The sequence below is a fragment of the Apium graveolens genome, chromosome 11 (assembly GCF_009905375.1).
Source record: "Apium graveolens cultivar Ventura chromosome 11, ASM990537v1, whole genome shotgun sequence".
In the NCBI taxonomy this organism is placed as follows: Eukaryota; Viridiplantae; Streptophyta; class Magnoliopsida; order Apiales; family Apiaceae; genus Apium; species Apium graveolens.
In genome coordinates this window covers 201,923,984-202,068,162 of record NC_133657.1, presented here as the reverse complement: position 1 = coordinate 202,068,162, position 144,179 = coordinate 201,923,984, and the positions used below count along the sequence as shown (strand labels likewise).

The following is a 144,179-nucleotide window of genomic DNA, read 5'->3' as shown; positions in this document are numbered from 1 at the left end:
CTATTTTGACTTTTTATGTTGTTGATGGTAATCGATTGATTACTAATTTACGTCTAATCTATAAGATTAAACATAGTCAAGAGTGATTTTGTTGGATTCGTATTTATGAGTACTTTAACACAGTGAAATTTATATTTAATAGTAATATGAAATTAAAGATATTAATAATCAAAAATATGTATTAACAAACATGTCCAACACAGATATTAATAATCAAAAATATGTATTAACAAACATGTCCAACACAAATAGGAAACGTTTTTAGGGACGGATGCGGTAATATATAACAAAATAGAATTTTGACTTTGCATAATGTAGCTAGGTACTGATCTGCAGCATTCTGTTATATATAATAAATATCATTCTTGTCAATTTAGCTAGCTGCCCCAACTAAGAGCTTATTTGTTTATATAATTTGTTTCTCAGTGATCAGCTGGTTGTTGACAAAAGAGGTTTGAGGTAGGAGGAAGATTACCCCACAAAAGTATAAACTTTATACTACTGTGTAATCAAGAGACATACCAACTTCCCCACCATCTCCTACATAAATTTAGCAGCAGGGGAGGAACCGAGGGGCCCAGAATCCCGGCTAGACTCGAAAAAATTAATTAAAATATTTTCTTTTTAAAAATCTCATACAATCTCCGATTCAACTGAATAATCTAGCCGGGACCTTTCAATTCCGATTCAACTGATTAATCTCATATAAAGTATGTGACCGAATCGATATTTGAAATCCGATTAATTTTTACAAATTTTTCTTTATTGGAGTATATATAATTATTTATTAAAATTAAAATACTATATTAATTTAAATATGATTAAGTATAGAAATTATGATATAATAAATATATATTTTTTAATAAATAACTAATATAATGATAATGATATATTAAATATAATTTAAAATTATAATACACCCAATTTTTACTCCGATTAGTCCCCGATTTTTAAATCTTTCTCGATTTCCGATTTTTATAACACGGATTGATCCCGGCTAATATAAGCTCCCGGTTCCATCACTGTTTAGCGTCTTGTAATAATACAAGTGTCATGTGACTCGTATCAGTGTGTGACATGTGTGTGATAAGGATGTTTATTTAGCATCTTTTCACATTTTCTTGATGATTATGATGATGGAAAGTTTGTGATTAACGAGTTTTCTCTCAGTGTGTACATTTGATTCTTCCTGCTATAACGGACGCAAGAAATATTATAGTAAACGTAAAAAAAAAGCACATATAATCATAAGAAAAAAATATTATTGATTTAGAGGATATTACAGCCTACGTTTAGGTTATGTTTAGAGAGTTTATATAATACTCGCTCAAAGTATATAATTCTAATATTTTCGAAGTCTCGTCATTTAGGACATTTTCCAATTTAAGGTGTATTCTAACATTTCGGAAGTCTAAGCAGGATACACCGAGTATGTATTTGGTTCGCTGGTCCGAACATAATGCATATAATCTGTGACTGCAGATTGTGCAAACCCAATGCCCGGATGTTCTCAGTGTTAACTTTTGGCTGTTCGTGATAACATAACTGGATTAGTAGCCACAGACGACATGCTGAGGAGACAGACAGGAAGTATTGTTGGTTTATGGCCTGGTGGGGCGTGAGACTAGAAACATCTACAGACTACAATGCATATTTATATTTTAATCATACAAGTTCATGGGTATGATGCATACACGTTGAAGTTTTTGTAATTAAATGTGATGTAAATAAATCTAAGGACTTCTAAAACAATTAATATTTGTAAGAAAATTAGTGATTTACATAGAATCAAAGAAAAGAATTGAAAATGTGATGAACGAGATAAAGTAGGGCCTAGCGATACGATCAAGAAGAATATCACGATATGCTCGTAATTTATACACGAGTCTAGTGCAATGGTTAAGAAGAATGTCAAGATATAAAAATCCTCAAATCCTAAAATTCTCTCGACCTTGAAACATGCTCCTTATCATTTATGAGGAGATTCCATCGGCTTTCACATGTGTAAAGCCCCGATCTCTTCTTCTTTTTATTATTGTTATTTAATCTTTTAGTTCATCTCTTGTTAATATTCAATAATTTTCCAATTTATTTGGATTTTATTTGTCTCTCCTTGTGAGAGTTTGGTTTTATTTGATTTATTTGCAGTTCATCATGTCCGAAATTACAGATCTACGAAATTTTCATGGTGTTGATTCAGTAGTAAAGGTTTTTACGATGATGCATTTGTGATCGATTGCTCAAAACAATAATCGGAGGATTACATCATGTAAATATCATTTCAAAAAATTGCTTGGTTGCCTATCCAAGAAGGTAGGATTCAACAACGATATAATTATGCATTTGTTCAATTTCGATCATATGTATAGATGCCGTATGACTTTTCATTATTAAATTATTTTTATTTTTCAAAAAAAAAAGAATGTCAAGATATCTGCTCATAATATATACATCAATTTTCTAATGTACAATCATAAATATACACTAACAAGATAAATAATAAAATTTAATTTAATCTTTTCACGAATAATAATGAATCTCCCTTATACAAAAAATTCTCTAACTATTACAATGACCTAATTCATAAAAATACATAAAATTTAGCCGTTAAAATAGGTCAATCCATACCCACTGTACAAATGCACGTATTAGCAATTTAAATACAGAAATTACAATCACTCTTTGGTTGTTAAAATTCCCCTTCATTAGAGTTCATCGTCAGTTGTTGTCATCGAAGTCTGGGTGGTGTAGTTGGTTATCACGTTTGCCTCACACGCCAAAGGTCCCCGGTTCGAACCCGGGCTTAGACATTCTTCTTTTTACAAAAATCAAGAAACTAATTCAACACACACATTTATTTATGTACGCACAAATTAAGTGTGTGGGAGGAAAATAAAGTTGGTAATGGCGGGACCGCATGAGATTGTTGACCTTAGTTCTGTCGCTTTCGTGCGGAGACGGGATTAAAATAAAATAAAATGTTATCATGTACATTCTGTAAATACGTCATAAATATGATAAAAGCTCGGTTATAAAAATTGACAGTTTTTTAAAAATTGGTTGATAAATTATCCGATTACTTTAAAATTAGATGATAAAGATTTAAATATTTAATTTTTCTTTAAAAAATAAAATCGTAAATATAAAATACAGGGACTATATTTTATGCATACTGTACCTTAAAATTCATATCGGTCACTCTTTCTGAAATGTAAAAAAATGAAGGATGAGTTATTGCCTTAATCGATGAATTTCAATTTACAAAATTTGTAACCACGATTAAAAGAAATAAATAGTATTTTTGAGCAGGATTATATAGCTTAAATGGTTAAAAGTTTATTCTCTGTTGTCAAAGTTAATGGGTTCGATCCTCCTACATGCGGGAATTTGTTAGAATAGGTGCTCAGACGTACCTTATTTTTATTATAATAATCGGCTCATCTAAAATTTTAAGTTAAACAAAGAAATACCTGAATATGATCATATAGTTAACACCTCCCGTGACTTGAAAGCTCGAAAACTCATTTATGGGTCGAAGAGTGGAAGAACGATGTCCATCGGGGCATTAATTATATTTTAGTATTTATAATAAATTATGAGAATATTGATGGTGGCTGTAAATCGAAACTTTAATATCATGTTGAATAACGAGTTCATCAAAAATTTTAAGATATTAGAAAAAGACATCAATAGTATCATATAATTAACTTTAAGAGTTACGAGAAGAAAGGATAAACATAGATGCGTTTTTCATGTAATAACAGCAGCTACACTAAAACAGGATAAAATTAAGAAGCGAGAGAACCTGCAGTACATATAGCAATCGATAATAACAAGCTAAAATCAGTACTTCATATTACAATTTGATGGTTGTTCTTACTTTAATGGGAAGTCCACTCATATATAAAAAAAGTATGCAAAAGTGGTCAGGGGCAGGTATTTTGTTAGGTGTGTTTAGACTCATAAGGATTCTTTAGACGTTGATACATGCCTTTATTTTAACTCATCACAAGGGCTCCTCTTCAAACTTCAACTTTACTCTATCAATACTATACAGTATACATGCATGTGCTAAGGCCGTCATTAGGGTGTGTGATATGAACGGTGCTGCATGCATAGGCCCTGGCCCCTGGATTTAAAAAAAGCTTCGTAATTGAGTAGTGCAGGTGTACAGAATTTTGTACAAAATATTTGTATATAATGACATGACATTTGATGTGGGGTGTTTTAATTGGTTTTATTGATGTAAATATAGACGATCATTCCAATTAAAGCACAACACATTTCATTATGTACAAATTTTTGTATATATTTCTATACATCAAGCATTTTTCCCGGTAATTATCAATTTTATATGTATACGGAGTTTTAGTATGTTGAGATACTTTTAATACTCCCTCCTTTAAATATTATATTTTTTGTTTTGTTTGATATACGATCAAATTGACCAAATTTTGATTGATAATTACGATAATTTTATGTATTATTTTTAAAAAATAAAAAATATATATAAAAGAGCATTAGATATATTTTCTAATATTTTTTAAAAATTATTTAATTATACGTAAATTACGATCAAAATTTAAATAATTTAACTTTTGACTAGTCAAATACGAATACGGAGGAGTATATTCTCACTAATTTTTCACGTAGCATTTTGTTTGTGTCAGGAACTTTTCATGTATTCACTTTTATTAAACTGTTTGGCATATATAATATTTTATAAGTGTGTATTTTCACTCTTATGGGACACCTAATCTTTTTAATTAGCTCAGTATCTCCAAAATAGTTACAAAGTGTAATATTATATATATATATATTTTTTTATTTATTTATTAATAAATAAAACACTTTTTTGAATAATTTAAAAGTATTAAAATATTAAAATTACTAAATTTTGATTGTTATTATATAATTTAAATAATTAGTTTCATTACATAATGAGTTCGATTCGCCACAACTACATATTTACACAAAGTTTATTTATTTTAATTTTACATAATTATACAACACTTTTTTTCAATTCTTTGATTTTATCACGAATTTGATGACTTATAACATAATTAAATTTAAACTTTTTTAATTCACTTTGATTCCACTCGGAGTTTCAATTTAATCTAACTAAATTTTAATCAATATTTAATTCTTATATGTATTTTAATTTTAAATTCAATTCTTTACAATTACATTATTGTAAGTTTACATTTTTTCAATAACGACGGGTGCTTAACCCATATTATCAACTAGTAATATATAACGAAGGAGCATTGCATATGCACCGGAATATCATAATAATTATAAAATTCTGGTTCCGTTAGTTAAATGTAAGTTTAATGGTGAATGATTCGTCAATCTGGTATACTTCTTAATCTTATCAGGAGAACAATATTTCATAATTAACAATAAATTATTTAGCAAAAAACAATAAAGTCGCGCTAAATTAATCAATATATTGTGAGTATGATTCTATGATGCACTCAAAAATGCATACAACTCAGTCAAGGGGCTAGCTTGAATCAAGCTATTCAGTGAAAAGTAGGTCAATGATTATCCAGAAAACTTGTAGATGTTTTAGTGGTCTTTGATCACATAATCATGCGAGACTTGTTCAAAGTGCACTTTCTAGTATAAAAAGTATCTGTAGACTTGCACCATCAAAATATATTGTAAAAGTGGATGCACTACAAAGTTGTGTTCGCAGCTTCACAGCTTCTTGTTTACTTGCTATTTTAATCTTTGAATAAGTATAGCACAGATACAAACGGCATATATATATATATATATATATATATATATATCTCCCTAATGATGTCTCATACAAGTTTTACAAATTATTTGTATGAACATCTGCAAATATATTTTTACGAAGATAAATCTATTATGAGTGTTGATATGATATAAGTAACTCGGCTAAAATTCAACCCAGCTCTAAGGTGAGACAAGCTCAATTGAGAAGTCAAGACCCCCTCACTCGGAATAAGCAAATGAAGAGAGCCGGGCTCATGATAACTACCCCTGTCACGTGGCAGGTCGGAATGGGGCACCCTTTCAATTATATTTATACATAAAAATATATAAATAAATAAATAAATATATAAACACAATTATGACCCATAATAATTATGGGGCGTGTTTTCAAGGAGCAATAACTCCCCACAATTCAAATTGAGGGGGAAAAACTGAAAAACGTTACAATTTCCCCCAATTTTCCGGAATTCAAAGCCTCATACTCGGGTCCAAGCCTTTTACCCGAATCCAAACCTCCACGTGAATCCGGATTGGAGGGCAAGAAATAAGCAAAAATTTTCTTAGACAATCAATTTCTCCCACTTGAATCCGGATTGGTCTCTACAACCCCATACCCGAATTGGGGGAAAGAAAGAAGGAAAAAAAAAATTAAGGCAACCAATTTATCCCACTTAAATTCGGATTGATCTCTACAATCTCATACCCGAATTGGGAGACAAAAAAGAAGAAAAAATTTCTAAGGCTACCAATTTCTTTCACTTGAATCCGGATTGATTTCTACAACCCCGTACCCGGATTGGGGGAAAGAAAAAAGCAAAAAAATTTCAAGGCAAACAGTTTCTCTCACTTCAATCCGGATTGGCCTCTAAAACACTATATCGGGATTGGGGGGTAAAAAGAAACAATTTTTTTTTTAAGACAACCAATTTCTTCCACTTGAATCTGGATGGCTCTCTACAACACCATACCCGTATTGGGGGCAAGAAAGAAGAAAAAATTTCTAAGACAACCAATTTCTTCCACTTGAATCCGGATTGGTCTCTACAACCCCATACCCGGATTGGGGGCAAGAAAAAATCAAAAATTTTCTAAGGCAAACAATTTGTCCCACTTCAATCCGGATTAGCCTCTAAAACTCCATACCCGGATTGGGGGCAAGAAATAAGCAAAAATTTTTAAGGCAACCAATTTCTTCCACTTGAATCTGGATTGGTCTCTACAACACCATACCCGGATTGGGGGGCAAGAAAGAAGCAAAATTTTCTAAGGCAAAAACAGTTTTGTACTCCTACTTTACTCCCTCATCCAAAAACTTTACATAAGGGAGTGGAGGACAAATGATAGGGTATAAGTAACACGGCTAGAGCCCAACCCAGCTCTAGTGTGAGACAAACTCGGTTGGAGAGCCAAGACCCCCTCACCCGGAATAAGCAAATAAAGAGAGTCGGACTCAGGATGATAGCCAGGCCCAGGCCCAACCCAGGAGTAGGTTCACCTCGCAGCTAGAGTCCAATCCAACTAAAGAAGGCTCGAGGGGGGTCCCCCAAACATGCATACCCCACAGCCCACCAAGAAAGGGCACATGAGCACATGACAATTACAGCTATCAACAACCAACAACTGAGACAAGCATGACACATGTCAGCACACCTTTGGTGCAACCTAAATGTGGTCCTTACCTGGACACGTGTATGCAATCCATCCGCGTCAGGCGTCCTCCGCCTCCAACAACGAACGACCCTATCTAAATGTATCAACCCCTAAACCCTAACTTTGTGCTATAAATATCCCAAGGGGAAAGGGTTTGGGGGTTACGCTCTCTTACACACAAAAACACACAAACAGTCACCCTGCATTTCTATCCATTTTCATTTTCCCCAAAACGAGTTCTTACTCTCACACCGGAGGCGCCGCGGGGCTCAAACACCCCTTCGGTGTTGTTTTGCAGACACCCCACAGTAGCTACACCACAATCACCGCAAAAGGTCGAGGCGCGACGTTGGAATGAGCAGCCCCGCACACCGGAGTTATCAAGTGCATTCATATGGACCTGTTATGTACTGAGAAATAAAGGGGCTAACGTATAAGGAGGTTGAGTTAATTTCATATTTTAGTTTCAAATCTCGATTTTCGGTTGAAAATTTAATAAAAGACAGCAGCATAGTCTATTATCCAAGAATTTAAGACACCGTTTTTGTTGAAACATACTCCTCGGTCTTAATTAATCTGTGTTATTTGATTTTTTGTATTCAATTTAACTTAAGAGTAAAATAAACACTAAACTTTTATTATTATAAAAACTAAAAAGTACTCCATATTAAAGTTACATGCACTTTATAATAATACAATTTTTATAGTTATTATCGATTATATATTGTATAATATTTTCAGTCAAATTTGGATTAATTTGATTATAAAAAGTCACACAAGACAAATAAATGAGAACGGAGGTAGTAATTCAATATTCAAGTTGGACCTTCTTTCATAATCGCGATCTACAAGTCAGTTCAAATTAGTTGTTCATTTTAATTTTTACACTTATCATAATTCTATTGAATATATTTACCGATAAATACACGATGCACCTTAAAATATGCGTAAAAAGAACGACCGAAATCCAGAAAGCTTTATAATCCTAACACAATCAATTATAGGCATGACGATAGTAGAATGTGGGGGAGAAACAATATAACCATACATCACGCTATTTTTTATCTTTCCAAATTTTCTGTATTTATAAATTAGAAAACAATAGCAATTTTTTATTGATCAAAAAGTCAAAGTCAAATGGCCCACATTTCATCAACCCCACTTAGAGTGGCCCCAACTACTTGGTCAAGACATTTATCTACCAAACTAGCAATTGGCTCCCTAGTACTTTTAACATCTTTCTATTAGTTTCACTCCTAAAATTTAGATTATGTGACTATTTCTTGCTATCATCATTGTCAATCTAATTTTAGATTCAGATGTGAATGTACTCACTTGGTTAGAATCTCATGATTTTAATATATGTTTGACTGATTCTAAGTTTCTAACTAGTCACTAGTAATCTGCTTTTTCAATATTAAATTCATCCCTTAATCACCTTAATATAGTGTTTAGAATCTTAAACTGGACCTTTTGACAATTAAGTCACACCTACACTTCTAATGATCTACAAAGGTGTCTAATTTTCTATGATTCAATAGCCACAATTGAATATTTTCATTTTTCTTTCCCTAATATATCTATCGAGTATTTACATTTTGTGATATCTCAATCCCAGCCACTGTTTTTTGACGAAAAACTTTGGCGTAAACTAAGTACAATATCCTGTTATGAATTTTCACTCGATGCTAAAACGTTCACAAAAATATAGATAACATAACTATTGCGCTATATTTCTGGCCTACGGTATGATTATCGAGCATGCATAACGAACTGCATACAAGCTAAGATTTATTATCTATGCATTTCAAACATTTGCATATTGACATATTTAATAAATATCATGTCATTGTGTGCTGCAAAATAAGAAACGAAATATTTGGAGGGGGGAGGGGGATTGAATATTTCCGAATCTTCACAAATTTAACTTGCATGAAGTTTGCTTTCAGAATAACATACAAGTTACCTTATGACCAGTAGAAAAGTTTGATGGCTCATCACATCATGTTAGATTGCAGTAGCTGTCTTGTACTTTCAGGCTTTGAGACAGATGACGGATGATACATCAACTATCTGGTATGGACTATAGGGTGGTCCAACTGGTTTGTGTTCCAGAAACTTAGTGGAGGAGAGCTTAATTCACATGATATGCTAATTGCCACCACATGAATGAATGGATTGACAAGGCACCTTTTCTCATTAATTTGAACATACTGTGATTTCTCCTCTTTATGAGATATTCTTTAATTGTTGCTGCTGGATATGGCATGTTATTTATCCGGTTAGGTGTGCGATACCATGACTATATCGCTGTTCAATTAAAAAAGAACTATCTAACTCTCGTGATGATGGCTTTGCACAAGATCTGCGAAGGTGATTCGTCCACATTTTCCAGCATCTAGGCGATCAAAGGTTTTGCAGATCTGTGCGATGTCTTTCTGAGATACTTTCTCCATCTCTTTAAGCTTGTATACAACATATTCCGATTTACTGCAGAAGGAATATCATTCAAAATCAGTAATTGGGGCATAAAGGTCATGAACAAATATAAGAAAAACAGTCAAACAGATTAATAGAAGTCATTAAAAAATATTAGTAGAACTTTTCTTGGCAGAATTGATCCCCGGATAAATGTTCTGATTATTGTTATTTACATAGTAACTGTTCATATGCTATATGTTGCACTATAATTAATGTCAAGTAAAGAGACGTGGATAAGAAAAATACGCTCAATGAAAAGAGCATGTCACTGAAGCAACATCACTGCAATCCGATAGCAGCTTCATCACTGATTAAAGGAAACCAAGTCTAGACAACATGAAGAATCTATACACCTTCTAAAAAAACAAGAAGAAAAACTGTCAATTATTGCCCTACATAGTCGCTTTAACTAATTCTACTAAAAAACAAAGATAAGAATGTTGCAACAACATATAAGCTCAAAACATGGTTGTTTATAAGTAACTGATTCACAAGCACACTTTGTTAAAATTCCCGTTTTGATAACACATTATTATTGTATACCTCTCTCAGTGTTTTCCATCCAAGTCTGGGTGGTGTAGTTGGTTTCGAACCCGGGCCTAGATATTTTTTTTAGAAAAAGAAACTAATTCTACACACATTTATTTATATACGCACAAACAAAAAAAGTGCAAGGATATAACAGTCTTTCATGATCACCAGTAACAAGTTTAAGTTACATTGTTCATCATCAGATTACAGAGTAGCCAAATAAGTTTGAACATAACCAGAAATATGTTCAAACTTCAAAGACAATGTCAGTCACTCTTGATACACAGTTATGTCAGCATGTGTAGCAGCAATTTACACTTCTACCATGATTACAGTGGCCAATGACAGTTTTTTAGGTGGAAAATGGGTGTGGTCCTAAGGCCCAAGTGGCAGCAATTATATAGTACTCCCTCCCCGTTTATCTAGGCCCCAATTCCTAACATGTGTGTCCCAAAACTTTTCTTCGCCTTCAAATAAAATGGTAAATAAAGTATTAATTAATATGAAGATTAGTTTATTTATTATGATTGAATGGAACTTGGATGTTTTTCCATGGACAAAACAGATGGGATGGAGGCAGTATATTAATTGTGTAAGAGCGATAAGTTTCATTTAAATTATATAAGATGTCTCGTGGTGGAGGAGTAAGGAAAGGTTGGTTTACAAGACAAACACTGATGATACTTGTCCGAGGGCGACACCACCAATATAATTTAAATTATAGTCATTTTCATGGTGGTCCAGCTAGTACAATTATATAACGACTGTAAACACCGCAGATAAAAAAAGATGCAGTAATATTCATAATCATACTAAAAAGAGCAAAAGAGCAGAGGTAGTAGAAAGGAAAAATGAGCCAGTACTCGATCCTTGTTATAATGTGGAAATGTGATTTTTGGCTGGGTATGCAAGCTAATAAACTTTTAAGTTTCCAGCTCTCTTTAAACCTTAAGGTGTTAGAAGGAAATATTAATTGGATAAAATATTATTATAAGTTTATAACACTCACCCTCACGCGAGAGCTCACTTTGGGTCGAAGAATAGATCACTGGAAGCCCATGTTTGGGGCAACTGCTAACCTTATTGTCTAAATTAAACAAATAAAAGTTTTAAGGGAGGAAATTTTAAACTCGAGACTTGGGACTCCCTTAACTAGCACCGTAAGGTATAAGAAAAACCGGAAACTTAACATGGTATCAAAGGTTAGGTTAGGAGAAGTTCTTAGCCCCAAAAAATTCACATAATTGAATTTAGGCACTATCTTGTAGATTACACCCTGCTCCTACTTACTCAATCTCGACCCCAAAAATGGGCTTTCATGTCGGGGGTATTAAAAAATATTTAATTTAGCCCTCCATGCACTTTGAGGTTTTAGGAGAGCTAGTAACTTAACACAAACAAATTCTTTTCTAGGAGGGGCACAATTTTGTCAATTCTGTCTCACCAACCTGCCAAAAGCTGCCTAACTATGCTTAGTACCATGAGATCCTGATTGATCACTATAGGCAATTAGGCATACTCAAAAGAGACTCTACAGAACATTATATATGTTTTATAAATTAAAATTTTAAAACAAAAGCCATAAGAATGTCTTTGGCAAGAGAGGTTTTAGTGGCTAGTACCCTGACATTCTCTACAGAACTAAGAACTAGCATAGCAGCAGTTAATAAACCGTGAGAGTTTCAGAAACAAAACAATCTTGTGACCTTTGTCTATTATGCGCATATTTTCTTAATAAAGCTGACTTAATAGTGGATGTCGCCAGTCTCTTCACAAAAACGATACAGTTACAATTTCACGTAACATTTCTGATTTTCAAATTATAATTGTGCTTGGAAAGAACAAATCATACCTCACGAAACCATTATTGTCAATGTCCGCTGCATGAAACTGAGAAACAGTCAAATCCTGACCAAGCACCCAATTTTCCATCTTCCTGTGACGCCTATGCACTCTAGCCTCTGCTAGGTAAAGAAATGCTCGAGCAACAGCAAGTGTAGAAACAAGCAACCAAAATGATGCAAAAACCCGACCAGCCATAGTGGAAAACGCTCTGTCTCCATATCCAACAGTAGTAACCGACATAACCGAAAGATACAACGAATCCAACCATCCAAGACCTTCAACAAAATGCATAACAGTAACTCCAACTCCAATACAGAGAACCACAACTCCTAAAGCCAACGCCACCTTCATTCTAATTCTCATCCTCCCTTTCTTAAAATCAATTATATACGATTGTCGATCCTGATCAACCCCAACTTTAACAGTTCTCAAAAGATGATTCTCTTGCAAATCAAGAACATAACTAACCATCCCGCTTAACAAAATATCAATAAATCCAAACCCAATCAACACAAACATAACCGAAAACAATTTCGTCGCAGTACTATTTGGAGTAATATCACCATAACCAATCGTACACATTGTCACAACACAAAAATACAAAGCATCGACAACCGGATTTGTTTCAATCGACCTAAAATTATCTTTATTCCACCAAAATATACCCACGCCAAGACACAAATACAAAATCAACAACACAACAGCCTGAGAAACAATCGAAGAAGACGAACCAAATTGAGGTGGTTTCGCCACAGCAGGGTTCACAAAATCATTAATCACAGCCATAGCCGGGGCAGTCTTGGAGCGATGAAGATTACTCTTCTTAAAATCAAAATCAATCAAACTATTCTGATGACTCTCACTTTGCGGGTCGATAAAAACTGATGTGGTACTCAAATCAGCAGAAACAGAATGCGAAAGGGAAAGTCTCGGGGAATTAAGGGTCAAATTCAAGGCATCAACAAAACTAGAAGAAGTCGAAAAATCTGTCGGGGATGCCCCAAAAATGAGTCTTTCTTTAAGCTCAGAAGCAGTAAAAGAGAATGATGAAGACACAGCATCATCTTCAGGAACAGGGAACAATATCGAAGGTATCGAAGAGGGTTTCGACAATCTTGCATTAGGGTTCTGAAGAAATGGTTCTGTATCCATAAGGGCTATTCCAAGATACAATCTTCACTCAACTGCAATACAAGAATTGTAATTATACAGTGGGTTTCGACATTCTTGCATTAGGGTTCTGAAGAAATGGTTTTGTATCCATAAGGGCTATTCCAAGTTACAATCTTTATTCAACTGCAATACAAGAATTGTAATTATACAGTGGGTTTCGACATTCTTGCATTAGGGTTCTGAAGAAATGGTTCTGTATTCATAAGCGCTAGTCCAAAATACAATCTTTACTCAACTGCAATACAAGAATTGTAATTATACACTACTTTTGCTATGTGGATCATTCAAATATGCAAAAATCTCGAACTTTTCTCAAGTAAAAAGCAAGAATTATAACATTCTTGCATTATTATTCTGAAGAAATGGGTGTTTATCCATAAGGGCTATTCCAAGTTACAATTTTTACTCAATTGCAATTCAAGAATTGTACTTATACACTAATTTTTCTATATGGGTCATTCAAATATGCAAAAATCTTGAACTTTTCTCATTTACAAAACAAAAATTACAACATTCTTGCATTAGGGTTCTGAAGAAATGGTTCTTTATCCAAAAGGGCTAGTCCAAGATACAATTTTTACTCAATTGCAATTCAAGAATTGTACTTATACACTAATTTTTCCATGTGGGTCATTCATATATGCATAAATTATGAAGTTTTTTGAAGTACAAAGCAAAAAGTACATGAAAAAAATAGCAAGAATCAAGAATTCAAGATTATACAGTAATGCTAAAACATGGGAGAGTAGTGTGGAGTAAAAATTGTGAGAAACTCAAGAATCATACCTTGTTTTTGTGCTAATAAGATTCTATCATATGGAGTTAAACTGAATGTGTATATATATACAGGATTTTTGTATGTATAGCTTGAATTAAGAGCTAGTGATTTAAGTGGCCTGATTGTTCCTGGGATGTGTGAGGCTGATGTAAAATGTTGAGTTGAGTATGATAATTGTTTTTTTAATATGATAATTGATCATGCTTTTATTATTTTGATTTTGACATTTTTCTACATAAATAAATAATTAAAATTTAATAAATTTTTCTTGACCAACATTTAAAATTTATTATATTGGTTATCTGTATCTTTTGCACTCTATCAGGGTCGTGCAGCCTACTGGCTGGCTCGCCCGTGATTCGATGAGTTAACGCATAGTATCACATAAGCATCATTGGAAGATGGGTCAATTTTTTAAAAATAGTCAATCGATCGATAAAAAAAATTATTAAATTTGATATTTTTTTTATAAATATTCAACTTTTTAAAATAGTTCGAGAAATTAAATTCATACCTCAAGCGATTAGTTTTGATTTCAAAAAACTGTAATTATGCATAGAAGTGCAAATTTGATTTTTTGAGTTTAATTTAATTGGAACCGAATTGACTTTTCTTTTTTTAATCAGTGTAAGTAATACCCCCGTTGATGTATTGGTAAAAGTTACAAAAAATAACCATATGTTTGATATATTTGATAAAGATAATTACTTCTATTTTTGACATATCTTAGGATGATGGTCAAAAATATCACTTTTTTTGAAATTTGTGACCAAAATACCAAATTTGAGAAATGCGGCCAAAAATACCGACGGAATATCCTTTCTCAGATTGGGTATTTGGAATACGCTTTCTCAAATCGGGTATATGCCCGATTACCCATTCTCAGATTGGGTATATGCCCGATTACCAATTCTCAGACTGAGTATTTCAACCAATTTTTTTTTTTAAAAGTTGAAATACGTTTTTTGAGATTGGGTATATGAAATACGCTTTCTCAGATTGGGTATATGCCCGAATACCCATTCTCAGATTGGGTATTTCAACTATTTTTTTTTGTTTTTTGTTTGAAAAATATTTTTTTTACAAAAATAAAAATAATTTTTTTTTGAGATACCCAATCTGAGAATGGGTATTTGATTGGTAAAAATGGCCAGAATATTGAAAATAGGTATTTTTGTCACTTAATCCCAAAAAAATATTATTTTTGTCATTATTTCAATATCTTGCCAGGTATCTTAACTTGTATAATCTATTTTGTTGATAGTAAGATATTTTCAGAAAAAGAAATATTCTTCAATTTTTCATTTTTAATTACCAAATTAAAAGACTATAATTGACTATAATTTTTTATTGTTAATTTAAGAGCTAGCCTGGCCTTCACCCATCTATCTATTATATATATAATACTGCAACATCAAGTTTTGGCGAAACATTTTATTCATGTGAAATTACTATTTTACCCCAATTTATTTTTACGTTATATAAAAATAATGTTGTCAAAGAGTTTCGAACCCAAGACCTCTATCATGAAATTAGAGCCCTTAACAAATTGAGCTAAAGACTCACTTGATAAAATAGAGAAAACAGCTTAGTATAATCATATGTAATATTTAATCTAATATTTATTTAGTATTGAAAGATGCAATGCTTTTGGATTAATGTGATTAACTTTTGTTGATATACTAACTTTATACCTGTAAGTTATAGCGGGATTATTAATATTATTTGTTGTGTTCGGCCTATATATAATTTAATATTAAATATAATAGTCATATAAAACAAAATAATTCGAGATATGGGTAACTAGCTCATTTTGATATACAAATTTTATACCCATGGCTACAGCGGAATTATTATTATAATTTAGTAAAAAAAATTGTTGTGCTCAGCCTATTTTTAACTTAATATTTATAATTTTATACCTGTAAGTTATAGCGGGATTATTAATATTATTTGTTGTGTTCGGCGTATATATAATTTAATATTAAATATAATAGTCATATAAAACAAAATAATTCGAGACATGGGTAACTAGCTTATTTTGATATACAAATTTTATACCGTGTGCTACAACGGAATTATTATTATATTTTAGTAAAAAAAATTGTTGTGCTCAGCATATATTTAACTTAATATTTATTTTTAAATTAATATAAGATAAATGATTAAAAATTTGGGTGATTAACTCATGTTGATATATCAAATTTATACATGTGGGTTACAACGTGATTACTATTAACAACATTATCTAGATGCTCACTTTTATTTTGTAATAACATTAGTTATTAAGCTAGATGATAATTTACTTTTATTTCGAAATTACAATTTTACGCCCGAATTCAAATAATTATTTAGAATTATTGTCGTCATTGGGAATTAAACCCAATATATATATACGTTTAAATTACAAACATCAACCAACTTAGTTATAGGTTCACTTATTTACTTTTTAATAACATTAATTATTGAACTAGATGACTATTTATTTATATTGGGTGTCTCAACCTATATAAAATTTACCATTTATTTTAGTACTTATATAAAATTAAATAATTCGAGACTTGGCTAATTAACTGAGCTTATATTTAATCTAATATTTATTTAGTATTGAAAGATGCCATGCTTTTGGATTAATGTGATTAACTTTTGTTGATATACTAACTTTATACCTGTAAGTTATAGCGGGATTATTAATATTATTTGTTGTGTTCGGCCTATATATAATTTAATATTAAATATAATAGTCATATAAAACAAAATAATTCGAGATATGGGTAACTAACTCATTTTGATATACAAATTTTATACCCATGGGCTACAACGGAATTATTATTATTATAATTTAGTAAAAAAATTGGTTGTGCTTAGCCTATATTTAACTTAATATTTATAACTTTATACTTGTAAGTTATAGCGGGATTATTAATGTTATTTGTTGTGTTCGCCCTATATATAATTTAATATTAAATATAATTGTCATATAAAACAAAATAATTCGAGATATGGGTAACTAGCTCATTTTGATATACAAATTTTATACCCATGTGCTACAACAGAATTATTATTATATTTTAGTAAAAAAATTTGTTGTGCTCAACCTATATTTAACTTAATATTTATTTTTAAATTAATATAAGATAAATGATTAAAGATTTTGGTGATTAACTCATGTTGATATATCAACTTTATACATGTGGGTTACAACGGGATTACTATTAACAACATTATCTAGATGCTCACTTTTATTTTTTAATAACATTAATTATTGAGCTAGATAATAATTTACTTTTATTTCGAAATTACAATTTTACGCCCGAATTCAGATAATTATTTAGAACTATTGTTGTCATTGGTAATTAAGCCCAATATATATACGTTTAAATTACAAACATCAACCAACTTAGTTATAGGTTCACTTATTTACTTTTTAATAACATTAACTATTGAATTAGATGACTATTTATTTATATTGGGTGTCTCAACCTATATTAAATTTACCATTTATTTTAGTACTTATATAAAATTAAATAATTCGAGACTTGGCTAATTAACCGGTTTAGATATACTAAGTTTAATTCAAATTTATAGTTGATCAATTTTTGGTCATTAAAACTAACGTATAATTTATATATGTATTATATTATAACCAAATAGTTATGTTTATCCCGACGGGAGTAAAAAATTCACGGGTTGGGCGATATAAAACCAACTCAGTTCTCTTTTGGTCATCTACAAGAGGAGATCATAAAAAAATAGATTTAAAATTAAAGAATTGAAGGAGATAATTTTTTATGTCAAAACGTATATAAATTTAATCACAATCTTATAATAAAAGCTAATGATCTTTTTCTATCAACCGGTAATTTTTGCAAAAATGTGAACATTAAATAATATTTATGAATATATAATCCTAGAATCACTTATACTCATAATCATATTATATGTGTTGTAGTCTGTAGAGTATGCCCATGAATTGAACGGGGAATCAGTCACTATTGCTTATAGTGTAACATGACGGAAACATAAAAAAATAATGAATCTCTTGAAACGACAACATGATTATAATTATTTTTTTGATTTACATAAAATTCTATTATCAATTTTTTTTCATATTTATATAAAATAAAATGATTCAAGATTTGGATAATAAGCACATTTCAATATACTTACTTCATGTACGCCAATATGATTATAATTATTTTTTAAATTTACATAGAATGTTAAAATCAAATATATAATTTTTTGATAATAATAATTTATTAATCATAGAGACTTGAGTGATTAACTAATTTCGATATACTAACTTTATACTTGTGCACAACAATATAATTATGATCATTTTTTTAATTTATATAGAATTTTATTAACAAATTTAATCATAGACATTCACACATTAAATAATACTTTTTCGATAATATATTACTAGTGAACTATACTTTATTAATCATGCTATTTTATGTTTCAACCTTTGTAGTTTAATTGCCTCCATAGAAACAAATCACTGACTTAATAGTAAAGCACTATTTTCATTTATAATGCTACACTCTAAAATCTACATTATCGATATAATATAACACTACAAGGAAAATAGGATGTAACAACGATTTATACCAGTTATCTACCCTCAAATACTGTTGAGTATCGAGATGCTGTCTGAGACCTATATCAAACAACAGTACGTAATCGTTAACTGAGATTCGGTAAGACACCAACAATGTCTTTAAAAAGCACTGTAAGAAGGTTGGATGTAACAATAGTTTAGCATTACTGATCATTGTAAATCATCTAATTAATCAAGTGTTTTTTAGGTGATTATCAATATGTAATCTCCGTTACTACAATGTTTTCAAACTACAACCAGTTTTGTGTGTCTTCCACGGAAACAACACTAAGTTCTTTGAGAAATATAGTAAGAATGTTGATCGTCAAACAACACTCCAATACTACTGACTATTGAAATACATCTACTTACTCAACTCATTATTAGATGATTAACAATAGATTATCTACCTTAACACGACGGTTTCAGGCTATACCAATCGTTGTATATCTTTCACTAAGATAACGTCATGTTCTTTGAGAAACGTTGTAAGAAGGTCGATCAAACAACACTCCACTATTAATGATTATTGTAAAAGATCTACTTAGTCATCTTATTGTCAGGTGATTAACTTATAAATTCAAGTATATTCATCGCCGCATTAATCGTTCTAACTTGAACCACAAAGTATCGTATTAGTAACACACAAATATCGTAAATGAGTACAGGAAAATTACCAATATTTTTTGTCAAAATAGAGCTAGCCCGTGCCTTGCACGGGTAATAGAGCTAGTTTTATCAAATACTTGAACAAAGTTCAAGTTTAAAAATGATTATGAATTAAACAGAGAAAACATGATATCGTTAACTTTCATTTAAAAACTCATAAACTATTAAAGTAGTTATCATAAACATTTCTTGAAATTTAATTTAATTTTTATAGTTTGTATTATACAGGATTCAAAATTGAGCTAGAATAAAAAAAGAAAACGAAAAATAAAGACACACTGTTGTGTGTTTTACTAAGGCAAGTATTACTCTGTCACTTTAGTAGATAAATACTTATAAGTTATATAAGTGTTTGGATAATTTTATTTATAAGTTAGATTTTTTTAATTAAATGAACTAAAATAAATAATTTTTCAATTTAATTATCATAATTCATGAATTTTAAATTGAATTAACATTTAAAACATATATGTTAAAAGTAAAGTTAATAAAAATGTGAAAAATTAAAATAAGTTGAGAAAAAATACATCATTACTAACATTCAACTTAGCATTTTATCTATACTATACAATTATAAGCGCAACGTGGTTTCGTTTGGTTGGTCGGTTAACATCTTCCTAAAAAGTATGTTAAAACCTTCCAAAATAAAATTTAAACAAATATAATTTAGTTAAAACAGATAAATCATGTATCTGATATAACTATCAACTCTATGAATTATTATTCAACTTCATTTCTAATCGCACTCAACCTCATTCTTATCTTTTTTGTAGGGAAACAAAAACCTTCCAAATTTATTTTTGCAATTCAAATTATAATATAACAAAACAATTAATAAATCTATACTATACTATTATAAGCGAAACATGGTTTCGTTTGGTCGGTCGGTTAACACCTTCCTAAAAAGTATGTTAACACCTTCCAAAATAAAATTTAAACAAATATAATTTAGTTAAAAATGTTAAATCATGTATCTGATATAACTACCAACTCTATGAATTATTATCCAACTTGATTTATAATCGCATTCAACTTCATTTTTATCTTTTTTGTTGTTCGATATATTTGTGATGTCATGTCTAATCTGATTTGTTTATTTTCAGAACTTACTATCAGAATTTAACCGGAAATCAGAACTTACTGAACACAGGAAGTTATCAGAACTTAAAACATCAGGACTTACATCAGAACTTAAGTGCGGATACACTTCAGGGATGAAAAGCGGCTGATTTACAGGAGATGATCTGGATTAAACAAAAGAAGATATGCTTGGAGAGTTGTACAGCTAAATGACTACAGTAGATAATCTCTGATTGATGTATTTTAGGAAACAGGACATATCATATCGATTAGGAGATATCTTGTAACTGTGTAGTATATAAACACAGATTAGGGTTTACACTATATGTGTTATCATTCACGAGAATATTATTCATTGTAACCCTAGCAGCTCTTAGTGATATCATACACCACTGAGAGAGTAGATTAAACCTACTGTAACAGAGTTTGATATATTGAATAAACTTGTTTTCTGTTACATACTTGTGTTTATAATCGAATTGATTGTAGATACTATATTCAACCCCCTTCTATAGTATCATTGAGGCCTAACAAGTGGTATCAGAGCCAATCTGTTAAGCTTACAAACAGTTAAGATCCAAACAAACAATCAATCATGTCTGATCAATCAAAAACACAAGACCCTCAAGAACCTGCAAAGGTTCAACTCATTCAAAACACCAGTAGATATGAAACCATCAGGGTTCCTATGCTCAGGGTGTCTGAGTACCCTGTATGCAGTGTGAAGATGACTATGTTTCTGGAAGGTACATATCTAGAATATTTAGACAGAATTTATGATGGTCCACACAAGCCCACAAAGCTTTCTGTTGTAGTTGGAAATGAGCCACATAAGATGATTCCCAAAAAAAAGAGAGAACTCATCACTGAAGACATCTCTTCACTAGGCAAGGATGCAAAAGTAAGACACTTGCTTCATAGTGCACTTGACAATGTCATGTCAAACAGGGTGATTGGATGCAAGACTGCAAAAGAAATATGGGATGCATTGGAAGTGAGATGTCAAGGAACCAATGCCATCAAAAAGAACAGGAAGACAATACTCACACAGGAGTATGAGCACTTTGACTCAAAATCTGATGAGTCACTAACTGATACATATGATAGATTCATAAAGTTGTTGAATGATCCGTCACTAGTGGATAAGGAATATGATCCAGAAGATTCAAATCTGAAATTCCCACTAGCTCTTCCTGAAAAGTGGGATTTGAAAGCTACTACAATAAGAGACAACTATGAACTTGCTGATATGTCTCTTGATGAAATCTATGGTATGCTCAAGACTCATGAACTTGAGATTGAGCAAAGAAAGAAGAGGCATGGAGGGAAGTCTAAGACAGTTGCTTTAAAGACTGAAGAAAATCCAATTGTCTCTAGCAAGGCAAAAGGAAAGGCTCTCATCATACAGTCTGATTCAGAGTCATCAGATTCTGATGATGATGATTCAGAACTTGAAAAATTATCTGAAGTGGATGTTGATGCAGAGATGATGCGACTGTGTGCTCTTATGATGAAGGGTATCACAAAGATAACCTACAAGAAATTCAGAAAGGGTAAGAAGTTTTCCAGGAAAGGTGAAAGTTCTGACAAGAAAGGGTTCAGAAAGACTGAAGGCAAAGGAGGAAAGTCTGACAGAGGAGACAACTCAAATGTCAAATGCTATAATTATGGTGAAAAAGGCCACATCTCTCCTGATTGCAAGAAAGGAAAAGGTAATAAAGGCCAGTCACTTATCACAAAGAAGAAAAAGTGGGCAGACACTTCAGAATCTGAAGAAGTGGTGAACTATGCCTTAATGGCAAATGCTGATAGCAGTTCTGATACTGCTGAAGTAAAGGTACCTCTATCAACTCTTGCTTTTGATACAGAAGATATTACTGAGTTGAGATTATTTCTGAAAAACATTTATATTAGCTATAGAGATCAGATTTTAGAGAATGAAAGATTAAAATCTGAAAATCTAAAGTACAAAAACAGAAATAGTTATCTTGAAGAAGAGTTAGTCAAGATGAACACTATTCAGACAGAGAGAGATAATGTTGTGTATGTTAAGAATGAATTGCTTAAACAGAATGATTATCTAAAAACTAAATTAGAAAAAGAAAGAGAAATCATCAGGACTTAGACTAACTCAGGAAGAACAACTCAGAATATTCTAAGTAGTGGAAACTGGAAAGAGGGGTTAGGTTATAAAGATGGTAAAAGTGAGAAAGAGACTTTGCCAATTAAGCCAATTGCTATCAAACAGACTAAAAAGCCAAAGATAAATCCTGTTAAATTTGTTGCAAAAACTGTTGTGTCTGATTCTGAAGAGATGAAAGACTCTAAAACAGAAGTCAAAGAAAATTCAACTTCTGACAAATTAAAACAGGATAAACCAGCTTTGGTAAACATTGGCTTAATGACAAAGAAGCAGCTTAAGTATAAGCTGAAAGAGATTAAAAATGTAAACAAGGTAAAGGAAGCTAGGAAAAATAGGAATGGAAAGGAAGGTGTGAATAAAAGTAATAATTATATGTCTGTTCCTAATGCTCCTAGAAAGAAATGTTATAATTGTGAAAACTCTAACCATCTTGCTTCTTTTTGCAGGAAAAATAAAGATATAAACTCTTTACCTCCTAGATCAGGAGTTAAGAGTCAGTCTGTTAGTTTTAAACCATAAAATCCTTGTTTTCATTATGGTAGTTTATGGCATTCTATTTATACTTGTAAGGAATATCATAGTTTGCACTATGATTATTATGAAATAAAACCTTCTTTAAAGAAAATTTGTGTAATTCCTTCTAGTGTAAATTCTGATGCAAAGTCTGATATAAAGTCTAATAAAAAGCATGTTAGCATAAACTCTGAAACTAAATCCGCTGCAAATGCTAACAAACTTAACAAGACCAAAGGATCCAAACAATTTTGGGTCCTTAAAACTAATTAATAGTGGTCTTTGTGATTGCAGGGCAACAGGAAAAATATCCTGGTTCTGGACAGTGGATGTTCAGGATATATGACTGGAAATAAAGCTCTGCTATCAGACTTTGTGGAGAAAGCTGGCCCAGGAGTTTCTTATAGAGATGGCAACATGGGAAAGACTCTGGGATATGACAATATCAATCTTGGGAATGTCATAATTGAAACAGTAGCTCTTGTCTAAAGACTTAAACACAATCTGCTAAGTGTGACTCAAATCTGTGACAGAGGTTATCATGTGGATTTCTTTGAAAAATACTGTGAAGTTGTAAGTAGTTCTACAGGCAAAATGGTTCTGAAAGGTTACAGATATGGTAACATATATGAAGCCAGACTTTCAACAAATTCTGATGATTCTGCAATCTGTCTGTTAAGCAGATCATCAATTGAAGAGAGCTGGAATTGGCACAAGAGACTCTCTCATTTAAATTTCAACAACATAAATGAGCTATTAAAGAAAGATCTTGTGAGAGGACTGCCAAAATCAATATTTGCTTCTGATGGTCTTTGTGACTCATGTCAAAAGGGAAAAATAAAGAAAATCTCCATTCAAGAGCAAAACTGAATCCTCAATTCTTGAGGCTTATCACTTACTGCATGTTGATCTATTTGGTCCAGTCAATGTCATGTCTATTGCAAAGAAAAATATGTTACGGTTATAGTGGATGAGTTCACAAGATACACTTAGGTGTATTTCTTGCACAAGAAGAATGAAACAAAATCTACTCTAACTGATCATGTTAGACAGCTGGATAAGTTAGTCAAAGATTCTGTTAAAATAATAAGAAGTGATAATGACACTGAGTTCAAGAATTCAATCATGGAAGAGTTCTGCAAAGAGCTGGGAATAAATCGGGAATTTTCTGCACCTGGAACTCCACAGCAGAATGGAGTTGTAGAAAGAAAGAACATGACTCTTATTGAAGCTGCACGAACTATGCTTGATGAAGCAAAGCTACCAACCTATTTTTGGGTTGAACCTGTGAAGACTGCTTGTTTTACACAGAATGCTACACTCATAAACAAGCATGGAAAAATACCATATGAGATGGTGAAGAAAAAGAAGCCAAATCTGAAATACTTTCATGTATTTGGATGCAAGTATTTTGTTCTTAAGACTCATCCTGAACAGCTGTCAAAATTTGATCTAAAAGCTGATGAAGGTATTTTTGTTGGATATCCACTTTCCACAAAAGCCTTCAGAGTCTACAATTTAAGAACAAGGGTTGTCATGGAATCTATCAATGTATCTTTTGATGATAAAAAGACTACTGGACTTGAAGATTTCAATGATCATGATCAACTGAGATTTGAAAATGAAGATGTAAATTCTGATTCTGTAAATTCTGATGACCTAAATCCTGATCATGTAAGTTTCGACGGGCTAAATTCTGATGTCATTGAAACTGTATAAACTGCTCCAAAGGAAAATGCACCTGTTCAGGGGGAGCAAGCTGATGATCATACCACATCTCAAGACTCTCAAGAAGCATCAGAACCAGTCACTAGCTTTTCAAGTTCTGATTCATCAAGTTCTGATGAACCAAATTCTGACAATTCTGGAAACTCTAATTCTTCAATTCCTGAAGGATCCAACTCAAATTCTGGAATCTCAGAGAGCATAACTTCAAGGGGAGCATCAGAAAATGCTGATGGAGACAGCATGGATCATGGGGGAGGATCCAGTTCTAGAGATCAACTTCCATCTGCAAGAAAGTGGACTAAATCACACACACCTGACTTAATAATTGGAGATCCTGAAGTAGGTGTCAGAACTAGAACATCAACAACAAATGAATGTCTCTATCATTCCTTTCTATCTCAGACTGAACCAAAAAAGTGGAAGAAACTCTTCAAGATGCTGATTGGGTGCAAGAAATGCAGGAAGAGTTAAATGAATTTGAAAGAAATAAAGTCTGCACCCTAGTACCAAGACCAAATGACATATCAATTGTTGGTACAAAATGGGCGTTCAGAAATAAAACTGATAGTGATGGCATAATTATAAGAAACAAAGCAAGGTTGGTTGCTAAAGGTTACTCTCAACATGAGGGTATTGACTATGATGAAACATTTGCTCCAGTTGCTAGATTGGAAGCCATAAGAATCTTTTTCGCTTATGCTGCTCACAAGAAGTTTAAAGTTTTTCAAATGGATGTGAAAAGTGCTTTTCTCAATGGAGAATTGGAAGAAGAGGTATATGTTGAACAACCTCCAGGCTTTGTAGATCCAAAATTTCCAAATCATGTCTACAGGCTTGACAAATCACTTTATGCCCTTAAGCAAGCTCCTAGAGCATGGTATGAGACTCTGGCTCAATTCCTTCTGGAAAGTGGATTTCACATAGGCACAATTGACAAGACTTTATTCTACCTCAAGCATGGAAAGAACTTACTTTTGCTACAGATATATATTGATGATATCATCTTTGGCTCTACAAATACAAAACTTTGTGAAAGATTTTTCAAGTTAATGCAGTCAAGATATCAAATGAGTATGATGGGAGAGTTGAGTTATTTTATGAGACTTCAAGTCAAACAAACTGAAGAAGGTACTTTTATCAGTCAATCCAAGTACACCGGAAATCTACTCAAGAAATTTGGAATGAAAGATAGTTCTACTGCATCAACTCCCATGACCACTGCCACCAAGTTAGATAAAGATACTGGAGCATCAGTAGATATTACTAACTACAGAGGTATAATTGGCTCTTTACTCTATTTAACTGCAAGTAGACCAGATATCATGTATGCTACCTGTCTTTGTGCAAGATTTCAGGCTGATCCAAGAGAACCTCATCTAATAATTGTGAAAAGAATTTTCAAGTACCTCAAGGGTATAGCTGATCTAGGATTGTGGTATCCTAGGGAATCAGATTTTAAGCTAATAGGTTACTCAGATGCAGATTTTGCAGGATGCAAAATGGACAGGAAAATCACTAGTGGAAGCTGCCAATTTCTTGGAGGCAGATTGGTTTCTTGGTTTAGCAAGAAACAGAAATCAATTTTCACATCAACTGCAGAAGCAGAATATATTGCTGCAGGAAGCTGTTGTGCACAGATTCTTTGGATGAAGAATCAGTTACTGGACTATGGGTTAGAATTTTCTAAAATACCTATTTACAGTGATAATCAAAGTGATATTGCTATGATAGGAAATCCAGTTCAACACTCAATGACAAAGCACATCAGCATTAGGTACCATTTCATAAGGGAACATGTGATGGAAGGTACAGTGGAATTGCATTTTGTTCCAACAGATCAACAACTAGCAGATATCTTCACAAAACCACTATGTGAAGCTACTTTTACAAGACTAGTAAATGAACTTGGAATGGTTTCAGGTTCTTTCTCAAAATCTGTTTAGTTTTTATTCTCATACATCAGACTTTATGATCAGTGTTTACAGATTTTCTTATCTCAATGTAATATGTGCTTAAATTGTAACATATTAAACACTGCTTATTATCTGATGTGATTCTATAAACTCTGAAAGTATTTTGAATGCTCTGTGACTATTCAATCCAATGAGGATTATCTTGTTAGATGCCGACTTAGTAGTCTTTAACAAACTATGTATCCCATGTTTGAATTAGTTATTTATGTGGAAATCAATAACACAAGCAAATTCTGATTTTGATCTTAGTCAAATTTACTTCCTGTATCTTATTACTAAGTCACAAACTAGATTATTGCTTCTTATCTGTCAAATTCTGATGTCAGTAAATCTTAAGGATGAACTACATGCTTGATAAGCCTCACTTATCTGAAGAAAAGAAAATTGAAATCAGGTACTCCTTTGAGATCTAGAGTAATTTATGTGAAAGGGAAGATCCAAGTGCATTGCTGGTATTAAGTTATATGCATTAGAAAAACAAATTAATTTTTCTTGGTGACTTTTCACATTCTCTGATTACTGGAGAAATATTCTGATAACAACATTTATTCTTATGGCAGTTGTAACTCATTTACACTGAGAAACCCTTGTCAAAAGAATTTCAAAAGATGCATAAAATAAGCACAAACAGTTGAGGTGGATTCTTGCATAACTTTATTCTACAGTAGACTTCACAATTCAAGACAGATTTTAAGCATTTTTCTTAGTTATGCCTTATTTCTAAGATATACTGAAGTTTATCAGACTTTAATCTTTATCTGATCATTTGCATATACACACAATATCACTCCATATAAATGATGAAAATTACTGTGGTGATTAAGTTGTTTCTGATAAACAGTTAAGTATTATTTGCATAAATTCTGAGGACAAGTTCTGATTATGTTATGATGATTAAACTCTGAAGAAATCAGTCAGTGTTTGTGTGAATAAACACAGACACAGTCATTAAACTTTTGAGTACAGATATCATGTTCTGGTGACCGTTAAATTCTGATAATAGTCAAGTTCTGATGCACATCCTGATGCTTACGTGGCATTATTTATTTACTTGACTTATTTTTAGTATTTACTGTAACGGTTATATTTTAGTGGAACTCCTTCTTTCTCTACTCCTGACATATGATGCCAAAAAAGGGGGAGAAGGTAGTTAAGTCCAAATGCTCACAAAGCCAAACACTGAAGAAAAAGGATGATCATGGAGATGACCAGGGAAACTCTGAAAAGAGTAGAGGTCAAAGTCAAGGGAAGCAGCTGAGCAGAATTTCCACTCAACAGACAAGTTCTCATCAGAGAATGTCTGGTAGCAAGAACTCTGATAGATCTGCTATGCAAGGGAGGAATAAGGAAGGAAAGAAGCCAACATATCATGATGTTCCTTTGTAGATCACAAATGCTGATACTTCAAATACTGATGATCAAGTTCTGACAACTACTTCTGATGTGATAGTCCAAGCTGGAAGCCAAGAGTCACATAAGTTTTTGCAGACTTTGAAATTCAAAGAAAAGAAAGCAACATTCTTCTATAAAGATCCCAAAATTCAATCTGTTGATGAAGAATTGGCCAAGAGACTATTCCTTAAGGATAATCGAGGAGTGGATCTAGAGGAATTAAGAGAAGAAGAAGTTAAATTTGCTGCTGAGAAGAGCAAACCCTAGTCAAAAGCTTCTGATGCTAAAAAGCCACCAAGGCCAAAAGAAAAGGGGATTGTGATAAGAGAAAGATCTTGTTGTGAATATGTTGAGTACTTGATGATTACCTAAACAAAACATCTAAGTAGATTTTACTTAGTGAAATAATGTAGCACTCGACGGATAAGAATTATAGTCCCGACGGATAACTCATTATAGTCCCGACGGATGATTAACTTATTATCCATCGAGTGAGTAGCTTATGTAATAATAAGTTTATAGCACAGTGTTGTATGCACCTTTGTATAGAATCTGTAGTAGCATATAAGTCATGTTAACTTTAACTAGATATGCAGAATAGGTTGATCAACTGTACATAAGCAATGTCTTGTAATTCTGTATAAGTGAATTGAAGTCAAGTGCCAAAATAGCTACCAACGGATGCTTAACAAAGCTTCGACGGATGATCAAATGACTATCAACGGATGTTTAACATAGCAGTCGACGGATGATCAATTAAGTCATCGACGGATGATCTAAAAGTCGACAGATGATTATATCAAGATTCAAACATCAGTTGAACAGTGAAAGCTGACACACAGCCGTTGAGTTGGATACAAGTACACTGTGGAAGCTCATTAACTGGGTAATAGAGGACAAAAAGCAGCAAAGATCAAGACTGTTAGATTTTATATTTGTTCAGTTCTTTTGACTTTGTAATCTTGGTATTATATAAACCAAGAGAGTAGCAAATAAAAAAAAACTAAGAGAGCTAAGAAACAACAACAGAGAAATCTTTGTAATCACTATCTTTAGCATTTCCTGTGTTCTTAGCAGTTCTATTTGTGTAAGCAGTTGTGGGCATTTCTGCACACAGAGTCCTCTCGATATATTAAATATATCTCTGGTGGAATTGTTTAAATCCACCAGAAAGTTTTTAAAGACTCTTGTTTTTAATTACTTATGTTTTGATTCATTCAAGTTTACATTCCGCATTGTGCTAATCAAAACAAATATATCCATAATCGAGTTAAACATTTTTATTTTAAGAAAAAGGTTCAAGAATTCCATTCAACCCCCCTTCTGTAATTCTTGCTATATTGTTAAGGGACTAACAATTGGTATCAGAGCAGGCTCTTAATCAACAAAGAGTTTAAAGATCAAAACAATTCAGCAAGATGAACAAGAAAGATGTTGGAGTCAAGATTTCTTTTCTTGATAAATACAATTACCATCATTGGAAGGTAAAGATGCATCTTCATATGCTTTCTCAAGATGAGACCTATGTGGACTGCATAGAAAGAGGCCCTCATGTTCCAATGAGAGCTGCAACATAAAATGAACCATCTGTTCCAAATCCAAGGCATGAATGGTCTGATCCTGATATTGAACAAGTCAGAAAAGATAAAAAGGCCATGAATATTCTGTTCAATGGTGTTGATGCAGACATGTTTGATAACATCATCAACTGCAAGACTGCCAAGGAAGTTTGGGACACAATACAGATAATCTGTGATGGTACTGAGCAAGTAAGAGAAAATAAAATGCAGCTCCTGATTAAGCAATATGAGCATTTTCACAATGAAGAAAGTGAGTCACTCACTGACATTTTTAGTAGATTCCAAAAGCTACTAAATGCTCTTAAATTGCATGGAAGAGTCTATCAGACTAAAGACTCCAATCTGAAATTTCTCAGATCTCTTCCAAAGGAATGGAAACCAATGACAGTCTCATTGAAAAACTCACAAGATTATAAGGAGTTTACTTTGGAGAGACTGTATGGCATTCTGAAGACCTATGAGCTTGAGATAGAGCAGGATGAAAGAATGGAGAGAGGAAAGAAGAAAGGAGGATCCATTGCACTAGTGGCTGAACTGGAAAAGGAGAAGGAAGTGAAGATGGAAGCTGTGGAATCAACTTCAAAGGCCTGTGAAAGCAAGGGTAAAGGGCTAGCTGCAGAAAGTGAAGATTCATTGAGCCAAGATGACATGGAGGACATGAGCACCTAGCATTCCTTTCAAGAAGATTTGCCAAGCTCAAGTTCAAGAAGAACTTTGGAGCTGCCAAGCCAAATAGAAACATGGTGGATAAATCAAAATTCAAGTGTTTCAAATGTGGCTTGGCAGGGCATTTTGCAAATGAGTGTAGAAAGTCAGATTCCAGTAAGAAAAGATTTGAGTCTGTGGATTATAAGCAAAAATACTTTGATCTACTCAAACAGAAGGAAAGGGCTTTTATTACACAAGAGAATGACTGGGCAGCTGATGGTTTGGATGAAGATGAGGATGTCAGCAATGTCAATCTAGCCCTTATGGCCAAGTCTGATGAAACAGAGACAAGTTCCTCAAGTAATCAGGTAATCACTACAAACCTTGCACATTTATCTAAAGTTGAGTGTAATGATGCAATAAATGACATGTCTACAGAATTGTATCATCTGCGTGTTACACTTAAGTCCCTCACTAAAGAAAATGCTAAAATCAAAGAAAATAACTTGTTTTTGAGTGAGAGGAATAATGTGCTTGAGTCTCAGTTTGTTGAGTTTGAGAAACTAAAAATTGAGTGTAGAATTGCCAAGGAGGAATTAACTGAGTCCTTGAAAAAGGAAGAAATTTTAAAGAAGCGGCTCGATCGTGAACAGGAGGTGATTAAAGCATGGAAAACATCCAGAGATGTTCATGCTCAAATCACCAAGGTTCAAGGAATTGAGTCTTTTTGTGATGAAGCCTGGAAAAAGAATAAGGAGAAACTAGAACCTATTTTGGTAGATGGATTGCTGACAGATGTAGACTCGACGGATGATGAGATCTATCCATCGGATAACAAAAAGTGTTATCCGTCGAATGATAAAAATCCTCATCCGTCGGCTGTGAGCAAACCCATTAGCAAAGCCAAATTAACCAAGCTAAATGAAAAGTATGGGTCTGTTTCCAAGAACTTTGTTTTAGGAGAGTCAAGTCAAGCCAAGAAAGGGAAGAAGGCTAATGTTGGTCACATGACTGTCAAACAGTTAAGTGACAGACTTGAGAAGATAGAGGTAAAAACAGAGACTAAAAGGAAAAATAATAGGAATAATAAAGTAGGGATTAACAAACATAATAACTACACACCTGACAAATATGCTCCTAGAAAAATATGTGTCAAATGTGGTAGTGTAAATCATTTGTCTGTTAATTGCAAATCTGCCATGCCTACTCCCATGTCTGTTCAGCCTCAATTCTCTAACATGAATGCCATGCCTCCCATGCCTGTTAATGTTATGCCTACACAGAACATGAATGCACAGTTTGTTAATATGCCATTTGCACCTAATCCATATTATGCTGCATACAATATGCCTCAAATGCCATTTAACATGCCTTACTGGAATAACACGTTTGCACCAAGCATGCCATTTTCTGTTAGCCATAACATGCATGATAATTCTATTGCATCTAGTGGTTCAAAGGCCCAACCCAAATGACTAAGGAAAAATCTGAAATTCTTAAGTCAAATGAGTTAAGACCTAAGAAATAGAAGAAGAAAGCTAACAAGGCAGGACCCAAGGAAACTTGGGTACCAAAATCAACTTGATTTGATTTTGATGTGTGCAGGGAAATAGAAGGAATCTTTGGTACTTGGATAATGGTTGTTCAAGACACATGACTGGTGATTCTACCCTGCTCACAGAGTTTGAAGAGAGAGCTGGCCCAAGTATCACTTTTGGAGATGACAACAAAGGTTATACTGTGGGATATGGCTTAATTTCAAAGGACAATGTCATCATTGAAGAGGTTGCCTTAGTGGATGGTCTCAAACACAATCTGTTGAGTATCAGCCAGCTTTGTGATAAAGGCAACTCAGTAACCTTCAACAAAGAAACCTGTGTTGTGATTAATAATCTAAACAACAAAGTGGTTCTCACTGGTGTGAGAAGAGGAAATGTGTATCTTGCTGACTTCAACTCAACTAAAGCAGAATCTGTAACTTGTCTTCTCAGTAAAGCAAGTCAAGATGAAAGTTGGCTATGGCACAAGAAACTATCTCATTTGAACTTCAAGACCATGAATGAGCTGGTAAAGAAAGAGCTAGTTAGAGGCATTCCTATGGTGGAGTTTACAAAGGATGGACTGTGTGATGCCTGCCAAAAAGGGAAGCAGATTAAAGCATCATTCAGGAAGAAACTTGATTCAGCAATTGAAGAGCCTCTACAACTGCTTCACATGGATTTGTTTGGACCAGTCAATATATTGTCAATCTCAAAGAAAAGATTTTGCCTAGTAATTATAGATGATTTCTCAAAGTTCTCTTGGACCTATTTCCTAAAGTCCAAAGATGAGGCTAGTGAAATCATCATCAATCACATAAGGCAAGTTAACAATCATCCTGATTTCAAAGTTAGAAGAATCAGGAGTGATAATGGAACTGAGTTCAAGAACTATGTTATGAGAGCATTTTGTGAGGAAAATGGAATCTTGCATGAGTTTTCAGCAGCAAGGACTCCACAACAGAATGGAGTAGTGGAAAGAAAGAATAGATCTCTTATTGAAGCTGCAAGGACAATGCTTGAAGAATCAAAACTACCAACATACTTCTGGGCTGAAGCTGTAAACACTGCATGCTACACTCAGAACATCTCTATGATTAATCAAGCAAGATGCATGACACCTTATCAATTGGTCAAGAACAAGAAGCCAACTCTGAACTTTCTTCATGTCTTTGGCTGTAAATGCTATATTCTGAGAAATCAAACTGATCAAAATGGGAAGTTTGATGCTAAAGCAGATGAAGGAATTTTTGTTGGATATGCTGTTGGTAAAGCATATAGAGTCTACAATCTAAGAACCAATATTGTTGTTGAATCTATACATGTTGTGTTTGATGATAAAAAGATTGAAGGACTAAAAGATGGAGATTACCATGAGAGCCTCAAATTCCACAATGTTGAGATGGTCAGTGATGAAAGTGATGATGAGAGTGATCAAGAAACAGTGTCTAAGGATAATGCAGACAAATCTACCACAAATGAAGCACAAAACTCAACATCCGTCGAGTTACATAACGCTTCATCCGTCGGAAGGCAATCTGTATTATCCGTCGGAAGACAACCTGCCTCATCCGTCGGTACTCAAAATTCACCATCCGTCGGGTTATCAAAAGGAGCAGGAAGTCAAGGCAGATCACCCATAGAAAGCACCCCAATCTCAAATCAAAGATCCACAAACTCAGGGGGAGTTTCTAGCAATCAAAACTCAATCACACATCAAGACAACATTGAAGTCTCTTCATCTAGGGCTAATCTACCTCAACCAAGAAAATGGACAAAAGATCACCCCTTTGAACTGATTATTGGTGATGTTTCTTCCAGAGTTCAAACCAGGAGAGCAACTCAAGAAGAATGTCTATACAGCAGCTTCCTGTCTAAGGAAGAACCAAAGAAGGTAGAAGAAGCCTTGTTAGATCCTGATTGGATTATAGCTATGCAGGAGGAGCTAAACCAATTTGAAAGGAATAAAGTATGGAAGCTGGTACCCAAGCCTACAGGAAAGAATCCAATAGACACCAAATGGGTATTCAGAAACAAGATGGATGAAAATGGCATAGTAGTAAGGAACAAAGCAAGATTGGTTGCTAAAGGCTATTGTCAGCAAGAAGGAATATATTTTGATGAAACATTTGCTCCTGTTGCAAGACTTGAAGCCATCAGAATCTTCTTAGCCTATGCAGCCCATGCCAATTTCAAGGTCTATCAAATGGATGTCAAAAGTGCCTTTCTGAATGGAGATTTGGAGGAAGAAGTGTATGTAAGTCAACCTCCTGGCTTTGAAGATCCAAATTTCCCGGAGTATGTCTATTATCTACTGAAAGCACTTTATGGACTGCAAGCACCTAGAGCCTGGTATGACACTTTATCAAAGTTCCTTTTGGAAAATCACTTCACAAGAGGTACCGTAGATAAAACTTTATTTTTCAGAAATGTGAATGGCTCTAGCATACTTGTTCAAATTTATGTAGATGATATTATTTTTGGCTCTACAGATGTGAAACTTTGTTAAAAGTTTGCCAAACTGATGCAAAGCAAGTATGAAATGAGTATGATGGGAGAACTAACTTACTTTCTTGGTTTACAAGTTAAGCAAGTTAGTGATGGAATATTCATTAGTCAAACTAAATATATTTTTGATCTTTTAAAGAAGTTTGATCTAATGGATTGCACATCTGCAAAAACTCCCATGGCCACTGCAACTAAGCTTGAACTAAACACTACTGAAAAGTCTGTGGATATTTCAAGTTATAGAGGCATGGTTGGCTCACTTCTGTACTTAACAGCTAGTAGGCCAGATATAATGTTTGCTACATGTTTGTGTGCTAGATTTCAGGCTGATCCTAGAGAGTCTCATTTGATAGCTATTAAGAGAATTTTCAGATATCTCAAAGGAACACCAAACCTTGGCATTTGATATCCTAGAGATTCTGGTTTTGATCTAACTGGTTATTCAGATGCAGATTATGCAGGTTGCAGAATTGATAGAAAAAGCACAACAGGAACCTGTCAATTTTTAGGAGACAAGCTTGTGTCCTGGTTCAGTAAAAAGCAAAATTCAGTTTCTACTTCTACAGCTGAAGCTGAATATATTGCTGCTGGCAGTTGCTTTGCACATATTTTATGGATGAAAAATCAATTGCTAGACTATGGTTTGCAAGTTGAAAGGATTCCTATTTTCTGTGACAACACAAGTGCAATTGCCATCACTGAAAATCTAGTGCAACATTCAAGGACAAAGCATATAGACATCAAGTACCATTTCATAAGGGAACATGTAATGAATGGTACTGTAGAGTTATATTTTGTTCCAAGTGAGAAGCAACTTCAGATATTTTTACCAAACCACTGGATGAATCCACCTTTTCTAGGTTGGTAAGTGAGTTAGGTATGCTTAATTACTCTTGAATTTTTCTGAATTATTTTGCAAGTTGAAAGGTAGCAAGGAATTTAACTGATTTTTAGTCTTGGATGAAAATTTTGGCTAAGTCAAAATTTGCATCTCGACGGATGACCATTATCCATCGAGTTGAGTCATCCGTCGATATACAAATTGTAAATAAAAATCAATTACTTTTCTGGAGTATTTTAAAGCTCGACGGATATCAACTTATCCTCATCCGTCGAAGTGTCTAAATCTTAACCGTTAATTCCCTGAACATTATCCATCGAGTATACTTACAGTTTGTAAGCATTACACGACGGATAATGGGTAGAATTTTTACAGTTTATTTTAAAACGGCTATTTTAGACAATTTCTATTGGGTAATTTACTTCTCTTTATTATTTTTATCAGTTGATTTTGAGAAAAGTATAAAAGCTTATTTCATTCTAATCATTTTCTTTTATCATTCTCAAATTCAACTGTGTTACTTCATTCTCTCTCAAGCAAAAATCCTCTTCCTCTTCAAGTTTTTCTTCTCTAATAATGGCACCCGTAGTTAAGATCATATCACAGACTGGGTTCATCTATGAGAAGAACAACTTCACTGCCTTGGTCAATAAGGGGATTCAGCAATCTGAAGACTATCATAAGATGATGGACTTCGTGCACAACTGCAAGTTAAGTTTTGCCATGCTGGAATCACCCACAATTTATTGTGAAGTTGTTGAGGAGATGTGGACAACAACAATCTACAACTCTACTGACAAAACCATCACTCTAACCATCAAAGGTAATGATTTCTGTATCAATAGTGATGTAATAAAAGCATGTTTCAAGATTCCTGATGATAATGTAACTGCACCACACACTAACACTGATATTGTCAATATGCTCAATTCCATTCACTATGCACTTTCTACTGCAAAACTAAGTGAAATTAGAAGACTAGGTCTTAGGAAGGAATGGAGTTACTTGTGTGAAGTAGTAACTAAAGTCTTTTATGGAAAAATCAGTAATTTTGATTCTGTGAACATTTCCATGCTTAACATGCTATACATGCTAGTTACAGACAAATATTATAATTTCAGTGACCTTGTTGTGTATGAGTTAGGTTTTAAACTAGGTGACTTAGCCAAAAGAGGAAAAAATATTTACTATGCTAGATTTTTTATGCTTTTGGCCAACCATCTTTGTCAAGAGATTGAACTTGAGAACCCAAACAACAAATTAGCTTGTTAGGTTCAAGAGAGGAGAATCATTGCAGACTTGAACAGAGCCAACCATCACAAGGATGTGCCAATGTTCTATTTCCCTGTAATGCTGACACCTCAGGTAAGTGAGGTAAGTTCATCCAGACCCTCAACTATTCCAATCTCTTCTATTTCTTTGACTTCAGGCATAGCTATGGCATCTGTGACAATGACCAAACAGTTGCCTACCAAAGCTGCCAAAACAACTGCAATTTCTAAATCCAAATCAAAGATAACCCCCTCTGGTAACTCTCAAAAGGTACCAGTTCAAAAATCTACCAAAACCAAAGAGGGGAGTGTGAAGGAGGGTAAGATAGGTGAGGGAAGGGGTGAACATCAAAGAAACTCCAAGGATAAGGTTGGAGAGTTGAGTGAATCCCAGCCTAGCCACACTGCAGTTTCCCAACATACTGTAGTGCTTAAAAAGGATAAAATCTCACTTCTAGCTGCATCCTCCCAAAAGGATGTGACTATTGAACAAAGCTCTCATCCAAGAGCACAGGCCAAGAGGGTTAGGGACACAAGCTCACACCAAACCTACACTAGAAAGAAGAAATCCAAAATAACTGGGGATGCACAGGGCACACACTTAGTACAAACTGGTGCTAAAGACACAGTCCCGGCACCTTCTCAAATTCAGATTGATGTGGCTCCAATAAATGTGGAGTCACAGCCAAAATCTCTCATAATAGAAGCCACAGAAACACAATACTCACCAACTAACTCACTGGAAGTGGACATGATAAACACTTCAATTCCTGATTCCCCTTCTTTAACTCTGTTGGGGAAGCCAAAATCTAGTGCAAGTGAGCATCATCTTTTAGATGATTTGTTGGCTCACTTGCCAATTCTTTCTGATTCTATTGTGACATCTGTGCCTCAAATAACTTCAATCAACACAGAGTCAACAATAGTTTCTCTTCCCACCTCATTCATTTTTATTCTCTCGATGGATATTGCTCATCCGTTGAGTAGTGATTGTATCCCGACGGATAAGCTTAACAGCAGTTATCCGTTGGATAGCTTTACCACTCACCCGACGGATATCACTTATCCGTCGAGTGTCTCTGCACAACTTCAAAATTCAATAATTTCAAGTGCAGAAGATTTGGTGGTAATACAATCACTCTTAGGACTGAGAGAGGAGAGTGCATTGAGTGAGAGGCTGGGTTGCTCCCAGGCAAAAGGAGAGGAAAAGAGTGAATCTCAGTAATCCATTCATTCAGGATTGGCAAAAATGAGTGAGAGGAGTCCCACCTTAGTAGGTGAAGGTGAGGGTGTGAGGGTGGGGAGCCAGGGTGAGACCCTGATGCAACAAAAGAGAGAATATGAGAGAAAGGCAGGCACTGGAGAAATAAGGATGGAACCAGCCATTGCTAGTGAGTCAATGATTGTGGATGATGCTAAAAAGGAAAGACAATTTCAGCAACATTACAAAGCTGTAATTGATAACATTTCCTTGGATGCTGACACTTTTACTCACCCTGTTTCAGCCTATCAACTGTTGGCTGCTCAGGGCAATGTGGAGGCAAAGCAGACTTTGAATCTAGTGCACACCACATAATCTCTTCAAAGAGATAAAGCTGCTGTGAACAGAATGCCTTCTCAAGCTGGAGAGCCATCTGAAGAATTTGGAGTAAATTCTGATGATGATGACTCTGGTTCTTTGGATGGAAGCATGAACTTAGGGGGAGCTGAAGGCCCAAGTTTTGCTTTTAGTTTACCTGAATGGGCATGGGCAAAGGAATTTATACCAGGGCAATTTGAGGTGTCTTTGGTAAAACAAGTGATAGCTATTCAGCAGGCCCTTCAGGAAACTTCAGATGCTGGTACCAAGGCTGTTCTTCAAGCTCACCTAGACTCTTTACATTTAATGAAGATCCAACACTCAAGACAGAATCTCAGTATGGATGAATTGAAAAAGGATATAGCTGACTTAAAGACATACAACTCTGAGAAGCTGGATTCAATAATGCCATATGGTACCATGCATGATCTATTACTAAGATTAAGGAGAGAATCAGATTCTGACAAGAAGATAGCCAAGCTGGAGAACAGAGTTCAGGTTATTGAGAATTCAGTGGCTCTACTTCTTCAAAATCAACAGACTCAGACAAATCTTCTTATGCAACTGGCTAAAACACAAGGCCTAACTCCTCCACTTGATGATAACAAAAAGGGGGAGAAAGGACCAACTGAGGGGAAGAAACTTCTAGTTCAAATCAGCAAAGTAATTGTACCTTCAATTACTATCTCCAAGCCACCAGTTGCAGATGGTATAGATCTTATAAATGCAGCAGCAGCAAATTTGAAAGATGCTGATAAAGGAGAGTTGACTCTGATCAACTGGAAAAAGAATGATGAGGAAATACAGTAAAAGTTTCAATTAGTCAAGGAACCAGATCAGTCAGCCATCCATCACTCTCATGTCAAGCCAATCAATGTGAATGAGATGAGCATGAACTATCTGGAGAAAGGACAATCTTCCTGCATCAAGACTACAAAGGCTGAGATAATTCTTAAACCAAGGACAAACTATCCAAAGTTATCTTTGAAGAACCCTATGGATTCTGTGTATGAGACACCCAAGCCTGATGAAAAGAAGCTTCTGTCAAGATCTATTCTCCTCTACAAAGATCCAGCTGATTCAGCCTCAAGAAAGAGAATTGCAAAGATATTCAGAAATGGGAAGGAAATTTGTGTGGTAGCTGGACATCCACAATTTGCTCATGCAAAGGAAGAAGAAAAAGCCAGATTGAAGCAGGAAAAGAGGAAAGCTGCTCTAGATGCAAAGAAGTCTAAACAAAAAAAAGAACAGTTTGCTATCTTGGCCAAGCTACATGCTGTGAATTCTTCTCAACAAATTTCCTCTCAACCATCTCAAGCTACAGAATCAGAGAAGAAGATTGAAGAACAGAAGAAATCCTCAAGAAATAAAGAACTGGCTAAAAGAACAAAAAGAAAGTTGGATGTTGTTGACAAGGAATTGGAAGATCAATTTCTAAAGGAATCCACTCAAGCTGAAACTCAAGCATCAAAGCCCTCTGTGGTGTTTGAAGACATAAGGGTGGTGGACCCCTACAGGAACATACATGGAGAGCCTATTGTGCCAAAGGATGAGCTAATAGAGTGGGATAAATTACCAATTCCTGACTTCAACTTGCCAATTCTTATCAAGCCAAGAAGGACAAAATCAAGGGCAGTCAAGAGAGTGAAGCTGTCACCTCTCAAATCCAAGTCAGTAGTCAAAGCTCAACCCAAGGTCAACAGGGGAGACTACCTGTACTTGTGTGACATCAAAGAATTCTCAGATCTAAACATTTATCTGGAGGAGCTGGATGAGGTAAGGGCAATTGATGCATACAGAATCCTACCTGAAAGGTTGGTGTTCAAGTACAAAGGGGGAAGGGAGATTCAGTGGCCTCTTCACAGGATACTTCAAGAAAGCCAAGCTGTGTTGATCAAAATCTATTCATCCTTCAAGAAAAACTTTGGGTTCAATGTAACTGCAAGAAGATTAGTATTGAAGAAGATTGAAGACCTAAGGAGTGTTAGAGCCAAAGATGCACTACCCAAAACTCTTATCATCCCATACACAGGGAGAAGAGTGCATCTAAGGCCCTACTGGCTGATGGAATTCATGGATGACAAGGGTGTGAGAAGATTCTTCAGATTAGAAGACCAATTGAGTATCTCTAGCAATGAGACTTTCTTGGAAATGCAAGAAATATTAGATCTCTCAGAATCTGATGAATTAGAATTCCACAGACAGCTCCAGAATCAAATTGAAGAAAACAACAGAAAGCTTGGAAGAAGATCCAGACCTTCAAGAAACTAGAAAAATCTGCTCAGACTAGAGGAGCATCTTGAACTGACTGTGAGCCAAACCTTGTACATTTTTGTTTAAATTGAAGCACTTTCAGTTTTATCTACTTATCTTTAAAGATATATGTTTAGGATGTTTTGTTATCATCAAGTATCTCTTAATTTATGGCTACAAATCCAGTAGACATAAATTGGGGGAGATTGTTGTGAATATGTTGAGTACTTGATGATTACCTAAACAAAACATCTAAGTAGATTTTACTTAGTGAAATAATGTAGCACTCGACGGATAAGAATTATAGTCCCGACGGATAACTCATTATAGTCCCCTCCATCGAGTGAGTAACTTATGTAATAATAAGTTTGTAGCACAGTGTTGTATGCACCTTTGTATAGAATCTGTAGTAGCATATAAGTCATGTTGACTTTAACTAGATATGCAGAATAGGTTGATCAATTGTACATAAGCAATGTCTTATAATTCTGTATAAGTGAATTGAAGTCAAGTGCCAAAATAGCTACCAACGGATGCTTAACAAAACTTCGACGGATGATCAAATGACTATCAACGGATGTTTAACATAGCAGTCGACGGATGATCAATTAAGTCATCGACGGATGATCTGAAAGTCGACAGATAATTATATCAAGATTCAAACATCAGTTGAACAGTGAAAGCTGACACACAACCGTTGAGTTGGATACAAGTACACTGTGGAAGCTCATTAACTGGGTAATAGAGGACAAAAAGTAACAAAGATCAAGACTGTTAGATTTTATATTTGTTCAGTTCTTTTGACTTTGTAATCTTGGTATTATATAAACCAAGAGAGTAGCAAATAAAAAAAACTAAGAGAGCTAAGAAACAACAACAGAGAAATCTTTGTAATCACTATCTTTAGCATTTCCTGTGTTCTTAGCAGTTCTATTTGTGTAAGCAGATGTGGGCATTTCTGCACACAGAGTCCTCTCGATATATTAAATATATCTCTGGTGGAATTGTTTAAATCCACCAGAAAGTTATTAAAGACTCTTGTTTTTAATTACTTATGTTTTGATTCATTCAAGTTTACATTCCGCATTGTGCTAATTAAAACAAATATATCCATAATCGAGTTGAACATTTTTATTTTAAGAAAAAGGTTCAAGAATTCCATTCAACCCCCCTTCTGTAAATTTTGTTATATTGTTAAGGGACTAACAGATCTGCCACAGAGATTTCTAGATCAAGGACTAGGTCTCAAACTACTACTGATCCCAAAGACAAGGGAAAAGAAAAAAGTTGGGGAGACAGTCAAGAAACAGAAGATGAAGATTCCTCAAATTATGATGGATCCTGTGTGCAAGATGGTTCAAGTCTTTGATGATGCTGCTGCTGAAGATGAAAGAGTTGAAACTCTGAAGAGAAAGAGGATGACAGAAGAATCTAAGACAACCTCTGACATAGCTCAAGTTGTTCAGAGTGAAGAAGTTCTGAACTTAATAAATCCTAAAGATATTTCAGAACAGCAAGCTACAGATGAAACTGCAAATTCTGACCAATTCATCAAGACATCAACCTTTGACACTGCTCAAGTTGATATGGACAGCTTAACATTAGAAGACAAGAAGAAGCTGCTATAAAAAAAGTCTATTCCAGTTCAGCCTAAGAAAAATCAGATATTGTATCAACTTGCAGCATTTGGGGTAAACGCCAAGCAAGCTAGAGACACTTCTGGATTAGGTCCTGACATAGAGAAATTCCAGACTGGGATAGAAGTTGATATTAGAGATCCATTCACATTGACTGACAAGCCATATGAAGAGATCACACAGATGCACCTTGACAAAGTGCTTTCTGCTCAAGTAGTGATGGATACTCATGATGGTTATGAAGAAAAAGAGAAATTGATCTTATTTCTGATTGATGGCAGAACTTATAGATTATCTGACTCTGATGTGCTGAAGAAATCTGTCAAAGAGCTCCAATATATTCATTATCTACTGGAGGTAAATCTGATGTTACCAGGATATGGTCAGAATATATTCTGAAGACAATAAGAGATTTACTCAGAATTTCTGGTGCAAGAATGACAGAGTATACACCAATGATGACTGAAGATGATGGAAGAGAAATTCCTATGAAGAAGAATTCTGCTAAGGTAGAAGTAATTCTGAAAGGAAGATACTTATGCTATAATGAAGATTCTACACATCCAAGGGTAATCAGATTGGGAGATGGACTTGAAAGAAATCCAATTTCTGCACTCAGAGCTGCCATATATCAGATTGGTGATACTGAAGATGAAGAACTGTAGCAAGTCAAAGCTCAGTTACTTGAAGTTAAAAGAAATGCAAAGACCAAGCTGGTATCATACTTTGTAAGGAATCATTATGGATTCAGGCTGATTCAGTGAATTTTGTAAAAGCTGCAAGGACTGTAAGTTGTATTTAGTTGTACATATAAACTCTCATTGCATTTGTACTTAATTATTTTTGACATCATCAAATCTATAAACTTGTATATTTTTATAATTTACAAGTTGGGGGAGATTGCTAGATATATTTGTGATGTCATGTCTAATCTGATTTGTTTAGTTTTAGAACTTAATATCAGAACTTAACTGGAAATCAGAACTTACTGAAGACAGGAAGTTATCAGAACTTAAGCCATTGGGACTTACATCAGAACTTAAGTGCGGATACACTTCAGGGATGAAAAGCGGCTGATTTACAGGAGATAATCTGGATTAAACAAAAGAAGATATGCTTGGAGAGTTGTACAGCTAAAAGACTACAGTAGATAATCTCTGGTTGATGTATTTTAGGAAACAGAACATATCATATCAATTAAGAGGTATCTTGTAACTGTGTAGTATATAAACACATATTAGGGTTTAAGCTATATGTGTTATCATTCACGAGAATATTATTCATTGTAACCCTATCAGCTCTTAGTGATATCATACATCACTGAGATAATAGATTAAACCTATTGTAACAGAGTTTGATATATTGAATAAACTTATTTTATGTTACATACTTGTGTTTATAATCGAATTGATTGTAGATACTATATTCAATCCCCTCTGATCGTATCATTGAGGCCTAACATTTGTAGTGAAACAAAAACCTTCCAAATTTATTTTTGCAATTCAAATTATAATATAACGAAACAATTAATAAATCTATACTATACTATTATAAGCGAAATATGATTTCGTTTGGTCGGTCGGTTAACACCTTCTAAAAAGTATGTTAACATCTTACAAAACAAAATTTAAACAAATATGATTTAGTTAAAAAAGTTAAATCATATATCTGATATAACTACCAACTCTATGAATTATTATCCAACTTGATTTCTAATCGCATTCAACTTCATTCTTATGTTTTTTTGTAGGGAAACAAAAACCTTCCAAATTTATTTTTGCAATTCAAATTATAATATAACAAAACAATTAATAAATCAAGAAAAAAATAATATTACAAAAACAATTCCAAATCATCCACATACACCATTACTACTCAAAACTCTCACTTTTCTATAGTCTCTGCATCTGTGCAGCGAAGCGACCTATAAACTGTAGTAGGAGGACATTTTAAGATTTTAATTATCTAAATTTTGAACTTATCCTCTGTCCTTCCAGGTCCTGGGTTCGACTCTGGTTCACCCGAAGATTATTGAAAATAGATACTCATTTATAAGGCTGTAAGCCATATTAGTCAAAAATAATATAATACATACAAAATAATACGTAAATATTTTAACTTTATTAATATCAATAATATATCATTATTATTTTTTTATTAATTATTAAAAAATTAAATCATGTATATAATATAACAACAAACTCTATGAATTATTATCCAACATAATTTATAATCGCACTCAACTTCATTGTTATCTTTTTGTAGGGAAACAAAACCCTTCCAAATTAATTTTAGTAATTCAAATTATAATATAAAAAAATTAATTAATAAATCATGAAAAAATTTAAAAAACAAAATTACAAAAAGTAATACCAAATCATCCACGTAGGCCACTGCTATTCAATTTTTCCTATAGGCTCCGCACCCGCTTAGCGAAGCAACCTATAAGTTATAGTAGGATGACATTTTAAGGTTTTAAATATATAAATTTTGAATCATTCAATAACATAATACATACAAAATGATACTTAAATATTTGAACTTCATTACTCTCAATAATATATAATTATTGTATTTTATAAAATTATAAATGTATAATTGGTCCGTGCATCGCACAGGTTATAAGCTAGTAATTATAAGTTATAAACTCGACTTATAAGTTGAGTCGACAGACAATCCTCAATAAGTAATTGCACGCCCGTGGTAACTGTTAAAAGGAGCAGTGCTCTTCCGCCAGTTTTATAGCTTTTCACTGTGACTAGCTTCTCCGTTTCACTACATAGTTAGTTGATCCATGATCCCTTCACAATTCCCAACTAGGGGAACAATGATTTGTTTTTCAAGGGTGTCGAGCTACTGAAACAGTTCAACGGATAAGAAAGTATTCAGCATCATCTCGGAATCTATCACCAGCAGTTGGGGGCAAGTTATGGCGGGGAACGTTCTTACGAACTTGGGCGTGCGTCTCTGCCTCGTGCTGGAATAATTTCACCATCTCCTTCAACTCCAGCTTCTTAATTTCAACCTGCTCCTCGGTGATGGGTCTTTTCAACCCAAGGTATAGCAATCCTAAAGCAATTGACACGATGCCTATAAAGAAAAGGATAGCTGCGAAGAGACCAAAAGCATAAGGCGTGTTGCTCCCTCCAGGGATTCCATCAACATTGATTCCAAACAATCCAGTGATGATTGAAAGAACGAGGCCACATCCACCAAAAACGGCCAAATTATGAGTGACCCTGAGACTTCTGTCCTGAAATGAAGAGAAATTCAATCCTGGGGTTTTCCTGTAAGCATGAGCACTATACAATGACTTCTTTATTTTAATCTGACCTGCAACCATGCACGCATCGTACTCTGCATGACATCTTGAACGGTAAATAATCGGCCCCGAACTGCTTCTTGCTCCTCGAGCATTTCCCTTGTACTCTTCCTTACTCCCTCAAGCAAGTTTCTAGTAGTGGTTCCCGTAACGTGTTGGAGAAGCTCAAATATAATCTCCTCCCTAGCATGGAGTGACCATTTCACTCTAATAACCTTCGGAAAATGAGAAGAACCAAAATGGTCAGTTTCACCAAGTGTATCAAGTCATATGATGTAAGTTAAGACTATGTTTCCATATTACTTCAGGAGTAGGATGAGATTTTTTTATCTTGTTTAGTCTGTTAGAGAGTATATACAGTATGGTTAACCTATCCACCAGTTTATATGTACGTACATATAAGCATATATAAAATAAAAATGGTAAGGAACTAAGATGATTTAGAATGCGTATAAATTTACTGAGTTGCCTTCACTTTTCAAAGATATAATATTACTTAATGTGAGGCGCAAGTACAATTCACGAATTACTGTGGCTAACATCTCATTCTGGGACTGAGGTTTCACCTCTTTCCTCTGCAGAATCTTGGATTAGTAAAAACAAAAGTTTAAAGTGAAGTTCTCCCTCCATAAAAAAAAATAATAAAGGTGAATCCTGTATTCATTGGTTGGCTATTGAAAAGGCTCCTTTCCCCTACCCCCATGACTCCATGACCAAGGTTATGTTTTCAAATTACACTACCCCCTCCCTCAATACTTAAAACTAATATAGTGAAAAATATATAATATGCCCCCAAAAAGAAAGAAAAGAATTAAGGTGAAGCATACTACCTGTCTTGATAGCCTCCTGATTTCTTGATTAAGGATTATATTCAAAAGATTTAGATCTTCACTACTTGTCCTACTCAGAGATTAAAGTATAATTAGACAGATAACAGCAAGGGAACCAGGCGAAGAAGTATAATCTGTACGAAAGATAGGTAGGTGTACAAGCAATTACCTGTTTATAAACTTCAGTTCCACTTCATCAGCTGTCCCAAAAATAGATTTCCGGAATAATCTAAGAATAAGAGACAATTTAGTAAGACCAGTTCCTGAGATAATTCAAAAATGAAAATGCTATAAACTGAAGTTAAATACTTATAAACACTAAAAAATTTCCAATAATAGACCTATATATCAAGTATAATTAGGAACAGCAACCTAAAGAAACCTTTTCAGTCTTTCAACAATTGTTAGCTGTATTACACTTCTACATAATCAACTTTACTACCAAATCTCACAGGAAATGATATACAGAATAGAACAGAAATGCAACAATAATTAGGTTTGCTACTGTGTGATATTACCATCCTCAATCAGTAAAGATATTCTTGTTTAGCCTGAATTGCATTAAAGTATGCTGTGAACAGTGAAGAGATCTGGAATATTACTTAATAGTAAAGATTAGATCAAATTTCATTTTGTATCACAGTTAGCTTTTTCAACTTTTTTTTTGGGGGAAAAAACCCAAAGCACAAAGCACAGTATCCATAGATGCAGTATATGCTATAGCACTTATACTCGGCATCGCAGAATAAAAGGTCAGAAGCAAAGGGATTTTCCGTGTGAAAGATCATGACGAAGCGAAACAGATCATAATATTTTAAGAGATAATTTCAATCCCAAATATTCTCAACTATTCAGATTTCAGCATGAAGCTTTTTCAAGGGTCTACGGATAAACATTGACAGTTTTCAGTTACAAAAATAACTTTATCCTCGTGCCAACCATTTAACCGATTCATACCAAAGGTCTTCCAGTCTAGTGGTACAGTATCTCCCTCACTCCCTTTACAGGAGGTTGAGGGTTCAAACCTTGTCAAAGACAAGGTGGGCGTGTGAGTGTGTTGATTATCCAAAAATAAAAGAATTGCTGATTCATAACCTATATCAATTCGCAAGTTAGAAACATGAGTTCACCTATCATCCCATCGAGCCAGGCGGCTGGCTAGCTGTGCAATAACTCCATGTGCTGTTCTCGGTATATTATTACCGCCAGCAAAAAGAAGTTCCTATAGCAGAGTATGACAATAATTATTGCAATACAAGCAGAAGCAGAAATCTAGTAATTCGGACTACTTTAATAACTTATCTAGCTATGAGCAAACCTGAACTTCTGTAATGCCCAGTACATTTACGTTTGATGCAGATCCTTTCATGTGTAATGCAGTAATTAGAAAGTTTTGTGCTTGCCAGGAGCGAAGGACAATCGGGATATCATCTTCATCAACATAAGGATCACCAGCTGATTGTCCCAATAGCTCAAACAATAGTCCACCAGCAACCCTAACAGGAACCTATATGATAAAGAAAAAGCTCACCTTAGTATATACTGCAACCCAAAGCATAAAGTGTTCAAAATAAAATATTGAATCATCTATTCTTTATATACTGCTCTTTTTTTTTGGGCTACTTTACATGTCCGACTCTCCCAAAACCTTTAAATCTTTGACAAAATAGATGTAGTCATGACTAGTGTAGAAGCACTTTGCAACAGAGAACACATAAAACCAGTAAAATATTATTTACAATCCGATTGAGCTCTCCTCTTACGACCTTAACATGGTATCATAGAGAGGACTCGAGTTCGAACCCTTCCACCATCAACATTCTCAAGAATAATTTGGACATATTGGGTGAATATTGCCCAAATATATGGAAATTGGTATCCACTCTTCAACTCACAAATGGGCTATTAAGGGGAAGTGTATAATATATGATTCAATTAAGCCATCTTTGTAACACCTTAAGAATTTAGTATAGCTACTCAAAAATCAAATTAGGACTATAACCATTATAAGTATAAAAGTATAAATGTCAAATATCAACAATAATGGTGACATAAGCATACTTAGGACATCAATATGACATCAACACTGTACTTGGTTACTGTAGCAAGAGTAGCCACCAAGTTTCGTAGTTACTATATTAGATTTATTATAGGCAAGTATTATTCATGTTTTATCTATTAATAGAGGCATAGCCTCATTGTAATACTTGGAGAAGTATGAATACATTTAAAGCATAAACACTTCTCCCCCTGTTCTATAATCTATAGGACAGATTTCTCTCTTTTCTCTCTAGCATATACTGTAAGTTTCTAACAATTAAGCATCAAGCATATTGGATGTCATCAAGTTAGCAGTGTGACTAAATGTAGTTGTTTGTGATAGTAGCTCAGTGTTCAATTTGGTTAGAGGCGGCCAAACGAGTCATGGGTGCAGTTCATCTCGGTTTACCTGAAACATGTTAAAAATTTGTGTCAACCCGCACCTACCTTATTTTGGGTCAATTTCAGGAGGACCCAAAATTGATCCAAACCTAACTCGATTGTCGAGCCGTGTTTATGTTCGAATATAACGACCATACTCAGTGAAAGCTTGTTTTTGTTCGCACAAAACTAGATAAAATTCACAACAAATATTATGTTAATGCTCCAAAATTCATAGCTTCAGGAAACAAAGATCGCCTCGTGTAGGTTCCACACAGCTTTACAGTAAGTTTGTGAGCAAACGCGATATGAACCATTGACAAGATTGTTATGCTAACGTTTTACTAAGGTCACTGATACATTTTTCAAACAAATTTATCAAAGAACTGCCGAATTAAGTTCTCCCCTCTCGATAAAGAATTGAATGTATCTTTATGAATTATAAATCAACATATATATGGTAGAAAGAACACACATATTTTAAATTACCAAGGTTTCTTTGTGAGACCCAGTATGTAAAATTTAAAAAGTACAATTGATTTTTGAAGTTTTAAATTATGAAGTTGAAACAAAAGAACATTCATTAAAAGCTGCCAGCTAAATTAGACTGCATTCTCCTAAATTTGAAGTTTTCAAAGTATGTTAAGCAATAAAAATCCCAGATTCCTTTTCTTAATTGTTGTAGCAATCGAAAGATGCTCAATTCTTCATAATAATTGGAACACATGGGTTCAAATTGATGTAATCATCATTACCAGAGCCAGCAGCAACACCTCTGTGTTTAGAATGATAGACCTGATATTTTATTTATCTTCTTATTCTAATAAAGATATTTTATTCATTGTTTTTTAAATAACTGTAAACACTAAAGAAAGGAATTTAAAAGCAAAGCATGCAATACCTCGTATAGAAGGTGCTTCATTCGCTCACTTATCAGCCAACTTTCATCTTTCAGAGCAACACTAATGGCAGGATGCAACCACTGAGCATTATTGAGCCATTCATTCACAAAGAGATGACCAGCAGCCACATGACACCACCATACAGGCCCAGCTGCTCTCTCATAGTACGGAGCAGCTAAGTCTGCAATAGTACGGTCATCTTCATCATCCATGAAGTCAAATTGCCGTGAGACCCATGTAGCATCCACTTGCACTTTCTTGACAAGTTCTGATATTCTAGTCCATCCAATCGGAATCCAATGACTCCCTTTGAATTTCTCAGGAGTATGGAGACGCTCCCACTGGGAGTCATAATTATCGATGTAATCGTTCACAGAGCCAACCTGATCTGTTCCCAGCTCAATAAGAGATGTACAGTCCAGCAAACTTTTACTATTAACATCTCTTGTAGAAGCTTCAACTTGCGTATGCGTAGGTGTTTGTTTTTTTAGCCTTTCACCATTTACACGAGGAGCTGGCTGGATCTTCAAATGGGACTTTGAACTTGACCTTCTATGCCCTTTCACCAATTCAAAAGCACATATAAGGCCATCTGTCCAAAGCTCACTTTCAATTGTGACATCTTTACTATCATGACTTTTGTTAGTTTCTAGCTTCTTAATTTTGTTGTTCTGAAATCTCGAGTTCTCACCTATGCCGCTCATTCTTTGCTTCCTATAGCACAGACAATAGAGCAAAACTTATATAATATGCAACATTTCAACTCACGTGAACTAACAAGAAAATGCAATGTATGGTCTGTGACCACAAGGAGAAGTCGTACCAAATCACAAATTCATAACTGTGAGTCAAAAGCAGCTGGAATTTTATTATGTCTTTTTCTTTTTTAATCTGCAAAATGTTCCACCAATGCCTTCGAAATGCAATTTTGTGGCATAATATGATTGAAAAAAAATGAAAATTCCTATAAGTAAAATATGTGCAATATAAATCAGGCCTATGTGCAACAACACAGATCTACGATTACAACATCATAATAACACACCACGAACAACAATCTAAGTGTTAGTCATGCTACTGGCGCAGATGAAGGTCACATCACAACTGCAAATAAGTGATGACTTTCGCTTATGTTTAACAACAACAACATGTTTCATAGTGCCACATAAAGGATTCACAGATCTACCAAACCAATATTCAGTACACTTTTCAATAGGAACAGATATATAGAGTTATATAAACGTCAGTAGGCTAACTTTTAGTTTCATAATTCATATTGATGTATGAAACCAAAAATTTGGATAACTTGACAAAAAAAATCATGGACAAATGTGGAACAAGAATAAGTCACTTTCTTAAAATTACTGCACTAGTTTGAGGAAATAAACTAATATAGTACAAAGACTATCAAAAAAAGGAGGAGAAGGATGATGCAGGTATGAGCAGAAATGAGACAAATGAGTAGGAGGCTGTCATCAACATTCGTCACAGGATTGGTGTGATCTAACTAATACAGATCGTTACAGAAAGAGTCAATGAGGGAATGAAATTTATGATTAATGTCTACAAATTACCCGGCAAAATTAAAATTTGAACCTAGAAACCAGAAAGATTCTAGAATCACCTGTTGACAATATTTTCCCAGTTCATTATGAAGTTTTGATGAATGATCATGGAGAGGAATGTTCCTAGTTCAAGATATTCCACTCAATGACTGTTCTACTCATCAGCCATGTATTGAGCTCATTTACCCATTCATTTTGCCTCAGGTTTCCGCGTCCGACACTCTTACACTCGGACATGGGCATGGACACTTATTTTAGGCTAAAAAATGTAAAATTTGCAAAATGTTGTTGAGTCGAATACTTGGTCACAAAACCATGATGTACACTTCCAGCCGAGTCCGGGTAATCAAGATATCGAGAACAATTCAAGTATCCAATAGAAAAAACCATTTGGAAAAGATACTCGAGAATTGAATATAAGCATCGCAATTCATAATTATAGTAACCAGGAATCAATCTTTAGGCTACAAGCATAGACTCTTATGACATAACCCGTACTGTGAGTTCTAATAACTTTACAGTCGTAAATTAATATGATCATACCTAAAATCCAACTCCTAACTACCTAGGATGGCTACGAACTAAGAAAATATTGACAACGGTTAAGTCTAGAATCTTAGTGGTTTTTAGATTCTGTAATAACATATTTCACTTCTTCACCTGATTCGGTACTATATTTAAGAGAAAAAAATCGAACAAGGGGACAATTAACTGCAAAATAAACTTCTTCACCTAATTTAATTGTTAACAAAATATGGCATCGTATTCAATTATTTCTTTCGTGTTTTCCTTTCAGGATGCCACAAGTATATCCCCTAAATGGGTATAGCACAACCTCCAAATTACTCCCTAAAATGAAGAAATTACAGAATACACACATTACACAACATTTTATAAACACCCGAAACTAAACAAGAACTAACTATCTAGTACAACCCGACAACCTGGTACCACAAACTAAACCTTAAAAACTGCATACACACAATTTAAAAGCATAATAAAATCATAAGAAACTTAGCATTAAAAGATGGTAAGAAAATGAACTTGTGAACTTAAAATGACAAGTAAATTGAAAAATAAACTGAAGTAATGTGTACCTGTATTGTATATGTGTCTGAAACTGATAAGAGATTGTAATGAAAGTACTTATTATATTTGTGGGTTTTGAGTGCAGAGAGAAGCAAAGAATAATAAGAAAAGAATAATAAGAAAGGGGGTTTTGGAACACGAAGTAAAGAGAACTAGAGAAGTGTGCTTGTGTACTTTGTACATATTTTTTTTTTTGCTAAAAAAATTGAAAATCCAAATTTAAATTAAATATAAATAAATTTACGAAACTTAAAAAATATTTTTTTTAAATTGAATTGAATACACGCCAAAATTTGGTTTATATATATAGGTTTTTTTTCAAGAAAGAATCATTTTATATAGAGAACAGTAGAAAAACCCTTAATTCTATTATAGAATTTCATCAAATTCGTTGCTAATGTAGAATAATAATTATATTTAAATATAATAAAATATTTAACAACATAAATTTGAAAAAAATAATTAATTTTAAATTTGATTATATTGTTGAATAGTTTTGGATAAGTGTGAGTTTACTGTAATTCTACTACAGAACCACTTTAAACTATTTCATCAAATTTCAATGATTTTTTAAAATAAAAAAAAATTGTGCAAATTATTTTTTAATTTGGTAATTAAATTTTTTAACTATATATGATAAAAAAATGAAATAAATTATTAATTTACATTTTTAAAATAATAATTCTCTACAGACCTCTATCTAAAAGAGTCCTCCATGGATTGCCACCCATTATATTAATACACGTATATATTCATAGTTTTTTCAAAATATTATTATAGCGATTTTATAGTTTTTTTAGAATAAAAATATAATGATCCTATTATGTTGGAACTTTAACAAAATATTATTTTAGAGAGGTTATTACTTAATAGATAAACTATAATAGCTATTTGAAAAAGACAATAATAATGATTGAACGATATAGTTTTACTGATCATTTTATGTGTGTTTTAAAATTAATAATAATTATGTTTAGTTAAAAGTTAATTTTTGGTTCATATCAATAGGATACGAATTATGCTTAATCTGATATTAATTTGATTTATCCCGGTTTATTTTATTTTATTTTAGCCGAGGCCCATTATTACGATCGAATTCAACTAATCAAATTCAGTTTAATTTTAATTTTTTATGTCCGGATCAATAAGATAATTATGTTTTAACCCGAATAATTAATATTTATGATTTTATTTTAGTTGGTTTAATTATATTTTATTTATCTTGGATGACTAATATATATTATTTCGTTTATCATAGTTTAATAGTATAATTTTTTAGATGGATCGATAATATTTATTATTTTTTCTTAATCAGATGCACATTATATCAACTAAATTCAACTAATTATATTTAATTTGCTTAAATTTATTTTAGTCTGAAATATCAGTTAAAATAATATAGAACTAAACATGAATTATAATTTAAAATTGGTAGAAGAAATTGACTTTAATATTAATTAATAATAATATAGAGTTGGATATGAAATAGAAATTAAATTGATAAAGGAAGTTGACTCCAATATCAATAAGAATTATAATTGACCGATCGACTAACTGACCAGTTAGATATGGAATAATTAATTAAGGATAATTAAGTAATTTTAGGAAGTATCAACCGTACGACTACCAAAATTTTAATTTTTCGTCTATTATAATATAGTATATATATATATATATATTGGGGTTATTCAAGTAAAAATTATTTTAGAAATAAAATCTAGAAAGGAAGGCTCAGCTCATCTCACCTTAGTACCATCCACCCACCTCACTTTCATTATCCCACCCTACCATTAGGGCTGAACAAAAAACCGAAAAAATCTGAATCCGAAATTGCTAAAAATCGTTAAAATTCGTGCCGCAAAAATTCGACTCGAAACCGAAACCGTAAAATTAAAAACCGAAATCGATTTCCCGGGTTCTGTTATAGGTGAAAATGAACCAAAAAAACTCGATCTGAACCGATAATTAAAAATAAATAAATAAAACATATTTAATATATATGTTTTAAAAATTAATAAATACATAGTATAATTTAAGTACACACAGTGGAGGCCAAATTGGAATACCGCGGAACCATTTGCATGATTAGTTTGACCAACTCAAATTAACACTCTGTTATTTATAATGTTGCAGCCATTCTGCAGGAATTTAGTCTTGAATTTATGGCAGCTAATGGGTCTGTGATCTGCGGTCATGCATTGCTTATTGTTGCTCACTTGTTGTCAAAATTTATGTTAGATTTTTGTTATTCATGAATTAATCTAGATTTTTGTAATAATTTATGAAAACTTTGTAATTATTTCGGAATAAATTTATTTTGTATTTGTAATTTATATGATTAAAAATTTTACTAATCGTATTTACTTTGTTAAATTTCTTTGGACGCGCTTTATAACCGAAATCGGTCCGATAAAAACCGAACCGATATTTTTAAAATCAAAACCGAACAGGTGATTTCGGTCGTGGTTTTAAATTTTGAAAACCAAGGGTATGCGGATTCAGTTTCGGTTTTATGCAAAATCCGCCCATATCCGCCTCACGCTCTCCCTAACCTACAACCACCATCACCTCTACCACCACCATCACCCTCTTGTTACCACCGTCATCCATGCTCATTCCTCTTCATTTACCCCAGTCCCCATATATTCCTCTCTTCATATTCTCTAAACTTTTTTTTGATGAGTTTTTTATTTTTCCCACCTCTCTCCACAAACGGTAATCACTGTATTAATGGTTAAAGTTGGTGATTTCTGTTTGATATTATGGCTGTTACATTCATGGTGATGACGATGAGATAGGTGGTGGTGTTATAATAGTTGTGTTTAATATGTAAAACTCTGTATCAATTTTTAGTGATTTTTATAATGTAAATTTGTGTTTTTTATAGCACATATTAGTGATTTCTTTAAGATAAATTAGTGATTTTAGCGTTTACCCGATCTTTCAGTAGTTTGTTTAATATAAAATAGTGATTTTAGTTTAATCTCAGAAGAGTTGTGAATAATTTACGTAAATCGACGATTTGTGATAAAATTTTAGTGATTTACGTTTAAATATGATGAATCGGTGATGGAAGATTGGATGAATAGCTGATTAGTTTTGTGCGTATATGTTGTACGCATAATATCACGACTACTGATAAGAAGAGTACTGGGCTAACAAAAGGGAGGACGTTGGGTATAGGAATTTATGAAATAATAGTGATTTCGGTTTAGTTATTCCGATAAGTATAAATAGTAATTTATTTTCGAAATATAGCGAATATGGTATGAAAATTGATTATTGGAAGATGAAGAAAAATATAATGAAGTTGAAATTTAAATAAAGTTCATCAATTGATGGGAAAAATAAAATAAAAAATGGATAAAATATTACATACATGCACATATCCGTGAGGAGATGACACACTGGATTTGAGGAAAGAGAAAAGGGGGTTTGATAAGATTTATGTGGGGGAGATTTAATTAAAGTTTAAAAATGAATGGTTGTCGTTAAGTTCCATTTTTTAGAATAAAGTTGGTTTTTATTTGATCATGTGCCTGTATATATTTTATATCTTTCTCATGATCAGACTTATTTTCTGGTAGTTAATAAATGAAACTTTACTTATTTAATTAATGGATAGTTGCTAAAAAAATAGGTTAAAACATACCACATGAAAACCTATCACCGTAAACGGTAAAACGGAGGCATGGGTCAAAGTCGATTAGGACAACTGATCGATTATGACTGCACAAAATATTAAAAGTGTATGGTCAGTTTTGTAATAACCTGTGTTTTTTCTTTGAAAAAAATATATTTATATGACTTAAGTTATTTGTAGTTATAAAAACAAATATTTTATAATTTCAATGGTTCATATATATATATATATATGCAAGACTTTAAAAATGAGAATAAAATTCATGAGATTATCTCAGGAGTTCCAGAATATGTATCCACGTCCAATTAAAATATTATTCACCTCCCATATATTATAAATTTCTAACTATTTTATTTACTTAGCACATATATACAACTGACCCTACATATACCGCATGTCATCATCTTTATATTTTGGGTTTTTAATATTATCTCAAGAAATTTTCCTAAGATAGCCTCGTGAACTTTATTCGCTTTAAAAATATAGATTTGAATAATACATTTTTTTTATATTTTAAAATATCTTTAAAACAGTTATATATTATTTTATATGTTCACATGTCTAATTTACTTAGTCAAAGACATGTTATTCATAGATAAGATATGGGTCATTTTGAAAATAGTGGGTGAAAACTAACCATCGTAACTTCTTCTTTTTTTATCGTAGTGAACCCGCAGCCGCTACCCACCCAGTGCGCATTGGATAAACCACACGGGCTCACGCGATAGCTTGCAAACCACGTGAACCAAGCTAAACTGTACTTAAGCGACATACTCTGGTTCAGGAGGCATAATCATAAATTCTCCTCCCGTGGGATTCGAACATGTTACCAAGAGGGTAATTATACTCTCTTTAACCAACCGAGTCAATCCTTGCGGGCCTAACCATCATATTAGGAGTGCACTACGTCAAATTTGTAAATAAATATAGGCATCTCGGTTCATTTATTTCTTGCACAACATCTTCTTCCTGAGGTACTCCTCATTTTCTCTATTTTCTTCTAGCTTTAAATATATTTTTTTACCTTTTTATATTCACTTTAATACATTTAATTGATATAGCTGTCAAATTCTTTCAAATGCTTATTTATGTATGCATACTTGCTGATTTGGTATAATTCGTGATTATACATACATGCTATTAGATATTGATATTTCTTAACTAGTTCATTTGCACTTGATATGTAATTTGTTAAATATTTAAATACCATTTTTTTTAAAATGCCCCAAATATAACTATTTAGGGAAGAATAGCCCTCAATTTCACTTTGTGAAAAAATGAACCCAAATATCACTCAAAAATGAAGTCTCGTATGCACTTTTACTTATTTATAAATAACACAGTTGTGTGTGCCGTTTTCACTATTTTTTTAAAAACAAAAACGCAACTTCAATTAGAGTTTTGAAAACAAAACGGAAGACCATGTGTTGTTTTGATGGTAAACGCATTAGTGTTTTGCATTTTTTTTAATTTTTTGTTTACTTAAAATGCAAAATAATATTATATTTTCAAACTTAACACGTTATTTTAAGAGTTATTTTGTTCGTATTTTATTTACATCTATAAATATTTTAATATTTTTAAAACCAAAATTGAGAATTAGTGAAGCCTAACATATTAAAATGTGGCCCTAATGTTATAATTTTTAAAATTTTAGGGTTCACCAATCCCCACTTGACTTTTAGAGATATTAAAAATAAATTAATAAAACGTACACTGATTTAGGGTTTAGGCCCTAAACGCTAGAGTCTAAACTCTAATTTAATCCAGAGTTTAGGGCCTCTAGACCATTAACCCTCGTAACCAAACTTTAATTCTTAATATTTTTTTTAATATTTCAGGGTTCACTAATTATCAATTTAGATTTTAATAATATTAAAATATTTATAAATATGTTAAAAATACAAACAAAACACCCTTTAGAATAACGTTTTAAACTTGAAAATACAATATTATCTAACATATTGGATAAAAAAAATAAAATAAAGAAGAAAAAATATCAAAACGGAACTTCAAGCAGCGTTAACCTTAATAACAAAACATGGAGTTGTGTTTTACCCCCGTAAACATGATTGGAATTTTCGTTTTTAGTAAAAAAAAAGTTGAAACGGAAGACGCAACTCCGTTTTTGTTTAAAAGGAAAAACAGAAACCAAGATTCCGTTTTCAAGTGATATTTGGTGCCATCTTTTCCCAAAGTGATATTCGGGGACTTTTTTCCCAAATTAATGATATTTGGGGTCAATACACGTTTTTTTAATTAGTCAGTGATTTTAGATAAAATGATTCATGGTAGGAAATCTTATGCACACATGATTTTATATAATTTTATTAAATTGTGTAGGTTCTTGCAAAGTATTAGGTTAGTGATTTATGTTGTCATTTGATACAATTATATATGTATGTGATTTTATTAAATTATGTAGTGTCTTCAAAGTATGAGGTTAATGAATTATGTTGTCATTTGATACAATTATATATACATGTGCACGAATATATTTATTATAATTTTATTATTTAATATAATATATTCACTAACTTGCATATTTTTATTTTTATTATTATAATTATTATGTATTGTTATCATTATTGTTATTATTATATTATTTACCATTATTATATATTATTTGATTTTGATAGTCATAGATTATTTATTAGTGAGTGTTAAAAAAATATGAATTGATATTGTTCTGACATGTTATTATACTAAATTTTATATCTAGACTTTAATAATGTGCTTTATTAATTATATGTTAGTTAAAGTAAAGTTTATACATGTTTTTGTTATTTATTTTTCAAAGTATTATACATCTGGTAAGTTTCATATGCCTGGTAAAGTGTGTGTATTTATTTCATTTTATGTATAAATTATTTATGTGTTTTTAATGTATTTGGCTTAATTTATATATTATGATAGTCAATAAGTATTTTATTTGATTTGATAAATGAAAAGTTATTGTTAATTATTTATTATTTTAAACTATTTATACTTTAAAATCTTAAAGTTTATCCCCTTCTACTCTGTATTGTTGTCATCCTGTTTCTGTTGTTGTCCTATTACTCTGTTTTTGTTGCCAGCTATCTATTTTTTTGTGAGCATGTTAAGTGTGCACAATTATAGTGTATATCTACTTGACTGTGACATTGCCGCTCAACATGATATTTTCTGACATTGATTAATGTGTTTGCCTTACTTGTATAAACCAGGTTAGTAATTATTTTTGTTTGGTTCACTTAAATGTAGGAATTACTTGGTAATATTTTGGACCGTCATTAGCACAGTAAGGTAAGTTAACTCTTCACACTTTATTTTATTTTAAAATCTTTTAAATATTTTTGAACCGCTTTTATTTTATAAATTATGGATCAAGTACCATGTTTTAGATATAAGAATTCCCAGTAAGCTCTACCTTATGAACCAGTTAGCAATTGCATATAGTTCCGGAACTAGCATATGATACCTTAGTGGAGAGTGTTACTTATGATGCTTTCGGGAGCATACACTCTATGATACCTTAGTAAGGGGCGCATTATTGACAAAATTATGAACCTGTGATACTATATCACTAGATATTTGTGACCTTAGCGAGCTGTAAAGTTAACTTATATTTATGGATTTTCACTACTAGAAAAAGTAGAATAGACATCGCCTCTTAGACATCGGTTGATGTTGGCACTGATGTAAAAAGAATTTTTTACATCGATTTTATCCAACTGATGTCTTTGTGTATAATAGACATCAGTTTTTTCAACCCAGCTGATGATACAAGTATGTTTTAAAAAAAAAATGATCCCGCGCTCTTCCCCTTTCCCCCTCAACCAAATAATTCATTCCCTCTTTAAAATTCCCCCCTTTCTTTGCCTTGGCAAAATTTCAAGCCTAAAATCTTCCCTCCCCTCTTTTGGACTTTACACATAAGATTAATTAAATCAAAAAATAAAATACATATACCTACAACATCTCTTCAAACATCAAATATAAAACATAAAATCAAAAACCCTCTCTTCTCTCTCCTCTTTCTCTTTACTCGACCAAGAACAACCTATCTCAACCATGTTCTTCTCTCTCTCTCTGTCTGCATTTTGACCGCTCTGTCCGCTCTCTCCTCTCTCTCTCTCTCTCTCTCTCTCTGAAAAGGTCGTCAGAGTTTGTTCAAGTCGGAGTTTAAAGCTCAAATTGAAATATAAAGCTCAAGTCGGAGGTTAAAGCTAACTCAGAGGTCTAAGCTCAAGTCGGTGTTTGGACAATGATTTAGGTTTTTGTAAAAATTACGAACTACTTGATACAATAGTGTAAAATTGTTTTCTTGTTGGGCTCTTTGGCTCATTACTTACTAATTTCCAGGTGCTTAGCTTTTGTGACAACTTTAAGTTGGACTTGATTTGAGCTTGCTTTGGAATAATGTTTTAGTGATTATGTTTGTATTGGAGCCGCGTCTCCCAGGATTTGACATTATTTTCAGCTTAGATGATTTTATTTTTATCTTGGATTTTAGAAATTTATGGATAATTAGAAACTTATTTTAAGTATGAATAAAATTTGGAGTTTTAGCTTAATATTTAAGTGTAATTTATTGTGTGAAAATTCAGGGTATTACAGTTGGTATTCAGAGCCTACAATAGAATCCATTCCGGACCCAACAACCCACCACAGTCCAGTCCAAAAAAACTAGCGATTTGGTACATATTAATTGTTGACTTGTACCTATAAAGGTCCAAAATAATCTTATTCTTCTCGATATGGGATGTAGGGCTGCACATGGGTTGCCTAAACCGACCAAACCGATCCAACCCAGCCCATTTTTAACCTGAAAATCTCGACCCAATATAAACCGAATAATAGATGATTTGCTACGTACTCAACCCGGACGTAAATAGGTTGGGTACAAGTTACATATATTTTTACCCTAACCCAACCCAACCCGATTTATTAATCTCATTCTTAATTTTATTTAATTTTTTAAGTTTGATATGTATTTATACATCTTCTTAGATGTTTTTCTTTGACTACTACAATATATTAAATGAGTTATGTGTAATTTTTTTGTCTCACCTCCGATATCTTATGATTTACGATATGATATATATTACTAAAATTATAATGTTAATCAAATTTAAACGTAAGCACTATAATTATAAGTTAAACACATTTTAGTTTATTTATAATTTTAAAATTAACAAGTATAACTTTTTTTTATAAAATCATTTAACTCATTCAAACCGACCCAATCCAACCCAAACCGATGTACGACAGATAGGGTTGGGTTACGAATTTATATTTTACGGGTTGGGTTAAAAACTTTCAAATCGATCTAGTTGAGTCACGTTGTAAAAATGCCTCGAACCCGGCCTACCCGACCCATGTGCAGCCCTAATGGAATGTTACAAACACCCCCTCTTATAGGATCGACATCCACGTCGGTCTCACAAACACACAAACGGAACCCGGACAGTGTGTCTGCACTTCCGGCCAAGCAGAGCTCTCATACCATTTATAACATCCGAGCCCACAACCGAATGTATACCGTACCCAACAACTCACCACAGGTCAGTCCGAAAAAAGTTAGCGATTTGGTACACTTAGTTGTTGACTTGTATCTATAAAGATCTTAAATATTCTTAATCTTATCAATGTGGGATGTTACAAGTTTAAGGTTGATGTGACACTTCTAAAATCGCGTATGATGAAGTATTCTCATAAACGTTGTAAGAACTTGAATTAGTTAGATATTTATGAAGTTGGATTTTATTTACTCTCAAAATGGATGCTTGAAGGTGATAACGTGTGAATATCACATGGTGAAAAAGTTAAAGGAAAAATAAACGAAAATTACGTCATCATCGTCATTTGGAACTATGGTAGAATAACTGGAAGATTTTAACATGATGTTACATGATTTAACCGGTGTAAATTACAAATTTTATAACACCACCAATACGAGAACTAGTAATGTGGAAAAAGCTCTGATAACATTACAAATAAAAGTTTTACGAGGTCATTATGGAAATGGAGTCCCATTTTTTCCCGGAAATATAAAATATATATAATTAAGCTTACCACAAAATTATTAGAATTTAAAAATTATTGACATTTTGACTACGGTTAGTTTTATTATCAGTTAAACATTTTTTTGTTCATCTCATAACCGACGGCTTTCGATCGGTTTAATTTCGATGCAACATATACCTCTTATCAAGTGTGTGCAAGTGTATAATAAAGTATCCAATTTTTATATAATTGAAAAAGAATATAACTGACCGTCGTTGTTGGTAGGTTATTCGTTATAAACCTGACCAATTAGCATTACTGACTAAACTATTATCGATTTGTTTTAAGTTTAAAATCAATAGTTTTTAAACTGATCATTTTGAAATATAACCTACCAATGCATACAACTATTTATATCCTATTATTATGCCCAAATTTGAACATGGGCTCTAAATAGAACCACCTTCAATTTCCTCAAAATTGGGCCAAACCGGTCGAGTAGAAGAAAGTCGAGGCCCCGACTCACCTCACTTGATGTAAAATGTCGAGGTTGAGCTAATGAAGTTGAAAATGGAAGAAAATCCTAACACACATGAACCCAATGCAAAAGGGGCGGGAGCTCCAACCCGTTATGCTAGAAAGAGTTTCGGCCCACTTTTCTAGCATAGATTCGGGATCTCCTATCTCTCATGAGTTCAGGCTCTCCTCGCTCTCATAGGTTCGGACTCTCTTTGCTTGAAGATATTCGAGCTCTCTACACTAGTAGAGTTCCGGGCTCTCTTCGCTAGCAGAGATTCGGGCTCTCTACGCTAGCAGAGATTCCGGGTCTCTACGCTTAAAGAGATTCAAGCTCACTTCGCTAGCAGAGATTTAGGGTCTCCACGCTAGAAGAGATTCGAGCTCTCCTCTCACTCATGGGTTTGGGCTCTCCTCTCTCTAATCTAAGGGACTCGGGCTCTCCTTTCTTTTATGGATTCGGGCTCTCCTCTCCCTCATGGGTTCCGACTCTCCACTCTATTGGAAATTCGACCCTCCTCTCTAAATAAGAAGCTCGACCTCGCTAGCAGGACCTCCGGCTCTCATGCAGTATTTAAGTGGAAGGAACCCCCCATGCTTCGATTATGATGAAGAATTAATGTAAGATGAGATGCCAACGGGCTCGGGTCATGGATACATATACACAAAAAATACGAAAAAGCGAAGCGGTGAGAGGCTCATGGCCAGCTGAATTTGTGACTTTCTTTGGGATGTGGAAATGGCCCTACCGGGAGAGTTGTTGCGAGCTAAGGTAGCCAGGTCGGCTCGCATCATCTAAGGTGGCTTTCTTTAGGATGTGAAAATGGCCTCATGAGGTGGATTGGCGTGAGTCGAGGAGACCAGGCTGGCTCACACCACCCTATTTTGGGAAATGATATGAACAATGACACATAGATGGTTGAGTTATTCGTGGATCTCGGGCCAACACGGGATATCCTATAATCATGAGAAGAAATACGGAGATAACCGCGAGATTATAGGAAATCGTGTGGGGCCGGTCGAGATTCACGTGATTGATTAGCTGAAGGCCTGAACTATTGATGAGCTTGGGCTGCGTGGGCATGAAAAGCGTAGCCCTAGCCCTAGCCGAGTAAACTGCTCTCCAATAATTATGTGAGGCTTGATCCCTATAAATAGGGTACATAGGCACTTTATATGATGATTTGAATGACACGCGATAAAGAGTAAGAGAAATATAACAGCCCGCACTTCCGGACTATTAATTCCAAACTGATACAATATACAATCTATTTATCGAAAATTCAATTACAAAGGTACTATTTCAAAAGCGCAGCTAACGGAAGTCCAAAAGTCAATCTACTCCAATTCTAAGTCCTCGAACTCCAATGTTATCCAACTCGAACTCTTAGGCGAAACCTGAAATTGTAAGTAATGAGCTATACAACCCAACAAGAAACCAATCGATCCAACTAGCAGGCCAAGTAACATGAACACATATAACAAAATACGATATACGAAACAAACACTTTCGATACATATTCTTATTCTTATTCGATACACACAATACACATATCACATAAACAACAATAATTCAAAATCCACAATTCATGCCACGACCACTACAACCCGGTGATAACGGTCCTTAATTTTCAGAAAACTGTCACTACAATCCGGTGACTACGGTCCTAAGTTCTTATTCAATATTTTCACAAATAATGGCACAAATCACAAATCCAAAATTATCGTCTAGACATCACACATATACACAACAATACATATACCGTAACACATCATACTTTCAAATATATAATCACTTAGCCCAAATTTTGATAATCAAATATAAACGCGTAACATATAATTTTTGAAAATACTAGCAAGATCGATTGAAAACTTACCTCAAAACCTGACCAGATCTGAAACTACTCAATTTTGACCCTCTAAACGACGATTTCTTGGAAAACACGAAACAAGAAAGTTGTGGAGAACGAAAAGACCTTTCCGAAAAGTCCATAATCAACGAATTCTGACTGACGATGAATTTTATACAAATTTTACAAGACTGCTGATTTTTGCTGAGAAGAGTCCTGCGAATTTTAATGATAAAAACAAGGAATACGAATATGGTGTATTTATAACGATACAAAATCATATATCTTAACCTACAAGTTATCCATATTAGAATATGATCCAAATTTTAGGCTCATTATTCTAATTCAATTTTAAATTCTAGTCCTTATCTAATTTTAATTTTTTTTATTCTAATTTTTTATTATTAATCTAATTTTAAAAATTACGGGATATTAAAAAAAACTCATTCTCCATTCATTTATTGAGGAGTTATCATACAAGACACAAACAACCTTCCCCGCAACTAAACACCACTCCTAGATCTTTGTTCGTGCCACAAACCTCCGAAACATACCAAATTCTCCTTAAACACAAAAAAACTCGATGTAATCTTGAATACAAAAAAAACTCGATATAAATAATTGCATATTTGATTAATTTTTGTTGCATAGGAATTTTGGAAGATATTGAAATTCCAAATTTTATTTTTAGAAAAAGTAATATTTTTATTTATTCCTTTTTTAATCACAATTTAATATATCAAATTATATTAATACTGATTATCCCCAATAATGTTAGTAAAATTATTGCCAACCCGTATTTACATTGTATAAACATGTTTTTTGAGGAGAAAAAAAAGAGTGTGTGAGATTTACAATGCCTTGAGAGAAGGTTAAATGCTTTTATATTATAAATAAATTGATTGTTGTAAATAAAATCTATAATTACAATTGTTTGCATTATAGAAATCTTTGTGTCTCGAGTTTAATTATATGTCATCATCTCGTTTGTTAGGATGGGTTACTTCGATGTGTTAAGTTTAGCAGCCTCTTTTTACTACTTTTTTTTCTCAAAACAGGAGTGTTAGGTATTCAAAATTGAGTATAAAAAATAGTTTTAAATAGTTCTAAAATGACGTGATATGGTAATGTATTATTTTGAGTTATTTTAGTTAGTGATTATTAATATGAATGTATAAGATCTATCTTATTAATTATCTTCTAACTAATCAAAATATGTCACGTGACATTTTGAAATCATTTTGAAAACTACTTTTGAGTAACTAGTATTTCTCTTCCCCGAAACCTCGTAAGCTTTATTCTTATTTAGGGGTTGTCATCACTTTTTGTTTGATATATATTTTCTATTTTTTGTCAATCTTATAATTTTGTCAATACTTTTTGTTTGATAATGTTAGTATTCAGTTAAAGGATTTTGTTTAGCCATGTGTTGAGTTCATTCTCTTTCTTTCTGAGAGTCGATTTATTTTAGAACTAGCTTAAAACTTGTGTGATGCACGGATTCCGTTAATATTTAGATTTTTTTTATTTTTATTTTATATGATTTTATTGAAATTCTAATATAAATAATTAAATACGTAAATTAATAACAATATAATTATAATTTGATTATGTATAACTTTAAGTTTAATCAAATAGTATAGTATAAAATAGTATATGGTTGATGATATTTGAACCATTAACCTTATTTATAAATAATAATTAAATGTTTGATACTGGCGGGGTTCGAACCTGTGAACTTGTTTAGTGTATTTTTTTTATAAATGTTTGTTATTGGCAGGATTTGAACTTAGAAATTTATTTGTAATTTTGTAAATAATAATATAAATGTTTGTTGTTGGCGGGATTCGAACCTGTTAACTTGGTTGGTATATTTTTTTTAGTATTCAGATTTAACTGTTATGATCATTTGATTAAGAGATCTGACGGTCGTGATCGAAAGGGATAACCAAAAACAGGGTTAAACAAACTACAAATTATAGCCCTGTTCTGTTATTATAGTTTAGTATAGATATGAAACTGTAATGGGTCGTTTGGTTCAGAAATCGGTATAAGTTTGGAATTAGGAATCGGGTTAGACTGGTATGGGGATAATGAATGATTCCTGATATTATGTGTTTGATTCAGTGCTGAAATGAATATATTTTATTTTAAATATAATCGATATTTCAATTTCGATTCTAATATTATGTGCAAGTATACATTATACATTGAAATTAAATTTTTACACATTTTTACAAATAAAAATTTACTAAAAAAGTATATGATTTGTAAAATATAATTTAACCAATTAAATAATAATTTAATATTTTTTAATAAATTAAATCTTACAAACTGGCATTAGATAAATATTATTATAATTTTATTTAAAATTAAATAATAGATCAAATTTAAAATATGTGTACATAAATTATATTTAATTGTAGAAATAAAGATGAATAATAAAAATAAATATGAAAGCTCATACCACTTCTTCATACCCACCTCTAAGATATCAAATCTGATTATAAGTGAGTTTCATGTATGAGTTTCGGCGAATATAAATCATGAACCAAATATCAGGTATCAGTATGGAATGAACAAACCCATAGCTGATACCTAAATTTTCTGAACCAAACCACCCCTAAATATGCTAAAGTTATATATTGGTTCATTGATTTATATTGTATGAAATCGCAATCATGCTCAATTATTCGAAACATTTTAATAAATCAGTTCTATATGTTAGTTAAAAATTCAATAGATTATTAGTTTGTCTTTTCAAAAAGTACTTATACCTCATCTATATTAACAGTATATTTGTCACAATTGAAGATCTATTCAATAATCGTAGCTTTAATAAAAGAAATCATAATTTATTTTACTTTAGTGCAGTGTTGTCAACTTTGATTATTTTATAAATATCGTATTATTTCCGATTAATAAAAAATTATTTTTACAAAAAGAAGGGATTAATTCAATTTACATATAAGATTTCTAAGAACCAACATTATTATCTTTTATATTACTGAAATTTCAAAAAAATATTACCAAAATAATGATTCCTTTACATATAAGGTTTCAAGAATCAACATTATTATTTCTTATATTACCGAAATTTTGAAAAAATATTACAAGAATAACGATTCTTTTTCCATAAAATCTAACTTAATGATTATTAGGGTTAATATAAATTAAAAATATCATCACTAATAATGATCTTATTCATAAAATTCCTTTTATTTAATCCAAAATATCAAATAGTTCACATTAATATTATATTAGTTCCATTACTTAAAATTTAATACAAAAATCAATAAATACAATAAATATAGATTTTACGAAATTAAAAATAATCATCTGAGTTATCAATTTGTGATTGCACTTTCTTAAAAATCTAATTATTTATCGGCAATTGAAAATGGCCATATATTTTTGATATATTTACTATTGATTTTTAAAAAATTTATTTTCATAAAAAACACAATTACTATAAAAAGAAATGAAATATATAAAACCAAAAATTGTGTAGACACAACTAGAGTGAAGAGACAAGAAGATGAGTTTCATCTTCACTTCCTCCACTTCACTCCCTTTCTCTCCGACCAAACCACCACCCATCTCTGCCGTCAAACCATCTTTTCCGATGATGGGTTTTCCTCAACCCACCTTTTTACTCGCCGGAGCTCTCTCTTTAGGCCTTGTAATATCTACACCTTCATGTATTGCACTAGAATCATCAACTACTTTATCATCTTCAGCTCAGCTAGTTCAGAGCTCACCTGAGGTTTGTAGAGAAGAGGAGAGTGAAAAGAGAGATGGATTAAATGCTCCGGAGTTGAGGAGTGATGAAGGGGTTGTGGAGCAAGCTTGGGAGATTGTTAATGAGAGTTTTCTTGATCCTAGTGGGAAAAGATGGTCTCCGCAATCGTGGCTCGTAAAATTCTCTTCATTTTGTCTTTAAATTGCTGTGTGTTTGTTGTTTGTGTGTTGATAAATTGGTAGAATTTTGGGAATGTGGACTTGTAGAGTAGAACCCTTGAATGAATTTCGGATAAATTAATAAGTTTTTTCGTGTTCGGACATAATTGGGACGATGTAATTTTAAGCTCGATAAATGAATAATTTTTTTTATGTTTGGATATAATGGGGACAATGTAATTTTAAGTTTGATATATGAATGATCTCGATAAGTAATTAATTTTTTCATGTTCGGCCGTGATGGGGATACCGTAATTTAACCTTGATATATAAACGATCTCTATAAATGGATAGAATTTACTGGTGCGGGGGATGTTTATTTATCAAGGTTCAACTGTAGTAGTAGTAGCATTGGTATAGTTTTAGTAGTAGCATTCTTATATGACCACTAGAGTGACATAAGGGTTTATGAATTGTTTAGTTACCTATTTTCTTTAGACATTTGCGAGACCTTTGTTTTAGAAAAAATGGAATAATACCGTATGTATTAACCAACTTTAAATTGAAATTGCGAACTAGTGATTTGTGTAGCTACTTCTGATTTTGATGCAAATCACTTGTGACACTATGAAGACAAATCCAGTAACATAAGTCATTAGTATTGACGTCTTATCACCAGTCTCAAATATTACAAATTACTAGTTATCACTAGTTATCACTTGTCATCTTAAATTTGGAAAATTGGTTCTCGTTGAAGTTATGACCACAATATTTATCCAATTAAGTCCATCTCATAATGAGAGGCGGTAATTAACATGGTTCAGTGATTATTTGAGGAGAGTTTAGAACCCTTATACCCTAAATATTATCGGAAAAAGATTTATTATTGGAGAAGAATATGGCCCCGGGTTCCTTTAATTGGAATCTATTTATTTTTATTTCTAATTGTTCAGGAACGCTTTTACTTTGGGAAAGCATACAATCAATGTTGTTCAAATTTTGATTTTAATTGTGCTATCTGCCTCTTTTGTCCCCCTCTAGGTTGCATTTCAGTTATTGTAATTTTTCTAGCCATTCTTGCTATTTTGTAATGAAGGAACTCTCATCTTGTATGAAGCCAATTTGTGTAGTCAGTTTTAGCTTTACATGTGTGTCTGACCTTATGTGAATTCCATTATCTCTCACTTTTTTGTTACATAAAGGGGACTAGTTATGATGCATTTACCCTTTCTATTGTTTTGTAGCAAAAGAAAGAGGATTTGTCTGGGACGTCTATCAAGACTGGAACAAAAGCGCATGATCTCATTAGACGAATGTTGGCCAGCTTGGGTGACCCTTACACACGTTTTCTGCCTCCCCCGGAGGTAGCTACTCTCTCTTCAAGCCTCCTTAGAAATTCTAAATGAGAGACGAATTTGACAACTAACTGTTGTCAATTTTAATAGTCCACCATTTAAAAAATAGTTCTGAATTTCTGTAAAACACTACAATGTAGTAAATTGCTTATACCAGATTTCCTCCTCTCTCATAAATATTGATTTCTATAGTCTTTAACTATTACTCATGTTAATGCTCATCTTTATGAAAAATATATTTTCAGTCCATTCAAACACTGTTTTCACTTGCAAACATTTCTGTGTTCTTATATGCTTTTCATCATTGCTTAAGTTCTCCAAGATGGCTAGGTATGATATGACAGGGATTGGAATTAACCTTAGGGAGGTTCCTGATGATAATGGGGAAGTGAAGTTGAAGGTTTTAGGACTTATATTGGATGGTCCTGCACATACTGCAGGAGTACAACAGGTACAAACTGTTGTTCTTTTTTCCAAATTGATATATTATTAAAAATTCTACTCCCAGGTTTAAGTAATCTGCTTCAAACTTTTCCACTCACAACCATGTTCCTGAACATCTACAACATTGTTACATCGTGTTGCTGAACATGCACGCACAATGATTGTAAAATGCCGTCCAGGTTTCGTTGTGATACTTCTATGATCATACCAATTTCACTTTGCATATGCAGATAGAGTTATCATTCCTGCATATGCTCCTACAAATGATTAATACTTGTGTATTATCTTCATTTTTTTAATAGCCCTTAATTTATTATTCTGTGTTCCATTCCACAATATTTAGGGTGATGAATTGCTATCTGTTAACGGAGTCGATGTGAGGGGAAAATCTGCTTTTGAAGCGTCATCTCTGATACAAGGTCCGAGTGAAACGTTGGTGAACATCATGGTTGTAGACTTGTAGCTTTAAATATATACTGCAAACTGATTATTTCTATGAGAAGTATTTCTCCTGATGCTTTCAAGAATTATATTCCCTTAACATTATTGATTTATAGGTCAAGCATGGAAACTGCGGGCCAGAGAAATCCTTTGAAGTTGAGAGACAACTTGTGGCTAGAACCCCAGTTTTTTATAGGTTGGAGCAGGTTGAAGATTCTGCCACTTCCGTTGGTTATGTGCGCTTGAAAGAGTTTAATGCTTTGGCTAGAAAAGATATTGTTACTGGTACATGCTCATTTGATCTAACTACATTCGTTTTGTGTATGAATAATGTTGATAGCTTTATTAAAGTATCACAATGACTATTTTTTTTTGCAGCAATTCAGCGACTTCAGAATATGGGTGCCTCATATTTCATTCTTGATCTCAGAGATAATCGTGGTGGACTAGTACAGGTGTGCGTACTGGAATTGAACTCATACTCTACACCTATTAATGTACTTGATATAATTTATTTTATTAAACTTATTTATATCCTAAGCAAAATTTGAAATTGATGATAATAATTTGTTCGGTAAAAATCCTAATTTTATTGAGGTAGCAGATAGCTACTACTTTTGACTTGCATTTTATTGACTATTTTTGGTACAAGCATTAGGAGATTGAAACTAATGATAATTTGTGACACAGTGTTCCTAGTTAATTTGTGACACAGTGTTCCTAGTTCTATTGGGTTGGTTAAAAAGTTAAGGATGCTTCTTCTCCCACTATATTGTCATACATGTAGAGTATGTGGTTATTTCACTGGTTCATTTCTGGCGGGGTTTGGATTACCAGGATGTACAATGTAAAACAGATTACCTGAAGTTATATTAAATTCTTAGCAGAGTATATGAAAGGGTATTTTTGCTCAATGAGAGTGAGTTGATGAAGCTTAATCTGATGCTTTAGGTGTCAGTTCTTGTGGGTAGGGCTGGGGGGAATTAAGGATGAGATGGGAACTCCTTAATTTGAAGAAAATATCAATAAAGACGAGGGAACGATTCCATTGAGAATTTTGTTTTACTCCTCTTTTCAGTTAATTTGTACTATTCATCTGATTCAGTTTTGTTTTTTTCCAGGCTGGGATTGAAATTGCCAAGCTTTTTATGAATCAAGGGGAGACGGTAAGAAAGAAGCTTTTTTAGAACTTATTACTATAAAATGGTACTGGAATCTGTGGAACTTTATTCCTGATCTTAACTTGGCAACTCACCTTTTTTTGTCAAGCTGTACTCTTTGTTTGATAAAAATATATAATGTACTCTTTTTTCTAAATCTTTTTCTTGTATCTAGCAACATATGCAATCTACCAATACTCTATGTTTTATATGCATGCACTACCCAATAGTTGCACTCTTGCACTTTAATTATCTCTAGTTTTTTACAGTTACCTATATTTTGGCAATAATGATCCCGGTCTTTATATATATATATATATATATATACAATTTTTTTAAAACAGTTAGCCTCCCTACTCCCTCTACTATATAAAAATTCCCATGGTTTTTGTTGTCGATGATTGCTTTTAAGTTATACTTTGTTTTATTTACGTGTGCAGGTGATTTATACAGCTGGAAGAGAAACCCAGTACCAGAATAATATTGTTGCAGACAGTGCACCTCTATTTACTTCACCTGTCATAGTATGTGGGCAAGTCCTACGGTTTGCTATGATATCTCTGTTAAAGTTTGTGTAGTATATTGAGTGTCAAATACGGCTCAACTTTTAATCTTCTAATCTTCACCTGTCAACTTTTTTTGTTTTAGTTGTAACTTTCCCATCCTTTAACATAACACAAAACCGTGTGAATGAGAATACGGGACAAGCATATGTCTGTACTTAACGGCAGAGAAAAATATATAATGTAGATCTACCCTTCGTAGATGACTTGGTCACCTGGATTAAGCCCATTTATATGACTCTGCTCTCCCCCGAAACATTTAAAATTCACCCAAGGTAGTCTTTCTAATGAAAACCTATTTTTTTTATCTGGTCTCCTGATTAAAAATTAGTAACCCAGTTTAAATTTGGTATGAAGCTCGAGTACCGGGTATACAAGTGTTTTAATAAACTTGAGTTTTTTATTCACGAGGGAAAAGAGTAGTAGTCTGCTTAAGTGGGGTTTCTGCGGAAACAGCCTCTCTGCTCTTCTAGAGTAAAGGTAAGGTCCGCATACATGTTACACTCCCTAGACCCTACTTTGTGAGTGGGAAAACTGGGTATGTTCGGTGTGGTTTTGTTTGTTAAACTATATCTAGAATTAAACTCTATATTTATGTTTAATTTTTCTCTTATAGCTGGGAAGGGTAAGCATGCCTTCTGAACTATTAAATTGAACCAAAATAGAACTGTGCTTGTCTAATCAGAAATTGTCTGCGTCTCTTACAGAGGCTTCGAAAATTTACATTATTTAGCCTTATTACCTACCCAATGTCCAAGTCACAAGCAGTTTGGTTTGAGCTCGTCCTAATTTCTGGAAAATCTTATGATAGTGAATTTACAAAAGTGCTTTTGTGATAGGACATCACATTTCATTGTCCTTGTTATGCAGATTTTGGTGAACAAAAATACGGCCAGCGCAAGTGAAATTGTAAGCTGCTTAGATAGTCATAAATCATGTCATGCTGAATCTTTATCATAGTGCAGCGTGGAACTTATCTCTGTATTTGGTTTTAGGTAGCTAGTGCTCTTCATGATAATTGTAGAGCGGTTCTTGTTGGGGAAAAAACTTTTGGCAAGGTATGGATCATATGGCACTTGCATGCTGTTTCATTGTACTTTATTTTTATCTTTCATATTATGCTTCGTGTGTCCTGATTATTTTCATAGCCAAAAATCCTCTCAAATCATTCATAGATATTAAATGTATTTATAGCATTTTATATTTATCAAGATGGGTCGTAGGGACTATGATTGGGTATTGTCTGGTTAATCACATCTTCTTGGACGTCTTATTCTTAACTTCCAAGCTGTATTGGTAGTTTCTTCATGGTGAATAGTAATCTTATGTTAATGTTGAAATCGTGTTGACAGGGTTTGATTCAATCTGTATTTGAACTTCAAGATGGATCTGGAGTGGTTGTCACCATTGGAAAGTATATCACACCAAATCACTTGGACATAAATGGCAATGGAATAGAACCCGACTTCAAGAAATTTCCAGGTAGTTGTATTCTCTCTGTAGGGCGGGGTGTTTAATTTCCATCACTTTTGGGTGCAAAGTCGTGAATATTTATATATAATGAATCCTATTTAGGTTGGAGTGAAGTTGCACAACAATTAAATCAATGCCATAGACCGCAAGGAGGATAGAAGAGATCCTTTGTTTGATCACAATTCAATGATTCACATGTGGAAAATATTTCTGCTGTATGCCATTTCAGAGATTCCGTCACAGTAAGAGGTTCTGATGCAACACTGATTTTCTAGTTCCACTATTTACCAAGCTTCAGCTCCAAAAATCACAAAGATATCTGAAGTATCCCACCAAAAGAATTTTGCAGTGGACAGAGTAATAAGTGTAAATATTATACTCCTATAAAAGACTCGATGCAAAGCGCAGTGTAGGTCTTTTAGTCATTCATAAATATTACAGTATAATTCAAATCTTCTTTCTATTTTCTGTAAATCATAATATCTTGAAAAAGAAATTAATGTATAAAATTTTGAATTTTCTTTTCTTGTATTCGCGGTTCTCTAATTTGAGCAAGTATTACGCAGTGTACATGGAACCCTCAGGAGACATCTCTTAAGAACACAAAAGTTATGATTTGATTCACTTTTTCCATAGGTTTGCTTGAAATCTTAGGTCTTTGGTTAAGAGATCCATGTTCAGAAAGAATAAAATCCCACTTTTTGCAAGTACCATGAAACAGTAGAAAGACAAGGAGAAAAAAAGTAGAAAGAAAATTCCTATAGCATCACTGTCAGATGTAGTTTTACTAGAATTACTGTTGAATTTGATATAATTACAAGATTCCTCAAGGACCTGTGAAATTCGTAATTTTATCGTAATCCCCTACGAACTTATGAAATTCGTAATCTTTTTTTGCATTCCGAGTTTTTTTTATTAGTAATGGATATTGTGCTACAAGATAATATTGTAGTAGTAGTCAGGCACCATCTAAATGTATGACTTCAGTTACAAGGTAATATTGCAGCAGCAGCAGCAGCAGCAGCACAAAACATAAGACTACAACTCCAAGCAGATACTACACTTTTTATCACTTCATCAATGTACTTTGTTTTCTCTTTGGCACCTCATCTTGCTTGCTATCTATAACTACCCATTGCCTCCTTTCTCAAGTATTCTGATATTCCTCAGCCCATAAATAAATCTACTCTTTCCTTGTCTAGCACAAGAAAGCTCTGATTCTTGTCACTTTTTATATATATACTAAATCAAGTCCAGGAAGGCAAGAAAAAGATATCTTCTCCTTTACAAATACTATCTTCTCAAAACTTCTCTAATTTTGGAAGTCACATAATTTCTGCCACATTTTTAACAAAAGAGAGTTTCTGATTCAAAAGTTTTACAATTTCGAGGGAGATGGGTGCTAGATTTCATCAGTATTTAGTGTTCTTTCTCCTGTGTCAACTCCTAAATCCAGGTTAGTTTGCTCACACATAGTTGCATCTCTCTGTATTTTAACTTCAACACATGATTCTTGATTACAGAACGTGACGAAAACATCTGTGTACTTCCATTTGATAATTCATTTCTCGTTTCTATATGGTATTATCTTGCATGCATTTTACTGCTCAGGGTTTACGTAACCATGAACGCTGGGTAGAGGTAAGGCTCCTCCCCTGATCCTGCTCTACCAGTTGTGTGGACTAGCTATGAATTTACCGCATGAACAAAATATAGTATTGAAACAAGCAGATTTATTATTGTTGTCATGTATACAAAACCATCTCATATTTACAGTTTGTATCATTCTAGCAGTGATCAAACTTCAAGATATAGAGATATCATTCCAGATAAAGAAAAAGGGAAAAAAGAAGTACTCACAATTTGTTTTATTCAGGTTCAAGCATTGTAGAGAACTCTCCTTCAGAAGCAGTTTGGAAAAATGGAGAATGGATACATGAAGTGAATCAATCATTCGCAGATTCTTCAGAGTACACTTCTCAATTTGATACTATTCCAATCATCAACCCCACGACACCCACAACAACGCCTACAATAAACCCGACAAATCCATCACCAACCACGACGACTCCTACATTTAATCCCATGCCACCTGTGACCACAACTCCAACCACCACTCCAACAACTCCGACGACAACCACTCCTGCATCCTCTGGCGGGTCTTGGTGCATCGCGAATCCAGGTGCTTCAGAAACTGCATTGCAGGTAGCTCTTGACTATGCTTGTGGCTATGGAGGAGCAGATTGTTCTGCACTTCAACCAGGTGCAACTTGTTACAATCCAAACACTCTTCGCGATCATGCTTCATATGCATTTAATGACTACTACCAGAAAAACCCAGTACCTACTAGCTGCGTTTTCGGAGGATCTGCACAACTTACCTACAATGATCCAAGTAAGATAAATGATGCACGGAGGCCTTAAGTTATAATCTATCACTGATCTACATGGATTTAAAATATCCTCTTACTAAATTTCAGTGGCTCGTATTATTAACTAAATAAAAAGTTAAATTATTATCAAGTCAACAGGGTTCGTTTTTCAGATTCAAACAAAATAACGTATCACAAAGTTTATAAAACCCCTCTGTGCTACTTGATAAGAAATTTCAAAATCAGTCTCAAAATATGAATATACCCTTCCCGTGGAAGGGTTAAAAATATTTAAATTGTTACTGAAGTCATGAAATTTGAGTATTTGACCTTTAAAATTTAAATTATTTGTTGCTGACTTGCTCTTATTTCAGGTTCTGGAAGTTGTCGTTTTTCAACACCAAAGACCACTTCAAGGTATATACTTAAGATAATATAACTTCCACTATTTTGTCATCACACGAAATGTACTTACAAGTGTATCTATGTTTTCAATTGCAGCATTAGTCCGCCAATCATTCCTCCACCAATTTATCCAACTCCTACGTCTCCTAGTGCACCAACCGGATATGACACGATGCCTAGCCCACCAACATTTGATAATACAGATCCAACAGGCTTTGGTGGAGAACCAACAGAATCTCCCAACTCAGCAGATTTCACATCATTCAATATAATGTTGCAATTCACGATGACTTGCCTGGTAGTGTCACTGATAGCAGTAGAGTTCTAAGCAGAAGAAGATGATGCTTAGATACTCCACTATATGACTGGCATTTTACCCAGCCGCACCTGCAGCACTTCACAAAGTTCTGCGGGGGCATTGGTCATTGAACAATGAGATATACATCTCAAGCCCTTTCCTCGCATCATCATTGTATTTTTCATCTTTTAGTTAGATTAGAAACCAGATAAAGTGAAGAGCATAGTAATCCACAGGATTCATTATAATTTGTAGATGTCTTTTCTTTAAATAACAGAACTACATAGCCTACAACAGCTCCATTAAAACTTAAATTAATGTAACAGTGATTAACTGACATAATGACCATATGAAAGTAAACTGCTACTTAAAAATGACTAAAATTTCAACTGGTTTAGACTAGAAAAGTAAAATACAATCACCACCTAGTCACCTACTATTTACCGAAATAATGCCTCCACCTTAGAATTTAGATGCCAATTGATCAATTTATGGTTTAAAATTTGCTGATAGCGATGGACAGATTGAGATATTCATTATCATATTCCTAGACTCTTTTGGTGTTCAATTTATGCGCACATAGAATTACAAAAAGATTCAAGACTGATGCAACATAGGAGTGCATTTTCTAGGGTATGAGAAAGTGTGAGATGTGAAAGGGTACTAAACTGTAAATTCTAAGTGTTCATAAGTTGGTTATCAACGGATATATATTACAGATAGCAAGGAAAAGAAATGTCGGAATGAAGAGAAACTCAGGGAAAGGGAATTTCTTAACCATAGGCATCAAAAAGCTCTGCTATAGAGAGGCCAAGACATTTACAAAATGATCCCAGTGACTTAACCATTTAGACTTCACTAAGAACCAACAGAATTGCAGAGGATCAAGTATTATATTTATCTGACTTGCTTTCAAGTGTTCCCGAACCAAAGTACTGACAGAATAGAAGCGACAAGTCAACTCAGATGTAAAAGAGGGAGTATTATATAAATTCAAGCAATATAAAAGCTTTACACATGATGCAGATCCAATATTGATGTTCACCTTATAATTATGTCTAATATCTTACCAAAACTGCGTTGGACATTCTTAAAAGAAGCAATATTTGTTAATGTTGAAAATGTATACAGCAGGAGAATGATTGGTAAGTACATACCTTTTGGCATGCCAATTGAGCCTTCTGCAATTTCCTTATACAATCTTTAGCGTAACTAGTTGATCAATTTCAACATCCCCTTAGACAACTGCACTACCGAGTTTCCTCAATTTCTGAATCATACGACCACTCCAAACTTTTCAAAACATCACGATCCTTCCAACCCCTCACAACTGACAACTTCTTTCCTAGCTTTTCCTAACATAATCTCCTGCCAAGAAAACGCCGCATCAGCAATCCTCTTCAAATCCCCATCTCGACGATCACCAACAACAACCACCTTCACCCCCCTCAACTTCAACTCCCTCAGAACACTCAAAAAACCCAAATCATCACACACAATCACCACACACTCAACTCCCCTCACATCCAACACACAATCACACAACTCCCTCACCACATCACATTTATCCGAAACACCTTCAACCCAAAACCCCGCCTTTTTCAAATCATCCAACAAACAACCCCCACCATTCCCACCCCCAAAACCCCTCACAACATCATCATACCTCCTCATTTTTATCGAAAACTTCCCCACCAACCTAACCCTCCTCCCCCCTCTCGCAAACTCCACCTTCCTCACCCTCCTCCGTTGCTCCGCCTCATGAACATCCCTAAAATGCCCACATAGCCTCTCCCTACTCCAAAACCTCCTCTTACAAACCCCACAAAAACTCACCTCAAATTCCCCAACATTACTACTAATTTTTCGCAATGTGTTTCGACAACCAAGAGCAGCCATAAATCTAACAACCCCAAATGAAAAAGATGTCTTTTTTACATAAATTGCAGCATCAAGAACAGAAATTGATTTAGGGGGTTTGTTATTTAAGTCCCAAAAAATTGCAACATTGCTTGAAATTGAGCTAAAATGACAATTTATGTGAGGACTTACAATTGGGTACATGTTTTTTAAGGTATTATTAAAGTTCATAGGATTGAAAAAAACATAATTAGTTACAAACTTCAGCATCTTAGATACAAACATATACTATTACATATGCATAATGCTTACCTAGTTGTTGACAAGTGAACTGCTTCAGTGTTGGGACTTGGGACAGGGGTTCTCACTCTGCAGTAATTACATACTGATACGGGTATACGAGTGAGGGTATACGAGTGATCAGAGATGACAATTTGTACCGAATCGATGGATGGGTTTTACGTAACCCGAATATTTCGGGTTTCAGTTCGGGTTTGGGTATGATTTTTAGACCCAAACTCTTTTCGGGTCGGGTTTAGTTTTAAGGTATACCGTTTCGAACCCGACCCGAAAACCCGAAATCCATTTCGATCTGAGCCGAACCCGAACCCGAACCGAAACCCGTGTTAATATATAAATAATATTTTATATCTTAAAAGTATTAATATAATTTATGATATCATATATTACTAATATTAGTAGTAAAATGATTATATTTGTACAAACTATTACGTTAAAGTCCAACAGGACTCCTATCGTTAAACATTTTACTAATAGTAGAGTTCGATACAAGTATACTCTAAGCCAAGATTGTTGCATTTTTTAACCCACAACTTCGTCCTTAGAATTCAGATTCATTTCCTATTCTGAATCATCTAATTCAATCCAAAAATTTCAATATCGTTAGATCTATGAGCCCTTTACTCGAATAAAATCTTATTAATCCTTAAAAAATTATGAAAATTAAAGTACAATTTGGTAGAAATTTACGAACCCGAACCCGAATAAAACCCAATCGGTTCGGGTTCGGGTGGGTTTTTTCAGTTTCGGGTTCGGGTTTGGCAAAGACAATCGGGTTCGGGTTTGGTTTTTGCAAAACCCGTTTCGAACGACCCGATTGCCATCCCTACGGGGGATGTTTAAAAATACCCTTTTTTTAGGGTGCAAGGCTGATCCATTTTCAAAACACATTACTAAAAATACCGTCTTGGATATGCATTTTGTAATTGGATAAGTGTAATACGCATTTGAGAATTGGGATTCTAAGAAAATTATTAAAAATACGCCTTTGTAATTTGTGTATTAACATTGAGATACACATTTGCCAAATGCGTATCTTAAAAAAAATAAAAAAATAAATTGGATACTCATTTTACAAATGCGTATCTAGTACAAAACACGATACCCAAATGACAAATGCGTATCCAAAACGGTATTTTCAGCCATCCACTTCCAGAATGGGTATTTTCAGTCATTTGCACCAAAAAATTGTTATTTTTAACATTTTTTCGTTACATCAAGGTTGTCGGATCCGAGTTCCGACCCATTTAAAAATTTAAACAAAAAAAATAAAAAAAAATTAGTTAGAAAAATTAAAATTATGGCATACGAATTAACAAATTCAAATTTAAACTCAAAAATAATATTATTTATATACAATTTATTTATATTATATAAAATATAAAATATATTTTAATCGAATTATATTTAACCAATATCCACACTTTATTGTATTATTAGACCATTGGATATTGGATTTTTGCAAGGATCAGTATCCGTTTATTTATCTACCGACGGATCAACTCTCGGATAAATTGCAACCCTAGTTCGGGTTGAATTTTGTTAATCGAGAAAATGTCCAAAATACCTACCTTTCAGTATAAACGGTCCAAAATACTCAATGCAGTTCCAAAATGTCGACAGAATACGTATTTTGAAAAGGAGTATCCGAATTTACAGAAGATATATTCGCTTATTTTTTTTAAAAAATCTGTACATGATACGCATTCTATACATGTACGTTTTATAAATATGCATATTCAACCATAATTTTTTTAAAATTTTTTTTTTTTGATTTTCCCAACCGAAATAGAACGTGATGCGCATTCACATAATACGTATTTGTGGATACGGATGTGATAGAATTGGTATTTTGTTAATAGGGAATTTGGTTAACAACTCCTTGCAAGTCAAAGTTTTACAAAAAATCATTATTGGTATGCATTTCTAGTATCCAACTTCAAGACTTGCTTGCCTCATCTAAAAAAATGGTAGTTCAACAATGGAGCATTTTAGCCATCCAAAGCACCCATTGAAACTAAAGGAGGATCATTGGAATAAATGGTACATGCTATGTCTGTAACAGAACAGTTGCAGGTTCTGTAACATATACTTGCAGTGTTAATGATGATATTGTTTGTAGAAAATTTTACCTGCACAAGACTTGTGCAGAATTGCCAACACTAATAAGTTATCATAAGCACACCATACACCCTCTTGTTCTTCGAGCAGTTCTCGAAAATAAAATCTGCAATGTTTGTGAATTGTGATAGTCCATCTCTCACAAGGTCACTTATGCATGCGAGAGTTGTGATTTTGATGTGTGTGTTGTTTGTGCTTTTGAGCAAAGAGAGCTTGATCATGAAGGTCATCAGGAGTACACTCTGACATTGATGCGGAGAGAAGCGTTGTTTAAGCATTGTTCTATTCCTGAAATGCATCGTTATTTCTTCCGTTTCTGCAACATCTTCCGGGAAGTAATTCAGAGATTCCACTGGATCTATTATTGCCACAAATGCACATATTTTGTGCATATGAAATGTGCTTTGTCCTGCAAAACAATTCTCCTGTTAGTGCCCTACTCCTAGACTAAATCATGTTATGTTTTCTACTCTGATCAAGTTTCTGTTTCTCTGGAACTAATGTATTTATGATCATTTTCATCTCTAACCTAATTCTACATAATGTTTTCAGAGATGAAAAATGAAGCAGATAGCGTCAAAAATGAATCTGATTTGGTAGAATTTCCTCTGCCTAGTGAGGAATCACTATTTCAGCTTATTATAGAACAGTCTGGCAATTTCCAAGTTAAATTTCAGGGTGAAGGTGAAAACACTTTCACTATATCAACAACACTAAATGATCCACCCATAATCGAAGAACATTGGAGTCACCCTCACCATTCATTGGAACAGCTTCATTTTACTAATATTGGTGAGGATGATGACGATGAAGATACAAGAACATTGCTATGTGATGGTTGCATTCAACCCATAACTGTTTCCCATCCTTCTTACTATGCTTGTCTCCAGTGTAATTACTTTCTCCACTCTTTTTTGTGCCACTAAGTTGCCACAAGTGTTGCCTGAAGGAGCTTCCCCATTTCATCCGGAGCATTTGCTCGTGTTTCAGCAGGTGAATAGATTTTATAATTTTGTGAAATGTGGATCTTGCTCTTCTAGCACAAACGGATTATTCTATGGCTGCAAGACTTGTAATATAAAAATTGATATCCGTTGTGCATTCTTGCCTACGAGGATTAGACATAAATCTCACAAGCACCACTCCCTTGTTGAACGTCCATTCTCCAATTCTAGAAGCTGTGTAAGTAAGTTCCTGATTAGCAGTGGGCTGGAATATGCATGTGAAACTTGCAGTAGCTTCCAGATCAGTATAGATTGTGCATTTATAAATTTGATGATCACCCCATAACTTTGAGAGATCCACCATTCTTCTATGGAGTAATCTACTGTGAAGTATGTGAAGAGCAAGTTGACAATCAGTACCGGCTCTATCATTGTAGTGAATCTGATCATTTTTTTCACTATGATTGCCTCCTCTGGAGGAGGAGCATCAAATTAGGAGGGACCATCAAGCTTCGTATTGACAATGAAATGCACACACTTGCATTGGTTATAAAAATGTCTAGAAGAAAGAATTCTCCTCGGTACATTTGTAACAACTGTGTGAACAGCTACAACTGGGGGCTATTATTTTGAATGTGATGGCTGTGGATATCTTGCCTGCCGCAGCTGTGTCACTGAAGTGAGGATAAGAAACAAGTCATTACACTTCAGAGATATTTCAAAACTTCATTTGAATCTCCAATGCAGACATAAGTAAGTTCTATGTAATCCTCAGTAGTTAAACTGGTACATGTAGCATGTTTCTTTAGTTTTCAGGGGCGAGGAGTTGGCTTCCTCAGTGCAAGGGCTATGGAGGTTTCAGTGGAAGAGGGAGATCATAGAAAATTTGATTTTCGGGTTTGTACTTGTTTAAGTATATCATCTAAGGATAGTTAAAACTTTAGTCTGGGTATTGGTTTCTTTAGTATGAGGATTAGTACAAATGTAAACATTCGTAAATTCTCTATTTCAACTCGATAATGCATGAACAAGTAGTACACATTCCCTGCAATTATTATCTCAGTTTAATTTATACAATGAGGTTAAAAAAAAACTTAAAAATCATACGCTAATTCAATAATTTACAGACTCATATATCTACATTAACATCCAATCAAGAGCAAGCATGGCACTGTAAGTACACAAATCATGCATATGGTAGCAATTATGGAACCTTGATCAAATGCTTTCCGTAAGCTGCCTGCTCGTGAAAAATGCTGGAAAGCCAAGTATCCAGCAATGGTCAAAGAAAGGATAATACCTTCTAGCTTTCCCCTGTCGTAAGATACTGTTAGATACATGCTAGGCTTCAGAGGTAAAGAATGACAAAATTATTTGGAGGTTTGTTGTGATTACCTTAGGTTCAATATTTGATAAGGAGCCACTAATACTAAGAGTAAAGCATTAAATGGCAACTCCAGTTCACCTAGAGCAGAAAAGATACTGGGTAAGAGCTCAAGAATGCAGTAATAGTTTAAAAATTAAAGACATAAAACTGCAAAGATACAAGTAAACAAGTAGTCCAGTTGTACTTCCTGTACTTCATATGCACCAAGTAATATATTGATGCATTACATCGAAACTAACAGAAGCCTCATAAAGCATTGACCTTTCATATCCATTTGGTTTCTTAAAACACTTATACTCCTGCTAGTACAGCAGGCTAGTACTTGTAAACCATAATGTACACTATTGATGTCCATTTATTTCTCTTTTGAACATTAGAAACTAGTTGAATTGCAATGTTTGATCAACACCACAGCAAAAAGGCATTGCAAAAAAGGCAAGGTGTATGTTATTTAATGATAGCTTTAAGAACTTTTCCCTTGCGGTAGGTTAACGAGCACGAGCCATGTTATAATCTGCTGCAGAAACTGGATGAGAGAGATACTAATAATTCTATGCTTATTCGAGTTTTTGTTGGCGATCAACTTATGCTCAGTTTGAATTACAGAAAGATCTCAGATTGATACGACACCAAAGGAGTTCATTTTACTGGAGTATGAGAAAGTGTAAGCGTAAAAGGGTATGACACAATTGATTCCATGGTTTAGAATTTGGTTATTAGAAACAACATATGTATAAAATGATGCAGATAGCACCAGAAAGAAGACTCAAAGAAGTGAAGATAATTCAGAAAAAGGGTACAAATGCAGGAGGATCCAGTAATGGCAATCACAAGCATCAAAATTACAGCTACAAACAGGTCCAGGCATACACATGTACAAAAGACCACAGTGACCTGACTATGTTATTTCGTATTCTTGATCCTAGTCTTTTTGTGAATGCTGCTGAGTCTTAATTTTATATCGTACACTTCACCAGGAACCAATAGACTTAGACGAGATCAATTATGATATATAAATATTCTACAAATTAGAAGTTACTTGAGCAATTATGTTTTAGATATACAATTTGGCTAATTTGGGGGATATATTATTGTGTGTACCAGGGATATGGAAGAAGAGACTAATAAGAAGAGCCAAAAACGCAGTCCAAACTCCATACTCTCCCCTGCAAATTACAGTTTAGTAAGTCTACAAAAGCAGGTCGTTGAGCGATATTGATCATTGTAATGGAGATCAAGGAGATCATATATAAATTTCCATTTCCAATACAAGTATGTTCACAAAAAAGACAAAGAGGTACTTGATCCAGGAGATGATGCTCGCAGGTGCTTGTAGAGCAAATATCGGAACAAGAAAAGGTTTCTGTATCGAAGTTCCACTTGCAAGCATTAAGATCCTATGATGAGAAATAGTTACTCATTAGAACACATTATTAAGTTCTCCCTTACAAATCAGGATTTCAATGCAAAGAATAAACAATGAGTTAAACAATCTACACAATTAGTAAATAACCTAATTAAACTTTTGCTTTAAAAATGAACTTAAATAGTATTTCTATAACAATGTAAATTGAAATAAGCGCAAAGAGACTAATGACTTGTACTAAGTAAATATCAAGATTAATACGCGGATGAGATGGTGTTGATCCATTGAAGATTAAGAGACGAAAGAGGCGCATAAGAACAAACAGTACTGCTAAATCCTCCTTTGCGCTGCAGCATGATATTAATCAATTCTCCTCCTGATGATACTCTACAAAAAACATGAACACATAAACAAATCAGAAAATACGAGAGGTTGTGTGAGTGCGTTTAACTATCAAAAGAAATACGAGTCGTGTTTAATTACATTGTTGAGCAGAAGTCTACTTACTGACCTGAGCGAGAGAGAGGGAGGGAGGGAGCGAGCGAGAGAGAAAGAGAGAGAGAGGGAGAGATCACCTAGAGAGAGAGAGAGATTACCGAGAGAGAGGGAGAGAGATCACCTAAAGAGAGAGTGTGTTCAGCATTTTGGAAAGTGTCCGTTAAGCACAATGTAGTAGACAACTTGGAGGATAATTTAAAAGATATTTTAGGGGGTCAAGTGTATGCTAGTCGGCAGGAGATACAGATGGACAAAAGTCTAAATACTCTCTCCATCCGTCTGGTGGAGGTATATACATTTATTTTTCGAGACGGAAATTAAAAAAAAAAAGTGAAATGTTGTAAAAAAAATATGATCGAGATATATATATTTATTTTTAGAGACGAAAATTAAGAAAATGTGGAATGTTGTAAAAAAAATGAAAAATGAGTAAAATGGTGGGATCAATCAATATTTAATATATAAAGTTAATGTAGCGGAAGAAATTAGTGAATGTATGTGATTATAGTTAATTTTAATATTATAAAACTTTTACTATTTTTGGTAAATTTTGAAATTTATGAAATTGAATAGGACATTTCAAAAAAAAAAGTGTATAGAAATGAATGGGACAGGGGTAAACTTTTTTGAGAATATTTGGGTATGTATATTAAAATTAAAAATAAGTCCATCAATTGAGCACGGTTAAATATCTCAAATGATTTAGAGTTTATCATTGTTGTCCTAGATCCCTGGATTTAACCCTCGCTTTCCTAGACAATTTGTCAAAAATAAATAAATATATTCTTTAAGTATTTAACTTTTCTCCCGATAAAAAATTGGACACAAGTATAAAAATATTTAAACTTTGTTGAGAAATTTTATATAAGATCTTCAAGAAAATTCTTACTACTGTTTTAACCCAGTTTCATAAATTTGAAAGAAATTTCGAAACAATCAGATTTTAATCTATACTCTTTATTAATAAATGAAACCATATATAATTTGATGTTAAAAGTATCATAGTACCAAAATACCAAATTTTGGTACTTATCGTGTTTTGCACGGATTATGAATAAATCTCTATAATTATTAATTCGATATTTTTAGTCTCAATCACGTGTTTCTTACGGGTTATCTACAATCTATACTAATAAGGAAACCATGTTTAGGTCCCAAATCTTGGTACTCGCTAGAAAATTATACAGCTATTTTTAAAATTTTATGTAATAAAATCTCAACTGATAAAAATTAACTTCTTTTCTCTGTAAATTTTATTTTACTTCAATTTTTATTTGTTGTTGAGCATCCAATATCCGCTTACTTTAAAATAATCGTATTAGTAAGTTAATATGTCAGATTTATATAAGTAACTAATTAGGTGCATGCACAATTAGAACCGTACGGTGAAATTTTAGAGTTACACTTAATTTCGATTTTTTAATTACATATTTTAATAACATTTTATATATTATATTTAAATCTGTATTTTGCACGGATTATGAGTTTCAGTTTCATGATACTACTTATTTTTAATTTTGAGCCGTGGTTTGCACGGGTTACCGACTAGGATTGATTATTAGCAAATTCGAGATAGTAACAGATGTAGGCAAATTTGAAAAACAAATCACTGATCATTTACAATTCTAGTTCATGTACATTGAAACATAAATGGATCTAAAAATCTAAAATACTGTTCTCCACATATTAGATTGAAAGCCTGGTGAGATTATCTGAACTCTGCAGAAACCGGAGATGTCGAAAAAGGCTGCCCAAATTTGACTGAAAGATGTTACTAACAGCATTTTTACTATGCATATGATTACTTAAAAGCTCAAATGGCAATGAACAACTTTCATAGGGAGGAAACCTTCTTCCTTGAATCATTAAACCATGGAGAAGGGCAAGGAGCAATTAAAGTTGAAGTTAAGAGGAATTGGCCGGGGACGCGTTTTTCTTGTTACTCCCTCCGTCCAAATTTATCTGTCTTATTTGACTTTTTGCGGTCAAATTGACCCAACTTTGACTTAAAATTTCACATAATATAATATCGAAAATATTTATAAAATTTATATCATTAGAAAGCATGTTTAACCTACTTTTCTATGTATATTTTAATTTTTCAAAATAATGAAAGAATAAGTTTATATTCATGGTCAAAGTTGAATCAATTTGACCATCAAAAATCAAACAAGACAGATAAATTAGAACGGAGGGAGTACTAAATTTCTTAGCAATGATTGGGCGGACATCTTCAACATCAACCAGGGTCTCTAGGAAGGGAAGTAACGCAATCAGCTCACAGTCGGACCGATCATCAAACCAACTCTTGATTGGGATTCCATTATTCACTTGGAATCGAAATACCTGAGACCATTACAGGAAGTGCTTCTGATTAGGAAATGTATTAAGAACCTTTATTATTAGGAAACCGGTAAGATGTTATCTTTTAAACAGATTAACACAAAATCCCAATGGAGCAACCTAATCAAGTAATATACCTCTGGAGTGTTATCAATAATGGCAATTTTCGCGAGATCAACACCCAAGACTGTCAAATCTTTGGTGTAACATCCATCTGCAAAAATGCATGATTCGCGATAAGCTCGGTGTGAAATTATATTCTGATCTGGATCCAGTGTGTCGAGAAGTTTTTTGGCATATGTGCTTTGACTGGCTGTGAAGATTACAATTTTGAACATGTCTGCGACTCTCTCTAGGAATGTGTGGAGGAAGGGCCGCTTTTTCACATAAACAATAAGTTATTTTTTATCGACATAAACTAGGAACGTAAAATCTGCATCAGCACAGTGATCCAATGTAGAATGGACAAGGGTTTCTGTATAATAAAAGCAACAAATATCATTGTAAGAACTAATATTAGCAATATTCCTTGGATGACTTATGCAAGAAATATTGAATACAAAATTAATTTGCAAGTGCAATCGCATAAATGATCCGTATATAGTAACATGATTAGATACTAAATCGTATATTTCCATACCATCCAAATCCAGTACTAACATTGTAAACCTTTTTTTCTTTGTCCCTCTAGGCAACACACTGGTTGACCAAGGATATGCGATTTTATCTCCGACATCTTTTAATGTTCTGATGAGCATGCCTATATCTAAGTAATCTTCCTGATACCAATTTTGGTGGGTATTAAAATTGGGTTCCTGGTTGTAAGATTGCAACTGATGAATCGAAATACATAGGCTTGAATCAACATAATCACTTATAGTGTCTTCACATACTCTGCCATCATAGCCATTGCTAGTCCCAAAGGAATCCTCAAGAAAAGGCATAATCTTGAGCTTCTCATTTAGAAGTACACTTGGCTCATTACATTTGTAGCCAGGCATGGAAGCACTCTCATTAAAATCAAATATGCTGCCTTTGATAGAAATTTCAGAAAAGATCATGTCAGAAATGTATAAATCCGATACATTGCATGTTTGATATTCACATAAATTTCTGTCATTATCATCACCATCATATCCTCTTAAGGACGAAGCCTCGAAATCATCTTTGCTTCCTAGAATAAATTATGATGTATTAAAACAGTAGGACCAAGTAGATTTCAATAGAAACAATCTCAACCTCAATGGTGACCAAGAACTTTTTTTTTATCTGGGGATAAAATGAAACCTACTTGTTTCCACATATAAATGTTCTTCAGAAAACAGCCAAGAATATCTGTTTCCTATTTTATGCACCACTACAAATCTTATAATTTCTAGCAGTGACGGTTTTGTTGCATTAAGTTTACAAGAAATTGCTGAATTTAACCCCAAATCTACAGTTATATCAAGCAATGTTATTTTTATTAGTTTTATCTATCTGTGCCCTTTACATGTGAAGGCATATCATCATAAAAGCACTTACCATACCTTCAACAATGAGACCATCCAGTTCATTGTGGTGACCAGTGCCCTCTAGAGTGGGTGAGAAGATCGTCTCTAACTTAGATACGCATGGGGATTGTGCAGGTCCCGAAAACTGCAATTGATTAAACCGGCAATTAAAAATTAGCATATAACACATCTGCTATTTTGATACAGTTTTAAAGCTTTTTATATGAATAAGCATTCAAGACCAGGACCACCACAACTACATAAGCAAGTAAAATGTGATAACTGAGTGACAATACCAGGTAACATCTCGCGATGACACATTGTTGCAGAAAGAAACTACAAAATAAAAAGTAGAAAGTAAGTTAGGAAAATTATTAAAAGTCTTCTCTTCAAACTGAATATGATAGATGAAATATAATATGTATGACCTTTATAACAAAACTCTAGCCAAAGAAGACCCCAATTCATGTCCAACCAGTTTTTTCCCTTTAAAATCATCATGGTACATTTTGTAATGTACAACCGTATTACTATGTATCCCCTCCACCCCATATTGATTGCATCATCGCGACTAACACAAAATATAATATATTTACACTTAAATTCTTGTAATATACAAGATTATTTTTCTACGCGAGGCCTGTTAGATTAATCTGCAGGCAACATTTTTGTGATTGGAATGTTGAGGTAATTTGTGGTGTCTGGGTGAATTTCATATAAAAATATTAATGAAACTGAGTTTTTGGTCAAGAACAAACTGATGACTACTGATAACTATCTTCTCAAGGCTATAGCATAGTCCTTAGATTTCTAAAATAAAATTTGAGCTTTTGGTTGTATTTTTTCTAGTTTCTATCTTTTCTCTGTCCAATGGCTAAGCTACATTCAGGGAGAACTTCTGAATACAAATATTTCTTTAACTATTTTTAATTTGTTTAGTAGGAATTTCCTGACTTGTTCAGTACTCAGTATTTTTAGGTTGGTAAAAATGCTAAAAATAGAACATGTATTCCACAAAGACCCATGTTACAGAAAAGTAAAGCATTTTACTATCACCGTCCAACATTATCAGTATCTGCAAATTATGTAAATCACACTAGCTCCTAATTTATGATAAAAGCGTACTTTCGTATTTTTATTGTGCTTATAGACTCCTGCTAATCATTATACTTCCCCTGTCATAGGTATTATTAGACTTGTCATGCCTCTGGGTTTTTTCGGTAGGTAACCCGCAGCCGGTATTCTTCGAGTGCGTACTGGGTAAATTATACGGGCTCACGTAATAGAAGATTCGAATATGTGAGACCAAGATGATAGTTATCCCTCCTTAACCAACTCGCTAACCCTTGTGAACTAATTTTAGAAGTATTAACTTCTGAACTAATACTTGACAGAACTGAATATTGATGCAAGAACAATAATGATATACACAAACATTGATCTGGAAACTTAAACGTGCATATCTCTCTCTGAATTCAAGAAGAAATTTTTTTCTCCGGAATCTTAAATTTTTTGTTACTATATTTATTTTTTGATACATTAAAATTTTTATATGATACCGGTGATATTACCAAAATTATCCTTATTTACTTAATTTTTTATAAAGATAATGTTAATAACAAAATTTGTACACTATATACAAAATTTAGATCATCAAAATAATATCAATACATTGAAATCTATATCTATACTAAAATATAATATTCCGAATGAGATATAATTTGGTTCAATATTATCCCTTATTTTGATTCTTAAAAATAAAAATAAATAATATTTTACATTGACTAAATTATTAAATTGCTAAAATACACGTGCTTGCCAGTAGGGGAGAGCGTGGGCCGGTTCGGCTCGGTTTTTGGCTAAAACCGGAACCGGAACCGGAACCATGTGTCTTCGGTTTTGAAAATCAAAAACCGCAACCGCAACCGAACCATCGGTTTCGGTTTTAAAAAGTCCGGTTCGGTTTATTTCGGTTCGGGTTCGGTTACACAACCGGATAAGATAGCTTAGAACAAAAAATATTATAATTTGAATAAATATATTTATATATAATAAATTAAGAAATCAGTCGCATCCATTAGCCTTCTTTGATTCAACATTTCAAAAATAGACTTTGATTTACAAGAGAAATTATAGGCAGTACGAAATGAAGTGTTTACCAGAACTCTAGAAGATACACACTACTTGTACTAAAACAAGTTCATGTTTACTATACTATACTGCTAATAAATTGAAGTACTAATAAATTGACAAATAATAACACTACTTACAAACTGAGACAGTAGAATTGAAAAATTATAGTTCAGTGTGTATAACTTAATTAGCACTCAGCAGTTCAGCACTTCTGTAATTGCCCGAATGGTGAACCTGATGACAACTATGGAATATACTTAAAAATGAACTACCAGAGAACCTTAACTTGTTTGAAATTCATATAAAAATATATATTATTATGTATCATTTAATTATTTGAATAATCGGTGCGGTTCGGTTTTGTTTGGTTCGGTTTTAACTAATAACCGGAACCAAACCCAAGAAGTCGGTTGGGTTTATAATTTTTCGGTTTCGGTTTCGGCTCGATTTTATGCAGCTCAGTTTTTACCGGTTTCGGTTCGATTTCGGTTCTTTTTCGATTTTTTGTTCTGCCCTACTTGCTGGTACCACCATTAATGATGATAGTATCACATCAAATATCGTAATCTAGTCCCAAGTCCCCGGTAGTTGAAGTAGCGACAATTATCTGCTGCACTCGGGCGATTTTGACATAGTCCATTTAACCAGATGCTAAAAAGTTACTAGGTTACTGTTTTGCAGGGGAACCAATAGATAAACTAATTAAGTTTATTTTTATCGAATATATTAGTAAAATAACAAGTTCACAAGGAAATTATTAATTTGATTCAATAGTGCTGAGTGAAGAACGAGTGTATTTTACAAGGGATTAAGTGAATTTTTAGTTATTGTGTCTGGTCTTGTTGGACCAAGACAAGGCGGCCCAAATGAATTATAGTTAGAATAGTTGTAATACGTTATGTAAAGCCCAAGAAGACCCAATTTATAAGGAAAAAGGTCATTTGTGACTTAGTATAAATAAAAGACAACAATCCCATTTGAAGGGGTTGACAAATTAAGCAAAGAAGATCATCTCCTAAAACTATAGTCTAATAATAATAATAATAATATTGGAACATCATTTGGCGCTAGAAGGAACTTTGCTTTAACAAGATCCAACCAGAAGATGATTGTGGAAGAGCTTGATCCGGGAACCGCCGGACCGACTCAGGTAAAGGAGTTGACGGCAGAAGTTGTCGCCGACCCCTCGACCCGCGGCGATCACGAGCTTCCTAAACAACCGGCATTCAAGCCGAAGTGTTTGTTCCCTCCACCTGAGGCTCCTCCAGAAGACCAATTTCCGGGCTTGAAAGACTCACTCTAAATGGACAGAAAAAGAAAAACTGTGTCAGATCAGCGTTTTAGAGTTCAAACATCTAAAGGAAAGAAAGTCCTCTCGAGCGACATGCGATTGCATTTGGAAAAGAAAGAAATGCTAAAAGCCCAAAACCAAGAAAATCCAGAAGACTCACTTGATTCAGATGAAGAACTCGAGTTTCTAGAACACGAAGCTCAAAGATTGCAGGCTAAGCTTGAGCGAAAATGCGAGATTCACCGTCTTCGTCGAGAGCTCCAACAAGCCCAAGTTCAAAATGAAGGACAAGACGATGAATTTTATGACGAGGACGATGCTGAGTACGAATATGAACCGTCGGCAGAGTCGACATATTCGCAACCACGCGAACGTCGACAGAGGACAGTGTCATCTGCCGATGTCTCGCGTCAGACAGAATCCACAGAATCTATATCTCACGAGGAGTTCACTAAAATGAAGGAGGAAATCGCCCAGATGCGTACCTTGATGAGAAATCAGGCAGGCTTTGAAACCGTTTCCGAGAGCCCCCTATCATTAGTGCTTGAGAAGGCGCGCATCGACAGGACGTTGAAGACACATGCTCTCGATCATTTCGACGGATCCTCGGACCCGTTAGCATTTCTAAACACATTTAATGGTCGCATGGCTTTCTTCGGCCACTCGGAGATCGCTAGGTGTCAGTTCTTCTCCACTTGCCTCCAAGGCACGGCTCTCCGATGGTACAGTAACTTGCCACCTCGGTCAATCGACTCGTGGACAACTCTGAAAAGCAAGTTTCAGGTCCGATTTTCCAGCAACTACAAAGGAATCAAAGTTACAGCATCCTTGATGACAATGCACCAACGCTCTGGCGAAAGTCTCAGAAGTTTCCTAACCAGGTTCAGAGAAGAGATAGCAGAAATTCCAGACTTAATAGAACAGATGGCTGTCAATTTCCTGACAGCCGGCATCGATAAGTCTAGGCATGGCCTTCTTTTAGAAGAGATCTTTGAAAAAAGGCCGAAAACCTTACAGGCCGCGTTCCAGATTATAGAACACCGCATGATGCTTCAAGAAGCGGTAAGCTGTATACAATCTCCACGGAGGTCATCAAAATATGAACGACGCCGAAGCTACAGTCCACGATCCCCCGCGAGGGAAAGGCGCCGAGAGCGCCGTAGGTCTCCCCCACCACGCACTTCGGACCTTCCCCCGAGGGATAGAAGGGAAATAGATTGGCAATCTCATAATCGATCTGAAAAAGAGTTCACTAAACTCAACACCGAAAAAACGACAATTTTGGCGGTGTTAAAAACAGAACCGGATTATCGCCCTCCAAGACCCATAAAACCAGGAAGACCCCCAAGCTCCAGATATTGTGAATATCATGAAGACACTGGCCATACAACGGAGCAATATTTTCAGCTTAGCAACCTCATCGAAGGAAAAATTCGTCGAGGACAACTAGTCCATTATGTGCAGCACGATGATGAACCCAGACGTCACCATCGAGGCGAAGACGATCGAGTAATCGACGTTATTTTTGGTGGCGTAGCCGCCGGAGGTCTCTCCCACAACTCTCGCAAGATTTATGCTCGAGAAGTCTTTAATGTCAATCCCTCGGCAGCTAAACGCCCTCGAACGAATCCCTCCCCGGTCATCTCTTTCTCCGATGATGATTATCGTCCCGGTCTCATCGAAGGCCATCAAGATGCTCTAGTCATCACAACACGTGTGGGAAACAACACAGTTAAGAAAATGTTGGTCGATAATGGTAGCTCTGTCGACGTGTTATATCATCACGCTTTTTCCCGAATGGACATAGGAGATCGAAGACTCGAGAACTCCCGAACCCCGTTATACGGGTTTACAGGCAATGAGGTTCACGTGGTAGGAACCGTCGACATGCCAGTACTTTTCGGTTTCCCACCCTGTCAGATTTGGAAAATGGTCAAATTCCATGTGATTAGTGCTTCCTCAAGCTTTAACGCTATCTTGGGACGAACAACGATCACCGCACTCCGAGCTATAACATCTATCTCCCACTTAAAAATGAAATTCCCCACAGATTTCGGTGTGGGAGAAATGATTGGTAATCAAGTAACAGCAAGACAATGCTACCTAACCACAGTCTCTCCAAGGAAAAAGACAGAGGAAGAGTTAGAAGTCAATCAGGTACTTGACATCGACCCAAGAGAATTGATCGACACATCCACAAGCAATTCATGCTCCCCTCTCGAGGAAACAGAAAATATAGAAGTATTTGAAGGAAAACCCGATAAAACAACAAGAATTGGTAAGAATCTCTCATCGGACCTCAAAAAAGAAATCACGAACCTCATTCGGGAATTCTCCGGTATTTTTGCTTGGGCCCCAACGGACATGCCTGGCATCCCAGAGACCATTGCTCGACATTCGTTGCACATCAGTAGGGACACCAGGCATGTGCGACAGAAACAACGCATATTCTCGGCCGAGAAAAGAGCAGCCATCGACCAAGAGGTCGACAGACTCCTCAACGCCGGTTTCATCGAGCCCGTACAATTCCCCACATGGATATTAAACGTGGTTTTGGTTAAGAAGAGCAATGGGAAGTGGAGAATGTGCATTGATTACTCAGATGTGAATAGGGCATGCCCCAAAGATTTTTACCCTTTGCCCAACATCGACCAACTCATCGACGCCACAGCGGAAAATGAACTCCTGTCCTTTATGGACGCCTTTTCGGGATATAATCAAATTAAAATGGATTCCCATGACTGGCAACAAACCGCTTTCATCACTCACAGGGGGGGTCTTTGGATACAAAGTAATGTCCTTCGGGTTAATCAATGCGGGCGCTACTTTTCAGCAGACGATGGATAAAATATTCTCTTCGCAGATAGGGAGAAACATGCTAATATACGTCGATGACATGATCACAAAGTCAAAAGTTGCCTTCGACCATGTGACAGACCTTCGAGAAACGTTCACCAACGCAAGGGCAAGTAACATGCGACTGAACCCTACAAAGTGTTCATTCGGCCTTACTGCAGGAAAAGTTTTGGGGTTCCTGATTACCCAAAAAGGCATCGAGGCCGATCCAGCTTAGACAAAAGCTATTCTAGAAATGAGCAAACCAAGATCCATTAAAGACTTACAAAAGATCACAGGGTGTATAGCCGCTCTTCGAAGGTTCATTCCTCAATCTTCGAAGAGGTGCCTACCATCTTTCTCTGCAATGAAAAAAGCTTCCAGATCATCACAGTTTGAATGGAACGAAGATTGTGAGAGAAATTTCACGGAGTTAAAGATGTTTTTGACAAATCCTCCAGTTTTAATACGACCTTTAACAGGCGAGCCGCTACGAGTATATCTCTCAGCTTCCGACGAAACTGTCGCGGCAGTATTGGTCCGTGTCGATGAGGGAAAAGATGTCCCTGTGTATTACATCAGTCACTCACTCCGAGATGCGGAAATAAGATACCCTCAAGTCGAGAAACTCGTATACGCTCTCGTTGTCGTGAGTCGTAAGCTACATCATTATTTTCAAGCAAGAGAAATCCATGTTCTGACCAATCTTCCCCTGAAAAGAATCCTGCACAAGCCCGACATAACAGGCAGGCTCGCTGCTTGGACCATCGAGTTAAGCCAGTTCTACATCGAGTATAAACCTCGAACGGCGATCAAGGCCCAAGTTCTCTCAGATTTCATCGCCGAATGCCAGTTCCAATCCAAGACACACAAACCTGAAGAGGATCAGTCTCGTCCGTGGCTTCTGTTCATTGATGGTTCCTCGACATCCAACTCTGGAGGAGCAGGGGTCATACTAATCAGCCCAGGAGGATTCAAAATCCAACAGGCTCTCAAGTTCGGGTTCTCCGCCACAAACAACGTGGCCGAGTACGAGGCACTCATCGCCGGGCTAAAGCTCGTATCCGATCTCGAAGCAGAGGTCATTGACATATTTGGGGATTCTCAGTTGGTTCCCAAATAGATAAGTGGCGAATTTAAGACGCATAATGAAAGGATGGCCCGATATTTAACAAGAACACAAGAGCTTCTTAGCAAATTCCCTTCATGGAAAATGTCAAACGTCGACAGGGAGGAGAACCAGTGGGCCGACTCTCTAGCCAAACTGGCCTCTTCCAACCTCCCCACTAATCTCAGCCTAACATACGTCGACATTTTGGAGACCCCCTCTATCGACGAAGTATCAATCAATCAAATCCAGGCTAGGTTCGACTGGCGCCAACCCTTCCTTGAGTACATTATCGATAACAAGTTGCCTGAGCATAAGTCCGAAGCCCGCACTCTTATGTTCAAAGCCAGGAACTACTGTGTTGTGGGTTCGGAGTTATATCGACGTGCCCTCTCTGAGCCTCTACTCCGTTGCTTGTCTCCAGAAGATGCCCTCCAAGCGATCGTAGAAATACACACGGGAATCTGTGGTGAGCACCTAGGAGGGAAAACATTAGCCCTCAAAATAATCCGACAAGGCCTGTTCTGGCCTACAATTCGGAAAGATTGTGAAGAGTACGTCAAGAAATGTCAAGCATGTCAGCTTCATGGAAATGTAAATCGTCGACCCACGACTGAGCTAAACTCTATTCTCAGCCTGTGCCCCTTTTTCCAATGGGGAATAGATATTGTGGGTCCCTTTCCAAAATCCAAAAATCAGTGCCAAAACATCGTAGTCGCCGTGGATTACGCAACCAAATGGGTCGAAGCAAAGCCCCTTGCTAAAATTCGAGAAAAAGAGATGATAAATTCTTTATGGAATACATTGTCTTTCGCTTTGGGATCCCCAAAATCTTAGTCTCTGATAATGGTACTCAGTTTATTGGGAAACAGTTTGAGGAAACCCTGCTTGAATTAAACGTCCAGCATATCAAAGCATCTGTAGCATACCCCCAAGCAAATGGACTAGCAGAAGTAACAAATAGAACCATCCTAGAAGGCTTGAAGAAAAGAATTGAAGAAATACCCCGATGTTGGGTCGATGAACTCCCGAATGTATTGTGGTCGTATAGGACAACTCCCTGAAGTGCGACGGGCGAAACTCCTTTCCGACTGGCATACGGAGTCGATGCCGTCATACCTGTTGAGGTAAGTCTCACCTCACCACGGGTCGATGTATTCGATCCTGCTCTATCTCTCGAGGGTCTTCGCCTTCACAATGATCTGTTAGAAGAAACAAGGGAAGAAGCCCGAATGCGGATGATCGCCCAGCAAGAAAAAACTGCAAGGTACTTCAACAAAAAAGTCAAACCCAAAGACTTCAAGGTCAACAACCTCATCTTAAGAGATTCCGCAGCATCACAACCCACTGTCTCAGGAAAATTCAAACCAGCATGGGAAGGCCCTTATCGGATCTCGAGACTTGTAAGTGCGGGGACCTATGAGCTTGCTCACCTCGACGGGAAACCCATCAAGAATGCCTGGAATGGGATTCACCTCAAAAAGTTCTATCAGTAGTTTGATCTCAGTTGTAACTTGTTATCTTGAGGCAGTAAATGTCATATCAAAGACAAACCCTCGATGCAATGGGGGTCGTTATGAGGCTCCCACCGAGGGGTGATTAAGTTATGATGAACAAATTTCTTTAATTCGGTCCAAGTAAAGAACATAGACTTTCGATTTCTTCGTTCCTTACGTAATCAGAAAAAATAAAAGGATAACCTTCGAAAACTTTCATCGACGTGGACATTCGAAAAAAAAAACACAAACAATCGGAGACTCGAAAATCATTCATCTCTAGGCAAATATTTATACAGCCTCATCACGTCGACGAGCTGGGCAATAAAATCTCTCTCATAATATAAACACTCGACCACAAACTTGATAAACGGCTTAATATTTCAAACTCGAGACAAGTAGATGATAAAACCAGCCAATATGCAACTGCTTACAACATGGAAATAAACTTAAACCATGGATCGCGTTTCTTAAACTTGCTACAAATCCATCATCCGGTGTTATCAATAAAATTCTTAAACACATAAAAACATTCAAATCCGGTTACAAAAAACCACAGGGCATACCCTGCCTTCATGCATTATCACCCTTCGACGCTAGGTCACGAAGATAATCATCGAAGGCATGACCCTCGACGGCAAAACCAGCCTCTTCCATCCTTCGGAGACATCGTCCGTAACCGTCGCCCAGAGCATCAGCGATATCTTCAACAACTTTCTCTACTTCTTTCTTCAAGTCTTCATTTTCCTTCACTATCAATTTGTAAGAGCGATCCATTCCTTCGACCTGTCGCTCCAAGCCTTGGAGCTTGCTTTTTTCCTCATCAAGCTCCCTTTCCACCTCGAGAAGTCGACCCTCGAGTTCTCGCACCCTCCCACTCGATACCTGTTCAGCAACCTCCATCTCAGCAACCTTCTTTGACAATGCATAATTTGCCTTAGACAAATCAGCCACCCAATGCTCGAGTTCCGCAAAACCCACCGCGATCTTCTTCTTTTCCCCCTTCAAGGCAACAACCTCAGCTTCAATCTTGGAACAAGCCTCACCATCAACATCAGCCTTGTAATCCTCCAGTATATGCATAAAATCGGAAAGAAACTACAAAAAAAAGAAGAGAGAGGGAGAAGTGGGGGTGAATGAATGACTATGACTGAACATGAAGACAAAAGTACATGCACATAAAAAAGAGAGAGAAGGGAATGCACGTACCCGCCCAGCCCGGCTCTTACATCGGTCAACAAGATCCTCGCGCTTCCGCCCATCATAAGCAACCGAATCTTGAGGTAGGTTAAAGAGATTAAGTGCTCTCAAGGGCACGGTGGATCCACCCGTCCATCGCTCCGTGGGCTGAATCTCGACCCTCACCACCTCTTTCTTCGAACGAGGGTCGGCAGTTTTTCCCATATAAACCCTTGCCCCGGTAATGGTCACAGTCCTGTTCACTCCCTCGACTTCGCCCTCCCGTCCACCAACAACTACCTCATCATCTTCCCTCCAAAGCCGCTTTCGAGGATTACCTTCCACGCGGACGAGATCTGAAACAACCCTCTCATTGTCTTCAATCACCTTGTTTCCCTGATCATCGAGCAACTCAATTGAAACCGAATAAGGAACCCCCGACGGTCCAGGCCTAGCCGCATCAGCAGGCTTCCTCGTGGCGCGTTGCAACAACAACATCATTGCCTTATCCATTCATCCTCGAATCCCGCCATCTAAAATCTTTTTAAGTGAAGCACCTCCCACTACAACACAAAAAAAAACAAAACAAAACAACACACAAAACAACAAGTCAGCCACCCTATATATAGGCACATACGAAAATAAAATAAACAAGAGCCAACGATGACAAGTACAAAAACTAAGTACATAAACAAAATAAGGGCAATAACAAATAAAACATCCCCCTTACAATCGTGCATCTCTAAAAAACCAGAGTCCTTCAAATCTAAATGTGTATACCACGTCCTCGACCCATGAAACTCATCGAGGTAGGCAGTATCGTGCTTCTCCATGTTATTTAAATTATCAATCGTGCCCTGACTAACTTTCCCGCAAGGCTTTACAAATTCTAAATCAGGACCCCCAACGTACAGCCATTGGGAGTGGTAACCGGAGTTCGATGATCTAACGCTAACAATCTTCATCCTTCGATGTCGGGAGTCGAAATATACTTGACCGCCATAGTACCGCACACCATAAATAGAGAAAAACAATTTCAGAGTCGGCGATCGACCCTTATCACATCACAACGCCACAAAACCACTTAACTGAGCAATAGAATTCGGTGTCAGCTGCCCTAGGCCACAACCGATAGCCTCATACATCGTCAGAAAGAAAGGATGCATCGGCAAACGAAGGCCAAACTGAAACATAATCATCGCAACCCCATGCATCCCGAACTCGGGCATCATCCAAACCCTCTCATCTACTGTCGGCACTCGATACCGATAACCGTTAGATAAATCCATGTAACTCTCCAACTTACTCACGGGTGGGTCGACGGTGATATAGTAACAAAGATAATTTAGACTAGGCTTGCCCTCAAATTCGATCCTACCTAACCAAAGACTTTCCTCGACCGTTCTATTTCTGAGTTCCAGGGTACGAGGACTTAGGGGTGGAGAAGGCATAGGACCTGTAGGCATCCCCTTCAAAAACTCATCGCTCCCTAAGAAATCAAAGGATCCACACTGACCTAGATCCGGGATCTCTAGATTATCCAAGTTCAAAACAGACTCCTCGTCACCCTCCTCTAATGGTCGCTTCCCGGGGTCCCGATTGGAGGCACTATGCGACGACGACGATGAAGGAAAGTCGACCATTATAAATTGGTAAACTACAGATAGACACGACCGACCCGCAGATAAAAAGGAAAAGGAAGAGAGAGAGTGGATAACTTACAATGCGAGCCAAGGACGCGCAGCAAACTCCTTTTAGATACCTGGAGAGGAAGTCGAAGAGGTTAGCCCGACAATCTGCAAAGAAACCTGAAAAAACAAATTCAAAAACGCACATGAACGGATATATATGTCTCCAAAAAAAAAAGCAAAAAAAAAAGAGAAGAGAGAGAAAGAAAACAACAACAAAACAAGAAAGTGTTGCATTTAATTCTTTCCTTCCTTCAGGCACACACGGTTGACTCCTATCCCGAAGTTACATTTATTTCTTATTCCTTTTTTGTTTTGTTTGTTCGTCTTTTCCCTATTATTCCCTTGCATTTTATCACCCTGTCCAGACACTGACTTTATTCAGGTATCAAAACAAAAATCTCGAGATCCAAAATGCAAAGGCGAAAAAGCAGGAAAACGCAAATCTAAAGATATTGCGCAAAAACAAGGAGGGGGACAAATGTTGGACCAAGACAAGGCGGCCCAAAGGAATTATAGTTAGAATAGTTGTAATACGTTATGTAAAGCCCAAGAAGGCCCAATTTGTAAGGAAAAAGCCCATTTGGGACTTAGTATAAATAAAAGACAACAAACCCATTTGAAGGGGTTGGCAAATTAAGCAAAGAAGATCATCTCCTAAAACTATAGTCTAATAATAATAATAATATTATTATTGGAACATCAGGTCTAAATTGTAATTAAGAGAAAAGGTTGCAGTTAAATCTTGGATGTGACAATTGAAGGTGAGTTTTTGATAATTGACAATTGATAATTGAGGGTGAGTTTTTGACCAGGAGATATTAAGAATTAAGGAAGATGGTTCATACGGCATAGGTAAGTCCTGCGTGGACAAAGTAATAGGCCAAAGTATTTTTCCACTTACTTTTACGTATTTTTATGTATCATTGTATATCAATTTATACTTATAACACACATATTTATATACACACAAGTCGAGGGTCTTGTTTTTTGCGAAAACAATCTCTTCATTTTTTTGGAATGAGGGTAAGGCTGCGTACGGTATGCTCTCCCCAGACACTGTCCTAAATATTATTTAATGGGTACGTTTGATTGATCGACTAAATTACTAAAATATTAGATAGTGTTCTTTTTATCATAAACTACGAGCATAACTTATCCTGCTAAAATATAAACACGATTTCTTTTTAATTATTAATTATTTTTATTGTAAATCCATTATTATCATATATATTTATATGAATATATTAAAATTAATGTTATGATATGATTAAATCAATAAAATTTTTAAAACATTTATGCATTAATAGAACCCGTGCATGACATCGAATTTAAGCCCATTTATGCAAACAATACACAGTGGGGTCCATTTTGTGAAGCAAGATCACGCAAGAACCTGGCTACCCATTTCATGGGATAAATCTCAATTTATTCCCGGGATAAACCTCAATTGATATATAAATTTATATTATATTATGATAGGTAAAACATTAGAAATTTGATTGTTCATTACCTATTTCTTACTTAATCAACCGTACTCGGTAAATACCGTCTAGATAGTGTTTGGAATTACCTATTTCTCACTAGCTCTCTTAATTATTTTTACCTAATTAACATTACTTATTAATGGGCCAAGCGAGTTAAAACAAAATTAAAATTTATTATAAATTTGGGTTCCAAAACTTTAAAATTTTGATTTTCGATCATTTCATTCTATTTAATAATATTATAAATATAAATAACTGATCAATTACTTTTTTAACAGAAAGAACATTCAAACATTTTTCAAGTAAAACACCTACTTTTGCAAAAATATCACGAAAAATTAGATTTTCCGGATAAAACACCTTACCTTAATTTTTTCTACTAAAACACATCATTTCTCTGAAATATCATAGACATATATATTTAGTAAAATAATATAATGATACTATAAAAACTTTTCTATATATAATAAGAGAACATGATGATAATATTCATGAGATTAAAAAGTCTCATTGAAATGACTAATTTGCCCATGTACTTTAAATTTATATGAAAAAAGTTTTTGGGAGGAATTGAACTCGAGTCTATACATTCACAAGCACATCACCTTACCACTACACCACACTGTCACTTAAGTTTTTTATCATACACATAATATGTAACTCTCGCGAATATCGACAGTTTATTTAACTTTAAACATGATTACTAAAATATCTGTAGAGTTAGTTTTAAACAATTGAATTTGAGATATAAAGTTAAACATAGTACATAAACAGATCATTCCCTTGTTTATTAAACAATTTTTAATTTGAAAAGTATGTCTCATACATTTTTAGTATATATTTTTTAATAGAAAATATATTGTGCATATAATTAATTTTTTTATATGTTGAAAAGAGATACACTTATATAAATAATATATATGTGTACTACATATTTAGATAAGTTATAATTACCGTATTTCGATTTATTTCGAATACAAAATTAGAACTTGACCCATTTTTCAAAAAATACTCGAAATTTGACTAAATGACTTGTACGTAAATACCACGTCACTACCTAGGTTTAATTTGAACTATGAGTTTGACTAGAAAATCTTACCAACAAAAAGAAGTTCTGTGATATCTTATGTTGCTAAAAATTAATTGTTACCCAATAAAGATACAATTATTTAAGGGGGGTTGGATAAAATTGTATAAATGTTTCGAACAAGTAACAAAATATAACAGCTTTTTATATTTCTGATAAAAACTGTTACAAAATCCTCTCAAGAAATACTGATATTCTTGAAAGCTGCTAGGTCGAATGATCCTCGAGTATTGTTCACTAAGTGATGACCTAAACTGTGTTTATATACTACACAGCTACAACAGATTAATCTAAGATATGCATTATCAAAAACTAACTGAAACTGATACATATCTTAAACTAAACAGATAAAGTCCTATCTCTCAGATGTAATAGATATGATCTCCACATTATAAGGAACAGAACAAATCATCTAATGCTGACTGTCTTCAAATACTGATGTCATGCAAATGCTGATGACATGCCAACTCCTGACGGTACATCAGATCCTGATGACATCCGAACAGCCAGATCCTGAGCTTCTTCTGATCATTGAGAATTCAATATTTAACAATCTCCCCCAATTTATGCTTAATACAATGAAGCATAAATTATATTCTCAATCATGCCAAAACCAATCTAAAAAATGTACAAGGAGTAAAAATTACTTCAGTATCTTCAGATAACTGACAGTTGTTCCAAGAAAGTTCTTCAATCTTTCTTCCTCATTGTCTCGTAAGACTTTAACAAGCTTTTTCTTTAACTCTCTATTCTCTTCAGTGTCTTCTCCAAGCTGATAGATAGCTGATCTTAACTTAGAAATTGAGTTTTTTTATCATCTCAAGATCACCAATCAACATGAAGCTTAAACTGACATCTTCATGATCAAGACTGAAGGATAACTGAGGACTGTTGAGAAAAACTTGTAGCACTACAACTCCCTTTTTTATCTGCACTTCTTGACCAGTATAAGTTCTGTACTCAGGATCATAATCACCATTGTATTTATCATCTTTTGTCATAACTTTTCTTCTGATGACTTCAAGTATCATAGAAGACCAGTTTCTGGTGACACTGTTCTCAACTCTAAGAAGATAGTGAATGTATTTCAATTTTGTCACAGTCTTCATTAAGAGTTGTTGCAATATAAAGCTTTTTACTTTACCATCTCTGAAAAAGTACAGAATCTCTTCTCTGACATCATTATCATTTATCTTTCTATGAATAATATTCACAGCTTCAACTTTCTCAAGATGTGAAGGAGAAACTTTTTCACCAAGATTCTCTGTCAGAGTATTTGTATCCAGCAGATCAGATTCTAAGATCTCCATACTGGAATGATCAATGCCTCCTCTGGTTCGAGATTTGATAAGTTTCAGTTTTTCATTGTATACCACCCAAGAAGGCTTCTTGATGGACTTATCAACATCTTCCTATTCTGAGATAGAATCTCTTAACCCAGCTGACATAAAATCAACATGCTTGAAACCTTTATGATAGTCAAATGTATACATATCTTTCCATCTTCTATCCTTCTTGCTGAGAGGAACATAACTCGTAGACAGATCTTTAATCTTCCCTTTTATTTTATGTCATAGCTCTCTCTTTGATTTTAAGACTCTCTGCAAATATTCTTTGCATGCTTGATCAGCTATTCTCCTATCAACCTTTTTTTTCATCAACCTCTGAAGTATGAGGAGTAATTATTAGAGAAGGAGCTGGCTCATTAAATGCATTGATCACTTTTTCATCAGAGTTAAAATCAGTTATCAGGTTCACAGCATCATGATCTGCTTTTACTTCAGAATTTGTGTCTGCATCAGGAGTTACATTCCGTCTTGCGGTATCAGCTTGATCAATGTCAGTGGCTGATCTTTTCTTCCTTGGTATAATCAACTCTTCTATCTTCTGAACTTTTTTATCTTCTTCATTTCCTTGTACAGGAAAATAACCTTCTCTGGATAGAAAATTCAGAAAAGTATAGTTGAATGCAGTCACTTGACTTGATCCAGAAGTTCTTCCACCTCTTCCTCTTGCAGATCTACCACCTTTTTTTCCTCTACCTTTAGAAGTGTTAGCTTTAGCTTAAATTTGAGCCAAAAGTTCCTTTTGTTGCATAACTGCTTCTTCAGGTGTCAGATCAGGAAATTCTTCTGTTATATACCCAAGAGCACTCCTAGCATTCTTTTGCTTAAACTTCTTATCTTTGTAATACTGGACAATTTCTTCACCTGTTTTCTTATGCCTATAAGGAAAGAACAACCCTTTAGCATCTGCTAAATTAGAGATTGTAATGCCATCATCCTCGGGAGCACCAGCATTAGTCTTGTGCTTGGCTTTATAAGCACCAATAGACTTCCTTTGTCCTGAAGAATCACTCTTCTTAGAATATTAAGTTTGTTGAGCAGTAGAAGTAATTTGAACATCTGTAACTGGATTATTCTTATCACCATCATCATCAATATCTTTATCCTTTGTCTGAATAAAATCTGGTGTACATTTTGTAGCAACTATCTTCTACCCCTTTTTGGCATCAGTTTTTGAAAGAAGAGAAAACAGAGCATCCAGTTTGTCAACTATAAAAGAAACCTTATCTTCTAAGGAGGAAAGTCTAGAGGCCATGCTGTCTTGAGATTTAACAACATCTATGATGGTATTTTTCACACTTTTTATTTCAGCTGAGTTAGGTGTGTGAAGCAAAAATCCATCAATTTTCTCTTTGACACCAGCATGAGACTTCTTCATTTCGTCAAGTTCAAAGTGAAGTCCTTTAATAGAAATAGTTGTAGCCTTAAGATGCAACTTCAGATCAGGAGTTTGAATTTCATCATAAGCACGATGAATATGTTGCAGGCTAACAGCAGATGAGATAGAAGAATTTGTAAGTCTCCATTGGTAATCCCATTCTGTCTGTCTGAAATGCCCAGCATCAGCATTGTAATATGAAGGATGGTCAGTGAAGTTCGAAGAAGAACCAACATTAGACTTCTTAGATGCATCAAGTGCAGACTTAAGCTGAGCGGTATCAGGATCATCGTCATCACTATCATTGTCAGAGTCAGACAAGCCATCAGAAGAATGTGCAAAATCAGGCAGAATTGCCTTGTCTAGATTCTTTGCAAGAGATGCATGTGGCTGATGTGATCCTGAAATAGAAACATAGTAACACCTAAATCTCTCTGTTCTTTTCAAGTGATCTCATCACTTCTCACACAATATATTACTTTTAAGAGTAATATTATTCTCACAGAAGAAACTTTATAAGTAAAGAAAAACTTATAAGATTTTTGTCTCAAAACTACCTCTCCTTTTGCCAGTACCGGAGATTGCCACTCAAAATATTTTTCTCTTTTTTTTTAAATGTGATATTTTCACACAGTCTCTCGGAAAGGCTCAATCACACATTTAGCAAAGAAATAAGAGATGGTTGAGAAGAGTTGTATGCTTGTCATATAAATAGAGGTAACCTCAAATAAGAGACTATTTATAATCATACAAACATGAGAATATATGAGAAGTTATCAATACTTGAAGGTGATTCCTCAAGTGGAAGTGATGAAAGTGGAGGAACAAACAATACATCAGGATACTTTTTCAAACTAGCAACTAGTAATGGATCATCAATTGTAGCTAGTGCAGTTGAAGGATGATTCTCAGTATGAGCTGATGTATTATCAGGATTTGATCTGCCAGGAGAAGTTGAAAGACCAACATCAGTACTTTAAACTGATGGTTCTTGTGGAGTCTGAGACATATGAGCTGCTTCAGCAATGCTTGGTGAAGGTTCTTGTGTGTTCTTCTCAAAAATAGGATCATCAATGATTGCATCCACTCGTGACAGTATCTCCTGATGAGTTTATTTTTCCCAAAGTAGTTGAACAGAGTCTGTAAGAATATTACTCTGAGCAATATTAACAATGATTTGTGCAGCCTTAGTGTCTGCATCTTCCCTTTGAGAAGATGGTTCTTGTGTGATTGGATGTATTACAGTTGCTAAATCCCTTTGAGACCTAGTTTCTTGTGTACTAACATCCTTGTCAAGAGACTGAGTCTTCTTCTTCTTTCTGATATATCCAACTACTTCTTCACTTCTTCTTTTCAACTGACTCTTTGCAGTTTTCTTATGTTCAGCAGTTGCTTCAATTTCTGGAAGCTTGTCAAGCAGAGCACTAGCATCAGTAGTTGGCTCCTTGATTCAAGTAATGTCAATCAAGTCATCAGGATTTCGATCAAGGGACTTCTTGATTTTTGACAGGGACCCTATTGACATATGATCAGCTGATTCAGAATCTTCTTGAATGATCAGACTTCTTTTCCTGATTGGAAAATAATCTTCTTTCTTCTCACTCTCACTCAGTGAGACTTGTTTAGCTTTCTGTCCAGATGTGACAAATTTCTTAAACAGCCTTTTCTTTGTTACAACTGATGTCTTTTGAGAGACAGCAGAGGAGGCTAATTTAGAGGCTTGTTGTGTTTGCTGTTTGGAAGAAGAAATGCTTGGGTTAGAAATAAGATGGGTGATTTCTTGAGTCTTAGCATCAGGAACTGTGACAGAGGTGCCAGCATCAGGATTTGCAGGCACTTGTGTAGGAGTAGGTCTATTTCTTAACAAAAATTGTCTGACCTCTCTAGGAAGAAAAGGTGGTCCTGCAAATTAATTCTTTTCATCCCTTTAATATGATCAGTGATTGCTTTTTCAAAAATTTGAAAAATAGGGAGTAATTCATCATCATCAAAAATAGCATTAGGGCATAAATAAGTGAAAATCAGTTGTAAAAATCTAGTATACCCTATTACTCCTAAAGCATCTGCTCTCCTAGCAATTATGAACTGTAATATAGTATTACCATAATCAAAATTACCAGAGTTAAGAAGAGAGTACCCAATTCTCAGAGAAGTGGATGGAAGGGCTTCAAAATTTGTTGTCTTATTCAAGAAACATCTACTGATGTAGTCAAAGAAAAAGTTCCACTCTCTTTTCAGTTTGCTCCTGGCCAATTTTCCAATGGTTGTGATTTCTCCTTTATAGCCTAAAGTCCTGAGCATGTCAAACAGCTGCTCAGTGGTATGAGTATCAGGAGCACCATCAAGAGCAGGCAATCTCAAGGCTTGAAGCAGAATGTCAGCATCAACTTCATATCTTTGGTCCTTATACTCAAAGGAAAAGCCAGTATGTGTTGGATTTACCACAGCTATGTTCCAGACCTGCATGACAACCCTATATGACACCTTAACAAGATTTGTGAGAGCATACCCAATTGGACATAGAAGGAGAAAATCCTGAGTATCATGAAAAGATGATGGTAACTGCTGATGTGTAAGCAAAGCTAAGTAATTGTTAGTGCCAAATGTGTTTCCATGAATGATCGTGATTTGACTGAAGAGTGGTGAAACTTCAGAAGTTGTCATGATGTGAATAACTTGTGAGAAAGAGTAAGTGTGAGATGTGCGCAGTGAAACTATGTGTATGATGAATTGTATCACAGAATTTCTTCTAGTTTTATAGCTTTACTATTCATAAATATGTTTAACACGCTTGTATGAAGAAGGTAACCTAGAGAATTTGACTTCGAACAGGAAACAATATTTGAGTAATTGATTTTAACGTTGGAGGAAATTGCGGAAGTAAATACAAAATACATATAGTTATATCAAGACACAACTGTAGAAATTTGTTTATCAGATAATCCACCAAAAATTATTAATTAAGTGGGACACTTAATTGCAATAATAAAGCTTACTCAGAGGTCGATTAACACTAATAAACTGAATTAGAACGTGCTGACCTGTCATCAGGATTAGAGACCTTTCTTCTGTTAGGATTTGACTAACTCAGGATATGTCGATTCAAATTCAACATTTGTTTGTCAAAGTATCACAAATTATTAGTAACCACAGTTTTAATCAAAACATTCATCAAGAAATACAGTTCAAGTAGATGAAGTAAAGATTAACAGGCTTCAAAGAAAACATTCACATGTACATAATACGAGATAAACAAAGACTAAATCTTGCAATCAAAAGAAACTTCATTAATATATCAAAAGAGTACATTTTATGAAATTTGTAGATTACATGCAAAAGATTACAAGATAATCTTAGTCTAAGATGGTGAACATCAACAACCTTGGTCTAAGAAGCCTGACAAAGCTGATGATAATGAGAAGGGGGGAAAAGAGAGATAAGTCAGGAAGACCATATGAGGGATGGATGTTCAGAGCCTTTTCTTCCTGTCTTCAACAAAGAGCACAACAAGACGAATAATTTGTTCTTGCTGACAGATGGCTTCCAAACGATCTTCTTCCATATGAACCAGATGGCGATAGTAGTCCCTCCGTAAAATTAAGAGATCAGTATAGATATCTTGTGAAACCCAACTCCACATCTCATCAGGAATGGTAGAGATGTGCCACTCCTGTTCCCACTCATCGCAACAAAACTCGACTGTAAACGTCGGATAATTAAAGAACATGTTGAAGAAGCTCATGTTTTTTTGATCGAAAAATATGATAAGGGATAGATATTTAGAGAGTTTGTGTTTCAGAATAATGAGAAGTCTGATGAGTGTTGGTTTAAATAACCAAAGAGTTGATAATAGAGAGGGACTCTAGGGTTCGGTAAAGAAAATTAACTCTAGAGTTAACTTAAAACTTTAACCAAAGAATATCTTTTTAAGGCGCGTCTCCCTAGACCAATGAGTAATGATGACAGTGATATATTTATTCGGACATGCACAATTAGCAAATAAATTCACTAAATTTTTCATGCATATAAAATAGAATACATCAAATATTTCTGGCTTAATATCTTAAAATCACAGCATTTAGGATATAACAGGATTTGATCAATATACATCAGGATTTGATCAAATAGATAAAGTAAAAAATTACTTGTCCCAATTAACCATACCAAGTTCATTCACAAGCTTTGTAAATGTTGCTTCAGGTAATGGCTTTGTGAAGATATCAGCCAGCTGCTGTTCAGTAGGAACAAAATGAAGCTCTATGGTTTCTTCCATGATATGCTCTCTTATGAAGTGATATTTGATACTGATGTACTTTGTAAGAGAGTGTTGCACCGGATTTCCTGTCATAGCAATAACACTTTGATTATCACAATAAATAGGAATTTTTTAGAATGATAATCCATAGTCCATCAGCTGATTTCTCATCCATAACAACTGAGCACAACAACTCCCAGCTGCAATATATTCAGCCTCAGCAGTTGAAGTATAAATAGATTTCTGCTTCTTGCTGAACCATGACACTAATCTGCCTCCCAAGAACTGACAGCTTCCTGATGTACTTTTCCTGTCTATTATGCATCCAGCAAAATCAGCATCTGAATAACCACATAATGCAAAATCAGCTTCTCTTGCATACCACAGTCCAAGTGAAACAGTACCCTTGAGGTATCTGAAAATTCTCTTTACTGCAATAAGATGTGGCTCCCTTGGATTTGCCTGAAATCTCTATAGGTTGTCACATCAACTGCTGTACCTTCATTTGGATCAAGTTTTGTAGCAGTTGTCATAGGAGTACTTGCAGTTGTACTTTCTTGCATATTAAACCTCTTAAGTAGATTTCGTGTGTACTTGGACTAATTGATATAGATGCCATTATCAGTCTGTTTAATTTGCAAGCCAAGGAAGTAGCTCATCTCTCCCATCATACTCATTTGATATCTTGATTGCATTAACTTTGAAAACTTATCACACAATGTTTGATTAGTTGATCCAAAAATGATATCATCCACATAAATTTGAACTAAAAACAAATCTTTTACCTATATTCAGATAAAACAGGGTTTTATCTATTGTACCTCTTTTGAATCCACTTTCAAGTAGAAATTGAGCAAGGGTTTCATACCATGCTCTAGGTGCTTGCTTCAGTCTATAGAGTGCTTTATCAAGTCTGTAAACATAGTCAAGATGTTTAGGATCCACAAATCCTGGTGGTTGTTCAACATAGACTTCTTCTTCAAGTTCTCAATTGAGAAATTCACTCTTGACATCCATCTGGAAGACTTTGAACTTCTTGTGAGCAGCATATGCCAAGAAGATTCTGATTGCTTCCAACCTAGCAACAGGAGCAAATGTCTAATCATAGTCAATACCTTCCTGTTGTGAATATCCTTTTGCCACTAATCTTGCCTTGTTTCTGATGATTGTTCCATCAGCATCATTCTTATTTCTAAAGACCCACTTTGTGCCCACAATTGACCTGTTCTTAGGTCTAGGCACCAGCTTTCACACTTCATTTCTTTCGAACTCATTCAATTCTTCTTGCATAGCCATGCCCCAATATGCATCCTCGAGTGCATCTTCTACTTTCTTTGACTCTTCTTTTGAAAGTAGATTATGATATAAACATTCATTCTGAGTTGCACTTCTTGTCTTTACACCATCATCAGGATTTCCAATAATCAGATCAGGAGTATGATCCTTAGTCCATTTTTTGACACTAGGAAGTGTCCTTCTGGAACTAGATGCTCCCCCTGAATTGTATGCCTCATCAAATGCATTTGAGGCTCCCCCTGAATCTGTTGGGTCATTTCCTGATGAAATATTGGGACTTGACTCATGTTCTTCTGATGTTGAATCAGCATTGGATTGAGAAGAACTTTGAGATGATTCTTCAGTGTTAGCATTATCAGCTGACCTTTGTTGTTGCTCGCCCTCAACTTGTGCAGGCTCATTAGCACAATGATTATCTTCAGAATCTGAAGGAGTGTCAGGATTTGGATCATCAGGATTTGACAGTTCATTAGAGTTTGATCCAGATTCCAATAATGCCTTTTCATTTGCAAAGACTAAACTTTCATGAGTGTCTTCTTCAAAACCAGGAATCTTCTTATCATCAAAAGATATATTTATGGAGACTACTACAGTGTGTGTTCTAAGATTAAACACTCTGTAAGCTTTTGATAGTGAGTATCCAACAAAGATTCCTTCATCAGCCTTTGATTCAAACTTTCCAAGCTGATCAATATGAGTTCTCAAAACAAAGCACTTACATCCAAATACATGAAGATGTTTAAGACTGGGCTTCTTTTCTTTTAGAATTTGATAAGGAGTAACACCATGTCTATTTATCAGAGTGATATTCTGAGTATAACATGCTGTGTTTACTGCTTCAGCCCAGAAGTAAGTGGGTAGTTTTGCTTCCTCTAGCAGAGTTCTGCCAACTTCAATTAAGGTTATGTTCTTCCTCTCAATAACACCATTTTGCTGAGGTGTACCAGGAGCTAAGAATTGTTGTTCTATGCCTTTGTACTTGCAAAATTCCTCCATTTTTGAGTTCTTGAATTCAGTGCAAATATCACTCCTTAGAATTTTCACTTTATGAGTGGATCCATTTTCAATTTGCCTTATGTGGTCCAGAAGAATTTCTGGAGTTTCATCCTTCCTGTGTAGAAAATAAACCCATGTATATCTAGTGAAATCATCAACAATTACAAGTGTGTACCTTTTCTTGTTGATGGACATTTTTTTCACTGGTCCAAAGAGGTCCAAATATAGCATGTGATATGGTTCAGAGATAGAGAATTCGGTTTTGCTTTCGAAAGATACTCTTCTTTGTTTAGACTTTTGGCAAGCATCACAAAGACCATCACTTGAGTATAGCATGTTTGGAAATCCTCTTACAAGCTCCTTCTTGGCAAGTTCATTGATTGAAGTGAAGTTGAGATGTGAGAGCTTCTTATGCCAGTTCCAGCTCTCATCTGCTGATGGCTTAGAGATAAGGCAAGTAGCTTCCTTTTCAAGACCTTCATGTAGCCTTGCTTCATAAATGTTACCGTGTCTGTATCCTATCAAGATAATTTTCTTTGACTTGTTATGAACAACTTCACATTGTGAGTCATAGAATACCACATGATAACCTCTGTCAGTGATTTGACTGATGCTTAGAAGATTATGCTTCGGTCCTTCCACCAGAGCTACATTCTCTATTGCCACTCTTCCAATTATCAAGTTGCCATTTCCAGAGTATGTCCTACATTTCCATCTCCATAAGATACATATGGGTCAACCTTCTTCTCAAATTCTGATAGCAGGGATTTATTTCCAGTCATGTGTCTTGAACATCCACTATCTAAGACAAGTGTATTTTTCTTGTTACCCTGCAATCAGAAGAATAATTAATTAGAAGGATTTTTAAGGACCCACACTTGTTGGGTCCTCTTTTTGGACAACTTATGCCTTTGTGTGTCAAGAGTACTTTTGACAGTCTTTCCTTTGTCAGGATTTGTCTTGTTAGAAGCAAGTTTAGTAAAATTAACAGAACTAATCACACAAGCAACTTTATAAAACTTATGCAAAGGTTCATAGTAATTGTGATACAACTTGTGATAAGAACTACAAGTATAAATCGAATGTCAACTACTACCATAATGAAAACAAGGATTTTGTGGTTTGTAAAATACTGATCTACCCCTAACATCAGACTCAGGAATAGCAGTTTTCCTTTTCTTATTCCTCCTGCAATCAATAGCAAGATGATTAGTATTTCCACAGTTAAAACAAGTTTTTCTAGGAGCATTGGGAACAACCTTGTAGTTTGAGTCCTTAGAAATACCTTGCTTATCATTCCTGTTTCTTTTAGGACTTTTTACCTGAGGTTTATCAGTAACCTCAGATATTTTCTTTTTCAATTATCTTGCTGACAAAAGTCCTATGTTCTTTTCTTTCTTAACAGACTTAATGGTTTCCATGCTTTTCTTTCCTTGAGTTTTATCACTTACCAGTTTTTCTTGTGATACTGATGTTGAACCCTTTTCAAAAGTATATTTGGGTTCATCAGCTTTTGATGAAATAAACTTAACAGGAGTTTTAAGGGAAATTTTCAGTGTCAACGTCCTTAATTCCATCTTTATAGCCTAGGCATTCTTTCTAGTTTTATTTTGAGATCATCTCATGAACCTTTTTTCCTGAATCAGTCTAGACTTTAAGAGGTTTTTCTCTCATTCTCTAGATACTTTTCTAACATACTGTATCTAGCCTCAAGAATCTTAACTTTATGTTTAGCTCTTTCACATTCTTTCTTCAAATCTATCTGATGTATTAAGTCAGACTCTAACTGATCATTCCTAGATATTCAGTTATAAGTCTATCATTTTCTAAAGTCTTATTCTTAAAACTACCATGCAAAGATTTAAGAATAGATTTCAATTCAAATATATTTTCAGTATCAAAAGAGAAGAAAAGAGTTTGTACCTTGGCTCAGAAGCGGATACTGCTCCTTTACCTTTCAATGAAAGCTCTAGGTAAGTGAGTATAGGATCATCAAGGCTGGCCATTAGTGCATATCATGTGTTTTTATCTTCAGAGTCTGAGGAGTCCATCCAATTCTTACTTGAAGTGATCAAGGCTTTGCTCTTCCCTTTATCATGCTTTGTTTTCTTGCACTGTGAGGCAAAGTGACCACGTTCATCACAATTATAGCACTTGATCTTTGTCATGTCTAGCTTCCCAGCTTTAGAGTCCTTTCCATCTTTTCTCCCAGTTGACTTCTTTTCACCTCCAGTGAACTTCTTCCTGAAGCTTCTCTTGTTCCTAGAATTCCTGAATTGCATTCTCCTGAAGCCCTTAACCAGCAATGCGTCCACTTGCATGACATCAGAATCTGTCATGTTCTCATCAGTTTCAGAATCAGTATCATCATCAGGATTTGATGATGAATCATCAATATCTGATTCTGGTAAATTGTTCTTCATTCGTACAGCTCCAACAGACTTTTCTTTTGAAGCTTTATCATTAACTTTCAAAGCAACAGATTTCCCTTTACTATTTTTCCTCTCTCTCCTTTGCTGAACCACCAAATCATGAGTTCTCAGCATGCCATAGACTTCATCCAGAGTAATTACTTCCAGATCATACTGATGTCATATGATTGAAGTCTGAGTCTCCCATTCTTCACTCAAAGCTCTCAAAAACTTGGTGTTTGAATCCTCTCGATCATACACCTTTCCCACCAAAGACAGATTGTTTAGCAGAGTCAGAAATCTGTCATAGATGTCAATAAGACTTTCATCAGGCTTGGCCTCAAAGTGTTCATATTCTTGAATCAGTACAACCCTTCTGTTCTTCTTGATGGCCATGGTTCCTTGACATTGAATTTCAAGAGCATCCCAGATTTCTTTGGCAGTCTTGTAGGCTATAACCCTGTTTGACATCACATAATCAAGATTGTAATGCAAAATGTTTCTTACCTTTGCATCTTTCAGCACAGCTGCTTTCTCTTCTGGTGCCCATTCTGTCTTCACCTTCGGTTGATAATGTTCAGCAACCGTAGGAGTTGCAGACACCAGTTTTGTTGGCATGAAGGGTCCATCATTAGTTACATCTAGATAATCTGGATCTGTAGCTTCCAGGTACATGAGCATCTTCACCTTCCATGTTGGATATTTAGTTTTTTTCAGAATGGGAATTTTAATGCTTTCACACTTGTTCAGAGACATGGCTAGATCGTTTCTGATTGTAAATTTATCAGTGAGCTCTGATACCAATTGTTGCCCAGTAAAGATACAATTGTTTAAGGGGGGTTGAATACAATTGTATAAATATTTCGAACAAGTAATAAAATATAACAGCTTTTTATATTTCTGATAAAAACTGTTACAAAATCCTCTCAAGAAATACTGATATTCTTGAGAGCTGCTAGGTCGAATGATCCTCGAGTATTGTTCACTAAGTGATGACCTAAACTGCGTTTATATACTACACAGCTATAACAGATTAATCTAAGATATGTATTATCAAAAACTAACTGAAACTGATACATATCTTAAACTAAACAGATAAAGTCCTATCTCTCAGATGTAACAGATATCTGCTCTACATTATAAGGAACAGAACAAATCCTCTAATGTTGACTGTCTTCAAATACTGATGTCATGCAAATGCTGATAACATGCCAACTCCTGATGGTACATCAGATCTTGATGACATCCGAACAGCTAGATCCTGAGCTTCTTCTGATCATTGAGAATTCAATATGTAACATTAATATCTTTGAGGTCTTTATAGAATCAAGTCAATTGATAATATGTATCAAAATTACTAACTTCAAAATCAAAATTTTACCCATTTTGAAAAAATGCTCGAAATTTGGCTACATGACCCAGCCGAAAATACATCATCACTATCTAGGTTTAATAAATTTAAATTACGAGCTCGACGAGAATATCTTACCAATAAGGATAAATTTTATAATATCTTATATTAATAAAAATTAATATTTTTGAGATTTTTATACGATCAAGTCAATTAATATTATGTATCAAAATTACTAAATGACTGGTTTTACATTATTACATATGAAAATTGACACAATATTTAAATATATTCAAAATTTGACATGAGATGTTACGAGCTCCGTTAAAACTACGAAGATATACTAAATCGATTTATTTTTTAATACTTCACTTTAAAAAAATTAGGTTTAAAATATTATTCAATGATGGTGAATTTATAAAGAGGAGCTCCCAAAGTCCTATTATTTCATTCTCTTTAGAAAAAACTAAACTACAACTATAAAGTAAAATTAATAATTTTCATTAACATGTTATTTGAAAAATGGTAAGATATTTGATGCTTCTTTATAAAAAAATAGTTTATTTGTTGCATTATTTAATTAAAGATATATTTATATTCAAATATTTGTGAGACAAACCCTAAATTTTATATGGTTATTATAAGTAATCATATACATAAAGTCCAATATTTTTTTGTGGAGTTCTAAAGTCCAAAATCCTAAATTTATATTAAAATCCAATCTAATGGTTCAGATTTTATGTTTCTAATAATTTAAAAACTAAAATAACAAACTACATGATATAAACGTGTGTTATGATGTTATATCATTAATGTTCAGCAAATTGAATATTTACGTGTTTTACAACGTGAATATGCATGTTTTTCAAACTGATCATGTTCTATAAAATCAAATGTCCTGCAATGTTCAACTTGACAAATGTATGAGATTTGCACACGATTCACATTATAATACGTTTTACAAAATATTTTATACTATTTTACTTGCAGAACATATATGAACTTCTGTGCTCAACTAAAAATAAGGGCTCAATATAACTTAACTCCTATATATATAATAAACTTGAAAAATTATAGAATTCAATATTTTTTAAAAAAAATTTAAAATTAGCAATAATAAATTTACAAAAAAAATATATTTAGTGTTGGAAAATATTGTACAACTATTTTGAATTATTTGAAAAAAGGTTAAAACTATGATGTATTGTACTATTTGATTTAATTCATGTTATGCTATCTAAATAAAAAAAATTAATATTAGTCGATATTTTGAAAGAATTAACAAGTTCAACTAATATTTGTAAAAAATTAATCAAATTGAATATATTTAATTTTAGAAAAATAATATACAATGTTATCAAGCTACTATTAAAAGAAAAATTAGAATCATAAATGAAAGAAACTTCAAAATAATTTGAATGATGATATTAATACAAATTTATCTTCAGATTCTTAAAAAAAACTTCTAAATATGAGTAATTACTCTTTACGATATATAAATTATTTTTATGTCACATCCATGACAGATACTCTGTTGAGTAAACATAGATATTGTTTGATTGTCAGTGCTACTACGACTACGATATATAAATAATTTTAATTTATTTATTAGATAATTACAATTTTTGAATCATCATAAATACATGTTATTTGAGTAATTTACCGAATAACAATCAGATATATACATGCCAAGATATCTAGCATATAAATAAACGAGACCAACATAATTTACTCGAAAATATAATAAATAATAATTTACAAACATACACACACATGTGACTTTATCTTTATCAATATTAAAAGATTCAATTTTAATGGTGTATATAAGAGTTATTGATATATATACCAGAAAAAAATAACAAAAGTCTTTTATGTTCTGAAAATGAGAATGATCAATTAAATTAAAATTTTTTTTTCAATGTGTTAAAAACTAAATAAATTATGTCAATTTTAATTTATGAATTCACAATTATCTGATATCTTATAAAATTAATTTTGTATAATAGAGATGATTAAAAGTTAAGTACACGCTTGAGATCAACTTTAGTTAAGGAATCAAGACATTAACAATGATATTAAATCTACATAAACGTTGAATTAAAAAAATAAACTTATATTAATTGTAGTGTAAATTCTATTTCGTTGAATATTACAATTACAGATCTTGACTACTTTAATTATACATTACTAATCCTTTTAAATTAAGCAAGGTAATTGTAAATTAGTAATGAATTTAGTAATAAAATATCTCAATACTTCGAGTTTATTTGACCTAAACTCAAAAAAATTACTCTACTCTGCAATATACATATATGTCAATTTTTAGTTTCTTTTATAAACATATTGATAATATTTGATGGATTAACTTCAATCTTTTTCTTTTACACGTATAGTGACTCCTCTGTTTGTATTAATCTAGTAAATACATATTACAAAACACAAACAAGAAAATATGTATTATGATTATTGAGATATATTAGAAACGTTATGAACGTTATTAATATTTTACATGAAAATCATACACATTGATAATACTCAACTTGTATTTGATATGTTTTACAATGTTATACAATATTTATCAATAAAAAAATGATCAAGAATTTTACTAATATAATTGTATGGTGTACAAAAAAATACAGAAAATGACCCGTGTCTCGCACAGATTATTATGTTAGTTACTACTGACCAACCAATTACTTTTTCAACTAAAACACGTTACCTTTTTACTTACCTCCTTTCTCAAAAATAGTACATATAATTCTATTTAATTTAATAAATTAAAAATAATGACACTTTAATTATTTAATTACTAATAACTAACCAATATTTTTTAAACTAAAAACGTTATCATTTTTATATTTTCTAATTCAAATATATATGTTCAAAAATGTAATTATCATCAGGTCATTATATTTAAAAAATGTCAATAACACGAGTTTTTAAGCTACGTACATAATATACATGATATGCCATAATTAGAAATACTGTAATTTTGTATCTTTATTTTGTGAAATTAGTTTACCAGATAGCTAATGTATCTGTTTTTCATACTATGTTTAATATTTCAAGAATATGTAAATTCAATTACATATTTTCTAATAATTAATGCAATAAATATTTTATGTGATAATTTTTTAAAGATAATTACAATTTATTTTATGTAATTTATGACGTACATTTGACATTTAATCACCAAGTCACTCGATGTTTTTGACGAGTATGATGACAACTATAAAACTTTAAATTGACACATGAAAATGTTCTCAAAAACAAAATTAAACTATACTAACGTTAATATCTATAGAATTGTATTATGATGAGTTATAAATTAGGAAATAACTAAATAGTAAATTATTTTTTATCAGTTTACTCCAACATCAAACTTTTTCTTTTAAAAACACAATGAATGAATACATGACGAAACTACTGTAAAGTCACATAAATACTTTTAGAACACTTCACAATATAACTCTTATTCATGTAAAAATGCACCTGTATTTGTTACTCATTCATTTTTCATCTACTTAAAAAACTAAAACATTTTTTTTTTAAAACTAAATTTTTTAAAAAACACAGCCCAAAACATCTCATTTTTTAGGTTCAACTACCCAAAATATCTAAAAACTAGTAATAGTGTTTAAAACATCTCAATTTTTGGATTCGCCCAGAATACTCATTTTTTTTTAAATAATAAAAGTTTCCCGTATATAAGTATTTCAAGCAATTGAGCGTCAAAATTGGGTCCAAATTAATTTTTTCTACGGTATTTCTTTAATTTATTTGAATATCATTATAAACAACCACTTATCTTCTTAATAGGCCCAATTAAAACCCAAATCAAAGGCCCAAACTAAAAGCCCAACAAACCTAGAGTTCAAAACCCTACAATCCATTATTATATAACCTTCTCTACGCCTCCAAGTTCACAGTGGCTGCAATTTCCAAACCCTAGGTAAGCAATTCTCTACATCTCTATCCTCTGTCTCTCTCTCCAGTTCTTTACGTATAATCTCTCTCTCTCTCTCTCCCCCCCTCTCTCTCTCACTCTCTATCTCATTTGTGTTAATCAGGTGGAGAGAAAGGTAAGTGAAAGGTAGCTAAAAATGGCGGTGCCGATGCTGACGAAGAAGATCGTGAAGAAGAGAGTCAAGAAGTTCAAGAGGCCATGGAGCGACCGTCTCGTCACTGTCAAGGTACTAATTCTCTCATTTTATAAAATTTTTAATTTCTCATTTTTTTAATTTCTGATTGTTTTTAATGTTTTTTAGTTGATTCTGTTTGTTTTGAATCCAGCGTTGTTGATTTGTTCTATTGTCTAATTTGTGGATTTTTATGTAACGATTATATGCATTTATCTAGTTTTGTTGTTTTGATGATTAAAATTCGATAATTAAAATAATATTTCGAAACAAAAGTCTGTTAACAATCATTGTAGAACACAATGCTAGATTGCGGAACTTATTTTAGAGATGAAAGTCTGTGTACACCTTTAATTTTTAAGGTGATTGAGTATTTTTCGTTTTTATGTAGGTAGTTAGGTATAGTGAGGAATATGATGATAGAATTGTCGCCCCAGTCTAACTTGCATCTCGTGATGTAAAATGGTGATAGACATTTATTTTTGTCTGATTCCTTCTATAACAGAATTTCTGATTCTTGTAGTTTTTCTTAGTACTAATTTGGTAGATGCTGATTAAGTTTTTTTTGAGAAACGAGGATGCTAACTGGTATAATCTGGCTTATGCGATGAATGTAATTATGCACTACAGGATGTCTTTTAATAAAATGTGATGATTGCAATCTCTGCTGAGAAATTATGATTATTCTCTGGCTGGAATGCTGCTAGTGTGATTTTAATATCTTAGTTTTTTGTATTCTCTGTTTGTGTTGCAGTCTATGATGAAAATTGTAATATACCTGATTGTTCAGTGATTATCATAAACAATTTCACCATCTTTCGACTGAGACTGCACATATCAGTGTATCTAGATTTCTTTTTGTTGCTTTGTCATTTCATACTAATAGAAAGGTGCATATGGAACTTTTTTCGAGGCCATAGTTTGTGATACAGTTAGGTTTCCTCTGTACTAAAGTATTGCATTTGTTTGACTTGCAATTGTTATAATTCTGTTATAATTGGAGCCTGCTTGCTGCCTCTTACTCTGTACATGTTCCAAGTGTTTTGAATTTGTTTATGACTCGGTTATTTATCGAATGCAGCCAAACTGGCGTAGGCCAAAGGGTATTGACTCCAGGGTTAGGAGAAAGTTCAAGGGAGTAACACTGATGCCTAACATTGGTTATGGCTCAGACAAGAAGACCCGCCACTATCTTCCTAATGGCTTCAAGAAGTTTGTTGTACACAACACCAAGGATCTTGAACTCTTGATGATGCACAACAGGTAAAGCCGTTCATTCATATTGTCACGTTTTCGTTTTACTGCTTTTTGGTTATCTTGGTTAGTTACTGTTTGTTTCTTGTTTTGCAGAAAATACTGTGCAGAGATTGCACACAATGTTTCCACCAAGAAGAGGAAGGAGATAGTAGAGAGAGCTGCCCAGCTTGATGTCGTGGTTACCAACAAGCTTGCAAGGTTGCGTAGCCAGGAAGACGAATGAGGAGTGACCAAAGGAAGTTCAACATTACATTTAGTAGTGAGCTTCATGTTTTAGTTTTATTGATGCTTTTGAAAAGATTCTATTATTATGTTAAGTTTTGGGAGGTTCAGTTGGAATACAATGGTGGTTTTATTTTAATCAAACATCTATTTTTCGGTCTTTCTTCAGTATGATATGATTTAACTCGGTCGCAACTTAAGTGTTCCCCAGGTAAGTTTTATTCGGTGTCCTTGTCTTTTAGTTATATCGCCTTCTCATTCATAGATCAGTCAATAGCTCAATTTCGAGTATGAGAAAGTGTTCAATCATAAATCATAATTATTAAAATCATATCACCATTAATTTTTTGCCCTGATTTTTTTCAATTGTTAATCGTGGGTGCTAAATTATGACCACTACTTAATTTTTTTTTTTTATTACAAATCTATAATTATTATATATTTAATATAAATATATTAAAGTTATCATATATTTGGATAAATAAAATTTAAAATAATTTAACTATAAACGGAACTTGTGTATTCCACCAGATTTAAACTAATACTTTTTAAAGAACAAAGACTAACGGAGCATGTTTATGAAAAGGAAAGGAAAGGAAAGATTATGTAGAATCTGGTGTCGGACATTGCTTTGCCCCTAGTTTAAATCATTCACCAACATATTAGAGAAAATTAAAGAACTCAAAATCTGAAATCGTCTTATCGTGCAGTAAACTCACATAATTTTTATCCGGTACTCCATCTCATATTAAGTGTTTTGTTTTGAGTAGTTTTAGCCTTCAAATTATTCGTCACTTAAGCACTTCAACTTTGTCAAATTAAATAAAACCCCAAAAGTCTACCCATATATTTGAAATTGTTTAAACTTGGATATTGAAGTCATGTATCGACATGAACTACCACACAAATGGTCTTTAGCAACATCAAAAAACGGTGTTGTCACAAAAAATGTTGTCTTATGTGACAAAAATTTGAATAAGATGATGTATAACAACATTAATTTAAAATGTTGCCATGCATGTTGCCTTAGTACAGCTATACCAACACCTATATGAGTGTTGCCTTAAATACATGAAAAAGTATTAAAAATAGAGGAGTAAAAAGCCCGCTCCTTGGGGAAAAAAAGCCCTCTAAGAAAAAATTGGTAGAGGAGTAAAAAGCCCGCTCCTTGGGGAAAAAAAGCCCTCTAAGAAAAAATTGGAAAGCCCGCTCAGTTCAATTTGTCAATTACAACACAAAACAAAATAAATAAAATATAAAAAACAATTATAAAACCAAAAAACCAAAAAAACACTCCATCTCTCCATCTCTCTAACTCTCGCAGATCCTTCAACGACGCTTATCTGCAACTATACACACATACACTCATACAGAAGAAAAGCTGAACAACACCGAGGATGACATCGCCGTCGCCGATAAAAGGATCGCCGGAGAGCGAAGCAGGCGGTCAGTTTAAGTATTTCGGATGGGTGTATCATTTAGGCGTTAATAAAATTGGTCATGAATATTCAATCATTTAGGCCTTCGTTTTCTGTATATTCACGGCAGTCACCTTTTTATGTACAAGCGAGATCCTCACGAGCATCCCGACATTGTAGAGTCCTCTTTCCTCTTGTGCTTTTATGTATTCAATTTAATTTTTATTATTGATTCTAAAGCATTTTCGGTAAATACTCTCAAATCTCAACTCGGAACCTAATAAATTGTTTGTGCTTTTCATGGATTGATTAAGAGTGAGGGGTGTTTAAATATTTTGATGGATAAATGTAGTGGTTCGGTTCTTACGGAGATGCAGAGAAATGGAGGGAGACTTACTCTTGAGCAAATCTTGAGGTTTGTGTGCTTCCTTTTTGTTTGTTCCGTACTTACGTTTAATGCTTGTCTTGGTGATTTCATTTTTATCGTTACCTATATTAGTTGTCTGACTAATTTCTAGGATGGATCTACTACTTGTGGTGTTATTTATGGCCCTAAAAATATCATGTGCTGGATGCGATAACAACTTAATGTTGTGCTATGAAAGTTTGTGGTCCGAGAAATCATCTTGAATATTATACATCCATTCTATCGCTTTGTTGGTAAGGATATGATGGAGGATCCGAAGTATCCAATGAAGGACAACACAGTGCCTGTATGGGCTGTTCCGGTAAGTTTATTTTGTACCGTGGTGTAAGATATTTTTCATTTTAATATAACAATCCTCTGTTGGTGATTATATCTCTTCCTCATTTATATTGCTTTACTTCAACATAATTTCATATTAAGAGCTGCACAATAATAAGTCTGTATTTTCATGCCAGTTGATAGGCTATTACGAGCAATATTTGAACCATAATACTGCAACATGACCACCGAGGCTTGAGAGAGACAATACGCTCTGAAAATTACAAATGTAGCTTTTTTAGTGCAATTGTATTTTGTAGCTAGAGGCACATGTGGTAAATACTGGAAAAAAGGAGTTCTATAACGCATATAATGCTTTACAGTATTTCGAATTGGAGGAGTATCGGCCGATGCTGTTTTTTATTTACTGTGGCAATTAAAACGCATATAAATTCTGTTTTAATTTATTGATCGAACCTAGAGAAGGTGGATTTCGAGCCACCCTTTTTGTCTTTGATATGGAAACATATTGCACCATGCACTTGTAATTAATGGCTAAAATACTTATTTTTAGTAGTATCAGAACATCAAATAGAGCTTCATTTCTAATACTTTATGTATGTTACAGGAGTGACGGGGTTGGATAATATAGGCTTGGTGGCAAACATGGTGAGCCTGGTGTTGTATTTCATGAATGTCATGTATTTAAGTATATCTGGCTCTACAAACACCACTACCAACTACCTGGGTACTATTTTCGTGCTTACATTACTTGGAGGGCTAATCTCTGATTCGTATATGAGCCGCCTCAACACTTTCTAGTGTTTGGAGGATTCGAGTTACTGGTAACTAGATACATTTATCCGTGCTAATTTTATCAGTTATAAAGATTTTGGAAACATAACATATCTAATTATTTTTAGAAAAAAATAGTCTTTTTCAGGGCTATTTGTTGATGATCATTCAGTCTCATGATCATTCAGTCTCATTATTTTGAGCTACAACCTGAAGCCTGTGGGAATTTTTCTGGGATTTTCTTGCATCTACTAGTGAAGATCGGGTTAGAGTTTGGAAAATTGGTTTCAGGGCACAACCTGATTGCATTCATGAATTAACCTTTTCTGGAAAAGAATTCCGTTGTTGTGTTTTCCATCCTCAGTACCGCTCGTTATTGGTGATAGGCTGCTCTCAGGTAAGTTTAGCATTCTTGTTGCTTAACTTGTGCATAAGCTTAAATACCTGTTTAAACTGCAAAACTTAAATTTTGGCTGCTAGTTGTATAACCATCGCTAAATTAGAAGCAGATTCTGTTGCTCGTCTGCAAAATTTATGTGTAACAAGTTAATTGTAATTAGTTGCTTGACATTACTTTCCGCGGAAATGTTCCGAGTTGAGATTTGAGAGTAATTACCGAAAATGCTGTCTATGAAATTAAAATTTTGCCAGTAATCAATCTGTAACCTATATGTGTTGAGTACGAATTAACACTACTCAATTTGGTTTTCGATCTGTACACCTGTACATACACTTTTCTGGCTTACGTACTCGTATATGTGTTATTTATTATCGATTTGATTATGTTATCTGCAGAAATGCGAAAAATTTCTTAGTTTCGGTTTTTAATTTTTATCATTTATTGAATCAATTTGCTGTTTGCTCTTTCTTTGAGTTAAAGTTAACGTAATCTCTCTCTGTCTCTCTCTCTCTCTCTGGGGGGCGTGTGTGTGTTTGTTTGTCCCTCTCCCTCTGCTTGTTCAATATGAATTAGCACACAAGATTTTGTGATCTCTGAATATGAAGTATCTCTTGTTTGCAAATCTCTAAAATCTTTTGATCCATGTTCTTTTTTTTTTGCAGATTTCAATTTAGTTTTGAAAAAAATAATTACAAAGATATATATAGATATGAGAAGCCTCGCACATGTCTTATTTGTACCACATACAACACAAGGCCATGTAATTCCAATGATGGATTTCTCCAAGAAACTTGTACACCATGGCTGCAAAGTCACTTTCGTGAACATAGACTTCATTCATAAGTGGGAATTAAGATAGTTGCATTCAATCCTGCATCCGCCTTTACTATTTCCTTAGAATGGAGTATCCCTAAACTAATTGAGGATGGAATTATTGAAGAAACCGATGGTGATTACAAATTTCCAAATATTTTATAAGTTTTAGAATAACTTCATATAGGTTGCACTGTCGATAATTCCTGAGTTGCTTGACATTACTTTCAGCAGTAAGCATTCTGTTTGATGGAGAGTGCAAAAATTGTTAAAGAAAGTTCTCCTATGGAATCTTTCCCTAACCCAGTACTAGCCTCAAAAAGCAAGGATACTAGTGTAAAGGTGGAACCTGAATTACATGTATCAGCAATGGGCGGTTCGAAACTGGTCAATGAGCAAGATCCTTCTGATATCATGACTCCTCAACAGAATCAAGGTCTTCCTGCAGAAAATACAGTAGTTGAAACAACACCAAATCATGAAAGCTTTGTGGATCTTTTGATGCAATTTCATATGAGCTAAAAGTCATAGAAAATGAGCTTCTGATATTGACCGAAACATGTAATCTTATCTTGTATCATAAGCTTTTAGGTCGAAATAGTTGGAATTGTATGACTTTAAAATTTATTCAAGTATGAGTTTAAAGTTTATATTCACATTAATTTGACATTGCATATCTTAGTTGGAATTGGTTTGTATATTATTTTTGATTCCTTGGTTGAAATTATTAAAACTAGGAGGTCTTTTTAAGTATCAAGCTATTCAAAAAATACCACTAAAAATGTTGCCTTTGTCTTATAAAGTGTTGGCAAAAATAATTCGAATCCCACGGGAGGAGAATTTATGATTATGCCTCCTTAGTCAGAGCCCGTCGCTTAAATGCGGTTTACCTTGGTTCACGTGGTTTGCAGGCTATTGCGTGAACCCGTAGGGTTTACCCAGTGCGCACCCGAAGGGTAGCGGCTGCGGGTTACCTACGAAAAAAAAATAAATTCAATTGGTGTTGCTATAACATGATGAGGTGTTGGCAAAATAAGAAATGTTAATCGAGTAGTGTTGCTATAGATGGAGAAAGATGTTGCAATAACAATTAAGTCAACATCAATATTGTGTTGCTATTGACTATAGGGTGTTGCCATAGAGTTAAAACCAACACCAGTGTTGATGTTGCTATTGAGTAAAAAATGTTGCCATAGGACCCTAAAGCAACATAATATGGATGTTGGTATTATTTTCTAAAATGTGTTGGCATAACATCAAAGGCCACATGCAAATTTTCAACACCCACAAAATTGACTAAAGTGTTGCCTTACGCCCTATAGCTACATTTTTCAGCATTTTTAATATTTTTTTTGATGTTGCTGAAGACCATTTATGTGGTAGATATGCAGTAATTCACTTTAACAGATTGTTCAAACTGATATAAAACATCTTCACATTTATCGAACTCTTTTCTTATCTTTTCGACACGTTTCTCACAAAAATTAGGTTCAATCCTCGTCTTACTTTCAATTTTCTCATCTTCATTCATACCTCTTCCAAAACTATGCTCCATACACTTTTGAAAATAAGAAATCAGCCCTTTCAATTGTGTAATAGCAACTCCAATGTCCATATCTTCTGATTGTAAAAGCTTAAAAATCTTAAGTTATTTTATAATTTTTCTAAAAACTACTCTCAATTTTTTTTAAAAAATTTGCCCCTGGACGGTGGATGTCCCATGCAATGGCTTGCTCTCGGGACCAACACTGAATGTATAGTACATTTTGCCTCTATGTGGTGCAAGTGAGTTAAGATAGACAAAATCTTGTTCATATATCAATTCATGGTGGCCTGGTCCCGGTCTAACTGTTGTATGCGTAACGGAACTCGACATTTTACTAGTATGGATGTCTTGGATATGAATTCTCACATCAATATGGATTTAAGTGGACGGACATGGTAACATGCTTAGTTGCCATCAGGAGTTCAGGTGTACGCAAACTGATCCGGACACCACATATAAGTTAAAGAAAAGAAAATTTGCATCCAGCTGAGCATGCTCTGTTCGTATTGCAGCTATGGTGAAGATTGTTATATCCCTGGTTGTTCTGTGATTATCATAAACAATTTCACCATCTTTCGACTGAGACTGCACAGATCAGTGAAAAAAATATTTTTGATCTTATACTCTTTAAGAGTCCCCTCAATTGTACGATACTTTTCGCTACAATTGACCAACAACATACATAACCAATACCAATAATTAAATTAAACAAATTGGGGTGGGAGGACTCGAACCTGAGTCCCTCCCTAAACCGAGCTCTGATACCATGTTAAGTAATCAATCGCACTAAAGTCTTAGGGTGGTAGAGGAAGGTCCGAACATGATCTTATACTCTTTAACAGTTTTGTCATTTCATACTGATATGAAGCTATCCGCCTATGAAACTTGTTTCTAGGGCCATAGTTTGTGATACAGTTAGGTTTCTTCTTTCAATAAAGTATTGCATACATTTGACTTGCAAATGTGTTTTATACAAAATTTCTATCTATCCTGTTATTATTGCAGCCTGCTTGCTAAATGAGTTTGATGTTATATATTAGCAGTTTGCTGACTCTGTACTATGTACTAAGTGTTGGGCATTGTTATGTACTTATCTATCGAATGCAGCCAAACTGGCATAGGCCAAAGGGTATTGACTGCAGGTTTAGGAGGAAGTTGAAGGGAGTAACATATTATGGCTCAGATAAGAAGACCAAGGATCTTGAACTCTTGATGATGCACAACAGGTAAAGCTGTTCATCGATTTTTTGAAGTGTTTTCTTTTTACTGTTTTTTGTTATCTGTTCATTATGTGCAGAGATTGCCCATAAAGTTTCCATCAAGAAGAGGAAATAGATAGTAGAGAGAGCTTCCCATAACGTCTTATCCTGCAGTAACCTCACATGATTTTATTCAATACATATTTGATGAAATTTTACAACTTGTAGAGAAGCCAATAACATTTTAGCAACAACCTTGACTTGAAAGGAGTTATAAAAGGACTTTTAATATATAGTAGTAAGGGTTATATTCTTAGAGTGTCCAGATAAGATTTCCCATCAAGCTTCTGAGCAAAAAATCCCTGGAGGAAATCCATAGTATTAATCCTTTTATAATTTGGAGTTTCCGGCGAGAGAAGGCTTGGTGCAGGACCAAAATCTCCCTGTAAGTTGGGGGCTAGAAAAGTAGCAACAGACATTCTCTCCTTCACAGAGTTAACAATGCCTCTATGCTCAATGCTAGGGTACGTTCCGTTAGTTATAACCTATTTATTCAAAGTGGCTATTTAAATCAACAAGTCTAAAAAACATAAAAGAAAAAGAGAAATCAGTGCACAGCATGGATACAAAACACATACCTCCAGAATGTCTCCAATGTTGACAACAAAACCCGAAGGCAATGGTTTAACTGGGATCCAAATGCCGTCCTTCCTAACCTGCAGGCCTTCGGTTTCATTAAGTTGATAAAGGATGGTGAGGCCAGTACCATCACTGTGAGGCGTGAGTCCAATAACTTGATCCGGTTGAGGGCATGGAGGATAGTAGTTCATCCTCATTGATTGCATGCCTTCTTCAAATAGCACTTCCAATTCTTCAGGGTTCATTTTTAGTGCCTTTGCCATTACACTAAAAATTTTCATAGCCAAGCTTTTCAACTCCATCGAATAAGCCTCTATGGCTTAAAATATTAATATTATCGTATTTAATACTAAATTTGTACATTACTGTACAACATACATGCATACTGTGATCTATGTTACTCGGACTCGGCTAGAATTGTCCGACATGCGTGTCCAAGTATCGGATTCGGCGACATTATAAAAAATATACATGTTTTTTTGCCTAAAATAAGTGTCCGAGTCCGAGAGTCCATGTCCTAGTGTCGAGTGTCCGACATGAGTACTCAAAGGTAAAATGAAGAGTCCGAGTAACATAGACCGTAATTACCTGAATGAAAGAGGGAGTTGCGGCAGTAAGTGAGGTTTTCTTAGTTCGGTAGGAAGGGTGATCATGAACAACATGTCGGCCCAATCAAGCTTCTGCTCATTCGACATCACGAAGGCTTGTCCATATCTTTCTACATCTCCGTCTAATTGACCAAACTTTCTCTTCTCTTCTAGTGGTAGCTTAAAGAACTCATCAACCTCAGTTTTCACTTTCTCTAATAATGAATAGCTGACCCCATGATTTATCAGCTTCAACGACACATCAATGCATGCGGAGAAATCAGTAAATAGATAAAAAAATTTCCAACATAAATGTGTTTGTAAGTTATAGTTAGAAATGATGATAAGATACCTGAAAGAAACCCCACTCTTTACAAGTATGGTGTAATTTTTTTAGCTCAGTGTCCATAACGTCTCCGTCAAGTAAGATCTCCATGTCGATTACAGGGACTTCAAGTGCAGAGCTGGAGCTGGAAAGAACAAGTTCTTGATTGTAACGTACGTATCGGGATGGAACTGCAGCAATCTTTTCCTTGGCCATTTCATAGACTGAAGGTACTTGGAGAGAGCTCCCCAGAACTGTTCCTTTTGCCACTTCCATCTTGGTATATTTTGTAGATTTGTCTATGCAGTGCAAGGGAGTTTATATGGACAAACTTGTTCACATTATCAAATAATTGTGGTCCGGTCCCATTCTTATGGTTGCATAACTTGCCGTAACGAAGCTCGACCATTAACTAATATGCAAACAAACTCTCCAAGTAAACAACTACCGCTCGAAATAAAAACGTTTCAGTTTCTGCTGTCAATGGACTACATTTAAATTTCTTGTTGGAGTCAATTAATAAGGAAATACTAGTACCTGTGTGGGAAGGTAGATGCATAGCCTAGAATTTAATTCTCAAATGAACACGGATCTTGGTGGATGGAGATGGGATGATACTGTTTTAGTCCTTAGGCGGATTAGTTGAGGTGTCCGATTGGAACATCTATAGGGCTGATCTAAGCAGAGTAATTTGAAGTTCGAGCTCGACCTTATAATTTTTTTTACTATTTTGCCCATATATTTTGATAAATATGACACCTAAACATTATAGTATTTTTGGTATCTTCAGTTGTAAAAATCACCGACACCTGATAGAAAACCATTATTTTCAATGATAAGTGTGTACTCTAAACTTTATATTCACGACACAATATAAATTTAGGGATGTTCGTCGTTATATTAATCCTTCTAAAATGAACCACACATATGAAATAATACGTAAATACCGTAAAAGTACACAAAAAATGATAATTTTTTTTAAATAAAGCTAGCCCGTGCCTTGCACGGGTAATAAAGCTAGTTATAATATAATTGAACGATTTTATTATTTCAAAAAAAATTATATAGAACTCTACAGGAAGTACAAGTATCGTAAATATAATAAGATTCCGACAAATGTATTATTTCATTGTAAAGTAACATATAATCTTATGTAATAGGAATCTAGGGGCGGAACCAACATACGGTGAAAGTAAGTGTTGGGTAGTGTCAACCCAAGTACCACATCGAGAAGAATAGTAATAAATATCTTGTATATATAGCATCCAGTTAAATGCATAAGTATGAGAACTTTTGGGATATGCCCAAATATAAATTCGTGCGGATTCAACCCAAAGAGGATAATATCATACTAATGTGGAGTTGTGGCTCGCTCGCGGCCCAACAAGTGATATTAGAGTTTCAGGTTGTAACGATCCATTGCAATCTCAAATGGGCTCGAGATGGGCCTAGTAACAACTGTAGGGGTGCCCCAGGATGAACTTAAGAGGAAAGAAGGTCGACCTTCCAGTATAGGCCTATGGGTAGCCAAAGAGCTAGATCATTCCAATATGTCAAGGGCGAGCCAGATCACATAGTCAGGTGGCAGATTCGGCAAGTGTCGGGCCCAATGTATGAAGGAGGATATTGTTAGGATTTGTCCCACATCGGTTGTGGGAAGGGCAGTTTATTAGTAAATAATCATCCAGTTTAACTCCATTAACATGAGTCTTTTTGGGATGTACGAAAAAATAAACCCGTGCGGACTCGGCCAAGAGCGAACAATATTATACTAACGTGGAGTTAAGGATACTTAGCAAGTCCAATAAGTGATACCAGAGCCTATGGTTCAATAGGATCTTAGGGGGAGTAACGGGCTGCGGTTGTACGATGTGGTAGATTGAAGGTAGCCTCGGTTCGTGATGAATTGGATTGGAGGAAAGGTCAAGATTTGATTGGCATGGTGGAGTACGGTGATGGATTTGCTGATAAAGTTACGTGCAGTTTGGCGGTTGACTTGCACCATGGATCAATTCGTTCGGGCTCGAGATGGAAGAAGATAAAAGAGATCCTCGCAATTTCTTCAATGACTTGATTGGCCGATTGAATAACTTGGAAGAGTGGATGAGTCTAGTGATTTTCTTCTAGAGGCTGAAAGATTGTGAAAGTAAGGAACTAGTGACTCAATGGTGAAATGAGGCACTCGTGGTTGATGCACATGATTCTGTAGATGGATATGCAGTTACGATAAAGAACGATAATTTGGAGGTAGTTTGAAGGTCATTATATGGGTGTTTGTGATTCTCAAAAGTTAGAAGAACGATATGAAGGGATTCTTGTTAGAGGGGAGGCATCCGCGAACGGGTGTTGATGTTTTGATGGTTTCTGTTCGATCTGATATGGAATATTGAGTTGAAGATGAGGAGTGTTGAGTTTTCAACCTAATAGGATGGTTGGGCTTGGTAATACAAGACATAATTGGATTGGATAATAATTATATATGTAAACAATTATTATCATAATTGGATTGGTAATAATTGTATGGTTTGAAAATTATTATAATAAACAAATTAGGTATGTCTTGTTGGCTAAGTTTTGTAATGGCTATATATACATAGTCATATTATGTCTGATAGGTATGCTTAAGAGATGTGGTCGTCCTAGGTACCGTTTTGGAGATGTTTGAGCGTTGGTTGGCTCAAGTATCAGTCTGAACACTGTTGTTGTGTTATTGTTTAATTATATGCTTGAGTATTGTGTGACTTAAGAATCGTATAAGTGAATCACCTTTTGGTAAATTGATTGTATTATGAATAATTGTTTGTATTAATAATGCAAGTTATGACGTAGTTTTCCGCGTCATATATTTTGTGTGTGTTTTACATTGATCGTTTATATCTATTATATTTGTGTGTGTGTTTTCTCCTCAAGTGGTATCAAAGCCCAGGGTTTAATAGGATTTTAAGGGGAGTAACGGGTTGCGGTTGTATGATGTGGTAGATTCCCCTCGATGGCGATTGGAGATTTATTAGGTTCTTTTTGTCGAAAGTCTTATTAATGGTGTTCAAGCGGCGGGTTCTACGGGTGAATTGTGGCGGTGTAAGATATAGACAGATTTATCGCGATAATAAGAACACGTGTTATGTGGTTTTTGGATTGAGGGGATGATTGTTGGTCAATGTTAACCTATATACTCCATCGACCATCGAGGAGAATAGAGATCAAACTCTTGTATATAGATCAGACTATTAACTGTTATTATTAGGCCTTTTGGGATATGCCCAAATACAAAATCTGTGCGGGCTCAGCACAAAATGGACAATATCATATAAATGTGGAGTTATGCCTCGCTCGCGGCCCAATACCAAGTACCACTAAAAGGTGTCAGGGTGAAACGAAAATACGGCGAAACCAACCGTATAGTCAATAAATATTATAAAGTTTTAAACATTTAATTCGAAATTACTATTTTTGCCACCGTAATTTTATTAATATGGAAAATTATAGTTGGCATGTAGAATTGAACCCATGACCCCCTTTATGCAAACATATGACTTCAACTAATTGTGCTAGAGGCTCATTTGTTTATATTTTGATAAAACTAAGTATTGAACTACATGCTTATTTCTTTATATTAGATGGCTAAACCTATATAATTTAATATTGGTACAAAATAAAATCATTCAAGACTTGGGTAATTAGCTTATACTCGTGTGCAATAACGAGATTATAATTATTATTTTAATTTATAAAGAATTTCCATAAATGAAATAAATAATTTGTTGATAATACATTATCATATAATAATAATTTATTAATTATCGAGATCTGGGGATTAACTAACTTCGATATACTAACATTATACTCGTGCACAACAACTATGGGTATAATCGAGCCGAGTCGAGACGAAAACTGTCAGACTGATTAAAAATGTTCAAACACAAGCTCGAGTTCAACCGAGCCTTAAATTTGAAGCTCGAAACTCGGGTCATAAAAAGTTCGATAGACTCAACTTCAGCTTGAAAACTTGAATCAATTTCACCAAATATTTGCAAAAATTTGAAATATAAAAAATATAAATAAAATATTAAATATTTATATTAAAATGTATTTATATTAAAAAAAATTAAAAATAGTAATCGTCTGACAAGACTCGCGAACCTTACGAGTCGAGTAATATGAAGTTCGAGCTTGAGTCCTTTAAGAATTCGAATAACTAGAGCTCGAGCACGATTGATTATTAACGAGTCAAATTCGAATATCTTACGTGCCGAACTCTATTGGTCCACGAAAAACTTGACTACTTTACACCCAATAACAGCAGCATAAATATAATTATTTTTTTAATTTATACGACTTTTTGGGTAAACATTTAATTTAAAGTTACTATTTTGATCCCGCATTCTGATAAAAATAAAAAATTATTGTTGAAATGGAGAACTGAACTAATGTGCAAATTAATGACTTCAACTAATTGAAATCATTCAAGACTTGGGTAATTAACTCATTACAATATACAATACTAACTTTATACTCATGTGCAACAACGAAATCCTTATAATTTTTTAATTTATGAAGAATTTCCATACATTAAATAAATCATTTTTTGATAACATATTACCATATAATAATAATTTATTTCTTATAGATACTTGGGAATTAATTCAATTCGACATACTAACTTTATGCTCGTGCACAACAACTGGGAGTGTAATAGAGTAGAGTCGAGTTGAAAACTGTCAGGCTCATTTAAAAATATCCAGGCTCGAGCACGAGCTTGAGTTCAGCCGAGCCTTAAATTTGAAGCTCGAAAATTCGGGTCTTAAAAGTTGGATAGAATCAAGTTTGACTTTAAAATTCGAATTAATTTCATCAGATATTGAAAAAAAACTCGGAATATGATAGGTTCAGCTCGAGTTCGATTCTATTAAATCGATAAAATATAAATTAAATATTATTCTTTTTATAAACATGTATATATATTAAAAAAATAAAAAATTGTAAAGGTTCGATAAGTCTCACGAACCTTACGAGTCGAGTAAATTGAAGTTTGAGCTCTATTCCGTAAAAAATTCGAATAGTTCGAGTTCGACCGATTATTATCTAGCCGAATCCAAATATTTTACTGGTCGAACTCTAGTGGCTAACGAACAATTTGACTAATTTACACCCCCTAACAACAGAACAATTATAATTATTCTTTAATTTATATGACTTTTTGGGAACACATTTAATTTAAAATTACAATTTTGATCTCTTATGCTGATAATTATGAAAATTTATTGTTGGCATGTAGAACTGATAACACCTATATGCAAATTAATGACTTCAACTAATTGAGTTAAAGACCCATTGCTTATATATTATTAACACTAACTATTGAGTTAGAGATTTGTTTCTTTATATTCGGTGATTCAACCTATGTAATTTTTTTTAATCGTAGGTAACCCGCAGCCACTACCCTTCGGGTGCGCACTGGGTAAACCCTACGGGTATCACGTAATAGCCTGCAAACCACACGTGAACCAAGGTAAACCACAAACCTATGTAATTTAATATTTATTTAAAATAAAATAATTCAAGACTTGTGTAATTAATCATTTAAATATACCAACTTTTTACTCGTGTAAAATAACAAGTTTATAATAATTTTTTTAATCCATGTAAACTTTTATTATTAAATTTAGAATTAGACATTCATACATCGAATAAATTTTCTTTTGACATATATTAATATAAAATACTATTTTTTCATTATCGAGATATAGGTAATTAACTTATTTTAATATACTAACTTTATGCTCATGTAAAATAGCAAAATTATAGCTATCTTTTAATATATACAGTATGAATTTTGTGGGAAATATTTAATTCAAAGTTAGTTTTTGCTGTTGTATTTTCATAAAGATGACAAATCATTGTTGGCATAGAGATACATATGTGCAAATTAATGACTACAACTAATTGAGATAAAGATCCATTTTATTATATTTTAATAACATTAGCTATGGAGTTACATGGTTATTTCTTCACATTGCACGGCTTAATCTATTTAATTTATTATCAGTATAAAATAAAATAACTTGAGACTTGAATAATTAACTCATTTTGATATAATAATTTTATAAACGTGTACAGTAAGAGTAACAAGATTGTAATTAATTTTTGATTTATATAGAGTCATATTATAAATTTAAATTAGACATTTTAAAATTAAATAAATAAGTTTTTAATAATATGTCACTATAAAATCATATTTTTTTCAATCATCGAGATTTGGGTAATTAACTAATTTTGATATACTAACTTTATGTTAGTGCACAATAGCAGAATTATAATTTTTTTTAATTTATACAAAAATTTTCTTATCAAATTTAGGATTATATATTCGTGAATGAAATAGAGTAATAATTTTTCATAATACATTACTTATTATATTATTATTTAATAATATTATTATATCATGTTGTGAATATTATGGAACAAATCATTAAGATAGAATAACACTATTTTCATTGGTAAAACTGCACTCTAATTTAATACTCACCATACAATATGGACTCATGAATGTTCGTCATGACATTAATTAGTTCTTCTAACATGAATCACAAAATATCATATCAACAACACACAAATACCGTAAACGTGCACAAAAAATCAGTAATATTTTTTGCAAAATAGAGGTAGCCTATGCCTTTCTCGGGTGATAAAACTAGTAACATATAATTCATAGAAACCAACATACATCGAAACCAAGTATCATTAAAAGGGGCGGGTTGAAACGGAAATACGCTAAAATCAAGTACCGTATCATTAAAAAATAATATAAAATAATAAGGGAAATAGAAGTATTGTAATAATAATATGATTCGAACAATTTTATTATTTAATTAAAAAATTATAAAGAATTTTATGAAAAATAAAAATATTTTAATTATTAAAATTTGATTCCAATAATTTCATATTTCATTAAAAGTAACATAGAATTCTATGCCCGTGTACATGTAACTTACTATTGAGGTTACTGTAACCTCAATAGTTTTTATTCAATAAATGATAATTGCTGAAATTTTACAACTTCCGGAGAAGCCAATAACATTATATAGCAACAACGCTGACTTGAAAGTACTTGAATAATTAAGGGCAGTTGATATATAGTATAAACGGGTTATATTCTTAGACTGTCCACATAAGATTTCCCATCAAGCTTCAGAGTAAATACCCGCTTGAGGAAATCCATAGTATTGATCCTTTCAAATTTTGGAGAAGTTTCAGACGTGAGAAGGCTCCGTGCAGGACCAAAATCTCCTTGCAAGTTCTCAATGCTAACAACGTAGCAACAGACATTCTCTCCTTCACAGAGTTAACAACGCCTCTATGCTCAATGCTAGGGTATGTTCCGTTAGTTACAATCTACATATTCAAAGTAGATATTCTAATCACCAAGTCTAAAAAACATAAAAATGAAGAAGAAATCATCAATACGCAACATGGATACAATATATATACCTCCAAAATGTCTCCAATGTTTATGACAAAAGCTGAAGGCAACGGTTTAACTGGTATCCAAATGCCGTCCTTCCTAACCTGGAGGCCTTCCGTTTCGTTCAGTTGAAGAAGGATGGAGGCCATCACCATCACTATGAGGCGTAAGTCCAATAACCTGATCTGGTTGAGGACATGGAGGATAGTAGCTCATCCTCATTGATTGCATACCTTCGTCAAATAGCATTTCCATTTCTTCAGGGTTCATTTTAAGAGCTTTTGCCATGACTTTAAGAATTTTCATGGCCAAGCTTTTCAACTCCCTTGCATAAGCCTCTATGGCATTTCTGCATATTGATTAAATTTTTGTTGTAGTTTATTTATATTCGTTATAGTTTGATATAACCTATATAGTGTAACATATATGTATAAAGAGAGAGAAATTTCGTGAACACCTGAATGGAAGAGGGAGTTGTGGCAACAAGTGAGGTTTTCTTAGATCAGCTGGGAGGGTGATCATGTAAAATATGTCGGCCCAGTCAAGCTTCTGCTCATTCGACACTACGAATGCTTGTCCATATCCTTCTACATCTCCGTCTAATTGACCAAACCTTTTCTTTTCTTCAAGTGGCAGCTTAAAGAATTCTTCAACCTCAGTTTTCACTTGCTCTAGTAATGAATCGCTGATGCCATGATTTATCAGCTTCACAGACACATTAAAGTTTGTAATCCAAATTTCTTAGTCCTTGATCGATGAACAATTCTACCGAATGTACACAGAATTTTGTTTAAAAGGTATAGACTTATAGTTTAGCAATAATGATTAGGTACCTGAAAGAAACCCTACTCTTTACACGCATGGTGCAATTTATTTAGCTCAGTGTCCATAACATCTCCGTTAACTAAGATCTCCATATCAATTACAGGGACTTCAAGTTCAGGACTGGAGCTGGAAAAATTATGTTCTTGATCCGAACGCACGTATCGGATGGTACTTCAGCAATCTTTTCCTTGGCGATTTCAGAGACTGAAGGTACTTGGAGAGAGCTCCCCAGAACTGTTCCTTTTGCCACTTCCATCTTTTTTGCAGGGCAAGGGATATATATATTGTAGATTTGTCTATGCAGTGCAAGGGAGTATATATAGACGAACTTTTTCACATGATCAATTCATTGTGGCCCGGTCCCATTCTTAGGGTTGCTTGCCGTAACGGAGCTCGACCTTACTAATATGCGAACAAACTCTCCAGCTAAACAACTACTGCACGAAATAGAAACGTTTCAGTTTCTGCTATCAGTTGACCACATATTTATTTCTAGTTCGAGTCCATTAATACAAACCGCAAAACAGTACTACTGTTGTTCAGGAATATCAAACCAGATTAATAGGATAATACATATATAATTTGACAACTAATTTCATTTACTTTTCTTTCTTAAAAAAATATCTCGTATCCCCACATTAACCAACTGAGCCAACCCTTCCGGGAGAAAAGGAGAATCTAACAAGTTAAATTTTACTAATACGATTATTTAAAAGTAAACCAACGCTTGGATGTGTACTAACAAATAAAATTGAAATGAAAGCAAAGTTTACAGAGGGTAGAAGTTAATTTGTGTTAATTGAGATTTAATTACAATTTTTTTTTAAAAATAGTTGTATAATTTTCTAGTTAGTACCAAGATTTGGGACCTCTCGTATTTTTAAAAAACATAGTTTCGCTTATTTGTATAGTTGATAACTTGTGCGTAACACGGGTCCACAATTAAAAATATTGAATTAGTATTTGTAGAGAGTTGAATTCATAATCCATGCGAGACATGAATTAAAATTAATCTATTAATATAAAATATTAAATTCGTACTTACAAAGAATAGTTATGTGGTTTATCTTATGAACCAAGTATCTGTTATTTAGATAATTTAATATTAATTAATTTTATTTGATAATTAATTATCTTATAATTAGCTTTTTCAATATAGTTTATTTAATATTACTTAATTATCGATAAAATTTAATTTTCAAATTAAAATTTGTTAAGTAACTAGTCCATCAAAAACCTTAAGGTGGTATAGAGGCAGGCTTCAACAAGATCTTATACTTTTTAATAATCCTCCTCAATCGTACGATGCGTTTCACTACGATTGACAACGACAAATACAACCAATACTAATATCAACAACAAATATTTAAATTAAATAAATAGGGGTGGGAGTACTCGAACCCGAGTCCCTCCCTAAACCGATCTCTGATACCATGTTTAGTAATCAGTTCATCTAAAACCTTAAGGTAGTAGAGGAAGGCTCGAACAAGATCTTATACTGTTTAACAAAAATAAATGTTATTGTACTTGACTTAATATTACTTAATATAATTTAAATACAACCCATAAATTTGTTAATGTTAAAAATATTTTTTTAATTTAAAAATAAATAAACGATGTGATGGACAGTAACAAATACAATCATTAAATCAATAATTTTCAGTTTAAAAGTTAGTAAATGTTACTAAAGTCATTTGCTATTACCTAATTATTTTAAAATAATATTATCCAATTTAAAAGTAAACTAACGCTAGGACTGACACTAACTAATAGAAAATAAAGTTTATAGAAAATAGAAGTCAATTCAAGTTATTACTATACTCAGTAGTTAGTAGTTTTTCAAATTAAAAAGTAAATATAAATTCGCTTGTAAATATTTTTTATTTTAGAAAAGTAAACAGATGATTGGATGGAAAACTCTAAAAGAAAATAAATTTTACGGAGAATAGAAGTCTATTTGTGTTGAAAATAAAGTTTATAAAGAATGCAAGTCTACCTATGTCGTCAGGTGAGTACCAAAATTTGGTATTTTGGTACTTTTAGGACCAAATTATACATTTTTTCGATTATTAATAAAGAGTATAGATATACCATGTTTTAAATTCCTTTCTAAATTAAATTTTATTCACAAAAAAATGGGAAAATTAAATATAAAGTTATCGCTTGTATGCACCTTATGGCACTACTATATGGCATCAAATATTTTTTTTCAACCGATGTGTTCGCGTGTGATATTAAATGTCATTAGCGTTTAATATCAGTTAGTACCTGATAAGTGGATTTTATATCCACTTGGAATGCTTTATTACAAGCTTAAATTGGTGTTTTGGACTCAAGTTGTTGGTATTTTGATGTGTTTTTGTGTTAATGCATTTCAGGTATCAGTTAAATGGAGAAAAGAGCTTTTAAAGGAAATATGATTAAAAGTGATCAGAATTGGAAGCCAAGGCCATTGTCAAGTTGTAGAGAATCTCAATAGCTTCGCGTGGGCAGTTGAATCGCCTAATTCTGACGAGTAGAACTCAAGTTATGGCCAAAACAAGATTCATCAGAATATTTTTCCCAGTCAGTAGCTGAGCGCCCGCTCAGAGAGCTGAGCTCCCGCTCAGGAGAGCTGAGCGGCCGCTCAGGAGGCGGCTGGTCGCTGATTTCGCTGAAAAAGCCTTTTTTGAGTAGAATTTGACGATTTTAAGGGTCCAGGTCCACTAGGGGCGTATATATACTTAAAAAAAAGGGTTTTCATCATCCGGGAAGATTGGGATACCAAGGAGAAGACCCTGAAGCACAGAACAACTCCGAAAAAGAAGATCTTGTTTTCAACTTGTGATTCTTTGAATTAGTTGTAACTTTGGATGCTCGTTTTCGTTCTTGTTGAACCTATATCTCGTTTATTCGTACTTTGATTATTATTTAGTTTATTAAGACCTTGTTTATACCATGCTTTCATTGGAACCCATGGTGACGATGAGTTCGATTATGGGCTAATCGTTGTCATGGGATTCTAGCGGATTTACTTATGGATTTCAATAGTTAATTATTTCGATATCTTGGTGTGTGGTGATTGATTGATATCCTAGTATGGTTGTGCTTATTCGTCTTATGTGAGTAGCTAACATATAAGATAGCGTGTTAATCTCTATTGAAGCGACAGTGAATATAGAGGTTTAGAACTTGCCATGCTAGCATAGGTTCATGTACGTGTATGCATGATTCGTAGGTAACTCTAACCGTTTTACTTGCCCTATGTAATCAAGATAGATAACTTGTTCTTAAACCGTTATGTTGTCAAATTCTATAGACATATAGGGTCTCAATATAATTGGTGCCTATTCAGCTTCTATCTCTTTTGTGGATGTCTGGTAGAATGGTACTCGTGCAACGAAAGTTGGCGTTTATCAGTTTCGTGTTATCTGATTAGTGTCCTCACCATCACATGCTAAGGTTAAGAACAATAAGGCTATTGAATGAAGTATTTAATGAAGATCTTGCTCAGAAGTTTCTTACTAAATTCTTCCCTATGGCGAAGACAGCTGCAATCAGAAATGCTATTACTCAATTTGCGCAGCAAACGGGAGAATCGCTATGTGAAGCTTGGGAGCGCTACAAGGAGATGCTTAGGAAGTGTCCTCATCATGGAATTCCTGATTGGATGATCATCACTTGTTTTTACAATGGGTTGGGAGCACAGTCCAGACCCATGCTCGATGCAGCATCAGGCGGAACATTATGGGCAAAGAGCTATAAGGAAGCTTATGATCTAATTAAACTGATGGCTGCTAATGAATATCAGTATCCAACCCAGAGATGTCCACAGGGCAAGGTAGCAGGAGTACTTGAGGTGGATACAGCTACGGCTATCACTGCTCAACTAAAGGCGTTGTCTATGAAGATCGATTCTCTGGCTAACTATGGTGTTAAGCAGATAATTAGTGTTTGTGAGCTGTGTGCAGGTCCGCATGCGACAGAGCAATGCGCTATATCTAGTGACTCAGCTCAGTTTGTGAGCAACTTTCAGAGATCGCAACAACTAGTTCCAGACACTTATCATCCTGACAACTGGAATCATCCTAACTTCAGCTGGAGCAACAATCAGAATGTGATGCAACAGCCATTCCAGCAGTTTGGAAATAAGCTATTTAACCCTCCTGGTTTTCAGCAACAATTTACACCAAGACAACAACTCCAACTTCAACAACAAACTCATGATGCAGGTCTATCTTCGAATGAAAAATCTGAATTGGAGGAGTTGAGACTTATGTGCAAAAACCAGGCTCTTATATGCCAAAGCCAGGCTGTTTCTATCCAGAATCTGGAGAACCAAATAGGGCAAATTGCTAATGCCTTATTGAATCGACCACCAGGAACGCTTCCTAGTGATACAGAAATAAATCCAGGCAAGAGGGAAGTTGAAGAACAGGTGAACGCCATCACATTAAGGTCTGGAAAGGTCGCAAGCCCCCAAGTTCAGCAAGACGAAGAGCCAGAAAAATCTCAAGATTCAGAAAATGCAGTTGTGGCTGAAGAAGATGTACAGAAGGAAGTAGAGGTGGAACCAAGGAAGACTACTGTGGAACACACTCCTCCTGAGGGTAATACAGGGGAGAAACAGATTTATCCTCCACCTCCTTTTCCTAAAAGGCTGCAGAAGAAAAAGCTGGATAAGCAGTTTGAGAAGTTTCTGGAGGTGTTCAAGAAACTTCATATCAACATACCTTTCGCTGAAGCTCTTGAACAGATGCCTAGCTATGCGAGGTTTATGAAAGGTATTCTCTCTCGGAAAGTGAAGCTCGATGACTTAGAGACCGTAGCTCTAACGGAGGAATGCAGTGCTGTGCTGCAACAGAATTTGCCTCCGAAGCTTAAAGATCCTGGAAGCTTCACTATTCCTTGCACCATCGGAAACTTGTCGTTCGACAAGTGTTTATGTGATTTAGGAGCTAGCATCAATCTGATGCCCTTATCTATCTTCAAGAAGCTTGGTCTGCCTGAGCCGAAACCAACATACATGTCATTGCAACTAGCTGACCGTTCCATCGCTTATCCACGAGGTATAGTGGAGGATGTCTTGGTCAAGGTGGATAAACTCTTCTTCCCTGCTGACTTTGTAATTCTTGATTTCGAGGAAGATAAGAAGATTCCCATTATCTTGGGAAGACCATTCTTGGCTACAGGCCGAACTATGATCGATGTGCAAAAAGGAGAGCTTACGATGAAGGTTCATGATCAGAAGGTCACTTTCAATGTGTTCAAGGAAATAAAATTACCCACAGCTAAAGAGGAGTGCTTTAAAGTAGAGCAAATTCAGGTTTTGAATGCACCTCTGTGGAAGAGGAAGTTGGATGTGCCATTCAATTCTCTTGGGTTAGCAGAGCTGAAAATTTCTCAGGATCGTCTCGAGTCGTCTATTGAAGATGCTCCTACACTTGAGCTCAACCCACTACCAAATCACTTGAGTTATTCATTCTTAGGTGCACCCCCTGACAAGAGGTTGGGATATATCTTTGATGATGTAGAGGGTAGCC

At 34.2% G+C, this 144,179-nt stretch overlaps 9 protein-coding genes, 1 long non-coding RNA gene, 4 other non-coding genes and 2 pseudogenes across 26 annotated transcripts; 8 read left to right on the top strand and 8 right to left on the bottom strand.

Moving 5' to 3' along the window:
- The first annotated feature begins 2,736 nt into the window (after window positions 1–2,736).
- TRNAV-CAC (transfer RNA valine (anticodon CAC)) lies at window positions 2,737–2,810 on the top strand. The gene has a single exon. It is a non-coding gene; the product is annotated as a tRNA-Val (tRNA).
- Window positions 2,811–9,176: 6,366 nt separating this feature from the next.
- On the bottom strand, window positions 9,177–14,384 carry LOC141697607 (two-pore potassium channel 3-like). 4 transcript variants are annotated; one of them, XR_012564784.1, is made up of 4 exons: window positions 14,215–14,384; window positions 12,263–13,663; window positions 10,126–10,235; window positions 9,749–9,888 (listed from the first exon to the last, which is right to left on the bottom strand). XR_012564784.1 is itself a non-coding variant. In XM_074502085.1 (3 exons), exons 2-3 carry the CDS (start codon window positions 13,405–13,407, stop codon window positions 9,732–9,734), a joined length of 1,302 nt encoding a protein of 433 aa, XP_074358186.1. In that variant the 5' UTR covers window positions 13,408–13,663; window positions 14,215–14,380; the 3' UTR covers window positions 9,177–9,731. The 4 variants fall into 4 exon arrangements, 3 of the variants coding, with proteins under 3 accessions (XP_074358186.1, XP_074358187.1, XP_074358188.1); XM_074502085.1 differs by lacking the exon at window positions 10,126–10,235 and having other exon boundaries at window positions 9,177–9,888; window positions 14,215–14,380; XM_074502086.1 differs by lacking the exon at window positions 10,126–10,235 and having other exon boundaries at window positions 9,177–9,888; window positions 12,263–13,551; window positions 14,215–14,380.
- Window positions 14,385–44,684: 30,300 nt separating this feature from the next.
- LOC141697315 (uncharacterized) lies at window positions 44,685–52,266 on the bottom strand. Of its 3 annotated transcripts, none has more exons than XM_074501612.1 (9): window positions 51,259–52,255; window positions 50,458–50,547; window positions 49,634–50,348; window positions 47,630–47,818; window positions 47,442–47,533; window positions 46,481–46,540; window positions 46,312–46,381; window positions 45,493–45,696; window positions 44,685–45,412 (listed from the first exon to the last, which is right to left on the bottom strand). In XM_074501612.1, the coding sequence occupies exons 1-9, from the start codon at window positions 51,306–51,308 to the stop codon at window positions 45,026–45,028; spliced, it is 1,857 nt and encodes a 618-aa protein (XP_074357713.1). In that variant the 5' UTR covers window positions 51,309–52,255; the 3' UTR covers window positions 44,685–45,025. The 3 variants fall into 3 exon arrangements, with proteins under 3 accessions (XP_074357713.1, XP_074357714.1, XP_074357715.1); XM_074501614.1 differs by having other exon boundaries at window positions 45,242–45,407; window positions 51,259–52,266; XM_074501613.1 differs by lacking the exon at window positions 50,458–50,547 and having other exon boundaries at window positions 51,259–52,254.
- A 15,535-nt stretch (window positions 52,267–67,801) lies between these two features.
- On the top strand, window positions 67,802–74,152 carry LOC141697360 (carboxyl-terminal-processing peptidase 1, chloroplastic). 2 transcript variants are annotated; one of them, XM_074501683.1, is made up of 12 exons: window positions 67,802–68,201; window positions 69,430–69,549; window positions 69,854–69,991; window positions 70,328–70,432; window positions 70,542–70,710; window positions 70,804–70,880; window positions 71,547–71,591; window positions 72,026–72,109; window positions 73,019–73,057; window positions 73,144–73,206; window positions 73,501–73,630; window positions 73,724–74,152. In XM_074501683.1, the coding sequence occupies exons 1-12, from the start codon at window positions 67,824–67,826 to the stop codon at window positions 73,777–73,779; spliced, it is 1,404 nt and encodes a 467-aa protein (XP_074357784.1). In that variant the 5' UTR covers window positions 67,802–67,823; the 3' UTR covers window positions 73,780–74,152. The 2 variants fall into 2 exon arrangements, with proteins under 2 accessions (XP_074357784.1, XP_074357783.1); XM_074501682.1 differs by having other exon boundaries at window positions 73,501–73,633.
- A 245-nt stretch (window positions 74,153–74,397) lies between these two features.
- On the bottom strand, window positions 74,398–78,935 carry LOC141697421 (uncharacterized). Its single transcript, XM_074501802.1, has 3 exons — window positions 78,869–78,935; window positions 76,469–78,599; window positions 74,398–76,002 (listed from the first exon to the last, which is right to left on the bottom strand). The coding sequence occupies exon 2, from the start codon at window positions 78,593–78,595 to the stop codon at window positions 78,002–78,004; it is 594 nt and encodes a 197-aa protein (XP_074357903.1). The 5' UTR covers window positions 78,596–78,599; window positions 78,869–78,935; the 3' UTR covers window positions 74,398–76,002; window positions 76,469–78,001.
- LOC141697420 (uncharacterized) lies at window positions 74,945–76,990 on the top strand. The gene is made up of 4 exons (XM_074501801.1): window positions 74,945–75,077; window positions 75,498–76,016; window positions 76,368–76,410; window positions 76,495–76,990. The coding sequence occupies exons 1-4, from the start codon at window positions 75,017–75,019 to the stop codon at window positions 76,724–76,726; spliced, it is 855 nt and encodes a 284-aa protein (XP_074357902.1). The 5' UTR covers window positions 74,945–75,016; the 3' UTR covers window positions 76,727–76,990.
- Window positions 78,936–82,934: 3,999 nt separating the features above from the next.
- LOC141695253 (cold-regulated 413 inner membrane protein 1, chloroplastic-like) lies at window positions 82,935–85,402 on the bottom strand. 5 transcript variants are annotated; one of them, XM_074499502.1, is made up of 6 exons: window positions 85,271–85,402; window positions 84,936–85,061; window positions 84,610–84,705; window positions 84,410–84,474; window positions 83,317–83,386; window positions 82,935–83,235 (listed from the first exon to the last, which is right to left on the bottom strand). In XM_074499502.1, exons 2-6 carry the CDS (start codon window positions 85,028–85,030, stop codon window positions 83,064–83,066), a joined length of 498 nt encoding a protein of 165 aa, XP_074355603.1. In that variant the 5' UTR covers window positions 85,031–85,061; window positions 85,271–85,402; the 3' UTR covers window positions 82,935–83,063. The 5 variants fall into 5 exon arrangements, with proteins under 5 accessions (XP_074355603.1, XP_074355604.1, XP_074355602.1 ...); XM_074499503.1 differs by having other exon boundaries at window positions 85,250–85,383; XM_074499501.1 differs by having other exon boundaries at window positions 85,186–85,350.
- Window positions 85,403–86,773: 1,371 nt separating this feature from the next.
- On the bottom strand, window positions 86,774–89,791 carry LOC141698252 (uncharacterized; annotated as a pseudogene).
- A 2,653-nt stretch (window positions 89,792–92,444) lies between these two features.
- Window positions 92,445–95,505, top strand: LOC141696518 (uncharacterized). Its single transcript, XM_074500648.1, has 2 exons — window positions 92,445–95,237; window positions 95,296–95,505. Exons 1-2 carry the CDS (start codon window positions 92,445–92,447, stop codon window positions 95,503–95,505), a joined length of 3,003 nt encoding a protein of 1,000 aa, XP_074356749.1.
- Window positions 95,506–120,188: 24,683 nt separating this feature from the next.
- LOC141698379 (large ribosomal subunit protein eL32z) lies at window positions 120,189–122,123 on the top strand. The gene is made up of 4 exons (XM_074503065.1): window positions 120,189–120,297; window positions 120,416–120,538; window positions 121,566–121,747; window positions 121,835–122,123. The coding sequence occupies exons 2-4, from the start codon at window positions 120,449–120,451 to the stop codon at window positions 121,962–121,964; spliced, it is 402 nt and encodes a 133-aa protein (XP_074359166.1). The 5' UTR covers window positions 120,189–120,297; window positions 120,416–120,448; the 3' UTR covers window positions 121,965–122,123.
- On the top strand, window positions 120,894–120,977 carry LOC141699138 (small nucleolar RNA U31b). The gene has a single exon (XR_012565623.1). It is a non-coding gene; the product is annotated as a small nucleolar RNA U31b (small nucleolar RNA).
- Window positions 121,234–121,317, top strand: LOC141699129 (small nucleolar RNA Z196/R39/R59 family). The gene has a single exon (XR_012565614.1). It is a non-coding gene; the product is annotated as a small nucleolar RNA Z196/R39/R59 family (small nucleolar RNA).
- Window positions 122,124–123,246: 1,123 nt separating the features above from the next.
- LOC141695208 (uncharacterized) lies at window positions 123,247–126,743 on the top strand. Of its 3 annotated transcripts, none has more exons than XR_012564377.1 (6): window positions 123,247–123,557; window positions 123,696–123,796; window positions 123,900–124,109; window positions 124,695–124,911; window positions 124,990–125,258; window positions 125,924–126,743. It is a non-coding gene; the product is annotated as an uncharacterized LOC141695208 (long non-coding RNA). The 3 variants fall into 3 exon arrangements; XR_012564375.1 differs by having other exon boundaries at window positions 123,256–123,557; window positions 123,734–123,796; window positions 125,924–126,742; XR_012564376.1 differs by having other exon boundaries at window positions 123,258–123,557; window positions 123,734–123,796; window positions 125,000–125,258; window positions 125,924–126,742.
- Window positions 126,744–128,988: 2,245 nt separating this feature from the next.
- LOC141696757 (protein SRG1-like) lies at window positions 128,989–130,845 on the bottom strand. Its single transcript, XM_074500884.1, has 4 exons — window positions 130,398–130,845; window positions 130,047–130,294; window positions 129,458–129,725; window positions 128,989–129,364 (listed from the first exon to the last, which is right to left on the bottom strand). Exons 1-4 carry the CDS (start codon window positions 130,644–130,646, stop codon window positions 129,125–129,127), a joined length of 1,005 nt encoding a protein of 334 aa, XP_074356985.1. The 5' UTR covers window positions 130,647–130,845; the 3' UTR covers window positions 128,989–129,124.
- A 6,560-nt stretch (window positions 130,846–137,405) lies between these two features.
- On the bottom strand, window positions 137,406–138,914 carry LOC141698697 (oxoglutarate-dependent flavonoid 7-O-demethylase 1-like; annotated as a pseudogene).
- A 3,275-nt stretch (window positions 138,915–142,189) lies between these two features.
- LOC141699179 (small nucleolar RNA R71) lies at window positions 142,190–142,296 on the bottom strand. The gene has a single exon (XR_012565661.1). It is a non-coding gene; the product is annotated as a small nucleolar RNA R71 (small nucleolar RNA).
- Between the last annotated feature and the right edge of the window lie 1,883 nt (window positions 142,297–144,179).

Coding starts and splice junctions, on each gene's coding strand:
- LOC141697420 (XM_074501801.1), top strand. CDS start 75,017: ATGGGTGCTAGATTTCATCAGTATTTAGTGTTCTTTCTCCTGTGTCAA. Junction 75,078..75,497: donor GTGTCAACTCCTAAATCCAG/GTTAGTTTGCTC, acceptor TGTTTTATTCAG/GTTCAAGCATTGTAGAGAAC. Junction 76,017..76,367: donor ACTTACCTACAATGATCCAA/GTAAGATAAATG, acceptor CTCTTATTTCAG/GTTCTGGAAGTTGTCGTTTT.
- LOC141697315 (XM_074501612.1), bottom strand. CDS start 51,308: ATGATCATTCATCAAAACTTCATAATGAACTGGGAAAATATTGTCAAC. Junction 50,349..50,457: donor AGTTATGAATTTGTGATTTG/GTACGACTTCTC, acceptor TCTGTGCTATAG/GAAGCAAAGAATGAGCGGCA. Junction 45,413..45,492: donor CGATGCGTGCATGGTTGCAG/GTCAGATTAAAA, acceptor TCTTCATTTCAG/GACAGAAGTCTCAGGGTCAC.
- LOC141696518 (XM_074500648.1), top strand. CDS start 92,445: ATGGACAGAAAAAGAAAAACTGTGTCAGATCAGCGTTTTAGAGTTCAA. Junction 95,238..95,295: donor TACAAAGTAATGTCCTTCGG/GTTAATCAATGC, acceptor TTCTCTTCGCAG/ATAGGGAGAAACATGCTAAT.
- LOC141696757 (XM_074500884.1), bottom strand. CDS start 130,646: ATGGAAGTGGCAAAAGGAACAGTTCTGGGGAGCTCTCTCCAAGTACCT. Junction 129,726..130,046: donor CAACTCCCTCTTTCATTCAG/GTAATTACGGTC, acceptor GAAAATTTTTAG/TGTAATGGCAAAGGCACTAA. Junction 129,365..129,457: donor ACATTGGAGACATTCTGGAG/GTATGTGTTTTG, acceptor TTGAATAAATAG/GTTATAACTAACGGAACGTA.
- LOC141697421 (XM_074501802.1), bottom strand. CDS start 78,595: ATGGCTGCTCTTGGTTGTCGAAACACATTGCGAAAAATTAGTAGTAAT.
- LOC141697360 (XM_074501682.1), top strand. CDS start 67,824: ATGAGTTTCATCTTCACTTCCTCCACTTCACTCCCTTTCTCTCCGACC. Junction 69,550..69,853: donor GTTTTCTGCCTCCCCCGGAG/GTAGCTACTCTC, acceptor TCATTGCTTAAG/TTCTCCAAGATGGCTAGGTA. Junction 70,881..71,546: donor ATCGTGGTGGACTAGTACAG/GTGTGCGTACTG, acceptor GTTTTTTTCCAG/GCTGGGATTGAAATTGCCAA.
- LOC141697607 (XM_074502085.1), bottom strand. CDS start 13,407: ATGGATACAGAACCATTTCTTCAGAACCCTAATGCAAGATTGTCGAAA. Junction 9,889..12,262: donor GACAATAATGGTTTCGTGAG/GTATGATTTGTT, acceptor TTCCTTCTGCAG/TAAATCGGAATATGTTGTAT.
- LOC141698379 (XM_074503065.1), top strand. CDS start 120,449: ATGGCGGTGCCGATGCTGACGAAGAAGATCGTGAAGAAGAGAGTCAAG. Junction 120,539..121,565: donor ACCGTCTCGTCACTGTCAAG/GTACTAATTCTC, acceptor TATCGAATGCAG/CCAAACTGGCGTAGGCCAAA. Junction 121,748..121,834: donor CTCTTGATGATGCACAACAG/GTAAAGCCGTTC, acceptor CTTGTTTTGCAG/AAAATACTGTGCAGAGATTG.
- LOC141695253 (XM_074499502.1), bottom strand. CDS start 85,030: ATGCTGCAGCGCAAAGGAGGATTTAGCAGTACTGTTTGTTCTTATGCG. Junction 84,475..84,609: donor AGCATCATCTCCTGGATCAA/GTACCTCTTTGT, acceptor TGTAATTTGCAG/GGGAGAGTATGGAGTTTGGA. Junction 83,387..84,409: donor TCTCTTCTTCCATATCCCTG/GTACACACAATA, acceptor TTTCTGCTCTAG/GTGAACTGGAGTTGCCATTT.